Raw genomic sequence first — 103,280 nt, forward strand, 5'->3', positions numbered from 1 at the left:
AAACAACCCTTTGGTCAAAGCTCCCCCAGCCACACACTCCACCTTGGCTCACACAGCTTCTTGGGCAGCCTCAGCCTCAGGTTCAAGGGCAGCACAGCCTCCTGGGCCTCTCCCTCAGACGCCCTCACCCTGCTGCCAGGAACCTCAGAAACCCAGGGAGGAAGAGCCCATCGGAAACTCCTGAAGGCCCACAGGACTGTGCGGGTTCCTGTTCTGCACGCAGGACACAGGGTGCCTCTGCGGCCTGCCTGGAGCCAGGCTCTTTCCTCCTGGCGGAATTGATGCAACTCTTGGTTTTGGGTGCAGGTGTGGGCTGGACACTGCTAGTGCCTGCAACTAGAGTGCCCTCCTTTTCTTTCTTCATTTTAAAAATGGATCATTGTGGCAAAATACGTAACAAAATGGACCACCTTAACAATTTTAAGTGTACACTTCGGTGGCATTAATAAGCACATTCACACTGTTGTGCAAACATCACCACCATCCGCCTTCAGAACTTCTTCATCTTCTAACTCCCCATCCCCACCCCAGCCCCTGACGCCCCCACCATTCTACTTTCTGTCTCCATCCATCTGACAACTGTAAGCACCTCATATAAGTGGAATCACACAGTATTTATCCTTTTGTGTCTGGTTTATGTCGCTTAGCTTAATGTCATCAAGATTCTAGCACATTTTATAGCATGTGCTAGAATTTCCTCTTTTTAAAAGGCTAAACAATATCCTGCTGCATGGATATACCACATTTTGTTTATTCATTCATCGATCAATGGACACTTGGGTTACTTCTCCCTTTTGACTTTTGTTTTGTTTTGTTAATCCTCACCTGAGGATATTTTTTCCCATTGCTTTTCAGAGAGAATGGAAGGGAGGGAGAGAGAGAGAGAGAGAGAGAGAGAGAGAGAGAGAGAGAGAGAGAGAAACACTGATGTGAGAGAGACACACCGACTGGTTGCCTCCCACATGTGCCCCAATGGGGGTAGGGAGCAAACCTGCAGCCGAGGTAGGTGCTCTTGACCGGGAATCGAACCCTCAACCCTTCAGTGCAAGGGCTGATGCACTGAGCAGCCAGGGCTCCCTTCTGGCTGTTTTGACTAATGCTGTGAACAGGGGTGTGCATATCTCCTTGAGTTCCTGCTTCCAATTCTTTTGGGTAAATATTCAGAAGTGAAATTGCTGGATCACATGGTAATTCTATTTTTAATTGTTTGTGGAAACTTCATACTGTTTTGTGCAGCAGCCAGGCCGTTTCACATTCCTTTTCTTTATTTATAGAATCCCAGTCCTGTTTCAGACTATAAGGTGCCCAGTTAAAAACACGTTCCCAGAAGATGACATGATACTGTATATACGGAACCCTAGAGAGTCCACCAAAAAAACTACTAAAACTGCTAAGTATGTAAATACAAAGAAGTCCCACAGCCCGGCTGGCATGGCTCAGTGGTTGAGCATCGACCTATGAACCAGGAGGTCACAGTTCTATTTCTGGTCAGGGCACATGCCTGGGGTTGTGGGCTTGATCCCCAGTGTGGAGTGTGCAGGAGACATCCAATCAATGATTCTCTCTCATCATTGATGTTTCTATCTCTCTCCTTTCCTCTCTGAAATCAATAAAATTATATATATTTTAAAATCCCATATATCTTTTGCCTAGATTTAAGGTTTAGATTTTGCCTTTCTTAATAAAAAAATAAGAATTTCAGCTGTGGCTGGGTGGCTCAGTTGGTTGGAGTGCCATCCTGTACACCAAAAGGTTGCAGGTTCGATTCCCAGTCAGGGCACATCCCTAGGTTTCGGGTTCGATGCCTAGTTGGGGGAGCATATTGGAGGCAACCGATCAATGTTTCTCTCTCATGTCGATGTTTCTCTCTCATCAATAAAAAACATATCCTTGGGTGAGGCTTAAATAAAAAAGAATTTTGGATTTCATAATTGAGATATAAAATCACTTCTAGGAGCCCTGGTCCATGTGGCTCAGTTGGTTGAGCATCGTCCCATGCACCAAAGGGTTGCTGGTTTAATTCCTCGTCAAGGCACATGCTCTGGTTCCGGCCTCAATCCCCTGTGGAAGATCTATGTTTCTCTCTCTCTCTCTCTCTCTCTCTCTCTCTCTCTCTCTCTCTCTCTCTCCCTCCCTCCCTCCCTTCCTCCCCCTCCCTCCTTCTCCCTTCCTCTCTTTCTTGAAACGATAAAAGCATTTAAAAAATCATTCCTAGGAGAATTTGGTTGGTATAAATTATAATTGATAAACTTAAAAAAATTCTGGGAGTTTTCCACTCTAATCTCTCAGATAAATATTCTATTGTCAGTAGCTGTTTTATTCCCATTTCATTTCATAGTCATACATGTCTTCATTTATAGACTTCTTACTTCTTGAAAAAATATATTTTACTATCACATCAGATTTAACAATCAAGTATTCTAATAAAAGTGTAATGACGAGACAAAAAAAAAAAACTTTCCCAGACTCTTCCTGCTGCTGGTTGGCCTGACACCCGGTTCTAACCAATGAAGCAAGTGGAAATTTCTGCCCAGGAAACATACAACCCTTGACCGTTTGTCCTGGGCCCTGTCCTTCCTCTCCTCCTGCCTGCATATGACATTGGTGCCTGGAAGTGAAGCCGCGGTCTCGCCCACATGGAGGTGAAAGTCACACTCGGAGAATGCTAAGAGCAGCCAGGGCCTGGACTGCCTGCCATGTTACTTTCAAATAATAAGACCCAGTTATTTAAATCCGCTGTCCTATAACATGAAGCTGAATGCAATCCTAACTTATCTGAAGGGTTCGAGGTAACAGCTTCAGGGACCTTCCGGAAGAGTGTTTTAACTTTGCCTTGATTTTTGTTGGCAAAGAACCACACAGTCTGAACATAAACCCCGACTCTGCCACTTCCCGTGTGGCCTTGGGCAAGTTACTCGCTTCTTTTGTGCCTTGATTTCTTCCTTTATCAAACGGGGATGTGCATCACACTCGCTTATTAGGACCGGCATCTGGGCCAAATCAGTTAATAGTATTAGCTGCTCTTGTTATTATTGTCGTGGGGATTCCACGAGTCCCCTGGGGAAACCAGACACCTCATCCTGCCATTCAGGTCTCACCTCTCAGTCTGAACTCTTTTTTTTTAATTATTATAATTTTTATTTATTTATTTTTTGTCGTTAATCCTCACCCGAGGATATTTTTCCAATTGACTTTTAGAGAGGGTGGAAGGGAGAGACAGAGACAGAGAAAAACATTGATATGAGAGAGACAAATCAATTGGTTGCTTCCTGCACACACCCTCACCGGGGAACCTGCAACCAAGGTACATGCCCTTGACCAGAATCGAACCTGGGACCCTTCAGTCCGAAGACCAATGCTCTATCCACTGAGCCAAACTGGCTAGGGCTCAGTCTAGGGGTCCTCAAACTTTTTAAACAGGGGGCCAGTTCACTGTCCCTCAGACCGTTGGAGGGCCGGACTATAGTTTAAAAAAAACTATTAACAAATTCCTATGCACACTGCACATATCTTATTTTGAAGTAAAAAAACAAAATGGCAAAAACACCCGCATGTGGCCCGCGGGCCATAGTTTGTGGACGCCTGGTCTAAACTCTTAAGTGCTGACGTTTTTCGTGCTGTTCCCTCTGCCAAATGCCTTTTTTTATTTTACTCCCCTTATCTAACCTTAGTAGGCATTTTGGAGATTTTGTCTGCCCAGCAGCCATTCTACCTACTTCTGGTAAGAGAGGAGAAGGAGGGACTATCCCTCCCTGATTTTCAGTTCTGGTGAGGAATAGCCAGTCTCTGCCTGTCAATCTCAAGGGATTGGCCACATGACTCCGACCTGACCAATTAGAATTAAAAAATCACCTTCAACCTTAGAGATTGATTCAAGGATGGGCATGTGACTCAAGCCAGCCAATGAGAGGATTGGGAAACAGGAGCTCTCTTTCTGTTGGGATAGCTGGAGGATTGAGGGTGATGGAGCAACGGGGTTATCTTCTCATTTGCCACCTCTCGGGAGGGCCTGCCAAGATCCGGGACACCCTTCAGGGCAAACCAGCCGGCCCCCAGAGAGGAAAGAAAAGAACCAAGGCATGGAGTCCTGATCTCAGGGCTAGATCTGAGCACCTAGATACAGCCACGCCTACAGGCAGCCCTTGGATTTTTTCAGTTACATGTACCAGTATATTCCCTTTTGCATAAAGCTAGTTTTGAGTTGAATTTCTGACACACTCAACTGTAGCTCCTGCCTAATAGGACAAACAAACTCTTACCTCTAAGGCTCAGCTCAAGTATCACCTCCTCTCAAAAGCCCACCAACCTCCCCGCTCCATCACTGGTGGCCTAAGTGTTCCTCCTATGCTCTGCCATGATTACCCTATGCAGCAATATCGCCACGACACTGGGAGCTGCTTGAGGGCAGGGACCTCATTATCACTCATGGCAGTATCCCCAGCTCCCGAAGGGAGCTCAATAAACAATGAATGAATCAATGATAAATGCAACACTTCCTGAAGAAATCTTAGTAGACAGTGGGCTTTCCATAAAGTCATCTCAAAGTCACTTAAAGAATGAGCATTGGTTACCTTTATTCATTTAAAATCTCCTGAAATGTGTATTTTTCTGGAGAGAGGGGTCCTAGTTTTTATCAGATTCTCAAAGAATGAGAGGTTTACAACCTCTGCCTTATAAAGAAAAATCCCTCTAGGACGTGACATGGAGGTCAATATGTTAATTCAGTCTTAATTTAGTTGTGTCCCATCTACACTAATAAAATAGAAACATGCAAATTGACCATACCTCTGCTACGCCCACAAGCCACACCCACCAGCTAATCAAGAGTGAGTATGCAAATTAACCCAACCAAGATGGCTGCAGCCACAGAGAGAGCAGGAGGCTTGGGTTGTACCCAGCGAGCGATGGAGGAAGCCAAACTTCCCACCCTGTCCTGGCCGGCCCTGGCCTCTGCTCAAGGCTACAAAGTTTTAATTATAGAAGATAAATAAATCCCAGATACCAGGGCCTCCGCTTGGGTCACCGGGGGGCATGGCTGGCCTGCAAACCACCACAGGCCCCTCGCCCAGGCGACCCCATGCCCCAAGGGAACCCCCACCCTGATCCAGGACACCCTTCAGGGCAAACCAGCTGGCCCCCACCCATGCACCAGGCCTCTAGCCTATCTAATAAAATAGTAATATGCAAATTGACCATCACTCCAACACACAAGATGGCTGCCCCCATGTGGTCAAAGATGGCTGCCCCCATGTGGACACAAGATGGCCACCACAAGATGGCCAGCAGGGGAGGGCAGTTGGAAGAGACCAGGCCTGCAAGGGAGGGCAGTTGTGGGTGATCAGGCCAGCAGGGGAGGGCAGTTGGGAGGGACAAGGCCTGCAAGGGAGGGCAGTTGGGGGCGATCAAGCCTGTAGGGGAGGGCAGTTAGGGGTGACCAGGCCGGCAGAGGAGGGAAGTTGGGGGTGACCGGGCCTGCAGGGAAGGGCAGTTGGGGGGGGGGGGGGACCAGGCCTGTAGGAGAGGGTAGGGGTGACCAGGCCTGCAGGGGAGGGCAGTTAGGGGCAATCAGGCTGGCAGGGGAGCAGTTAGGCATCAATCAGGCTGGCAGGGGAGTGGTTAGGGGGTGATCAGGCTGGCAGGCAGAAGCAGTTAGGGGCAATCAGGAAGGCAGGCAGGCAAGCAGTTGGGAGCCAGCAGTCCTGGATTGTGAGAGGGGTCCCAGATTGGAGAGGGTACAAGCTGGGCTGAGGGACTAAATGGGCAGTCGGACATCCCTCGAGGGGTCCCAGATTGGAGAGGGTGCAGGCTGGGCTGAGGGACACACCCCTCCATGCACGAATTTTGTGCACCGAGCCTCTAGTTTTATATAAAACACCCAGAGATTAAACATGTTTTCAAAAAGTAAACTTTAGTTTTAATAAGAAAAATCTTTATTAAACTAGAAGCCCAATGCATGAATTTGTGCACAGGTGGGGTCTGGCGAGCCCGCCCTGATGTGGGCCAATCGGGGTCGGGTCGTTGGGGGCGGGGGTGAGGGGATGTGGGAGGTTAGCCGGTGGGCCCCGCCCCCGATTGGTGGTAGGGCTGGGTGGGTGGGAGGGGCCGAAGGAGGTTGGGGGAGGGGGGCGTTTGGTGCCTGATTGGGCTGGTTGGCCGCCACAGTGCGCATCATAGTGACCAGTCATTCTGGTCGTTCCACCGTTCTGGTTGCTTGGCTTTTATATATACACTGAGTGGCCAGATTATTATGATCTCTGAATGCATAATAATCTGGCCACTCAGTGTGTGTGTGTGTATTAGAGGCCTGGTGCATGAATTCGTGCATGGGTGGGGTCTGGCCAGCCTGGCCAGTGGGTAGGGGACATGGGCGGTTGACCAGCCTGCCTGCTGGTCGAACTCCTGGTCAAGGGGACAATTTGCATATTAGCCTGTTATTATATAGGATATACACTGAGTGGCCAATTATGCGTTCAGAGATCATAATAATCTGGCCACTCAGTGTATAGATAGATCTCTGTCTTCCTAAGGAGAATATGGGCAAAAGCCAAAGCATTCGTTCCTCCCCTTTAACAGATGGATAAACTGAGGCACAGAGAAGGGAAGGGGTTTGCCCAAAGCCACAGAACAGGTTGTTGGCAGAGCTGATCTCCCCTTCCTCAAGCTATGTCCCTTCCACCTTTATGTTGTCTGTTTAGCATCAGAATCCCTTTCCTGCATTTGGGTATCTGCCTCTCAGCTGCATCCCACTTTGGACATTCCCAAGGCCAGATATTTGCTTCCCAAGTACCCATTGCAAAGAACATGAGCAAGTGGCTGGATTCAGCCAATTATGTCCTCACATCCCAGACGTTGACTCCAGAACCAGACTGCCGATCTGGCACCCATTGCCCTTTTTACTCTAAAACCACCTAATATCTGGTTTGTGACATCTGCAAACAAGAACCTGCTGAATACAATGTCTATTAGATTAAAACTGAACTGAAGTAACCCATGTCTGGGGCTAGAAAAACCACTGGTATCACCTCAAATTTTTGGTCCCATGATCTCCTACTTAGAACGTTCCTCTGAGGTTGATCTGAATTTCATTTACTTTCATTGTTATCTTTGTTTAATTATAGCAAGTACTTAAATGTAAAATCCTTACAAAGTAGAAAACTTTGAAGCTTCTGAGAAGAAAGCAATAGACACCCACAATCAATTCAATATGATCAGTTTGTATTTTATGTCTTCTAGTCTCTTCTATGTACGTGTGTGTGTATTCTACAAATTTACATATATGCCCATTTAAATATATTTTTAAAAATATTAATATGTACATTTTTATGAAGTGGGATTATTTTCTATGCACAATGTGGTGGTCAGTAAGTTTGTTCTCTGGGTCCAAAAAGGATTGTTCTTTTTGTCCCCAAGTCAAGTTAGTCATGGCCGTATGATTTGATTAGGCCACAGACGATTTCCTGGGTTGGCAACCTGTGGAGACACATGTCAAGACAGAACCTCCATACACCTGGGTTGCTGACTGACTATTGCAACACAAACTCATTGTGTGCAAAGAAAAAAAAATCACTCTTTGTTGATTTAAACCTCTTAGATGCCTGTCCTGATGGACACTATTTTTTTTCTACCCTTATTTTGAAATAATTATAGACTCACAAGAAGTTGTGCAAATACTAGAGAGAGGTCGCCTTAGCTTCCTCCCCCATGGTTGGTAACATCCTACATAATGATAGTACTTTATTAAACCCAGGAAAGTGACATTAGTACAAGACTATAGACTTAACTCAAATTTTGTTGACTGATATTTTGTAGACCCTTCCCTCCCTTTCTGTCATATATAAGCTCTTCTTCACACTCATGATATGATGTTTAATGGCTGTCCCGTATCTCCTGAATGAACCTTGTCAGGCATTGCCACTCCATTGTTTTTTTATAATAATGGTTATTTTAAAAAATCTTTATTGTTTTAAGTATTACATATGTCCCCCCTTGCCCCGCCACTCCATTATTGTTGAACACTTTCATTCCCAATGAAAATAATACTCCTTCATATTTTTGTATCTTTAATGATTTCCTTAAGAGAAATTCCTGAGAAAAGGGCATAAATATATTTTTTAAAATTTTAAATTGAATTTAGAGAGAGGGAGAGAGAGTGCCTTGTTGTTCCACTCATTTATGCACTTACTGGTTGACCCTGGTTTGTACCGACTGTGGATCAAACCTGAAACCCTAGAAGATACTCCAACCAACTGAGCTACCCAGCCAGGGTAGGTATAACATTTATTTATTTATTTAAAAAATATAATTTTATTGATTTCAGGGAGGAAGGGAGAGGAAGAGAGCGATAGAAACATCAATGATGAGAGAATCATTGATTGGCTGCCTCCTCCATGCCTCCTACTGGGAATCAAGCCCGAAACCCTGGGCATGTGGCCTTGACCAGAATCGAACCCAAGACCCTTTAGTCCGCAGGCAGACACTCTATCCACTGAGCCAAATCAGCTAGGGCAACATTTAAAATTCATCCTGTCAGATTGCTTTTTAGAAAGTCACATCCAGGTATAGTCGCTAATATGGGGGCAAGCCTTCCATCACCTTGCCAACACTGCATGTTATTATTTAACGAATCATTACCAATTTGCCAAGCTGAATAATAATAATTTCATCGTTATTTTAATTTGCATTTACTTGGTGGTTAATAGGATAACATCTCTTTTTTTCACATACTAGTATTTCTTTTTTTTTCTTAATCCGAGAGAGAGAGAGAGAGAGAGAGAGAGAGACAGAGAGAGAGAGAGCAATTTGAGAGAGAAACATGGATCGGTCGCCTCCCATACTCATCCCTACTGGGTATCGAACCCAATACCTGGGATGTGTCCTGACCAGGAATTGAATCCACAACCTTTTGATGTAAGGGCTGATGGTCCAACTGAGTCACCGGCCAGGACCCTACTTGTATTTCTTCGTTGCGGTTCCTGAAGATAAGCAGCAAATAGAAAGAACTCCACTGTTAGTTCCTCAAAGTATTCAGCAAACAAGCTAACATTTTCCAGTTTCCACCAATTCAACTTTCCCATTCCCCGCCTGTTGGTTACTTATCAACAAGCCTTCATAGGTGCCATGGAGTATGCTTTGAAAACACACCTTTTTAGGATTCTTTTAGGGGGAGCCTACATGCTCCCTCCCCTAGACTGTCTACAAAGGCAAGGGGAAGGAAAATGACTTTTTTAAGTACATCAGTGTCAACTTTCTTTTTTTAATTTATTAATTGGGAGAGAGAGATTTGTTGTTGCACTTATTTATGTATTCATTGGTTGATTCTTCTATGTGCCCCAACCAGGGATCAAACCCACAACCTTGGTGCAATGGGATGACACTCTTAACAAACTGCACCACCTGGCCAGGGCAGGAAAGTGACATTGGAGATAAGGCTCAGGGGAAGATTTGCATTATGGGAAGAGGGACACGCACGTGCAAATGCCTGGAAGTCTGCAGTGTAAAGTTCGTGTAGCTGAGATAGATATGATTTGGCTGGAGAGATGCCAGGCTCAGATGATCAGGGCCCCATGTGCACTCGGGAATGATAGTAGTTTAGAAGCCTCTGGCCACGTGGGACAAGCGGCATGGCCAGGAATGAGTGTGGAAGCTGGGGAACCAGGGAGGAGCTGACCACACTCGTCCAGACTAGCAATGACCCGTGGTGGTGACTCAGATGGGGGCCAAGGATGGAGCAGTTGGATGGATTGAAGAATTAAAAGGAGAATGGGTTGAGAAGAGACTGACAGCTGTCAGAGGGGCGGCCGGGCTGAAGGCTGGGTGTAAAAAGCGAAGTGATTAAGCAAAGAAAAAACCACCACCTCATAGACACAGACAACAGTATGGTGGTTACCAGAGGGAAAGGGGGTGGGGAGAGGTACGAGAGGGCAAAGGGGGGATAAATCATGATAGAAGGAGACTTGGTTTGGTGAACACACAATACAATATACAGATGATTTATAGAATTGTACACCTGAAACCTATGTAATTTTATTAGCCAATGTCACCCCAATAAATTCAATTAAAAAATTAGGCTCTATGTCTTGATGCAGGGAGTTGCAAGGTTCTAGAACTGCATGGAGGATGGAGGATGTGTGGCATTGTGTCAGGTATGCAGTCCCAGTCTTCCTGACTGCCCCCTCCCAGTCCCAGCTGCATCAAGGCACTCTGGGTTCCTTTCCTTCCCTGACACCTGACATTCCAGCCTTAAGCCATTCCATGGAAGTCCCACCCGTGGCCTGCTGCTTCCCCGCCTCCCTGGACACAGAGAACTGCACCCCATTGCTCAACCGACCACCCTTTCCATGGGGCCATTTCACTCTGCCAGACCCAAGCCCTTTCCTCCTGACCCAGAGCAAGTCTCTGCTCCTGAGGACTTTTGTGGCCCACAAGCCTGAGCTCAAATCTGTGTGGTCTTGGTAAGTGCCTCACCCTCTCTGAACCCCACTTGTATCACCTGTGAAAAGGGCACAAAGTCCCCCACCCCTCAGGGTTGGTGGGAGGAAGGGGGAAGGCACTGACCAGCAGGGCAGAGCTAGAGGGAGAGGCCATCCTCATAGAAGGGTGCTGAGAGCAAAGGCTGGTGGGAGTGGGAGGAGGCAGCAAGCAGCTGTCACCAGGAGCCGCAGGAGTTGACTGATGGAGACCCCTGGTTTGTGGCCAGTGTCCACATGAGCTTGGTTCCAGGACCTCAGGCCAAGGTTGACATGGAAGAGCCAGGCCAGGGACCTACAGCCCTGACCTTTCACCCCTACCAGAGTCCATGTGCTCCTGGGTCACCATGACACTTGGCTTTGCACATGTGGACACGCAAACCAACTCTGTCAATTCCTTTCTTTTTTTTTCCCTCTCAGAATAATTTTCCTTTTCATTGTTACAGAAAACATAAAAATGCCTGAAGTGAAAACCTTCCTGAATATGTTGTTTTCTCATCTCCTAGTGGGCTGAGAGATGCAGAGAGCTGCCCAAGGTCACACAGCCTGGAAGCGGCAGGGCCAGGATTCAAACCCCCAACCACCTGGCATGGGAGGAGGGCAAACACAGCTTAAGAAACACCTGTTCCAAGACTAGCCGTGCAGTCCTGGACAAATGCTTCTGTTCTGTGCCTCAGTTTTCACATCTGAAAACGGGATAATCACCAGGTGAGTAGTGGGCTCACACCTCATTTCCTGGGTCTTCAGGCTTCATAAGCCTTCCCAACCCCTGGCTCCCTCCTTCCTTAGCAACAGAACCACATCTTCAGGTGGACACACAGCAAGAGCGGAAAGGCTGCATTTCTCAACGTCCTATGCAGCATTCGACTGCATCATGGCCAATAGCACATGATGTGTCCGTTTCCACAGAGGGTCTCTAAAGGCTGGGGTGGGGGGGTGCCTCCTTGTTGACAGCTGGGAATATGGAATGAATAGATGGAGCTCCTGCAACCGCGTGGGCCAGGAGGTGACGTGCTGTGTACTCCTGCACTTTGAGGCACCAACTCCAGACTCTGACACGAGAGATATGAAATCGTGTCTAACTTAAGTCATAATTCTCAAACTATAGCATCATATTTTTCTCATTTTCCAGTTCTAAGTGTATTCTTTTTCCCTCTCAAGGGACTAATATTTTAAATTGGTCTCATCCTGAATACCATGAAACCAAGGGTTTGGTGAGCTGATTTTCTGTAAAAATTAAAATAAATTCAAATGTATTAAAATAAAGACAAAGCTATTAAGGGGGGGGGGGGAGGAAAGGGGGGAGGGGAGACTTCCAAAATGATGGAGTGAGGATCTTGGCAAATCCATCCCTAACAGCATCAACAATGAAACTATAGTGTTGTCAAAAACAACCATATCAGGATTCTGGAGATTTATCAAAGGCATTTGACAAATTAAGCATTTATTCAAGAAAACGGAAAGAATGACAGAGCAGTGGAGATAGTATTTTTTGCCTGGGGTTGTCGCCCCACTTTCCCACCGGGGCCTCCCAGCTTCTTCCCACTGCCATGAAAATCACTGCTGGAGGAGGCTGACTTGATTAGGAGCTGAGTGGGAAGCCTCAGGCCCTGGGGATACTGGAAGTAGTAGGGATCTGAGAGTAGAAGCAATGGGCAAGGCTGAGGAGGTCTCCTAACCAGAGTCCATGTGCTTAAGTGGGGATCCTGGTCTCAACAGATTGATAAAGTCAGACAGGAAGTCCGGGAATGAGGCAGCCTCAGTTGACCCCATACATCCTGAGGGGCCGCACGCATGCTTGGGAGAGCTGGAGAGAGCCCTGTCAACCCACAAATCTGTGCAACTTGCTCACAGGGAGGCTGTGTGCATGTGCTGAGAAAATGCAAGAGGGACGGGCAGGGAACAAAGGTCTGACTTGCAAAATGCCCGAGCCCAGGCCACTGGCACAGGGCCTCACTGGCTCCGGTGTTTGAGCACCACCACAAGCTGACCTTGAAACTAGGCTGACCTGGTGTATCTCCGAGAGGAAGCCAGATTAAAATTAAAGAATTAAAAACAAACTAACAAGAACTGAGCAGCCATCAGCTGCTGCACACTGATGGGGAGACATAAACTGTAGTTAGTTCAGCAATGACTAAGCAAACAATAAACAAAACAAAACAGAACTCTCCTTGGGAGGAATCAGAATTCAGAGTTGTGACAATCTATTTTTTAAATGTCGGCTTTTAGCCCTGGCTGCGTAGCTCAGCTGGTTAGAGCATTCGTTATCCTGATATGCCACGGTTACAGGGTTCGATCCCCAGTCAGGGCACATACAAGAAAAAAAAAAAATCAATAAATAAAAAATAAAATAAAATGCCCACTTTGAACAACAAATTCCAAGACATGCAAAGAAAAAGGAAAGTGTGACCTACACTGAGGACAAGAGCAGCCAATAGAACCTTTCCCTGGGGGGGTCCAGATGGTGGACTTGAAAGCACTGACCGCTTTGTACGGCATGCCTGTTCCTGTGACCATCTCCCTGATCCCACCGTGGCTGCAGGCAGGGCAGGGACCACGCTGCTTGCTTCCTGTGACAGGGCAGGCTTGAACAAAGGATGGGAATGACAGTGGCACCCAGCAGGGCCAACAGCCTGAGCTTGTCCTTAGATGGTGTGAGGTCGGCCTCAGTATCCACCGTGAGAGGCTACCCGGGAGCTGGTGACAGGAGGACACGAGGCTCCTCAAGGCTGCCAGGCTTCACCGCCAATGCGCCAGGAGCGGGAACAAGTCCACCAGAAGAAGGCAAAGGGCTGAGTTTTGCTGTTGGTTTAATTTATTACTGTTTGACATCCAGTGACACTGACATACCCCCGCCGGGCCTGCGGCCCCCGGCCCCAGCGAGTGTGACCTGTCCAATAAAATACAGTACAAGGAGTGGACGGCTACACACATGCATCCACGGCTTAAACTACAGTGATTCCAAACTGCGGCCGCAACAGTACTGCCAGGAAAGGAAAAGAAAAACAGGCGTCGTGTGTTCCCCAATTCATAATTCTTTTTTTGTCATTTTAAACAGTTAATGCTGTTAACAAACGCTACTGATGCCAGGACAGGACCAGACACAAACAGCCCTACATCTTCTCTGTCGTATAAATATGGAAGATTTTTGTTTATACAGTTATACCCCACGTCTGAAACTACATCTGCTGCTACCCGTTACTGCTAAGAGCTACACCGCCTCGGCTCTGGGACGAGGGGCTTGGGGTCGAGACTCTGGAATGTCTGGATTCAGTCTTCCTCGCTGCCACTTCCTGAGCGGTCCTGGAGGGGGACAGGAGAAGAGAGCATGAGTCGTCTGCATCCTGGCGGGGACCCTGAGACTGAAACACTGGTGGAGGCAATGGAACTGCTTTCCCCGGGTGTGTGTGAGCAGCACAGGCACCGTGAGGCTGGAGGTGGAGCGGTCTCTGGCCTCAGCCCCTTCTGCCACGCCATCTCTCGCCTGAGAACTGGCCCCGTACCCACACGAACTCTTCCTTGGAATCTGGGAGTCTCACCAGGTCCTCCCTGCTTCATCCCACTGCTGTTTGCCCTGTCCTTGTGCCCCTGACCTTGCATTTCAAAACCACCGTGGCTGTTCCTAACCATGAAAGATCTTTGCTCTGCTGTTTAAACATTGTGAGCAGCTTGGCAAGAGCCATAAAATGCCCTGCTGGATCTGGACTGGGCAGGTGGGGCACTCTTATAGTCCAGACCTCCTCTCCTGAAGCATGGGCACACCTCCTCGTGTTCAGGGCAGCACTGACACCCTCAGAAGGTCATGCACGTCTTCAGTCAGATTTATTGCAAGGTACTTAGTTTTGCTATTATTGCAAATGGCTATAGAAGAAGAGCAACACCAAAATGGCGCCTACTGAGCTTGGCCAGGAGCCTGGCCCCATAATCCAGTCCACCTCTCTGCTTTGTAGAAGCAGAAACTGAGGCTCGGAAGTAAAGTGAACTAACTGCCCAGGTCCCACAGCAGGGAAGGGCCAGGTGTCTGGACTGGGACCAGGAGGCAAAGCTTATTTAGACCCAGCACATGGGTCTGCTCCCGCACCCCATATCCCCAAAACCGCCCTCTGTGGGCTTGACAAGCCTGCAGCTTCTCCCCAGTGTGTGGGACCACAGCCTGCAACAGGGGACATGCATCGGCCCCATTCATGGTTTTTGCTCCATACCATTTTATAATTGTGGAGCCAGGTCTTTTTTAACCCAGTAGCGTTGGTAGGAAATCCTCCCAGGCTGGCCAGAACAGAGCCCCGAGCGGAGAGACCCAGGCACATGGGGTTAAGGACACCGTGACAGCTCTGACTGGACGGCAAGGCACTGTGTCTGCTTGGGAAGGCTGAGGGGACAGGGACTGTACAGGGGCATCTCGAATCCCAGTGTCTCCTGCCCCTGAGCTCAAAAAAGACCTGGCCCCACCTTGGGCCATGGCAGGACAGCCCTGGGGTCCTGGCAGGCAGCTGCGCAGGCTGCTGCAGTGGGAACAGAACGGGATACCCACCCTGTCCCCGACGCCCACTGGTGCAGAGGACTGGTTTAGCGTCACATGGACTTGGGCTTGAGCTACATGTCATACAATGATGAGCCTCAGCTTCCCCATCTGTGGAGTGGGGGTGTGAGAGCCTAACAGGTGTACCAGTTAATAATGCGGATTTTATAATCAGAAAACACGATAATTTCAAGAAAGCATCACAAGTGCTTTATTCAAAGTAATGTCCATTGCTAGCTACACATTTCCCCATCTTTGAGGTAATTTGTGGATACCGTCCCAATAGAACTTTTCTTGTTTCGAGGCAAACGATTCAGAGACCCAATTTTCCACTTCTTTGTACGTTTTGAAGTGCTGCTCAGAAAGTGTGTGTGCCATCGATCGGAACAAGTGGTACTCTGAAGGAGCAAGGTCTGGTTAATACGTCGGTGGGTTAATACCTCCCAGGCAAGATCTTTTAACATGTCTTTAACTGGTTTTGAAGTGTGTGATGGTGCGTCATTATGAAGCAAAATTACTTTGCTGTGTCTTCTGGAACATTCTGGTCGCTTTACAATCAAAGCGTCATTCAAATTGATTATCTGTTGTCGGTAGCGATCAGTATTAAAGGTTTCACCTGGTTTTAGAAGCTCATAATACACCACACCTTCCTGATCCCATCAAATGCAGAGCATTGTCTTCTTTCCGAAGCGATTTGGCCTTGCAGTCGATATTGATGGTTGACCTGGATCAACCCATGATTTTGTGCATTTGGGATTCTCAAAATAAATCCACTTTTCATCGCCAGTCACAATTTGATGCAAAAAACTTTCTTTTGTGCCGCTGAAGCAACATTTTACTGATGACTTTTCGGTTTTCCATTTATTTTTCCTTCAGTTGATGTGGCACCCATTTTCCTTCCTTTGAAATCTTTCCCATTGCTTGTAAACGATTGAAAATTGTTTGCTGAGCAACATTTAATCTTTCCGCAAGTTGTTTTTGAGTTTGACATGCATCTTCATCCAATAATGCTTGTAATTGTTGGTCTTCAAACTTTTTCGGTTGATCTGGACGTTCTTTGTCTTTCACATTGAAATCATCACTTTTAAAGCATTTAAACCAGTGTTCACAAGTATCTTGAGATGGAGCACTTTCACCATAAGCTTCCCTAAGTATACGATAACTTTCAGCAGCACTTTTTTTCAAAATAAAGTAATGAATTAAAACTTCCCACAAATGCTCTTTTTTTGGCATGAAATTCAACATTTTTAAGCGTAAAAATATCTCTGATATTAACACCTTCAGCAAATTTGACATATGAAGTTTTGAAGCTTGCTGTCAATACAACAAAATAGCATACATATCAAATTGCATATATATCAACATATGTGTAACTCCATAAATTGAAAAAAATCCGCATTATTAACCGGTACACCTGGTATGGGTCCAGGAGCACATGGAGATGGACTTCCAATGACCCAACTGCCATTGGACCTCCCGCCTGTTCCAGGGCCTTGGGGCTTACCTCTTCCTGTTCCTCCTCGCTGTCATCGTCACTCACCACCGGCTTGGCCCGGGACCCACGGCTTGGCCGCCGCCGGCCCCCCTTCAGCCGATCCTGTGCCTTCTCCTTCCGGCCTAGCTTGATCTTCACTTTAACCGAGCGGGCTGGGGTGGGATCAAAAAGGGGGGGAAAACATTAGCTTGGGAGAGATGCTGTGCTCTCCCAAGTTGGGGGCACCTGGGAGCTGGGCAGGTTGTGAATGGACGGGGCACGAGACCTCAGGTTCTCTCAGGTGGGCGTGAACCCTGTGATCCTGACTATCCCAGGAAGCCACAACCACACCCCCAGACACCCCAGGACTCACACTCAGACTCTGAGCCTTCCTCCTCGCCCTCCTCCTCCTCCTCGCTCTCCTCGCCTTCGCTGTCATCCTCTTTCTCTATTTTCTGCCGCACGCTGGTGAAAACGGACTGCAGGACAATGGAGTCTTCGTAGATCTGGGCAGAAACATGCGGGTATTGAGAGGGCTGGGGCCCAATGGAGGGGGAGCTCTGGCCAGATTGGCCCATGTGGGACAGAGGGACATCTCAACTGTCCTTTCCCAATCGGTGCCCAAGAGAACATCAGGATTATGAAATGGTTCCAGATAAAAGGTCAGGTGTGTTAGTTTAGAAACAGCTGAAGGTAAAAAAAAACACACACACACAACCCACCCACCCCCGCCAAACAAAGAAACAGCTGAAGGATCCTCCCCCAGAATCACAGCGAGCACTTTTAAAGGCTGAGATCTGCAGTAACCAGAAATGCACATCCCTTATTTCCCCCAAATTTATGACTGTAAAACCTTTTCCAGGAGGCACCTATCCCACACACACTTGGCAAACTTTGCTACACTGAGACTGTGTGTGTTAATTTCATCATAGGAAAGGAAACATCTGTAAGATTCCTTTCAAGAGTTCCCTAGTGAATTCAAAATAAAATTCCAAGATAAACAGGAGTTGTTCACAGGGCCACCTGGGTGGATGGGACTGAGTCTCCTTTCTCTATTTTACTTGCCTTTACTTTCTGCCCCTTTTTTCAGTAATGAACACATACTGTTTTTGTAATTAGTAAAATATTCCAAGTTGTTGGGAATTATTTTTACACCAGTCAATTCAAAACGGAGCAAGGGGCATGGTAGTTTGGGGCCCAGCTGTGAAGGTGGCAGACTGGGAAGGGGCGCCTCCTCACCAGGGAGCCTTCCAGGTTGAAGGTCTGCGCGTTCTGGCACAGCAGCATGACGTCCTTCTCCAAGTCGTTGAGGCTGCGGTACTTGTGGTTGCGGATGCGCTCCTGCGGGGCACCAGAGAGCAGCCTTACCGCTGGGCTCCACCTGTGCCTGGGGACCCGGGGCTGGGAGTCTCTCTGCTTGACAAGGTCACAGCCCAGTCTCGGGCTCCTCTGTGCAGACTCAGAAGCCCAGACCCACTGAACACAAGAGCCACATGACTGAGGCCTGAAGTCTGGGTAACCCTGCAGGAGTCCCGAACGCTGGTGGCCTGGTGACACATCTTTGGGACACTTGGGGCCACGAGGAATCCCAAGAGACAATGATTGGGTCTCTAGCCAGGGGGCCCAAGGTCCTGGGTCAGTGAGAGCCCCGCCCCCCACGCTGGGGTTACCTTAATCTTCTTGAAGTCCACGGGCTTGCGGATGAGCTCGTAGTACTCGGGCAGCTCCTTGCGGGAGGGCAGCTGGATGAACACCTCGCTGAGCTGACGTCCACTACTACTGTAAGGGAACAGAACGGACATTACTCACAGGCCCTGCCAACTGGGGGAGCCTGGAACATTCCGGAGAGGCAACCATGCATGGAGAAGTCAGGGATGTATTTCAATCCAGGCTCTGAGCTCACTCAACTTCCCTGACCCCCTCAGCCCACGTGCCACAAAGCCAGCCTCAGCACTGGACAGATCACGACTATGCACGAGGCAAATATCAGTTTGCTCGGTGCTGGGAGCACTGAGCACCAGCATTTTCAGAGAGGTGACTGTTTGCAAGCATGTTGTGTGCCTCTTGCAGGCAGCACTTAGGAGCAGTGACTGTCAGAGAATCTGGCAAAAACCCAGGGAGAAAGATGCCCCCCAGCAAGATGTTAACGGAAGATAAGAGCTGTTTTCTAGCCTTTTCCTCAGCTTCCTGTTTTCTACAGGGAGCTGAGGAAAGACGTGGTATATGTACCCATGAGAGACGACCGGGCCCCCTGCACCCACTCCTGGGTCTCACTCGTGGAGAAACCTGTGCAGCAAGCCAGCAGGTTGCGCCACACCTGAGCCTGGCTCTGTACTAGCTCAGATGAGACATCATTCCGGGGAGGGAGTGAACAGGAGCTGCATTCAAGACCTGAAGGATCAGGGGAGAAGACAATGCCCCCTGTGCCAGTCTCCCTGCTGTTCAGCCAGCCTGGAGGATGGCGGTTCTGCCTCCAGGAACCTAATGTGCCCCAGGGGTTCCGTCCTGCTGGGGCTCCAAAACAGCCAGCAGAGGCCCAGAGCCATCCCGGGAGTTGGTGACCTGGTGGCAACCTTGCTCTCCAGGCCTCTCCCCCCGACCCAGGCGCCCACTCATTCCAGCTGTGCTTTTATCCAGGTCCTGCTGTCAGAATGTCTGACCCGCTCGGCTGCCCCACCTCCTTCCAGCTGCTTCACCACTCGGGCTTTTCAGTCACATCTCAGACCGTGGATCCAGGCCCAGAGCTGCCTCTGGGCTGAGCCCCTTTGGGGGCTTTCCTTTTCTTTTCAACAGAATTCTCAAAGGACACAGCAGCCTGCCCACTCCATCCCCAAGTTTGCCCCCTTGTTTTTGTTTACTATTCTGGAAGACAGTAGTGACAACACAACTGCTGTTCGGGTTTTGTCGCTGGATGCCCCAATTTCATAATGGCCTTCAGGAGCAGCTTGGCCAGCACCGCCTCCCCGAGGTCGTTCCCAGTGGGATCCCTGGAAGCCTTTGCTCATCTGGGGTTTTTGTGCATCATGAGGGCCCTGGCCTGAAAGACGGGCTGGAACCCGCTCCCTGCACCTTACTTGCCTTGGACAACTGCCAGCACTTGCTGTGGGCCAGACACACTTTAACACGAGTTCTCATCACACTGTTATTTTAATTGTTGTGATGAAGGAACTAAGGCAAAAGTTCAGCCTGCCCTGGCAGGACACAGCTCACCTCAGGCCTTGCCTTCCTCCCTGTGTTACGTGAGGACACCAGTAAGTGGCCGCCTCCCGCTTTCTTTCCTGCCCTGTGCAGGGTCAGGAGGGCACACCGCTTCCAGGCTGTCCTCCCCAGCAGGGAGCTCCTCCCAGACACAGGCTTCCCTTCTCTCACGAACAGGCGGGTGGGTGGTTTGGCAACAAGAAACTGGAATTCATGTGTGTAAACTCCAAGAATGAGAACAGGTAACAAAACATGCAGAGCCCTCCTTTCTCACGGCAGTGTCATCCCACACTTTGGCACGACGTTGGGGAGCATTGCATTTTACACTCTGACCCAGGACTCTCACCCACACGTGTAAAGTAACAAGTTCTGTGGGGCATTAGTCTCCCTTACAAAGTGCAATGGACTCCGATTTCTACTCTATCTCACTGAGAAATACCAGCTGGGATCCACAAAATTCACTTCACAGCCCACTAATGGGCACAGACTTCCAGCTTGAAAAGCCCTGCTTGCAGTGCCAGGGCCAGTGGAGCCTGGCCACACGCCCCGTCACCTGTGAAATCCATGCAGGTGGCCGGCCTCAGGGTGCATGTGGCCCTTTAGGAAGCTCCAGAGGTGGGACTCGTTTCATAAGACCCCCTCTCCTCTGCCAGCCTAAGAAATTGTTTGAGAGCAAAGAAACAGGGCCTCCTCTTATCAACCTCTGGGGGAATCGAGTCTTTGAGGAATAAAGGCCCACCTGCCACCAGCCCGACAACCCTTCTCAGCTGTAATGAGCTCTCAGTGCAGAGGCCTTGACCTGGGTGTACACGAGGGAGAAGGTGCCAGAACCACAGGGCCTTTTAAAGCTGTCCTGACAGCCAAGGCTTCTTGGAAAGCCACTGATTTAAGATTTTAATTGCTCCGAAGTCCCTTGGAGAGTCAGTCCACTAAACCCCAAGCCATTGGCTTGAGATCAAGAGCCATCCAGACTGGCTCACCAACCCTCATCTCTCTCTCTTTTTTAAATATGTTTTTATTGATTTCGGAGAAGGGAGGAGTGATAAAAAGATCAATGATGAGATGACTCCTGCACGCCCCACACTGTGGATAGAGCCCACAACTTGGGCATGTGCCCTGACCAGGAATCGAACCGGTGACCTCCTGGTTCATAGGTCGACATTCAACTATTGAGCCATGCTGGCCAGGCCCTCCTCATCTCTTTATCAGAGGTGGAAACCCCACAGCTCTCCACCTCCTGTAAATAAATCCCAAAGTCCTTCTGACAGTCGCACAGTCCTCCAGGATGGACTGTCCATGGCCTCTGATGTCAGTGTCCCTCTGTACCTCCTCACACCCACATCAGGGCCCACGTCACTGCTCTCCTAAGAAACCCAGGATCCTGCCCTCCCTCAACACAAATGTCACCTTCTCCTGAGAGTGTTCTGACCCCTGTCCACCTTGTCCTCAGGCCTCTTAATAAAAAAGGAGGCGTGAGCTGTAAGACAAAGGTACACATCTTCAGCACTTGGCTCCCTGAGGTGCCCAAGGCTCCTGTGAGCCTCCCTGACCTTTGACACTGGCTGAGCTTGGCTTTTTCTTGAACTTGATGTTACAGGATCACACAGGGTGAGCCCCCAGGCCTGGCAGCACCGCTCACCGCCATCCGTGAGATTTACCCGTTGGTGCATGGAGCAGTTCACTGTTTAGTAACTGCTTTGTGCTCCGGAGCAGGCACCCCCTGTGGTCCACTTGTCCATCTGCTGTTGAGGGGCACTCAGGCTGTGTCTGGCTGGGGATATTATGTAAAACAAGTGGCTGTGGACACTTGTGTCTGACTTTTCGGCTCGCATCTCTCGGGAATTTACCTGGGGGCAGAAGTGCTGGGTCACGGGGCAGAGGACACCCAGCTCCAGTAGCTACTGAGCCTGTGTCCACTCCTCCAGCAGCAGGTGAGTGTCCTGGTTCTGTGCAGCTGCACTTGCTCCCGTCGCTCCTCCTCGATGTGGGTCCTGCTGTGCATTGTTATCGCTTTGTGGTTTTAATTCACATTTCCACCTTTTCACAGGTGCACTGGGGTCTGACAGCCTGTCAGGCACACCTGTTCATGTCTTTGCTTCCCCTGGGAGTGCTCTGTTGGACATATTTATTGCAACCTCTTCTCCAATCTATGGCGTGTCTTCTTACTCCCTGGATGGTCTTTTGGTGAATAGATACTAGTGTTAATCAAAGTCTAATTTATCAGTATTTCCTCTTATAACTGGCGTTTCTCCTGCCCTGTTAGAGAAATCTTTGCCTACTCCCAGGTCACAGAGATATTTTCTAGAAGCTTGGATATTTTCACCTTTTTACATGATTAGATATAAGGCTGGTCGCCCTGGTTAGTTTCTGTCCATAGAAGTTACCATTCATCCCACCACACCCAGAACACGAGCTATGAGGGCAGAGACCGTGCCTGTTTTATTCACTGCTCTGTCTGTGGCACCTGGAACAAAGCCTAGTATGCAGCAGGTGTTCAAAAAACATTTGATGAATGGAGGAAGAGAGAGCTCAGCGTGAAAGCCTCAGGGTCACAGGGCAGGGCTTGAACCTGGGTGCCTCACCACCCCCAACCCTGTGCGGTCATTTATATACCATCCCGCTATAGAAAACACTCTGGAAGCAACTACCAGGAGGCCCACTGCAGAGCACACCTCCTATCTTGTGAGACTTGCTCTGAAAAAGCTCCTGCAGACAGTTGTTCGGAACTCCATCCCCAGCCCTGACCGTGTCCGGCAGTCCTGGTAGGGGTGGGATGGAAATGAAGGAGCCTGGAAGAATCATGAAGCTGTCAGCATCAGCCCCCTGACCCCAATTCAGACAGGAAGGCAGCGCCTGCCATGGCCCTAATGCCTCTAGCTCAGGCTGTCACTGGTTTGGCAATAGCAACCATGGCTGTTGCTGACAATCCATATGATGATGAGAAAAATGATGTTATTCTACCTCTAGATGTCAGCTCCCAGAGCAGGGACTTTCCTCAACCTCGTCACTGCCCAGTCCCCATCACTATAACAGGACATGATATGCAGGAGGTGCTCAGAGAGACCAAAGCCTTGTCTAATTTTACAAGCCCTTCTCCTTGGAGCTTGAATATCCTTGGTAGGGACCCTTATTATTTAACTTGCACAGACTGTCTGCCTCTCTGTGGAAAAGTGCCCTCCCCTATACTAACTTGGGGTTCTGGTGGGGCTGACCACCATCAAGCAGGACCGCAGCACCAGCCAGCCAAGCAGAGTCCTTCTCTGGGATTTTCTACCAGCAGCTGGGGAAGCAGCAGTCGCTTGTGGTAGCCATGGTTCAGCCATGAGAACCATGGGAGGAGAGAGGTGACTGACGACTCTAGGTCCCAAAAACTAGTCTTCACTAACTCCTTCATGACATCCAGGCCAAAGAAATCCCTTCTCTGCCTGAAGGGCTTAGAACTGGGTTCCTGATGTGCAGAAGCCAAAAGTCGGAATTGACACATCCCTTTGAGTATGTTATTTGGTTTAGCCTTAAAATAAAATTACATCTCCTGGAAGAGGAACAAAGAATCAGAAGAGAACAACAGAGCCCTGAAAATACAGAACCATGGACTTTCAGTATCTAAGGGATCTATCAGTACCCCTCGCTAAACAGATGGAAAAAACCAGAGAGGCTATGAAAGGTGGCTACAGACACACACAGAAAATTGGTGGCAGGCAGACTCTACCTCCTATATCATACCACACTCTAAATCAAGGGTCAGCAACACTTTTCTGTAAACAGTCACTGTAAATATTTTAGGCTTTGTGGGCCATACCATATCTGTCACAATTACTCAACTTGGCCATTGTTGCACAAAAGCAGCCACAGACTTTAAAGGCAAATGGGCTCTGACTGTGTTCCAATAAAACTTTATTTATAAACAATGAAATCTGAATTTCACATTATGTCACATCATGAGATATAAGTCTTTTAATTTTCTCAAAATCACCTAAAAAACAACACCATTCTTAATTCACAGGCTATCCATACACAGGTGGCAGGCCAGATTTTTTTTTTAACCTTCATCCGAGGATATTTTTTTCCATTGGTTTTTAGAGAGGGGGGCAGGGGGACATCAATGTGAGAGGGGCACACGGGTTGGTTACTACTGCATGCACCCAAACGGGGCAGGGATTGAAACCTGCAGCCCAAGTATGTGCCCTTGACCAGGAATAGAACCACTGAGTCCAACTGGCCAGGGCAGATGGTGTCCTTACTTCCACATCCTCTGATGGGGCAGACATAAAAAATCGATCACAGCACTATCCCTTGAGCTCCCATGGTCTCAGGCAGGCACAAGCAATTGATTGAAGATGGTGCTCAAGATAGAAGTGGTCCCAATCTGCCTGGAAGGACTCCCTCAGCCCTGCTCTCCTTCCTAGAGTCCAGTTCAGACAATTTTCCTATGACAACTCTCAATGACACCTTCTAGACCTGGACCATTTCTCTTTTGACTCTCAACCAGTGAACTGAGCCAACAAAGGTCCTGGACATGAGCAACTCAGTATTTTCAAACCTGATTTAGCAAAATATTTATATGAAACAGATCTCAGAAGGTACTCGATAAACAAAGTTTGAAAATGAATTGATAAAACACATTCAAAGGGAATTGTACTAGTATAGAATTATTTCCTAGTCTTAATTTTTGGACACATTACCAAGTCAAGGATATCTTAAGGATTACAAAAGTAAGAAGTCTGGGGTAGATGCACTTACTTACAAATATTTACTAAGAGCCTCCACCAGTTGAGCATCCATCCACCCTTAAAAGATCTATTTGTGTTGAATTTACAGCTTTGCAGTACAGAAAAAATTCTGACTAAGCATGAGTGAGAGGGAAATGATATTCACCAGTGAGAATGGTTTGTAGGCTGCCCTGCATTCCACACTCTTCCAGTGCAGAGAGAGGATGGGGGGAGCTTTGTTGCAGGGTCCGAATGCCAAGTGTTACACTGGCTGTAGGTTCCGATGGTGATTGTCTAATGAGGTAATAGTTTCAAATGAGCCAAAAACACATCTGGGGGTACATGTCTCAATCTAGTTCAAATATAAATTCCAAATTTCATTTTTTAAAAAATCTTGACTCCCCCCTCCAAGTAACCCAAACCGGGAAACTACTTAGTTTGAAACCCGAATTTTGGAGGCAAGATCTGAGCTTTGGGGGGAGAAAGACAGAAGGCCCGGGTCACAGAGCAAGCAGCAGAAGCTGGAGCGTAATCCAGATGTGCTCCTAGGTGTGGCATGTACTTTGTGTGTACGTGCCGGCTCTCTCAAGCAGGCTGTGTTGTGCTGCGGCAGGCACTCAGAAGGCATTAGGTGTGGGTGACCAGGACAAAGAACAGAGTACCCATGACAGGTTTATGGCACTGCAGAGAGCATTTCTAAGAGGCCTGCGGAGGTGGTCATATGCGTGCAGGGAGGCCCAAGGCCACTTTCTGCAGAGCTAGGGGACCATGGCCTCAAGAATTGTGCTTGATTTTCTGAATTAATCAATGTCAGCAGCTCCGAGTGCTGAGCAGGTAGGTCTATGGTAGAGGGGGTCTCAAGCTCCTTCTGAAGTGCCAAGGACTGCAAATCCCCACATTGGGAACCAAGGGCACCGGGGGTCCTCTGGTCTATGCAGAGAATGAGTGGGGGGTGTCTGGGGTCAGCAGCCTGGGAAACTGCTGCTGCAGTACAGGGCTGATGGACCACTTCCACACCTACCTAGACACCTCATACCACTCCTTCTTCCTTCCCTCCAGCTAATTTTTAACCGTAGTTAACTTATATTTTTAACTAGTTTCACCTCAGAAGTTCAACATTTCTCAATTCATCTTTTTATCCTTTTATCCAACTGTCTCTTAGCTTAATTTAAAATTTTACCCTCTTTTGTGATTTCTCACGCAACCTCATCTTCGGACCTTTTCCTCTTCCTTTTCCCCCATTCATTTCATACCTCCTGTGTTCCCTGTTTAGTACCTCCTATTGTCATGAACACCCCTTTTCTGTTTTCCTTGCATACAGAAGTAGTGCAAGCTTGACGAAATGCACTGTGCACTTTAGAAGGTTCTCACCTGGACAGGACTCCACGGGAGGCAGAAGGGAGGGGGTCAAGGTTCAACCTGTTCACCCAAATCTACTTATTTCCAGAGTCCAGGTATCTGTCCCTGTCCTGTTTGAAGCTTTATGTAATTCTAGTTTTAAGACCCTTCTAAACCTTTTTTTGTTTTGCGTAATAAACAGTCTGGTAAACAAGGCAGGTGGAGCTTATTCCAGCAAATTCTATGGCAGGCTCACAACCACAGCACTGCTCCACGGGCACCTGGCTAATCCTCCTGTGGCTCTGAGCCCCACTGGGCCCTTAGCCCGGCCTGCACCCACTCTCAGGCTGGCCCGGGGCTTGATGATGATGGGATCAGGGCTTTTCTAAGACATCTCATTTCGGTGCCTCTCAGGTAAGACTCCTGGCTGGGTGCCCAGCAGATAGTGCTGACCCCAGACCTGGACCCGCAGGCAGAGCCGCCTCCTCCTCTGGAGACACCCATTCTGGGCTCTGGCTCCAGATGAAGGGCCATCTGGCCTTTTGAAGGCTGAAGCTAGAGAATCCTGAGGCCTCCCTGCCCCCCCCTCAGGGTACAGCTCCCACCCTCTGCCCTCTCCCCTCCAGGGGCCCATCCTGAGGATCTTGGAGCCACCTTCAGTGACCTCTCCTAAGAATGCTTCAACCTGACAACCTGCACTGAGCTTAAGTTGTCCCAGCTTTTCTTGTAAATCAAGGTATAACCTTTCAACTCTGAAGAGTCACCTTCTTTTTTATTCTAACAATGGAGGTGCAGGGGCAAAGGGAAAGTGCCTGCAGGCCTGGGCAGTTCCCATTAGGTCCAGGCCTGGGCTGACGGTGCCACCACCGTGGATCTGGCTGGGGCCTTCTTCACCCACAGTGGTCTCTGAGTTGCATGCCTGGCCCATGTTATCTCCTTGGGGGTCTCTATAACCCCACATAGGGGCTTCAATTTTTGTGCCGCAGACTTGGAAACAGGCAGAGAGACGCACATTGAAACCAGATCTCTGTGACACTCGCCCCACAGCGACTGCGGCCTGGGGGTACGCAAAAGGTTGTATGGGGCCCTCTGGGGCCCGCCTGCCCGCCCAGGCAGCACCTCAGCAAATGCACTTCTCCTTCTCCGAAACCTTTCCCAAGGCCCCAAGGGTATCTGCACACCTGCTAACTGGCTTCTGCAGACAGAGCTTCTGAAAGGAAGACACCAACTGGCAGCACCCACAGCCCCACAACCAGGAACCAATCTGACCCAGGAGCCTGTGACTAACTTACTTGTATGTTTACGTTTGAAGTGCAAACTCTTAATTCCAACTTAATTCCTAATTCAGATTTCGATTTGGCTGTTGACCAGTGGAGTCTTGGATGCCATTTGAGATTTCTAATCATCAAGAAGCACCTGTGACGCCTGGCACTCTGACTTGACCCCTGTGGGGCCCCTCAGCTTCGTCTGGTCTGGGAAACCTGTGCACTCAGCCTCCAGGCTTCTGCACGCGCTGTCTCCTCTACCTGTGACGTTCGTTCCCTCCTCCTCCCCTGGTGGGCTCCTGCTAAGTCTTCAGGCTCTGCTTATGAAGCACTTCTACCTGAGGCCACCCTGGCCCCTGGGACCGTCTGTGCCAGCACAGGTCAAAGGCACAGTACTATAGACTCTCCAGGGGCCCTACAGCGCAAAGTGCATTTCACCACAACCCATATGAGGCCGCCGTAGCTGTGAAGGCCAGACGCCCATACAACTCCAGGAAGTGCCACTCACAGGGCACATGGGGCCTTGGGAGGGAGGGGCAAGGCAGCCCTGAATCTGACACATGTGAAGGAAGCTAAGTTTACAAGACAGGACATTACCTTCATATGGACAAGGATGTACATACAAAGGGAGTATTATACAAGATTGCACTGGTATTTAAATATAACTGGGGCATCAGGAAACCAACAGTGAAAAGCAACATTTGGAGTGATGCCAGCTGGCGGGAGGGCGTCCCTGTTCAAACATGCAGCAGAGGCACGGCTGAGCCACTTCAGGTGAGTCACCGCATCAAGGTGCAACCCTGGCTCCCACCTGTGGTCCCTCCACCACATCCTCCTGCCCCACAATGCAGGCTCCTGACTCTTGATTTCAAAAGCTGACATCGTACTGATAACATTCTTTGGGGTCTAGGAAAAACGAAGTTGTAACAATTCATTCTCTCCTCAGGCTCTAGACTGAACTCAAGTATAGAAGTTAGCTAATTATAGGGTTCTAGAAAGCAATGAAAAAAAAATCCAAATGTTTCATTTTCTCTTTTGGAATGGAGCAATTGGAAGTTTGAGACAAGAAAGTGCGAGTTAGGCAACCTCCAATTTTGTCCCACCCCAGTTCTTTGGTGTGGCGCAGTGACCAGTCCTTGGGAATCTTCCCGGTGTGTGACATATAGTTGCAAAAAAATGTATCCCGGCCCAGAGAGAGGTCTGGCCTTTGCCCTTGGCTCCTGGGAGACCATCTCTCAACCCCCTGGAGTGTCCTGCCTGATGGGCACATTGGGCCCAGATAGTGTGAGAATGTGATTTAGGGCAGGGGCACTAGGTCATATGGTATCAGCTCGACCCACAGAGGGGCTGGAGACGTCTGCCACCTGGGCAGTCAGTCGTGTCTATGTGACTAAATCCCAATAAAAACCCTGGACACCTAGGATTCCCCAGCTGGCAATGCTCTGTGCCCATTGTTTCATGTTGCCAGTGCTGTCTGGGACTCCGTGGGACGAGGAAGCTCAAGGCGTGGAGCTCTCCTGGATGCTGCTCCATGTACCTCTTCCTTTAGCTGGTTTTAATCTGTATGCTTTTGCTGTAATTACTAAACTATAATCACGAGTATAACACCTTTCAGAGAGTTCTGAGATTTTTCTAAAGAATCCTAAAGCCTGAAGGTGGTCTTGGGGACCCCTGACCTCTGCAGAGGTGTCAGAAGTGAGGGTGGTCTATGGACTGTCACTTAACCCCTCAACAGGGTGAATCACATTGTTGTTTTCCCCATGGCTTCAAATTCAGTTTGTTAAGAACATCAGAAATATTATCCATTAAGTAGGTAAACTTTGTTCCCAAATGTCTTTGAAAGTATCTGCCAAATGAGGTAACTTTTCAACCAGGAAAACACCTGTTTTCCTGAGTTTATGTGCAACTTGATCTCTTCCTGTATGACCACCAGCAAAATAGCAAGTGGACGGCTGTCTCCAAATTCAAACCAAATGCTTCTCAAGGCCAGGGCATGCTAGCTTCCTTTAATGGTCACATTTGCAGTCCCCCGTTCTAACTCCTTTATTCTTCTTCCTTGTCTAACGGAGAACTCCAAGTTCTGTGACACTATCCATACCAGGGGGATGTGAGATTAAATGTAAACCATCATACCCTCTGATAAGGTGTCCTGCCACTTGGGTCTGACATCAGCTAGGAGCATCAAACTGGATCTCAGAATCCTTACCAGGATCTCAGCACTCTGCAATAGAACAGTCTTTACAAGGGGTCACTGAACCCTAAAAGCTAGTTTTCTTTTATTGGCTGATTTCTCATCCAACCTTACACAGGGTGGGAGAACAACTATTTGTTGTGGAAGTCATTTTTTGGCGTATAATATACAGCTAAATATGAGACTGAGAAAGGTTTTTCAGTGAGTTGTAGGATGATGGCTAAGAAAGTGGACTGATATTTGACATATATTTTTGGTTTGAAAATATCTAATGCCCCATTAACAAATTCAGGCTGCCATTTCCAAGTGTTTCTTTCTTTCTTTTTTTAAAGACATTTTTATTGATCTCAGAGAGGAAGGAAGAGGGAGATAGAAACATCAATGATGAGAGAGAATCATTGATTGGCTGTCTCCTTCACGCCCCACACTAGGGATCAGGCCCACAACCTAGACATGGGCCCTGACCAGGAATTGAACCGTGACCTCCTGGTTCATAGGTCAACCCTCAACCACTAAGCCATGCCAGCTGGGCTCCAAGTGTTCCTTTTTAAATTGAGGTATAACCTTATACAGGACAGTGCACACATCTTAAGTATATACCTTTATGAACATTTTCATGTATATACTCAAACTGATAAAATATTCCCAATACCCCAGAAAGCTCCCTCATGGTCTTTCCCTGTCAATTCCCCATCTTGACGTAACCACTATTCAATGCCTATCATTGTGAATCAGCTTCTGAACTTCATATAACTGAAAGCACACAGTAGGTAATCATTAGTTTCTGGCTTCTTTCATTCAACAAAATGTAAGATTCTTCGAAGGAGCAGTGGTATTTTTGGTTTTGTGGCTGTTAGAATTCTGCTGTACAATTGGGCCATCGACTCGTTCTCCTGGAGGTGGACACTATTTGGGCTACTTCACTGGGGGCAGTTACTATCATAACTGCTGTGGACGTGCTTGTACAAGTCTTTGGGGGGACATGCACTCAGCTCTTCTGAGTTGGAGTTGCTGGGTCAGAAAGTTGATCTTTATGCTGAACTTTATGTCATCTTGAGTAGTGTGAGGTGCAACTGCTCCATACACTCAAAGGAATTGTAGCCACTCTGTTCAGGCATCTCACACTCATTTCATGTTGTTGATGCAATGATCCCCATCACCTTTTCATATGTTGATTGCTCATGGGGACATCTTCTTTCAGAAGATGTGTGTTCATGGCTTTTGCCCATTTTAAAATTGGGTGTTCTTTCCCAAGTCTGTGGCAGTTTTCACTATCATCGTGTGTCTTTTTTAAAAAATGTTTTTTATTGATATTTAGAGAGAGAGGAAGAGGGATAGAGATAGAAACATTAATGAGAGAAACATCATCCATCGGCTGCCTCCAGACATCCCCCACTGGGGATCGAGCCTGAAACCCTGGGCATGTGCCCTGACCAGATGGGGCCTTGGGAGGGAGGGGCAAGGCCCCTGACCGGATATCAAACCTGCAACCTCTGGGTTCATGGGTCAACATTCAACCACTGAGCCACACCAGCCGGGCAGTGTGTCTTTTGATGAACAGTTGTTCTTACTTTTAGTGAAGTCTTTTATGGGTAGTGGCATTTGTGTCCTGTTGAGGAAATCTACCTACTTCAAGACCACAAAGAGTTTCTCCCATGCCTTCTTCTAGAACTTTACCTTTCACATTTATATCTATTATCCATTTTAAACTAATATATGTATATGATGTGAGGCAGCGTCAAGGTTCTTCTTCACATGGATATCCAAAAGACCAGCATGACTTTCTGTCAAGTCCATCCTTACCCCACTGACCTTCAAGGGTCTTCTTCATTTTGGTAATTTTAAGTTTCCCTCACAAGAACATCATTAAGGAAAAAACATGGGCTCTGCTGTGGTGTTTTTTTTTTTTAGAATCTTTTTAATCCTCACCTTAGGATATGTCCTTTGTCATTGGTTGGCTGCCTCCTGCATGCACCCTGACTGGGGATTGAACCCGCAACCTAGGCAGGTGCCCTGATCAAAAGTCCAATCTACAACCTTTTGGTGCACAAGATGATGTTCCAATCAACTGAACTACTGGGCAGGGTGAAGTCTACTGTTTTCATTGGATTTTTACACATTCCATATTCTACCTTTTACATTTTTCTTTGTGGAGTTTCTCTCAAAGGTCAAGTTAGCAAATTAGCATCAATATTTTCTTCTCAATATTGACACTAATTACATTTTTAGGTCAAGCAGATGAACTCACATATGCCTTCTTTTTTAGTTCATCATTTGTTCCTCTTTGATAATAAGATTCTTTTTTAAAAAAAAGTTTTTATTGATTTTTAAAGAGGAAGGAAGAGGAAAATAGAGAAACTTAGATGTGAGAGAGAAACATCAATCGGCTGCCTCCTGTAGGCACCCCAACCGGGGACTGAACCTGCAACCTGGTATGTGCCCTGATCGGGAATCCAACCGGCGACCTTTCTGTGCATGGGCGACACTCAAATGAGCCACACCAGCCAGGGCTATAAGGTATTTTTTGTTGTTAATCCTCACTTGATATTTTTTCATTGGTTTTTTAGAGAGAGAGGAAGGGAAGGAGGGAGGGAGAGGGGGGGGGGGAGAGGGAGAAGGAGAGGGAGAGAAAGAGAAACCGAAGTGAGAGAGACACATCAATTGGTTGCTTCCCACATGCACCCCAACTGGGGCTGGTAATCAAACCTACAACCCAGATATGTGCCCTTGACCAGGAATGGGACCCAGGACCCAGGACCCAGGACTAATGCTCTAACCACTGAGGAAACCGGCCAGAGAATAAGATTCTTTTTAAAGGTCAATTTGTCTTTTTTATTTGGATACCAGTTGTCACCACCCCTAAAATGACATGCTTGGTAAGAATCTCTCTAAATGATGTGCTAATGGTTCACACTTTGACATTTTCCACTGCTACAGATTAAAATTCTCCCTTACTTTGCTTCACGACTAACTGCAAAGCATTACTATAAAATCAAGCGATACAACCCTTATGTTATGGAGAGAGTCATAAGGGCTGATATGTACCAGAAAGTGGAATAAGACACTGGTGAGCGGGAGCACAAACAGAGTTCTGGGCAAGGTGCAGGCCGTGCATCCCTGGCCACCTTCTGCAGCTGCACATGCCCACCCTGTACTGGCAGAACGGGCACATTCTCCTTGGAGGGCTGCAGGAGAACCATTATTTTCTTATTATTAGTTAAATGGTACTTGTGCTCCACAAACAGATCCACTGAAGCTGAAAACACATACTCTCTTGTATTTGGTGCCTGTGAGGACAGGGCTCACAGTGCCTGGAGCAGTCAGCCAACACATGGCAGACCTCCAATGGCCCAGCATGAAAACTGGGCTTGTCATGCAAGTATGGGGACAGGACAATGAGGTGGGGTAGTCTATAGAAGGAACAGAAACCCTTTCTGCTCCAGCAACTCTGGCTTCCACCATAGTCATGAGTGTCGGCCATAAGACTGGCACCCATCACAGCACAGAACTCTCCTTCCACCTCGCCTCATCACTAACCTCAATCTCGCCAGCCACACCTCATCATCCTAGGGCCTCTCCACCTGCTGTTGCCTCTGCTGGAGAACTCATCCCCAGACCTCCTTTCATCAGAGTTCCTTGGCCTCCCCACCACGCTTTATTTCCCTCTCCCCATGCTGACACCACTTGTATGCTTCCTTGTTTAACCAGTGACTGTGGAATGGTCTCACAGGCACATGGGAGGCCAGAAAAGGCACCTCTGAGGACCCCCAGCATCCACCCACCCACCGCATTCCTCAGCTTACCTGTCCTTATACTTGATGACAGCGTCCACAATCTTTTTCATCTTTTTGGTGAGGTTTGGAGGGTTGGGAGAGAGCTTCTCAGCAGGTGGCCGCCCGCGCTTTTTTTGCTTCTTGCTCTCCTCGTCCTTGTCGCGGCTGCGGGTGCTGGTGGTCGGGGTGGAGGAGCCGGCGTCGCTGTCCCGCTTGCGTTTTCGCGATGATTTCTTCTGCCGAACCTCCTCTTCTATCTCCTCCAGCGTGCCCTCCTCGATGGCCTTCAGGGTCAATAGTGGTAAAATAGGACAGCCAGCACCGAGGTTGACAAGCAGAGGCCGCGGTGCAAACCCGTGGGTTCTGGCTGGGGCAGGACACACACCAGGGCTCTCACAGGCTCCAAAAGGCCACAAAAGGCCAGAGCACATCCCACCCATGCCTGTCCTTCACAAATAGGGGGTTTTACTTTAAAAATTAGTCATATCTTCACTCCCGTGTAATAGACTCCTGTATCCCTCCACCCAGAGGTGACACTGTTTAACACTTCTCTGGACCCGATGCATCTTTTTTTTTAAATTTGGGGTGAAACAGGTTTTAAGTGTGCAGCTCAGTGGCATTAGATACATTCACATTGTGTGCAGCCACCACCACCATCCAGCTCCAAGATCTCCTTGCCCTTCCCACATACATGTGCACAACTGAGACAGCATGGAACTGTATCCACGTACCATACCATGACTCATGTTTTTGCTTACTATATCCTGGATGCATTTCCTGTCGTTTTTCTGCAACATAATTTTTAATGCCTGTTTAGTATTTTATTGCAAAAAGGGCCATAATTGTTCATGGGCATTTGGGTTATTTCTAAATTCTACATAATGCCATGACTGACATCTGTCTTTTCTGTACAGATTACAGAAGTGAAGCTGCTGAATTGAAGGACATCAACACGTACAATATTAATTTTAAAATGATCCTGATTTATTCATTCTGAATGATAATTTGCACGTTTAAAACAAAGGGAAGGGAAGCCAGGTTTCCAGGGGAGCTTGGAATCATAAAGGGAGGAGGGCTGGACTCAAAGGGTTGTGCTGGTCATTCGTCTCTCATTTATCAGCTGTGACTATGAAATGGGCAAGGGGCCTAGCACAGAGGACACAGCACTGAACAAAATCAGATGGACACTTATCAGACAGACTTCCCACAAACGTGGTGACAACCATGGGTCAAGTGCCAGGAAGAAGGGTGAGTGGTGCTCTGATTGTGGAGCAGACCTGTCCTGCTTAGAGGTTCAGGAGAGCTTCCTAGAAGAGGTGGCACAGAAGCTGAGAACTGAAAGGGGGGAGAAAAGACATCCAGGCCAAAGGAACAGTATGGAGGGCTTGTGGCAGGCAGGAGGGACTGAAAGGTCAGCACAGGGGAGGGCATGTACTGCAGGCCCAGTAGGGTAGGTGAAATACTGTCCCCCGCCCTGGTTGGAGCATCGGCCCGAGCACCAGAGGCACAAGTTCAATTTCGGTCAAGGGCACATACCTGGGTTACAGGTCTAATCCCGGCCCTGGTCTGGGCGCATGTGGGAGGCAACCAATCAATGTGTTTCCCTCACATCAATGTTTCTCTCTCTCTTTCTCTCCCTCCCCTCCCTTCCTCTCTCTCAAAATCAATGGGAAAAAAAAATATCTTTGGGTGAAGATTTAAAAAAAAAAAAAAAAATACTGTCCCCAAAATTCATATCCAAATGGGACCTCAGAATGTTATTTTATTTGAAAAGAAAATCTTTGCAGATGTAATTACTTAAGAATCGAGCAAGATGAGTTCATCCTGTGTTAGGGTGGGCCCAAAATCCAATGAGGGTGACCTTATGAGAGACAGAAAGGCCACACAGAGACACAGGGTAGAGGCCATGTAAAGGTGGAGGCAGAGAGTGGAATAATGGGGCCACAAGCCAAGGAATGCCAGGGCGACCACAAGCTGAAAGAAGCATAGAAGTCTCCTCCCCTAGAGCCTTCGGAAGAAACAGGGTCCTGCTGACACCTGGATTTTAGAATCCTAGCCCTCTGGGACTGTGAGAAAATAAATTACTGTTGTCTTAAGCCACCAAGTATGTGGTAATTGTTATGGCAGCCCTAGGAATATCTAATACCGGGGTTTCTGATCCCTTGGCCTGCAAGGCAAGAGCTAGGAACATTCTGAATGATTTTGGCACACAGGGCATAAGACTGTCTGTCAAAAAAGTGGTGCCCATTACACATTCACTACTAAGAAAGGAGAGTGCCTATTTTGGGCAAACATATTTATTATTAATGTAAATTTTATTGAGTATGACATATAAAAAGCTATGTGCTCAATGGGGAAAGAACAGTCTTTTCAACACATGGTACTAGGACCACTGGATATCCACAGGTAGAAGAATGAAGTTGGACACTAAATTATTGCTATATACAAAATTAACTTAGAGGATCATGGGCATAAATGTAAAAGCTGAAACTCTAAAACTTGAAAAAAAAAAATAGGGGTAAATCTTTGTGACCTTGCATCTGGTGAGAGATTCTCAGACAAGATCCCAAAAGATAAGCAATAAGAGAAAAATAAACTGGACTTTATAAAAATTAAAAACTTTTGTGCTCCAAAGGAAACCATGAAGAAGATAAACTACAGATCAGGAGAAATATTTGCAAATCTCACATCTGATAAGAGACTTATAAAAAAGATATACAAGTGGCTAATAAGCACATGAAAAGATGTTCAGTGCCATTAGTCACTAGAAAAATGGAACTCAAAACCACAGAGAGACACCACTTTATACCACTGGAATGATTAAAATAAAAAAGACAGATAATAACAAGTATTAACAAGGATGTGGAGAAATTCCCTCATATCCTGCTGGTGTGAATGTGAAATGGTGCAGCTGCTTTGGAAAACAGGCAGCCCCTCAAAAGGTTAAACATAGAATTACCATTTGAGACCCAGCAATTCATTCCACTTTTAGTATATACTTGCGAGAAATCTAAACACATGTCCTCACAAAACGTGTACACATATGCTCATGGCAGCATTATTCACAATAGCCAAAAAGTGGGAACAACCGAAGTGTCCATCAACTGATGAATGGATAAAAAAATGTGGTATATCCGTACAATAAAACATAATTCAGCCTTGAAAAGAAAGAATATGTGCTACATCATGGATAAACCATGAAAATATTTTACCTCGTGAAAGAAGCCAGACATCAAAGGATCACATGTTTGCATGATGTTATTTATATGTAATGTCCAGAAAAGGGTGACTGTCAAGGGCAAGGAGGAATAAAGGGAAGGAAGACAGCTAAAGAGGAAAGGGCTTCTTTTTTGGGATAATGAGGATGTTCTAAAATTGATTTGTGATGACAACTGCAAGACTGTAAATATAGTAAAAACCATTGACTTGTACATCTTAAATGGGTGAATTCTACAGTATATAAATTACACCTCAAAAAAATGTATACAAAACATCAGTAGCATATGGCAAAAGGCACTCACTGTCTCAAAAATGTGGGGTTGGTAATGGTCCATGGAAGCCGATACAGATCTGTAACTGGGCCTAAGTTCTCTCATCCGGAGTTTTCTTCTTGGCCCTGGAGCCCTGGGCCAGAAAATAGGACACTACACCCACCCCTCACAAAAGTTTGCCTGGTTCCCTGGCATGTTTCAACGGCCCCTCTCATGCATATCTCAGTGGGCGAGTTTCCAAGTCTGGGGTTATCTGAGCTCGTAGGACGGGACCAGGTCCCAGTTAACCCAAGGGAACCCTAGGATGTACGACCAGAGGCAGCACCTCTCATTCTGGGATGTGGCACTCAGCAGGGTGCAGCAAAAGCCATCACCAACCTTCTGGGAACAGTTGCTTCAGGGACATTTTTATGAAACAACTTCCAGGTTGGATTTTTAAGCATTACCTCTGCACTCAGAGCCCCCAAACATGGGGAGGGGTCAGATTTATCACTATAATCCCAGTGTACATGCAGTGGGCCCTGGGCTGGGGCCCTGACTCAGCATTCTGCAACTATAGCTACAGGGCTGGGTGCTACCTGCTGAAAACGAGTGTTGACATCACCTCTATGAGTAACTGTGGTTGCAGTCTCATCAGCAGCTCACTTCCTCCTCCATCCTCCCCAGCCTGGCTAGGAGTCCAAGTCCTAAGGGTGACGTACTGTTGGGGTGATGTGTCCAAAGTGGGGCTACCTGACCCCATCAGCATTCCTGACCAGCTTGCAGGGCAACTGGATGCTCACTAATCTCTGGCTGTGTTTCCTATGGACCGGCACTCGGGAGACCGGCACCATGCTGAGATCAGCAATGTTTTACTCTAACCTCATGAAGAGGTGAACCCTCACACGGAAGAGGCCAATTACATACAAGCAGTGAGTTTCGAACTGCTTGGGGATGGCACTGGTGCTCTTTCCTGTCTCTGGTCAGGAGGAATTGAGCAAACCTGACCCTATGTTAAAGTGTTGCTGTCGTGAATGGAAGCCAAGAATGGCTGAAGGGAACATGCTCAGGTGTTGGACAAAGGCCAAGCTATAGTGGTGTGAGCCTCTCCTCCCCCAGCCCTGCTCCTCGCCGGCCATCTCTGGCATATACCTTGAGCCACTGCTTCTCCGTCAGTGAGTCACTGTAGTCCACCTCCTTGCGGTGGCGGGAACCACGGCCAAACATCTTCTCTTCTTCTTCCTCGCATGTCAGCCGCTCCACCTCTGCATCGTCCTTGATGATCCACGAGGGGAGCTCATCCTCCTCCATCAGGCGTGGCTTCCGCTTGGGGTTGCGGGCTTCCTCACGCCTGCGGTCCAGATCCATGCGCTGGGGAGCGAGGAGAGGGTGTGGACAAGGGAAGGCGTCAGCACAGGGAGAGCCAGGAGGACATTCAAGGGATGTTGATAAGGGGCTGCTTCTTTGTCTCGGGGACCAATGCCCCAACAGTAGTTAACCTTTGCACTCGGATGTCGAGTGTGACTCGACACAGTTAGCATTAGAATAAAGGAATCGAGAAAAAAGCGAGTGCAAAGGGTTAAACAGCAGCTCTGGGTATTGCTAAGGCCAAGGTGGCCTGGCTCCTGCGTCAGGCCCTGGCTAGGGGCTCTGCTTTAGGGACAGAGAAAACTGGAAAGGACTGGCAGATTGCATAAGGGAGCTGAAATGTGGTGACAGCTTCAAGGTATAGTCTTGTCAGGAGGCACAAAGCCTGCTGGGGCCAACAGCCCAAACTCATACCATACTTCTCACCCAGAAGCATGAGGTATTGGTGGCCAAGGTGTTCACCAGACCCTTGGCTTTGGACGGTATTAATACTCCCTTAAAGGGAACCTCAAGGGTGCCTCAACAAATTCAAGAGGACAGGTGTTTGGGGACTGAGGGTCACAAATGAGAAAGATGGCTAGGTGTGTGTCCCACTACCCCTCTGACACTCTTAGAACATGGAAGAAAGATGGGTGAATTAGGAGGCATTGTGGGGCCACCCCTGGCTCCATTATCACCCAGGGACTCCAACATCACTAGGAGTTTTTGCTCTGTTTGAGGTCATCAGGGCAGCGCATGTGAACCCCTCCAGGCTCCCAGTTTCATATGGGTGGAAAAGTGAGCTCCCTAAAGGTGTGTGAGGCGGAAATGCCAGCTCAACTCCCGCCTGTGGTGCTTACCATGAACAGGTCAAACTCCTCTTCGTGCCGGGCAATCATTTGATTCACAGTTTCATCGTCGGGCACTTCATCTTCTTCCTACAAGATTTCACATGATTAGTTCAAGGGTGGAGAGGCTAGGATGGGCGGTGGCCGGGCTCGGAGGAGAGCGGCGGCATCCATGGGAAATGAGCTGGTGGTCCCAGTCCGGCTGCAGTGGATGGCGACCCACACAGCAGCGAGAGGCACACACACACACGCACACGCACGCTCCGTGGGATCAGGGCCCTTGCTGGCCGTCTCAGCCGAGAAGCCGAGGATTGAATGGGCATGGAGACTGAACTACCCCTCTCACCTTTAGAGGTGGCTCCTCCAAGTCGGGGTTGACGCCCGCTGGCGGAGGGGCAGTGTGGGCGAAGCTGGCACTGCCGCTGCCCGTGCTGCAGTGTCTGCTCTGTGGATAAATAGAGGACTTCAGTCTCCAGGGCTGTCAATCCAGCGTCTTTCACCAGCAGTTTAGAAAAAAAAAACCACTTCAAAGAAAAAGCAAGTACTCATCCTCTTTCCTTTCAGCCCACACTCCCTTTACTCCAAAGGGATGCAAAAAAAGAAAAAAGAAAAAAAAAGTGCAAAAAAGGTAAAAAAACAAAAATGAAAGCCGCTCATGCATTCACCACTCACGCTGGGGAGGGGGTTGGGGCCGGTGCTGCCCTCACCTCGTCCTGCTCCTCGTGCTCCAGGATGGCCTGCAGGAAGGCACGCCTCTCATGGCTGGAGGACTTCTGGTCAAACATGCCAGCCTGGATCACCTTCTGATCGACGTTGAGCTTGTACTTGGCCGCAGCCAGAATCTTCTCCTCCACACTATTGACTGTGCAGAGGCGGAGCACGCGCACCTCGTTTTGCTGCCCAATGCGGTGGGCTCGGTCCTGCGCTTGCAGGTCCTGGGGAAGAAACACCGGTCAGTCCCGAGCAAGCACTTTAGAGTTTTAAGGGGAGGTCGACCTTGCGAAGCCATTGGGAGAGGTGGGGCCTTTTGATTATTTTGTGCCTGCCTCTTGCCTGGCCATTCTGCTGGTCCCAACCAGTTCAGGTACAGGATGTGGAGCCTGTGCCAGGAAGATTTCATCCTGAGTTCCTACAGAAGTGTCACTTTCTATCTTAGTGATACTTGAGAAACACTCAAGAAGATAGCACAGTTTGGGAGGACAAGCCCTGGGTGGTTATATCCCAAGCAGGTCCTATCACAAATGCAGGGGTCCCCTTGCCTACCCAAGGAGGGCCCTATGCTCAGTGTGACTGTATCACGGTACCATTTACAGGATGGAGGCAAAGCTGGACAGCATGTTGGCGATGCCTACTTTGGTTGTGGACCCTAGTACTTCCTTACTGTGCAACCAGACCCGAACTCAACCTCTCTGAACCCCAGGTCTCACTCTGTTCACACGAGCCACTCTCCTGGCTATTGTGTGCATGAGAGGAGCGAATGGGCATCGAGTGCTCAGTCCAGTGCCTGGTGTGGAACAAGCTCTGATAAAGTGGTAGCCATGACTGCCAACCCAATTTGGATCATCATCCCCAGCACAGAACCAGGAAAAATCCCACGAAATATTGTGTCCGGGGGCTGGTGCTGTTTGGGGCTGAGCTTGAAATTAGTACCTAATGGGGGACACAGAGGCCACACCTGCTTGGAGACAGGAGTGTCCTCTCTCCACTACTGGGCCCCCTGGCTGGCCAGCATGCTTCCTGGCAGGGCCGACACTCAATGGCAGCTCCCAGGCCCTGCAGTGAGCTTAGTGGCCTCTGATACTGCCCAGTGTGACAGAGGGAGGAGAAGGCTCCATAGGAGCTTCTCCCTGCCACCTGCTTGCTGACAGGAGAGGCACACCCCAACCACCTCTTGGGAAACTGGCCAGTTGTCAAAGTCCAGGCAGGAACTACCCCCCAAGATGACAGTAGAAAGGGATGCTAGCAAACACCCAGGGTATTCATCCATCAGATGGGCTATCATTTACACACTGATAATGGGTGCCACCAGGCTGTGGTAAGGGTATACTCACAACCCATCAGTGGGAAAGAAACCTGGGAGCCTTCTGGAGGCCACTTGGGCAGAAACAACCATATCGTGAAGGGGACACACCCATGAACCAAGCAATCCCACCTCTCAAGGTTGACCTGGCTGGTGCTCTGAGAGAGCAATAACAGGGCTCGCTGAGGGGGCTAGTGTCATGCCAAACACCAGAGCCCAGATGTCTGATAACTGGACTTTGAGTTAAAAGTCTCAGGGCCACTGTAAGCTGGGACGGCCAGCAGCTGACTAATGCTCACACAGAGGTGAAACACCCCAGCAGCTGAAGGGAAGGGACACATCCTGGAAAATGCTGTATTTTTGTGAAAAACAGAACACACCGATTAAATGCTGGCATACACTCAGAGAAGAACAGGATTGGTGGAGAAGGGGAAAAGTGGACTCTATATTACTTTGAGTTATTGATATTTACCATTTTTAAAAAGTTAAGAAAAAATTAAATATTTTAAAACTACTGTATCTATAAAATCACATCCTTGCACCTACTGGCATGTGCCCCCATGGAGTGTATTCAGGTAAGAAACAGAGCAGCAGTACAAAAAGTGCATAAAAGATGACCTGAGTTTTGTTTACAAAAGCACACGGCCTAGGACTTCCATCACTAAAACAGCGATGATTACTGCCAGCTGATAAGAGTGGGGCCTTTTCCATTTTCTGTCCACATTTGTGTTAATACCAGGATTCTTTTTTTTATTTATTTCAGAGAAGAAGGGAGAGGGACAGAGAGTTAGGAACATCAATGATGAGAGAGAATCATTGATTGGCTGCCTCCTGCATGCCCACCACTGGGGATCGAGCCCACAATCCAGGCATGTCCCCTTGACCGGAATCGAACCTGGGACCCTTCAGTCCGCAGGCTGACACTCTATCCACTGAGCCAGACCAGCTAGGGCCAGGCTTCTTTTTATATATGTAACAATGGAATATATTTTTGTCATATCAGAACAAAAAGCTATTTTGGTTTGAGAAACAGAGGGGAATGAATACAATGTGGGCTTCCCTCCAAAAGCCTCAGGCACTGCAGGTGCTGCTCCCAGGCCTGGGAGATTGCAAGGAGGCTAGTGGCATTCATGAGGCTCAGCAGGGTCTCTCTGCGCCTCAAGCCTCTCCACCCAGGGCGCCAGGGGCTTTTACCTGGTGGGGGTTCCAGTCACTGTCAAAAATGATCACAGTGTCAGCCGACTGGAGGTTCAGGCCGAGCCCCCCGGCCCGGGTGCTGAGCAGGAAGATGAAATACTCGGAGCCGGGCTCGTTGAAGGTTTTCAGCAGCATGCCCCGATCCTCCGCTTTTGTGGTTCCTGCCAGGAATGAGGCCAACAGGATTAGTGGGGTGACTGAGGGGGAGATAGGCGGTGGCAAGGAGAGACACAGAGGAACATGTGCTTTGGAGAACAGAGACTGCACCCACATGTGACACCACTAAAAGCCACTCTCCCCATCCCCGAAGGTAAGAATGAGCCACATGAAGATGGCTGCGCCTCCTCCATATAAAACAGGGATGCTGCAAGAACTAGACCAGGTGGGGGCTAAAGCCCAGCAAACACCCAGGCAACAAGGGCTCCCCGTCAGTGCTGTTGTTACCACCAGTCCCTGCCCACCAGCTAATTTCGATAACACCATACCCTCAAAACAAGCAACTGACCAGAGGCCAAGAGTCTGCCCTCAAACCTACTGCAATGAGATTTCTTGGTTCAGAGAGAATTGCCTACATGCAAGCACACAGGTGTCTTATTTCAGCGGCTCATTTCCCTTTGGGCAGGACAGGCTTTTAAGAGTTACAGGGACTCTCAGGTGTTGGCCCAGGACAAGATCCTCAGCATCATGAGTACCAGAGAGGCGTGTAAGTACTCACATTGCTGTTGCTGCCAGCTCAGAGCAGAGGTGCCTTGGCAAATTCAGGAGTCATTTTTGGTGATGAAACAAAAATTAAACACTTCCTGCCACTCACCTACAGGTCCCAATGAACAGTGCGAAGGCCTGCTGCCCTCTAGAGCCTGGCCTTCAGATGTGCCCACACATGCAACAGATCTGAGGAGGGGCTGAGCCTCAAGTGGGGCAGGGGCAGGCCCAGGAGGGGCCACCTCCCCAGGTGCCTGACCTGCACCCTTGCTCTTACCACTCTGATGGTGGAAGGTTCTATTTTTATACAATGTGTCACTGAGCCCCCTTCCTCCATACTTTACTAGAGTTTCTATCTGTTTGGCAGTGTCCATGAGAAGTAATAGGGATGAATCATTCTTAACCCACAAAATCCTCATCCTTATGGAAATAACTCTCGTCATGGAAGAAAGGCGGGAAAAGGGGGAGGTGGACGGGCACTGGGGTGGGTGAAAACATGCTTTCCAAATACTGTACAGCCTGTCCTCTGGAGGGTTGGGATGGTGACAATAAAAAGAATGGGCCCTCCCTAAGGATGGAGCAGCTGGAAAGGCCAAGGCACAGAGAGAAGAGGAAGGTGAGACCCATGATCAGATTTGTGTTTTTAAAGGTTGCCCTGGACAAAATTCCAAGAACGGGCTGAGGAAGGCAAGATTCAGGGCAGGTTCTGGGACCGATAATCAGCCCAGCAACCACCAGTCCGTGGTCTGTGAAACCACAAGATGCAGAGTGAAAGACAACACAGGAACACAGAGGTCTGGGGCATCAGGCCATGGAGATGGACTTGGCAATAGGCTTAGATAAAGATTCTGGGTTGTGCGGGGAACGAAGAAGCTGTCTTAACCATGTTCACCCCAATGGCACTCAAGTTCATTTTCCTCATGAACACCGTTCATTCTCGCCATCTGACAGAGGATGGGGACTCCCTCTAGGGCCTCCCTGGCCAGTTGACATGTCACATCACAGGTCCTGCATGTTGTCAGCATCTCACTCAGCCCACTCCTGCCCCAGGCTCCCGTGTGGTGGGGTAAAGGCAGGAACGCAGGCCTCCCTATGAGAGTGCAGGGTCACAGCCAAGCAGTTCCCAGGGTCTTGCTACTCTTACCCCTGCAGCATCCAGTTCCCTCCTCTCTTTCCCACTCAGTGCTCAAGGTTTCAGCAGGAACAAGCCTGGTTCCAGCTTCAGGCCTGATCAGTGACAGTGGCACAGACACCTGGGCAGTGGAGATGGGCATGTGGCTCACAGCAGCCTAATGAGGGCCAGCCCCTGGAACTCTGTTGGGGACACTGCACAGGCAGAAGGGCACCTGCAGAGGATGCCAAGGAGAAAGGCACCAAGAGCCCAGGAAAGCCCCTCCAGCATCACCTGAACTCTGGCTCAGCTGTGCTCACAGCAGGAGAACACAGCCCTCCCTGCAGCCCTGAGAGCCTGTGTGACTGAGCGTGCTGCTGCACTCACTCCTGCTGGGACACCTAGAGGCTCGGACCTCATCCTGCCTTGCAAGGGAGGGCACACTGGCCAGAAGCTCTGCTAGCAGTGGATAATGAGATCCCTTAACAAATGTCTCTCTCGGTCAGACTCACCATCGAGCCTGAGGTATTTAAAGCCGCGATACGCAAAATAATCTTCCATGATCGTCATGAGGGAGGTCATCTGACAGAAGAGTAGCACTTTATGGTTGGTGGCACGAAGTTTGGGCAAAATTCTATCGAGGAGCTCGAATTTCCCTGAGGCTCGGTACAGGTCCAGCCTGGTGAACGGAGGGAGGAGGGAAGAATACACACAATGTTAACAACAGCACATAGTAGGTGGGCAAAGAAGGAGGCACAGTCCCGTCTCCAGGCTGAACAGAACCAACCTACATGGGCTGGTCATCAGGGGTAAGAGCACACACGTGACTTCCCATGCAGATCCCCTACCCCCAAGAAGATTCAGCAAAGCCATTTTAACCCAAATAAAATACACTCAGGCCATTCTTGGCCAAGAGTGACCATGTAATCATCATCCAACTTGGATACTTGTGAGAAGAGACGCTATTAGTAACTATGCAACGTCTCCATTTTGCTAAAGAACCAGAAGCCATAGCTTACGCTGTAGAGTGCCCACACTGAGCCACACACAGGGCTAATGGTCACTGCAGTTCCTCTCAGTCACTGCAGTCTAGTTCCGGTTTACAGATGTGGAAACTGAAGCTGGGGACAGCGTAACACGGTTGCTGCAGTGCCTGAGCCAGGACTCAAACCCACATCTGTGGGACCTCATTAAGCAATTGGGAATAAAAAAAAGACACCTTAGAAGAACGTTTTACTTTCTGATGTAGTGCCTCTACTCTTGGAAGTGGCTTAGTATCCCAGAGAAATGATGGTGTTAGCAAGGCTGCTGGCAATGGTGAAATCTAGATGCAGCTTCCACGTCAAACACCATGGGCTTAATGAAGCCTGAGTTGCGCTTTATAAACAATGCCAGGGAAAGCACACCCATGGCAAGGTGGGCAGCACACCATATGGAGCATCTCCCTGTTGGCAGACAGAGTTAAGGCTCAGAGCGGTGAAGCAAGTTGGTAACGTTCACAGAGCCTTGAGGGAGGTGGCAGAGTGGGGCCTAGAAACCAGGTCAACCTTAGGAATTCTGCCTCTTGGGATTAATGGTGGGCAACTCTCATGTGGAGGATTTCTATTTTCTTCGTTGAATTTGTCTACATTTTCTAAACTTTTTGTCATGAACTTAATGCCTTTGAAACCAAACCAATGTAACACTAGCAACAGGACCAACAAAATATGTGAGAAACACCATCACATGGCCCGCCTGCCCACCCCATACAGCAGGGAAGCTTCTCACCCTTGGACGATGCCACCGGTAAATCCCAGGTGCTCGGAAAAGGACTCCTGCAATGGAATGAGAGACAATTCCATGGGGGTTTAGGAGACAGGCAGAAAAGTGCCCAGCACCATGCCTCTGACCCCTCACACCAGTGCTCAGTGCCTGCCCACAGTGGTTCTGAAGCCACAGATGTCAACTGCAGCTGTTCTATCCCACCCATGTGTGTCCCTTTCCCCGTGTTTTTCCAATGAAGGAAAGGAAATCATGATATAACCCTCAACCACCAAAATGAGCACAAAAGGCAAGTGTGCACCGGAGACCATCCTGGGATTGCGGAAACAGAATCCTAGGGGCACCAGGGGTATTCCAACAACCCTGAAACATTATGCCAAAACATGAACATATATGTGTGTGCTTTTCAGAAGCAAGAATCCAAATTCTTAAAGGGCACCGTGGCCCAAGATGTTATGACCCGGAGACTTCCTGAAGAGGAAAGCTGCTCTGAGTCGATGCAATGACCCAGGATGGCCCCACATGTCACTGAGTGGGAAATGCTAGTGCATCAATGAACAGAGGCAGTGTGACCCCACACGGTGAAAAATGACCCAGAGAGGAGTTTTCTAATAATTTGTGGTTATCATAGGGTGGGCTTTCAAGGACTTTCTATCACAGTTTTCTTTCCCATAAGCACTTGCAAATAGCAAACCAACAGAGAAAAATGTATAGGCATTGTCTATTTAAAATATTATAAACTTTTTTTTTTTTTAAGTTATCAGGGATAAGCAATCTAGCCCTGCCTATGGGTGCTCAGGGCAGCACCGGGGCCGGGAAACGGGGGTGGGGGGTGGGGGGGCCTCACCTCGATGTGCTGGAACATGTACGGGTGGTTGCAGATCTTCCTCAGCTGCATGATGGTGTTCATCAGGGTCTTGGTGCCGCCTTTGCCCTGCAGAGGAAGAAAAGAGTCCCACATCGGGTCTTGTCCCAGGGTGGGGTGGGATGGGTGGTGGAAAGAGGATTGTGGAAGGAGAAGCTTTAGGGGCAGGTATGGCTTATGGCAGAGAAATGAGGAGTGAAGAACTGGATCCTGTGGAAGTTCAGAGGCTTGAAACCAGCTCTGAGGGGAGCAGAGACTACCTGCGCACTGGGGATGAAGGGAAGTAAGAGTGACAGAGCTAAGGCTGAATCACTAACACTTTTTGAAGCCAGCTTCATTGTGGGCATTGTGGCAAGTCTCTGGGGGCTGCAGCCAGATGGGTCATGACCTAGGAAGATTGCTGGCTACAGCGTGAAGGGTTCAGGAGTAAGTGGATGCCGTGGGACAGAAGTAAACCAGTAAACATGCTGCTGCCACAGCTCAGGTAAAAAAGGGCCCTAACAAAACATCTCGAGGAGGAAATGGGGAGGTAGGACTAAGCTTGAGGTACTGGGTGTGGAATCAAGAGACCTGGGATGATAATTTCAGTTCAGGTGAAGGATGGGGTAGCGGGGCACTGGGACCTCAGAGAAATCCCAGAAGTCAGCAGCCAGCCCAGCCCCACTCCTCTCCACTGTAACACCACACCCTGCCCAATGTCACTTGCTAAAAAGGTGAAAGGGCTAAGTGTTCATGGCTGTTGGGGCAGCTTTTTCCCAGCTGGGAAGGTGGGGCTCACTAAAACATTCTAATTCTGCGAGAATCAGTGCTGGGCCCAGTGCTGCCACTGTCACACCCATGGTGGCTAACATTTCCTAAACAAAAAGGACACCAGACAACATCTGACTTGGGAGGCTCTTGGGGCCCTAAGTGTGCCCCAGAATTGGTCCATGAGCCTCTGCTCCTGCAGCCTTACTGACTGACCCGTTCACACCAGCCACGACTTAAACAATAGCTCTGCAATGCTCTCGGGATCACCACTTCATGGGGCCTAGACCACAACAATAAGCTCCAAGAAGGTGGAAGACCTGCAGGTTACAGTGTGCTCAACCACACACACCTGGCTGCCCCGAACCCACCCGCCTTGGACACTTAGGTGGGGAAGCGGAGCTTGGACAAACCTTCTTGTCCTTCTCAGAGCCATCAGTCAGCAACACCCCCTTGGCCTGCATGTGCCGGTACAACACACGTTGCAGAGCAGACATGTCGCACTTGATGACGTACTCCACCTGTGAGGGACACACAGCGCCATCAGTGGGGGTCCAGGGGTCCTGAGCCTAATCCCCCACCTGAGCGTATCTATCTCCTGGGCCCTGGGATGTGTGCTCTAATCAAGGCACACAGGGGTGATGGTGAAAGGGCCCCAACAGCTGGGGACATGAGGGAAGTGATGCACCAGGACAGAGAAACATGGAGGGGGAGTCCTGGACTGCTCTTGCCCCTACGGCATCTGCTTCTCTCCCTTTCTTTCCCACTCTCAGTGCTCAAGGTTCCAGCAAGAAAAAGACTGATTCCAGCTTCAGGCCCGGTCAGTGATAGCTCCACAGACACCTGGGCAGTGGAGAGATGGGCATGTGGCTCACAGCAGCCTAGTAAGAGCCAGCCCTTGGAACTCTGGGGAAAAAGATGGGCTGCCTCTCTGTTGGGGACACATGTGGCCACCTTCCAAAGGCCTCTCCAAGTATGACTAGAGGGGTAACTGTGGCCAGGAACCCCCAGCCTTGCCGGGGGAAAGGGAGCCCTAGGGAACCACTGTGGTACTGGTTCCCTGAGCAAGAATTCAGAGCCATTTCAAGATTGGGAAGCAGCCCTGAGAGCCCATGGTCTCTAAGCTGAGCTTGTGACATAGTTGGGCAGGACCTGCCCAAGCATCTGACCTACTGACAACAGGTGGGATTCTGTACTCTAACCTACCACCCCCGCCTTCCACGTTAGTGATCTAGAGGGGGTGAACTGCCGTCCCTGGGATGGATTTACTTCGGAATGACAGGGCAAGGCCAGGACCATGAGACCATAGGCAGGGACGACAGGAAAGCCGCCTGGCCAGGCCCACCCTAGGGAAGCCCTGCACTGTGGTTTCTTCTACTTAAAATCCTCATGGTACCTTTTCAGGCAACTGAGCTTCAACCTCCTTCTTGAGCCGCCGGAGCAGGAAGGGCCGTAGCACTTTGTGGAGGCGACGAATGATGAGGATGGTCTCCTCCTCGTTTAAGTCCACCTGGCATGCCATGAGAAATGTCAACTAAGCGTTACTTCCAAAGTGGGGGCATCTGTAGTCACCCTGTGCCCTGCCCTGCCTTTTCAGACTGCCTTCTGTTTTAGGGGGTTTGGCAAGAAACCCTTTTCTTTTGGAAAACAGGAAGGATCTGAGCCCTTCCCTAGAAATGCCAGGAGGTGGAACCAAGGACCCCAGGGCACCACATTCCACAGGTCGTATAAAGAGCAACACAGCAGCATACAGTGCTGCTTCCCCGCCAGCACATCTAAATGAAAGCTAAATGGCACGATGGGGGCCACATTCATAGAGTATTTGGTGTAAACCAGATGATTCTCATGGAGGGCTCTACCACTGGGAGCCCCATATCCACTCTCATTTCAGCTGGGATGGGATGGAGGGAAAGAAATACTGCTCTCCCAGGGTGACTGCTACTCTGGTAAAAAGTTAATTTTTAAAATTTTTTTAAAAGTGAAGAATAAGCCCTGGCAGGTATGACTGGGTTGGAGCATCATCCTGTACACCAAAGGGTGGCAGGTTCAATTCCTGGTCAGGGCACATGCCCAGGTTGTAGGTTTGATCCCGTTGATCGATTTATGTGTGTGTATATGTATGTGCGTATGTGTGTGCGTGCGTGTGTGTCACATATGCGTGTCTGTCTCTCTTTCCATTCCTTTCTCTAAAATAAATTAAAACAACAAATGACATACTTTACCAAAAAAAAAAAAGTTATAAATAAAGTAACACCTGAACTTTCCTTCTGTGGGCCTCCTAAAAAAATCTCTTGGCAAAGCTTTTACTCAACTTGAAAATAAATGAAACTAGAGCATCTGCTTCTCAGTTATTGAATAGGGGTCCTGTGACTCTTGGAAAGGTCTATTTCTCCTTCAGAATGGCTTCAGCCTAAGCTGGTGTCAAGGAGGGGGTACCTCCCAGATGATGCTGGCAGAGGCCCCTCTGCACACATGGTGTGGTGGCCCCAGCTGTCCTGCACCTGTCTAAGGAAAACCTCATAATCGGGACTAGAGGGCAGTGACGCTCATTACCCGCTGCAGTTGTACCTACTTCCTCAGTTGTCAGGCTCTGGAGGCTTAACTGCCTTCAACAGAAATGCAGCTGGCCCACAAACACAGTTTAAACCCCAATAGCATAGCAGCTCATTCTGAAGTCTGCTTAAGGAGTTCATCAAGTGATGAGGACCTAGCCCCTTTCAGCCCACATGCCACAGTCTGGTTTTCAGTCTGCCAATGCCACCCATGGCCATTTAGGCCTTGAGATCCACAGGCCACAGAGCGCTTTAAAAATGTAATACACAGCCCTAGCTGGTTTGGCTCAGTTGATAGAACACTGGCCTGTGGACTGAAGGGTCCCAGGTTCGATTCTGGTCGGGGGCACATGCCTGGGTTGCGGGCTGGTCCCCCGCAGTGGTGTGTGTGTGTGTGTGTGTGTGTGTGTGTGTGTGCAGGAGGCAGCCGATCAATGATTCTCTCTCATCATTGATGATTCTATCTCTCTCTTCCTCTCTGAAATCAATAAAATTTTTTTAAAAATGAAATACACAGAATATGACATTACTCCTGTGACTAAAAACTTTTGGGCTTCTCACTGCCCTTAGGGTAAAACCTAAAATCCTTAAAGGGACTAACAGGCCCCTCGGGCCCTCCAGTTGCCCCTTCACACCCTTGCTCTGGCCCCACAACTCCCTCAAGGCCATATTCCTCACTGTGCCCTCTCTGTGTCTGGGGCACAGGGTCAAAGGAGCCCCAAGTATCTCCCCAGAGTTAACCTCCTCAATCACTGCTCTTCTCTAGGACCCTGACACCTACCACAGTCCCAGCCCGTTGTGATGGGCACTCAATGCACACCCAGCTCCTCAGAGGATGGCCCACGACCACAGTTCCCTGCCCCATCTCACCACCACATGGCTGGCCGCACACACCCACCTTTTCTCCAGTCATGGCAAAGGGCGCATTGAACCACTGCTCAAAGGTGCTGCAGCTCTTGAAGATGGTGGGCAGCAGGAAATTGAGGAGTGCCCAGAGCTCAGGGAGCTTGTTCTGCAGCGGCGTGCCTGTCAGCAGAAGGCGGCGGGGAGCCACATAGTGCGTGTTGAGGACCTGCGTCAGCTTGCAGTGGTGGTTCTTCATGCGGTGGCCTTCATCCACGATCATGTACTTCCAGCGGATCTGCAGGCCCAAGAGCAGGCGTTTAGAGGAGAGGCTGGAGGGCTGCTCTCACAGCCATTAGGCAAGAGGGCTCCATGTAGAAGAGCTTGTTGAGGTGGAGAACGTGGGCATGACAATGTCCCCTGACGAGGAGCCAGCTCACCGAGAGAAAGACACACAACATGCCTCTATAAAGCATGCGGTAAGCACGGACAGACAAGGAGACATGCCCGTGAACTGTTGGATGAACAAAGCAAGTTGTAGAAAAGTAGTCTAGTTTCCCTCCCAAAATTACATATGCTAGTATGTAGCACAGAAAAATTGTCAAACAGCACCTCCCCTCACTGATCAGAGGAGTCCAATGGGGGGAGGGGTGCATCTACAGGGGACACGGTGAGGTAATGAGTACATTTTCCAATGTGCCTTTAAAGGTAGAGAGAGAAGGCAGATTCTGAGTATGAGCCTGGGGGCTGGGGCTGTGCTCTAAAACCTGTCTGTGGCTACACATCTGATGGATAGGGGCTAGACATTGACTATATCAGTGTGTGGCCGTCCTGTACTTTAGCCTCTTGGGGACACAGTGAGTGAGGCCTGAGTGACGCAGAGTATGTCAGAGGCAGATCTGGCTGGCGTAAGGACACAACAGCCTTCTCCCACGAGGAAACCCCGTTGCAGAGTGTTTGCTAATTAAAGCTGCTGTCAGGTAAGCACAGATAACTTTGTACTGAGTCAGAGGGTGACCACACAATGTACATTTGCTCTCTAGGCCTCACTCTCCTCATCTGTAGGCTCAGAGATGTCTATTAAGCTATCATCATTCTGACCAAGTCCCTGAGGTGTGGTAACTTGTAAACATCTCCATCTTGGGTATGTCACCACTCTACCCTTTACTTCATCTACTGAATGGTTAGTGGTGAGACCAGATGCATCATCTTCAGCCTCGACCCCTCCTCAAACCAGGAAACAAGGGATGGTGTCTTTTTTATATCACTATGTTCTCAGTAATTCAGTATGGCCTAACTAGAGCCACCTTCACAACTACGTCAGCTAAGAAGCCTGTACAGCCCCCACTGAATTTGCCAGCCCAGCAGCCCAAGGCTGACGGGCCACACAGGGCCTCAGAGAGCATCATGGGCTGGTTTTGCATGGCTATGCTGGGGAAGGCACAGTCACCAGGGAGGGGGGGGCTAAGGTCGCTAGAGACAGGTAAAGACAAGGTTGGCTTCTCCATGGCCCTATCAGGACACTGCAGAAAGACAGGTGGGTCAGGAGGCATCTTGTGTGACCAGACTCTTTGGGCAAAAGCCCCAGGAGAAGCTAGTGCATGTGCTATGTAGGCGACCCCATATCTGGATCTAATCCCAGGCTAGCCTGGAACAGAGAAGCAAACCCAAGGTCACCTTGACAGGGACCTTGCATATACACAGCAGCTATCTTTATACACATGTGTAGGGGAATCAGTGAAAAATTACTTGCAAGGGGCTTTGAGAAGATGGTAAGTGTGACACACTCATAACAATCCTGGATCAGGCCGGATCACATGCTCCCTGATAGCACTGAGCGCCTAGGGCTGGTGTTTTACGAGGACACGCTACCTTCGCAAGGATGTGCTTGTCTTTAATGATGTACTCGTACGTCGTTAGCAAGACATTGAACTTGCCACTCCGGAGCTGGGGGACGAAAGCCCGTCTGGCTGCTGGAGAGCCCTGTGAAGAAGAGAAGACATGCACACATCAGCCTCCAGGGGAGGAGAATTAGGTGAGCTGCTGGCTCCTGTCCTCCAACCGCAATGTGCTGAGTGCCAAATGCAGGGAGCGGAGAAAGGCTTGTGGGTTCTCTGGGAGGCTTGCTGTCTGCACCACCATCTGCCTGAGTCCCAGTGGCAAATCAGCTCCCCCTCTCTTCCTGGGTCTCCCCTCAGGTTTCCAAGCTGAACACCAGGGCATCCTCCTTAAAACCTCCCACTCGAGCACTGGCCACCGAGATCATTTCCTGACAGAAGCTCCAGCTTATTTGCAATTAGCAAACCTGCCCAGTCCCGCTCCCAGGTCCAAACTCCTGAACCATATGACCAGAACCCCAGTGTTCTTCAGGTTCACATTCCACACAGATTGATTTCCACTGGGTCCCATAAGCTTTTGCCAGAAATACTTTTAACTCCTCAAATGTACCAAGTTTTCTCCACACATGCTGTCCCTTCTGCCAAGACCCCTCTCTCCAGCATGAGCAGAGAGCCTCACAGCACAGGGTGAAAAGCCTGGTCCCGGGAGCCCGGTGACCAGGCATAACCTGGCTCTGAAACTAAGTGGCTGCATGAAGCCCTGTCTACCTCAGTTTCCCCACCAGGAAAACAAGTACAAGTCCCCACTTCATAGGGTGAACTGATAAAAAATAAACATTACCCCCCCAAAAAAACAAGTGACCCCAAACCTGCATTAACACCATGATCCCAAGTGTATAACATAGGAAAATGCACACATACTCCTCATTATTAATGCAAGCTGACTTCCCTATTCACTTATCTGTATTCCTTACTCTCCTACCCTGCTCTCACCTATGTCCACTCCATAGGCTGTGACATACCTTGTAGGACACCTTCACCACGGAGGGAGCCCACTTGTCAAATTCGTAAGCCCAGTTTGACAGCGTTCTAACGGAAACAAGGAAGGAACAGTCAGGTTCTAGTTCAGGCAACAATAGCTCACTGTTCATACCCATGTCCACTGGGAAGTGAGGCCAGTGTGGTCGTGGCACTCAGAGCTGGCAGGGTAACTGATCGTCTCCAATGGGGGCAAGTGAGGGAAGGTGCCCTGGGAGGAAGGATCAGGGACACATAAGTGTGGCGACGGGTACAGGGACAGTGAGAAGCCTGGGTCAGCCTGGACTAGAGTTGGTCGGCAAGAGAAGGCTGAACCCAGAAGTTGGACCTTAGAGACCAGTTCTCTGTCATCACTATGGGTCACAACCATCTGTGAGAATAAGCTATATTCTATAAACCTGTTGCCAAGAAAAACGCACAGACTTATGGTGCTTCGTTTCAGGTTCAGAAACACGCTAGAGATCATGCTATGGAACCTGGGAGTATGGGAGACACCACCTGTATCTTTATGCCACTTCAAAATAAAAATGACAGCCTTAGCCAGTTTGGCTCAGTGGGTAGAGTGTTGGCCTGCAGACTGAAGGGTAGATTCCGGTCAAGGGCACATGCCTGGGTTGCAGGCTCAATCCCCAGTAGGGGGCGTGCAGGAGGCAGCCTATCAATGTTCCTCTCTCATTATTGATATTTCTATCTCTCTCTCCCTCCCTCTCCCTTCCTCTCTGAAATGAATAAAAATAAATAAATAAACTTGACAGGCTTCTAAATGAAATAAAAATGACAGCCACTGAGGGCTCCTGCCCAGTACGGCAAACAATGAAGATGGAACCTGGTTGGCATAGCTCAGTGATTGAGCGTCGACCTATGAACCAGGAGATCATGGTTCGATTCCTGGTCAGGGCATATGACCGGGTTGTGGGCTTGATCCCCAGTGTGGGGCATGTAGGAGGCAGCCAATCAATAATTCACTCTCATCACTGAGGTTTCTATCTCTCTCTCTCCCTTCCTCTCTGAAATCAATAAAAATATATTTTTTAAAACAAGAGGGAGGCAGGACAAGCAAATGCATGGTGGAAAGTTGCACATCCCAACCAGTGGCTGGGACAGCTGAATGCTCAAAGTCTAAAAACATTCTCTGGGGCACAGGTAGCTCTTCTGGCTCAGAGATGAAATTTGACAGACTGGACCCTTGTCTGAAGATCAACACATGGCAAAACTTCACTGAAGGGAAGGGGGGAATGAAGCCGACTTAAATAACCTTGGAGAAAGGTGTTTTAACTGGAAACTATAAGCCTAGAGATGAAAGGAAGTGGATCTGAACACAATACTCTAGGTGGTAAAGTTGGTTTGCATGGGCTAACTCTTCTGAAAGTACTGTATATGTATACTGGAAATGAACAAATAAATGAAGAGAAAACCCTAGAATGAACCATATGGTCCTCACTGAGAATTGGAGACCACAGTATGAATATGTTTAGCTTTAATAGAGATACCGATGACCAGACACTGTTATCTATGTTATGATATTAGGTATGTGCATGTGAGGCTTAGTACACATATACGTATTTCCTAGTGCTGCCCGCTGAGAGGGCCTAGAAGTGTGGACACCCCAGAAGCAAGAAGCCCTCCTACATCCAGGTCTTGGCTTCCAATTCCATTCTCTAATAAGATAAACCAGGCTGGTTCTAGGCCTGGGTAGAAAATGTACATGCTGAGCTTGGAGCACTTTTGGGTGCCAAAAAGGCCAAGTGCTCAAAACATCACAGTGATGGGGGCATGTCAAAGGGACAGAGTAGCCAACTGAAAGAGCTCCTCCCTATGGCCATAGCTGGAATAATTTGAGCAACAAAGTAAACTAGCACTGGAGTATAACCCAAAATATTAAAAAAAATATGCATGAGTCCATACTTGATAGAAATGATTAAATAAATTAACAATTGGGAAAGAAGAGAGAAATATTCTGTACAGACGAATTCCAAATAATTTATGTATCTGTTCCCCTCTCAAGGAGGTGGAGCTTAACTGCCCACCTCTTGTTTCTGGGACGAGCGGAGTGATCTTAAAGAATAAAGTATGGAAGGGAGAAAAAAGAGAAACTTCACAGCAGACACCTCACAAACACTACCTCAGCCAGGTGATCAAGGTCAACATCAACAGTGAAAAGTCATGTTGACAGTAACTACCTTATGATCTTCTGTCCCATGTAAGCTTGAGAAAAATCACCAGACAGATCCAGACTGAGGGAACCCTACAAAACACCTGAGCAGTTCTCCTTAAAACCATCAAGGTCATCAAGAATATGGAAAATCTGAGAAACAGTCAAAGACCAGGGAAGGCTAAGGAGAAGTGATGACTAAAGGTAATCTAGGATCCTGGAATTAGAAACCAGACATTGGGGGAGAACTAGTGAAATACAAATAAACGTCTGGGGTTTAGTGAATAGTAGCGTGACAGGCTGGTTCCTGAGTTGCGTCAAATGTAACACGGCCATGTAAGATGTTATCAGCACCAGGGAAAACTGGGGGAAGGTATCTGGGAGCTCTCTTTAGTATCTTCACATCTTTTTCATACGTCTAAAAGCATTCTGGCCCTAGCCGATTGGGCTCAGTGGATAGAGCGTCAGCCTGTGGACTGAAGGGTCCTGCGTTCGATTCTGGTCGGGGGCACATGCCTGGAGTGTGGGCTTGATCCCCAATAGGGGGTGTGAAGGAGGCTGCCAATCCATGATTCTCTCTCATCATTGATGTTTCTATCTCTCTCTCCCTCTCTCTTCCTCTCTGAAATCAATAAAAATGTTTTTAAATATAAATAAATAAATAAATAAATAAATAAATAAATAAATAAAAGCATTCTGAAGTAAACACCAACCACAATACAATGATGATGGGGACGTGTTAAAACCAACTGGAAGGGTCTTCCCCAGGCCAAATCAGGGACAATTTAAGGAACAAAATAAAAATGATAGTGTCCATTCTGGACTCCTATAATGATAGAGCCCACTGTGTTGGAAAGAGAAATCCACTATTTGGTACCTCGCACAGTAATAATCACTTCAGGTGAGACTCAACTGATAGATGCTAAAATTACTGGGAAAGTATGATGACAAATAGGATATCATATGGTTTCTAAGTACCTTCCCACATAATACTTATGAATTACAAAGGAACACTCTTAGGTTTACAACGGGAGGGGAAAACTGGCAGGCACCACATAACGAAGATCAAAGTTACCTTCCTCTTGTGCCTCCTGACATGAGGTCCCAAAAAGAGCAAGGCATCCCTCTTGGGGAATTCTTGCCAGAATTTCAGAAATAGGCACATCACACACAATCTGAGGAATAGCTTGACCAGGATTCAAGTGGCAAGATCATGAAGGATGAAGACGGAGTAGCAAACTGTCACAGATATGTGACAACAAAATGCAAAGTGGGATTCAGGACCAGAAAAAGGTTATATGGGGAAATAGACATTTGAATAAGGTCTCTAGATTCATTAATAGTATTAAGTCATTGTTTCCTTCATGGTGTTAACTGTCCTGGTGTAAGATTTGGAAGGTCAGATGTATAGGAATTCTTCACAATAATTTTGCAATTATTACAATTTTGAAATAATTTTAAAATGAGAAGGTAAAAATAAACAACCCAGGCTGCAGAATAGCACATTGAAGAAAGCTGTGTGAAGATGAAGTTACACCTCGGGGAAACAAACAGAGGGGACTTCAGCCACTGCGGGGCTGGGAGACATTGCACAGGCTAGTGCAGTGGGAAGCTGAGAAGCAAGTTGGGTCTGACCACAAGGGAGGAGGAGGCAAGGCCATCTGCTAGCCTGGGACATCCTCCCACACTGCAAAGAGTCATCTCTACAAAGACTGCCAAGGTAGCCTATTTTATACCACCACGTGGAAGGGAAGGCAAAAAGAAGAAATAAATTTCTCCAAGTTAAATTCTTGTGGGGTTCTGAGATAGCCACCCATGAGTGCGTGACCTTTGAAGGCCTGGCCTTCTTAAAGGAAGGAAGACATTAGCACTCAGCTTCCCATTCTTCCCTTCATCCACTGATCCGAGGATGACATGGTCCCCACTTAGTGCTGGACCGAAGTTAAGGAGGTTCCCCTCCATCCAGGGCTAGGCCACGTATACACATAGGCCTGGCAACATCAGAGCAGACAATACCCCAGGCCTGTAATTGGACTGGTGCCTGACATGTGACTGGAGCTGGGTCAATGAGAGGGGGCCCTGGGAGTTTTGCAAACATGCTGGGGGAGTTGAGACATTTTGTGACCCAGGCTGAGTTGAAAAGAGGTCTGCCCAGAGTGGCTGATGGAATCACGGACCCAGAGAGGTGTCTGCAAGGAGGAGGAGGCCAGTGGCGCATAGGGGTGGTGAGAACCTCCTCAGGATGCTGTCTGGGTACCCAGGTCCCATTACACCTGAGCATCTGTATCACCAGGGCTGGGATGGGACTGACAGGGCTCCAGGGTCACCAGTAGGGGGTGGAAACAGTGTTTGCTCAAATGGCTCCACTATAATCTTCTAACATGAGGATCCTCAGGTCCTGTGACTCACAACCCTTGTATGGAATTTGCTGGTTGTGGGCTTGAAGAGAACCTTAAGATCCAGTGAGAGCTGCCCCAATTCAGACAATGAATTAACACAGTCACCTGCCCCTTTCCTATCTTGCCCTTGAACCACAGGCAGGCTGTTATGGGCTGAGTTGTGTCACTCTAATATCCCTATGTTGAAATCCTCAACCCCAAAACCTCAGAATGTGACTGTATTTGGAGAAAGGGTTTCCAAAGAGGTAATGAAGTTAAAATAAGGTCATTAGGATGGGCCCTAACCCAATGATTGGTATCCTTATAAGTAGAGGAAATTAGGATATAGACAACACAGACGGAAGACTATGTGAGGACATAGGGAGAAGATGACCACCTACAAGGCTAAGAGAGAGGCCCCAGGAGAAACCAACTCTGCTAATGCTTTGTTCTCAGACTTTCGGCCTCCCGGAAAATAACACCTGTTGTTTAAGCCATAAGGCTGTGGTACTTTATTAGAAAAGACCCAGTAAACTCACACACCAATGTATGAATGAAGGCTGGGGTGTCACAGAAGCGGGGCAGTGGGGTTACTTGCACTGGACACTCCTGGACCTCCAGGGTTGGGTGCACTTACGAGAGAGGTACAATGATGAGAAAGGGCCCATTGATGCGCTTGTGCTCCATGAGGTACGTGATGAGTGCAATGGTCTGGATGGTCTTTCCCAGGCCCATCTCATCGGCCAGGATGCCATTCAGGTTGTTGTTGTATAGGGACACCAGCCACTCCAAGCCCTTGATCTGCAAGGAGAGAGGCAGCCAACACTGAAGCCCACACTTTAGAGATTCGAGCACAAACAGGAACAAGTTCAGCCCTAGCCACGAACTGCCCACATCCATCTTTATTTAGTGTTTTGCTCTCCATCACCCCACTCCTTTTTTCCTTAGCCTCATCCTCAGCAATCATTCCTATGAAATCATAGGGTTGCTGTGTTAATAATATATGTACAGTATACAAAACTTATTTTTCAGATGAAATTTGAACTAAAGTTACAAGGTCCGTCTGCCACTGCCTGCCACCAAGCCATGTGGTACACTGGGACAAACCTGCCCACAACCATGTGACACTCAATTTGGTAGATCATTAGGGTTTCAGGGGAACATGCTGATAAATCCACCATACGGCCAATGACCACCTAACTAGCATGTCAAGATTAACTGAGAGCTTTCCAAAGCTTGCAAGGTTTCTGCATATAGGAACCGTTAGAGAAGACCGTTTTCAAATGGAATATGTTATAAAGGAAAATCTGGAAAGGTTCCTAAACAGATTAAGGAAGTAACTTCTGGCCACTGGAAATGTCACTGGTCATTGGCTTTGCCTCTTTGGAACTCAATACTGGAATGGAGGCAGTGAGAGTTCTTTCAAGAAAAGTTGGAGTATAAGGGCCACAACCAAACAGAAAATCTTTGATTAAATGTAAACCAGCTACCTCTTGGGAGCTTATAAATGAGTTTGGGATTTGGGGCCATAGAAAAAGAAATGTCTACTATGGCAGCTGTAATCCTTGTCTGCCAGGAGGGGCCTGACAAAGAACTTTAGTGCCAGTGTCACGTCACCTCCACAGAAGGAAAGGCTAGGTCCCGGGCTGCCAGCTCCAGACATTTATGCCATCACTCCTCGCTGTCCTATACTGCACAGAGCATCAGGGAACATGGACTTGTGTCTAAACCTGGGTCCGGTTCTGGTTTGACCACTCCCAAGCTTTAAGTTTGAGAAATCACTGCACCTTTCTGTTCCTCAGTTGCACACACCCCTAATCCTGTAAAGTGTGGAGGATGATAGTGCCTATTTCAGAGTTGTTGGGGATTCAGAAGCTAACAGCGTAAAACACGCTGCTATCCTGCCCTGCACAGATCAAGCACACAGCAAATACTAATATATTGCACCGTTTCATTTCCTCCTGGTGGCTGACCCAACAGATCATGCTTCTACTTCACAGAAGGGGAAACTGAGGCTTAGCGAGAAAGAGTGAGGTACCCAGAGACAAGGAGTAGAATGTGAACTTGAGTCTACCCGTCTTCAGCAGCCTCCCACAAGCTGGGAACCTATGTGTCAAGACTGCTATGTAGGTACAGCCCCCTCCTGCCTCACCTGGTACTGTTTGAGGACGCCGTTGACCATAAGTGCTGACTGCTTATCCACTCTCTCGGTGACAGCATGAGCCACGGCATAATAGGACTGCAGGCCACGAGCAAGGGCCTGGGACACACCGTACTCATCATCAACATCTTGCTTGGCATTCCTGTAAGTGAACAGAATCACTGAGTAAGGACACACATTTCTATTTGTAACAATGTACTTCTGACACAAGACTCTGGAGCAGCCCTTTCTGTCTGAGGACCTGTTACTCAAGCCTAAGATAAGAAAAGTAACTGGAAAGTCTAAGGACAGGCAAGGCAGCAAATACTAATCCGGGGAAGAGTAAGAGGGGCGGGGGGAGGGAGACAGGCACTAAGACTGAACTCCCATTTGTGGTCTCACAGTGGCTTCCAGCTAGACAATAGTAAGCACCATCCAGGGAGAAGCTGGGAAGCTTACGTCCTGCCCGGACCCCCGTGAAGGAAGCTGGTGGAGTAGGAGTGTGTGTAGGGATGCCTTACTCAATGATGTGTCGAGCGTCCACCTCAGAGACGTCATCACTGTCTGGATCTGGAATCTTCTTCTTCTCCTCCACAGGCAGGGTGGGAGGCTGTGCTGGCTGCGGCTGCTCCTCCTCCTCCTCCTACCAAGAGAAAAGACTGCATCAGCTCAAGACACCCCACAGGGACAGGCACAGGGATTCCAGGGGAGAACACACTTTTGGAAGCAACCAAAGTTTTTACAACCCTCACACCTACTCCTTATCCTGGAATGTGTCACGCCTCCTCTTTGCATCTTCTTTTAATTGCTCAGCATATTATTTTTAGTTTTCCCAGCACAGAGTTCAGACACTTCTTTTTAAGGCTATCTGAGGGTACTTTATACTTTTGTTTACTAACAATAGATTCTTCATGTCCCCTGCCCCCATTATACAATGTATACTACACATTTATTCCTTGTCCAACCTATTCAAGCAGATTTTCACTGTAATCTCTTAGAGTTTCTCAATATAAAACATTTAATAGACAATTTTCAATATTTGTTGCTCTTGATTTATTTCTAGGTTTATCGATATGGCTAAAATGCCTAAAATATGTCAAATAATACTGGTGATAACAGGCATCCTAATTTAGTAAGAGGTTTTCAATAAACCTGTAAATTAAGTGTTGTGTTTCATGAAAGTGATTTTTCAGCATTTACTGAGATGATAAAAGGGTTTTGCATGACATATTAATAAAATACACGAATGTATGTATTTCCTGGTAGTAAACCATCCCTGTATTTCTATATAAGTGACACAAAGTCCCAGTAATTATTTTCATGTATAATGGAACTGCTATAAAACTAAAAAAACTAAAAATCCAATTAATCTGCTAAAAATTCCAAAATCTAGTGGGATTTCTTTCGGGGTATGCAAAATTATTTTATAGATCATTTGGAATATTAAACAGGTGATAACAGCACATTTTGGGCCAAAAAAAAAATCATAACTGGTACAGATTTACCCTAACTGATATCACCATATCTGAAATTAATATTGGGGTGAGACTTTTGGCTAAGTCTGAGTGAGGTTGTAGACAAATTCTCTCTTCTAAAAGAGACTTCAGCCCAGCCAGTGTGGCTCAGTGGTTGAGCATCAACCTATGAACCAGGAGGTCATGTTTCGATTCCCTGGGTCAGGATACATGCCCAGGTTTCAGACTCGATCCCCATTAGGGGGCGTGCAGGAGGCAGCCGATCAATGATTTTTCTCTCATCATTGATGTTTCTATCTTTCTCCATCTCCTTTCCTCTCTGAAATAATATGTGTGTGTGTGTATGTACACACACACACACACACACACACACACACACACACACACATCCTATCTAATAAAAGAGTGATATGCTAATTGACTGTCACTCCAACACACAAGATGGCCGCCCTCATGTGGTCAAAGATGGCAGCCCCCATGTGCACACAAGATGGCCACCACAAGATGGCCTGCAGGGGAAGGCAGTTGTGGGGGACCCAGGCCTGCAGGGGAGGGCAATTGGGGGAGACCAGGCCTGCAGGGGAGGGCAGTTGGGGGGGGACCAGGCCTGCAGGAGAGGTAAGTTGGGGGAGGAAAGTTGGGGGCGACCGGGCCTGCAGGGAAGGGCAGTTGGGGGGGACCCAGACCTGCAGGGGAGAGCAGTTGGGGGGGACCAGGCCTGTAAGGGAGGGCAGTTGGGGGCAATCAAGCCTGCAGGGGAGGGCAGTTAGGGGTGACCAGGCTGGCAGAGGAGGGAAGTTGGGGGCGACCGGGCCTGCAGGAAAGAGCAGTTGGGGGGGGGTTCCAGGCCTGCAAGGGAGGGCAGTTTGGGGGGACCAGGCCTGCAAGGGAGGGCAGTTTGGGGGGACCCAGGCCTGCAGGGGAGGGCAGTTGCGGGGGGGACCAGACCAGCAGGGGAGAGCAGTTAGGGGCGATGAGGCTGCCAGGGGAGGGCAATTAGGGGTGACCGGGTCGGAAGGGGAGGGCAGTTGGGGGGGGACCAGGCCTGCAGGGGAGGGCAGTTGGAGGGGGGGACCAGGCCGGCAGGGGAGGGCAGTTGGGGGGGACCAGGCTGGCAGGGGAGGGCAGTTAGGGGTGACTGGCTGACAGGAGAGGGCAGTTAATGGCAATCGAGTTGGCAGGGGAGCAGTTAGGCATCAATCAGGCTGGCAGGGGAGTGGTTAGGGGGTAATCAGGCTGGCAGGCAGAAGTGGTTAGGGGCAATCAGGAAGGCAGGCAGGCGAGCAGTTGGGAGCCAGCAGTCCTGGATTGTGAGGGGTCCCAGATTAGAGGGTGCAGGCTGGGCTGAGGGACACATACCCCCCATGTACGAATTTCGTGCACCAGGCCTCTAGTGTATATATATGTGTGTGTGTGTGTGTGTGTGTGTGTGTGTGTGTGTATTTTTAAATATGATGTGTGTGTGTGTGTATTTTTAAATATGATAATAAGGAACTATTATAAGTAACCCTTTACCTACAAATAACTAAGATGAAACTCCTAGAAAGATACAAACTATTAAAACTGACTCAAGAAGTAGACAAATCTAAATAAAATCTGATAGCTAATTGAATTAGTAACTAAAAATCTTCTCACAATGAAAAGGCCAGTCCCAGATGGCTTAACAGGAGAATTCTATCAAATATTTTAAGATTAATACATTTCTTCTCAAACTCTTCCAGAAAGTAGAGAAGAAGGGAACATTTTCTAAGCCCATCTAGAAGGCCAATGTTAACCTAATATCAAAGCCACACAAAGATATCACGAGAAAACTATACTAAAAAATCCTCAACAAAATATTAGCAACACTATGATATATAGAAAAGATTGCACATCAGGACAAAGTAGAACTTATTCCAGGAATGCAAGTTTGGTTTAATATCCAAAAATTAATTTATATAATAAAGCATACTAGTAAGGAACAGAGAAAAAAACCAATCAACTATAGACAGAATTATAAAAACTTTCAATAAACTAGGATTAAAAGATAATTTACTCAACCTGATAAAGAGCATGTACAAAAAACCTACAGCTAATACCAAAAAGCAGTGACAGACGAAATGCATTACCCCTAAAATCGGAAAAAGAGCTGCCCCCTGGTGGTCAGTGCACTCCCAAAGGGGGAGTGCTGCTCAACCAGAAGCCAGGCTCACGACTGGCAAGCGCAGTGGTGGTGGCGGGAGCCTCTCCGGCCTCCGCGGCAGTCAGATATCCCCCAAGGGCTCCCAGACTGTAAGAGGGTGCAGGGCAGGCTGAGGGACCCCCTCGAGTGCATGAATTTTGTGCACTGGACCTCTAATCTACAATAACAACAAAACTATCAGAAATAACAATATGAGTTTAGCAAGTTCATAGGCAACCAGATCAATATTTTAAAACGTTACTTGAAAGCCTTTTAAGATCCTCTCAACCCAGCTGAAGGGGGAGTGAAGATCACCCTGCTGGATGCTAACTGTGTGAAAGGAACACTGCCTACAGAAACCGCATCCTAGCTTCCTCTGAGTTATCCTTCCCAAGGAGGAGATTCATAACAGAGAGAGGAGCAGGCTTTTAATCAGAGCTTTGTCAACCAGGGAAAATCTAGAAGTCACTTTAGCATGGAATAATTAAGTGATTTAAAGACTATGCATAAGCCGGCTGTGATGGCTCAGTGGATTGAGCATTATCTCATGGACCAAGAGGTCCCGGGTTCAATTCCCAGTCAGGGCACATGCCCGAGTTGTGGGCTCAATCCCCAGAAGGAGGCATGCAGGAGGCAGCCAATCAATAATCCTCTTTCATCATTGATGTTTCTATCTCTCTCCCCCTCTCCTTTCCTCTCTGAAATCAATAAAAATATATTTTAAAAAAATAATAAAGAATATGCATAAAAATGTAACCATGTATAGTATTGCCAATGAAGAGATTATAATAAGTAAACATGCACATGATTTAATGCTCACAACTTTATAGTGATTATTTTTTGTGTGTAGAAGGCTGTTGAGCATTTGAAAAGCGGCTAATATGACCAAGAATGTGAGTTTTAAATTCTACTTAATTTGATTAATTTAATTTAAAAATAAAAGTCATGTGTGGCTAGAGGCTACTGTACTGGACAGCACAGCTCTAAAGCACCAACTTTTCATCAGGACTGAGGCCTTGGCTACCCTCTGCCCATCTCTTGTCCCACATGATGCCCAAGCGGAGTGGGAGAGTCACAGCATGCAAGGGTGACTGACACACAAGGGAGACAGGTCACCACTACAGAGCACCAAGGGCCTTGACAGAAGGAAATGGACTCTTACCTCCTCCTCTTCTTCTGAGCCACTTTCTTCACTATCAGATCTTGGAGCTACTTCATACCTAGAAAAAATATTAGTGTTTTAATATAAATCTTCCCCAAACCAGCATAATTCATTTACCTTAGCAAACTGGCTTGTTTCCAAATCAAGCAAAATCACTGCCAGCTGCCAGCCAGCTGATTCAGGATCCTGGCTGCATCTGGAATTCAAGGCCCAACTCACCCCGGGTTCATCTCAAGCCAGGCCTCCAGCTGCCCTGCTTTAGGGGCATCCGTGCCTGTGAGGATCTTCCCACTCTCCACATGGATCACTTTCACAGGCAGGTCACTCATTTGGCTGGTCTCGTCCAGAGGCTGAAAAAGAGTCACATGTGTGACTTTAGGTTCTGTGGTGACCATGCCTCAGATGTTCACTAACCATGGCCAACTGGGAAGTGCCCTGACAAGTCTACAACCAAAAAATGGCACACAACCATGGCCAGTGGTTGTGAAAATGGGTTTCCTACAAATCAATAATTCAGGAAAAAGTATAATCCATTGATGCAGTTTCTTTGAGATAACTGATACATGTTTTTATTTCCAAAAAGGTAATAGAGTCATATAGTTTAAAATTCAAGAGTGTAGAGTGTGGATTCTCCCCATCCCCTACCCCTCAGCCTGGCAGTTTCTCTCTTCATAGATGCCCACCAGTGTCAGTTTTTCATGCATCCTTACAGATCAATTCCATGCATAAGAAACTAGAACTGGTTTCTCCCCATTTTTACACAAATGACTGTACTATTCACATTCTTCTGGCCCTTTATTTTTTTTCCATTTGTAATATGTTTGTTGCTTCATCAAGGATCCTCATTTTTGTTGCTGTTGTTAAATAGCTAATTGGAATATTTGAAAAATAAAACAACTAACTTCCTCTTAGCAACACATAGGAAATTCTTTGATTTCTCATTCTGAGATATCAACTTTGGATGAACATTTCCCCCTTCAAATTTCCTGAAGACTTCAGAATAAGGATGAAGTTCTTAGTTGAAACCTTTGTTTGCATTGTGAAAATTAATAAACAAAAAACTGGGTCAACTAAATTGGACACAATTAAACTAAACTAAAACTGGCATCATGAAGGCCTGTAGAGAAGCTCTCATGTCCTATCACTCTAAATCAATTACCCCAAACAGGAAGTCAATTACAGATCCCAACAGGAAGAGGCCTACGTTGCACTCCCAAACAGGAAGTGCATCTACTGTACTACCACAGCAGGAGAAAGGCTTATCTCTTATACTGCAACAAGCCTAGCCAATTGAAACCCAGCTAAACCAATGAGAAGCTGTCATCACCTGAACTCTTACTTTATTCCAATAAATTTTCATTTTTCTTTTGCTGACTTTCTTGATCCATCCTCGTTACCTTACATCTTGTATAACAGCTCAGGATAGCTCTCTGTTTGCTAGATGAGATGCTACCTACCCAATTCATAAATCATCGGATAAAACCAATTAGATCTTCAAATGTACTCAGTTAAATTTTGTTTATTAGCAGCATCTTCCAGGAACCTATATCCCTCCCTCCCTCCCTCCCTCCCTCCCTCCCTCCCTCCCTCCCTCCAAAGTTCTGCACTACCAACACCATCCATACAGTAGAGAGAGATTAGTCTCTGTGCATAATACAACCTCACCCTCAAAGTGGCCCACCATGGTGGGGAAGGGGTGACACCAACTCCGGAGGCACAAACCCTCAATTGGTGACTTTCACCCCTGAATGTTCCTTGGAAGCGTTTAATAGTGGTGATGCCTGCACCTGCCCACCCAAAAAATCTGATTCAACTGCTCTAGGATTTTATGAAAGTTTCCCAGATGACACAGACACTGGGGCTTGCCCGGGGTGGAAATGTCAACTGGGGAAACAGGAGCCATATGTAAAACTTTAGACAATAAAAAAAAGAAAAGAAAAGTTTCCCAGATGATTCAGATGTACAGCCAATGCTGAGAACCACTGGCTGGGAATAAGGACAATTCACAGCCACTGAATGATGCTTCTGTTACAAAACAGGCCAGGAAGAGAGCCCTTACCACGAACCACCTTGCTGCACCCTGATCTTGGATTTGCAGCCTCCATAACTGTGAGAACATAAATGTTTGTTATTTAAGCCACCCAGGCTATAATGCTATGGTGTTTTGTTGCAGCCCAAGCTGACTAAGACAGTATCAAAAGGTGATACATAAGGAGGCTCACTACAACAATGCGTGCAATAGGAAAAAAGGCAACGGAAATAGTCACCAATTGAAGAGGAGGTAAAGAGTTGCTCAGTGCAGGATCTTTGTAACAGCTACAAATGGGAAGCAACCTAAAGAGCTATCAGTCTGAATGATGAAACAGATTCTAACATGTCAACACAATAAAATGAAAATAGAACTAATGATGTGATATGGAAAGTGGCACAAGATATTTGTCTAAGTGGGAAAAGTCTAGCTAATGTCTAAATTGACCCAAATAGTCCCAAAATAAAACAAAGAGGATAAAAGTATAATGATTTCAGGAAGAATAGAGAAGATGTCACCAGGAATCAGTATGCATACCTAGGCTTCTACTTTTCATGTTATCATTTAAATTTTTTCTATAGGAAGTATTACATTTTAGAGAGGTTAGAAAGAATAGGGTAAATTAAAAATGGATCTGCCATTTGACCCAGCAACCTTACTTCTGGGAATATATCCTAAGAACCCCAAAACACCAATCAGAAAGAATATATGCACCCCTATGTTCATAGCAGAGTTATTTACAATAGCTAAGATCTGGAAACAGCCCAAGTGCCCACCAGTAGATGAGTGGATAAACAAGCGATGGTACATTTATACAATGGAATACTATGCAGCTGTAAGAAGGATGAACCTGGAGACTATTACGTTAAGCCAAATAAGCCAGTTAGAGAAAGACAAATATCACATGATCTCACTTATATGTCTAATGAAAAAAATAAACTGACGAACAAAATAGATCCAGAGGTATGGATACATGGAACAGAATAACAGATCTTAGTAGGGGGTGGATGGTGGAATGGGAAGGGACAGAAAGAGATTAATCAAAAACCATATATGCGTAACCCATGGATACAGACAATAGCATGGGGAAGGCCTGGGAATTGGGGGTAAAAAGGAAGAAAATGGGAGACATCTGTAATACTGTCAATAATAAAATTAAATTAAAATTTTAAAAGTAGAAAGAATATGGTAAGTGTCCATGAGCTAACATGGGGCGCTGTCTGAGATACAATGCTATATGAGAAAAAGAAAAGCTGTCCAGTGGCTCATGCATAGTAAAGGCCAGGAGCAAACACTCCATTACTCATGGTTTCCCTTTGGGAAGTAGGACAAGGAGCCAGGGGAGGTACTAAAAACAACACTTCTTATTTACACATCCCACTTTTATGTATCTTTCTCCCAAATGAGTATATTACACCAGAATAGTTGCTTTCAGGAGGTGGGCAGGAATGTTGTGGAAAGATGGGTGTGTGAGCACAACCCCTCTCTGAGTGGACCACTTTGTACGGTTCTGACTTTTGGAACAAGCTGGTGTTTCACACACTAAATAAATCAACAATGAGCAAATAAATAAAACCAACAAAGGTGGGGGAAACCACACTAACAGGGGCATGAGGGGAGAACTAATCCAAGTAGCTTCTGTGCACAACATTTAGAGAACAGACTCTCGGAATGAAGAACTCGAAACAAACACTGACCTCTAGCTAGGAGGCTCCTTGTATTTGTTTTTTTTTGAATTTTTATAAGAGTTTAATTTAGCCAAACTGATGACATATGCCGGGGAGCAAGATCTCAAATGCTCTAGGAGGCTCCTTTTATTGGGGGGCACATTAGGAATTCTGAATGTATATCATGTGTATCCTAGGACTGAGCAAACAGGAAAGCGTATCATGGCCAATGACAGCCAGATTTTTGCTGTTTCAATGTGGAAAGGGAAAGAACAGAAATAACCCCATGGTATTGGATTAGAACTGGTGGTGTCAGTGTGATCTCATGATTTGTTAATATTAGTATATAAAAATAGCAATGCACATGTATACGCACACATACAACTATTTCCTACATCTGTCTGCTGAGAGGGCCTAGAAGCAATGACACCCAGAAGCAATGAGCACTCCTAGATTTTGAATTTAAAATATTTTTCTTTGAGAAAAGGAATCAAGGCTCCTTAGAGAAATGGCTGACTCCAGGGCTCAGGCATGGAAATCAGAAGGTAAGGTTATACCATTTTGGTGTACAAAGAAGTCAGGAAGCCCCCAAAGGATGATAGGGACAGATCAAAAGGACACAGGAACCAATTTGAAGGGGCTCCTACTGGTCCAACTGGAACAATTTGAGCATGAAAATAAATACTGCCCTGGCCAGGTAGCTCAGGTGGTTAGAGTGTCGTCCTGATAGGCCAAGGTCATGCTCCCGTCAGGGCACATACAAGAATCAACCAGCTGCCCGACCCACATGGATCAGTGGTTGAGCATTGGCCTATGAACTAGGAGGTCATGGTTCGATTCCCAGTCAGGGCACATGCCTGGGTTGCGGATTCAGTCCCCAGTGTAGGGCATGTTGGAGGCAGCTGATCAATTATTCTCTCTCATCATTGATGTTTCTCTCTCTCTCTCTCTCCTTCTCCCTTCCTCTCTGAAATCAATAAAAAATATATTAAAAAAAAAAGAATCAACCAGACCAGCTGGTGTGGCTCAGTGGCTGAGCATTGACCTGTGGACCAGGAGGCCATGGTTCGATTCCCAGTAGGGGGGCGTGCAGGAGGCAGCTGATCAATAATTCTCTCTCATCATTGGTGTTTCTCTCTCTCCCTCTCCCTTCTTCTGTGAAATCAATAAAAAATATTTTTTTTAAAAGAATCAACCAATGAATGCATAAATAAGTGGAACAACAAATTGATGTTTCTCTCTCTCTCTTCCTCTCTCAAATCAATAAATAAAAAATAAATAAATACTGACAATGAAGGATTAAACTAAATAAGAATCCATGAGCTCATACCAGGGGTTTGCAAATTATGGCCTATGGGCCAAATAGCAAATAAGAGGAAGCTTTTCCTTCCTACAGAAAGCCAACTAAAAAATAGAAGCAGGCAAAGATCACCTATGGATGTGAAACCAGTGAATTAGAGGTATTTGGAGTTACAATATATGTAGTGTCAAGTATCTCCCACATGGTGCTTAATTACAAAAGGAAAGACAGTAACTTCACAGTGGGGTTGCCTTGGTCAACACCAAGAGATCAAGGATCAAGGTCACAGCACCAGTGGCAGAACAAATCTATGCCACACATGCCCAATGTGACGCCCCAAGAAGGATACAGCGTCACTTTAGGGTCTTCCTGCGAAAACATGTAACTTGACTTTAATCACAAGGAAACATCAGTCAAACCCAAATTGAAGGCCACTGTAGGAAATACCTGGCCTATACTCTTCTTCAAAAATACCAAGGTCACAAAAGGCAAAGAAAAAGCGAGAAGCTGTTCAAGATCAATGACAAAAGGGACTACCACTGTGTGTGACATGTGAACTGGGGTTTTCTGTTGCTGTGAAAGACACTAGAGCAGTGATGGCGAACCTATGACACACGTGTCAGCACTGACACGCGTAGCCATTTCTGATGACACGCGGCCGCTGCCGAGGATGAAACATTTGCGAAATGTTTTTTCCTCAAAGTGACACACTACCCGAGTTATGCTCAGTTTTTTGGCGAAGTTTGACACACCAAGCTCAAAAGGTTGCCCATCACTGCACTAGAGGGACAATTGGAGAAACCTTCATAATGGTTATGGATTATATCGTAGTATCGCATCCATGTTCATTTCCAGTTTTTGATCACTGCACAATTATGGAAACGCATTATCTTGGTTTTAGAAATACACACTGAAGCACGTGGAGGAAAAGGGCCACAATGTCTGCATCTGATGCTCAAATGGTTTAGGAAAAAATGATGATAGTGAAAACAGGGAGTTTGGGTGAAGAGTGCACATAACTTCTTTGTACTGTTCTTACACCTCACATGAGTCTAAAAATACATGAAAATAAAAACTGAAAAGTAAATAATGTGGCACAAGCATAGAAAAGGTCTGGGAGAAAACACCTAATAGTTAACAATGTTTCCTCTGGGCAGTGGGATCAAGGAAGGGGTGGATGGTGGCAGGAGACATATATGGATTTTTACCATCATCATATTCAGCTTTTACAGTTTAAAAAGAAAAAAAGTTGGTTGGGGTGTTGTCTTATACACCAGAGGATGGTGGGTTTGATTCCGGTCAGGGCACATACCCAGCTTGTATGTTCAATCCCTGCTTGGGATGCATGAGGAAGGCAACCAATCAATGTTTCTCTCTCTCTCTCTCTCTCTCTCTCTGTGTGTTTGTGTATCTCTGTCTCTCTCTTCATCCCTCCCTTCCTCCTTCTGAGATCAATTTAAATAAAGAAAGAAAAAGAAAAAAAAGAATGAAACAGACCCCAGGTCCAGGGCTGGGTTGACATTTCCACAAAAAACACACACCAAAAACCTGGTTCCTCACCTCGCCATCAGGTCCTATTGCAGGTGTCTGTCCTTCTGCATTTTCTGCCTTCTGGAAATAAAGAGAGATCCAGTCACTCCCTGACAGGGAGACTGAGGCAGCACAGGCCAAGAATGCCGCTCCAGTCCCCAGCATACCTTCTTTTTCTTCTTCTTCTTTTTCTCCTTGGCAACCTGGGCTGCCTTGTGCTGCCGCACCAGCTCCGTGAGGTTAGCCACGTACTCGTCTGTCTGTTGCAAGAGGTAGGCCAAGCGCTTGTCCTTCTTCTGGTCGATGAGTTTCCGGTACCCTTCCTCATCTTCTGCCTGTAAAAGCATGCAGTTATGGCATTTGCCTGCAAGACATGCTCGTCCATTAGCAACCAAGAAAGGCAAATCAGAGTTGAGAAGTCCACTGGGAATTATTGTTAACCAGCAATCAGGCCCACATTTAGGGAGCTCTTAGTCACACCCTGCGTTGTGCTGTATGTAGGCCTTTCACATAACTATCGTCTTTCCCTTTAGTATTTCCCCAACTCTTACCCAGAGCTAGGCTCTGTAAGGACCTGTCTGCACAGACATAATCCTACTCAGAATTATTTATAAAGGCCAATATCAAGTTCTGTCCCATCTGTTCACAAACATACTCCAAATCGAAGCCCTTTTCTCTACCTGGTCTAAGCAATATCTCTCCCTCCCAGCTTTCTAAGAATATATCAGATCACAACACTACCCAGCTTATAGCCTTCATGACTCCCCATCATGTTCAGAATGAAATCCAAAGCCCTCCCTGTGGCCTGCAAGGCCCCAAATGACCTGCCCTTGGGACTCTGACCTCACTCCTCCACTGCACCATTCTGTTGTAGGGGCCACTTGCAATTGGCTTTTACCTACCTTGGGCCCTTGACCTTGGTTCCTCAATCCCTAGGAGGCACTTCCTCCAGGTTTCTGCTCACCCTTTCAGTACCATCCTATCAATCCCATGTGTCCTGCTTCATTCTCTTTAGTGCACTTTCCACCACTCAAAACTGTGTCACTTGGGCAACTATCTCCCTAGGGTTAGCACAAGCCCCTTGAGGACAGGGCTATGTCCTTCTCTTTACTTCTGTGGCCTCTGTCCACATAGTAATGCCTATCAATACCTACCCAATTAGAAAACCACCCAGGAATAAATGGTCAGAAACACAGGGTGGGGGTGGGGGACCAGATCACACCATTGATGACTCACAGCCAGGAGGGGCTGCCACCTTCATTTTCTGGTGGACATAAAGCAGCCAGCTAACTGGCTAAGGTCATGCAGGCACTCTAATGGCTGGTGTGACCGGGCAAAGGTCTGAGGCCAGTTCTTTCAGATTCTCAAACCCAAATCCTTCCACTTCTAACTCTGAGAAGCAAAATGCCTCAGTGTAATACAGGGTGATGGATTCCTGGTCCCCAGTGCACACACAAAGGGATACACAGTTACAAATGCAGAATTTTACCATGAGTCTCCGCATCCTCTCCTTCTCGATTCTTTCATTTTCCTTCTTCTGTTCCCGCTCTGTGTTGGCGTGGTACGTGGCCACTGCCTTTGTGAGTTTTTGAATTTTGCCTGTGACGGATCGGTGATATTCTTTGAAATCCTTGGCATGCTGAAGAATGCTGTTGAGGTATTCCTACAAGGACACACAAGACAAGACTGACTACTGTAACACTCCCTGCGATAAAACTTTAAAGGCAGCTTGTTTAAAACCAAGAGGACATAATCAGACAATACTATAACATTGTTTGCCTCCGAGGTTCTGAGGTTCCATGTTTTCTGTGTAAGGATAAAACTCAATGCTGGAGGGTGGTTGGAAGGGCCCTCCTTTGTACACAACAGACAGACAATCAACCTTGCTAAGACAAGCTGACAAGACATTAACTGATTCAAAATGCTCACGCCCTCCAACCAAGTTATTCCATTGCTAGGAATTTTATTTTAAGAAAATAGCAGAGATTGTCCAAAAAAATTCAAGAACAAAAATGCCTATTCGAGCCCTGGCCAGGTTGGATGGAGCATCACCCCGTACACCAAAAGGATGCGGGTTCAATTCCCAGTCAGGGCACATATAGGAGGCAACCGATTGATGTTCTCTCACATCAATGTTTTTCTCTCTCTCTCTCCCTTTCTCTCTCTTTCAAATCAATAAAAACATATCCTCGGGTGAGGATTAAAAAAAAAAAAAAGAATGCCTATCTCAGTGTTTGATTACCATATGTATACAGAATAAGGCTGGAAAGATATATACACCAAAATGTTAACAGCAGTCTACACTGAGTATTGACTTTTTCTATTATTTTGAACTGCACCAGTAATAGATATTGACTGGAAGAACTTTAGAAAATATAACGAGTGAACAACAAACAGAATCATCCCAAATCCTACTTGAGTAGAAATTTTGGTCTCCTTGACTGATCTCGTGAAAACCTAACTTAGCCCTAGCCAGTTTGGCTCAGTGGATAGAGCGTCAGCCTGAGAACTGAAGGGTCCCAGGTTCAATTCCGGTCAAGGGCACATGCCCAAGTTGTGGGCTCGATCCCCAGTGTGGGGCATGTAGGAGCAACCGACCAATGATTCTCTCTCATCAATGATGTTTCTCTCCCTTCCTCTTTGAAATCAATAAAAATATATTTAAAATTTTAAAATAAATAAATAAAATAAAAACCTAACCTAGATCAATCCCTCCTCTAAGAGACTCCATAGCTTCCACCTCACTCAGAGCAATAGTGCAACTTGCTCCTTGCCTCACAAGGCCCAGCACGCTCTGTCCTTACCTCCTCCTACTCTCCCCCTCGCTCCACTCTGGCTGCACAGAGACCCCTGCTTTTTATAGAACACACAGCACGTATCAGCCCCAGGGTGTTTGCACCTCCCTGTCTATCTGGAAAGCTCTTGCCCACATAGCCATGGGGCTTCCTTCCCTCAGATCTCTGCTCAGATCTCACCTCCTCAGAAAAAACTTCCCCAACCATTCTGTGTCAACAGCTCCCCTTCACTCTCCATCACTGCTTCATGTTTCTTTATATCCTATCTCCTCCCAATATTTTACATCCCTTGATTGTGGCCCATCTTCTCCCTACCACTCAATTTTGTTCAAGAATGTATTCTTGGTGCCTAAAATAGTGTTATCATAAACAGAAAAGAGAAACAGCATGTTTAGACACAAAACAAAACAAGACTCAACAATGCGAGAGCTGTGAGGACCCAGGTACACAGGAGGGCCAGCAGGACAAGCTATGCAGCAGCTGGGGACGCACCTGGTGCTTCTGCCGGCGCTTGCGCTCCTGCTCAATCTTCTGCTGCTTCTCCAGCTTCTCGGTGATGCGGGCCTCACGCAGGGACTGCCGCTTGCTACGCTTGTAGGCCTTGGCATTGAGGGCAGTCTCAAGGGCCGTGTCCCTCCTCATGCACACCACCACTTCCTGCCGCAGCTTCAGGAAGAGGAGAAACATGGGCACACGTTGGTCATGTCCACACAAAATGCACAATTACACAGTGCAAGCTAGGCAGAACACTGCTGCCTCCAGAAGGGTCCTTGCCAAATCTCATAAGCACAAATGTGTGTGCATGTGGAGGACATCTGATAAATGCCCAAGGGCCGGGGAGGCAAGCACAGGTCAGGAGACAGCTGTTTCTGGACACCCAGCGGAAGGTCCTCTTATACCTTCAGGTCTACAGCTCTGCCTTCCCTCAAGCACACACAAAATATTTCTTATGGCTCATTCAAAAGTACAGCCCCCTCAGATATAGACCCATTTAAGTTTCCTGTTTCGCCATCTTAAGGAACCATGCTTACTCACACCAGGAACACCCCATGTACCACAACTGTGCATGTCATGAAGAGGAAGGAGGGCACAATGAGCTAATAAGTGTGGGTGGACACTGTTGCTTTCAATGGTCAAGGGACATTTATTTAATAACTAGAGGCCTGGTGCACGAAATTCGTGCACGGAGGGGGGTTGTCCCTCAGCCCAGCCTGTACCCTCTCCAATCTGGGACCCCTCAAGGGATGTCCGACTGCCCGTTTAGGCCCGATCCCAGGGATCGGGCCTAAACGGGCAGTCGGACATCCCTCTCACAATCCAGGACTGCTGGCTCCCAACTGCTTGCCTGCTTGCCTTCCTGATTGCCCCTAACCGCTTCTGCCTGCAGCCTGATCACCCCCTAACCACTCTGCTGCCAGCCTGTTTGCCCCCAACTTCCCTCCTCTGCCAGCCTGGTTACCCCTAACTGCCCTCTCCTGCAGGGTTGATCACCTCCAACTGCCCTCCCTTGCAGGCTGGGTGCCTCCCAACTGCCCTCTCCTGCTGGCCATCTTGTGGTGGCCATCTTGTGTCCACATGGGGGCAGGATCTTTGACCACATGGGGGAAGCTATATTGTGTGTTGCAGTGATGATCAATCTGCATAGTACTCTTTTATTAGATAGGATAGAGGCCTGGTACAGGGGTGGGGGCCAGCTGGTTTGCCCTGAAGGGTGTCCCTGATCAGGGTGGGGTTCCCTTGGGGCATGGGGCAGCCCGAGTGAGGGGCCTGTGGTGGTTTGCAGGCAGGCCACGCCCCCTGGCAACGCAAGTGGAGGCCCTGGTATCTGGAATTTATTTTCCTTCTACAATTGAAACTTTGTAGCCTGGAGCAGAGCCAAGCCTGGGGCTCCCTCCGAGGCCAGAAGCCCGCAGCCATTTGTGTTGGGGTTATAATTGAAACTTTGTTGCCTTAAGCAGGTGGGCCCGGCCAGGGTGTGTGGAAAGCTTTGCTTACCCTGTTGCCGGCAGCAACCCTGGCCTGCTCTCTTAAGCTCCATTCTGCCGCCATTTGTTTGAATTTGTTTACCTTCTATAATTGAAACTTTGTAGCTTGAGTGGAGGCTTAGGCCTGCAACGGCTGGCAGAAAGCTTGGCTTCCTTTGTTACCTAGGAAACCTTGCTCTCTGTGGCTGTAGCCATCTTGGTTTGGGTTAATTTGCATACTCGCTCTGATTGGATGGTGGGCGTGGCTTGTGGGTGTGTCGGAGGTATGATCAATTTGCATATTTGTCTATTATTAGATAGGATTGCTCAGCAAGTAATTACTTGTATCTAAGCAACAGCATTGGCAGAAAAGGCCTGTGCTTGCACCTACCTGCCTCTGGAAGTTCAGCAGCCTGAGGGCCTTGAGCTCGATAGTTGCTTTGGTTCGCAAATCCCCGGCCAGTGACCCAGGTAGGTTTTCAAGTTCCTGAATTCGGTGAGCGATGCGAGCCTGAAGCCTGGGGTGCAAAGACAGAAAAAAGGACAGGCAATGAGAGGACTGCTTTCAAGGAGCCCACCTATGCCCTATCTTTAAAGCGGGAGCCTCAGAAGAATCCATCCTTTGAGGGAGGCAGAAGATGGCTCAGAAAAGGATGCCAGCCACAAAACACAGAGGAAGGCAGCTACATCAAACAGGAAACCAGACAGGGTACAGCTGACTTAAGGCATTCAGCAGGGTGAGCCAGCCTCTGGAGTCAGGCAGGCCAGGCTCTCCCTCCTAGCCCTGGGAATCTACTTAGCCTGGGAGCCTTATCAGAAATATGGGCCATAAAGGAATTAAAAAATTAAACATCTATGGCCCTGGCCAATGGTGCTCAGTGGTTAGAATGTAGGCCCGCACCAAAGGATAGTGGGTTCAATTCCCGGTCAAGAGCACATACCTGGATTGTAGGTTCAGTCCCTGGCCCCAGTTGTGGCTTGTGCGGGAGGCAACCAATTGATGTGTCTCCCTCACATCGATGTTTCTGTTTCTCCATCTCTTTCTTTCCTCTCTCTCTCTCTCTCTCTCTCTCTCTCTCTCTCTCTCTCTCTCTCTCTCTCTTTCCTCCCCGCCTCTCCCACATTCTCTAAGAATCAATGGAAAAAATATTTAAACATTACTTTAAGGAGGCTAGAGGTGAGGGAGTAGGCAGGACCTCTATGAGGAGGTGACCTCAGTAATGAGGTCTAAGTGAGCACAAGGAGTCATGTACCACCAAGCAAAGGCCCTAGGCAGAAATAAGCCTAACTTGTTGAATAAGCAAATCGGAACAAGGAAAGTAGGATAGGCGAGGACAAAGCATGAGACAGGGACTGAACAGAAGGGAGTTTACTGAACAGAATGGCAGGTTTTAACCTGGGGAATAGGATCTAGTGTAAGTCAATTGTAAAAAGAGACTTCCAACCTCTGTGTGGGAAACAGAATGCACAGGCAAGTGTGAGAGGAAGGAGGCCCCAGGCAGGAGGAGTAGACCAGGTGGCAGTTAACAGTACGGGGGGAGAACCATGTCTGGGGAGGGGAGCCGAGACGAATTGGTTCACCAAGGGGTCATGCACCACCAATGCAAAGGGGGATGAAAAAGGGGCTGCAGTGTCTGTGGCCCAATGAGCTGCTGGATGGCGGGTATATGGGAACAGAGACAGGAGGGAAAGACAGGGAAATGTGAAGATATCTGCACAGGTCATTTTCAACCTAAAGGGGAGGCACCTGGCTCCAAGGCATGTCACAGCTGGGATGCACTCTAGAGATGGTCATTAGGCAAAGATTTACTGATGCCTCTGGGAATATACAGTGAATAAGGCACAGCCTCTCCCTCGTGGAGCTTACACTCACCAAGGGAGGCCTGCCCTGAACAAATTATAAATGCAATGAGGAAATGGGAAGTGCAAGGTGCTCAAGGAGTGAATCTCAGGTGCCCCCAGAAGTGTGGGATGAAATATCACAGACCTACGGTGTGCCAGGCATCCCACATGGTGCCCAGGAGGCCTTGGCAAAGGGGCCAGCAACTAGTGAGAAGGATCCACTGCAGAGCTCGCAGGGTTTCTTTTTTAGTGTGATGAACCAAAAGTTGGATACACTGTGTTGGTGAGGAGAAACACATACTTTCACTCCAACATATATTTGTATGATCTCAGTGGAGGGCACCTTTGCAGAATCTACGAAATTCCCGTGTACGTTCCCTGTATCCATTAATGCCACTTCCAGGGACTTATTCTGACACACGTGCACATGTGTGAAATTAGAAACAAATGCAGAAGTGCATTTACTAAGACATTGTCTTAACGCTGGATTAGAAATAACCTAATGTGCACTCAGCCAGGGGGCTGGCTGAATAAACATGTTATCTTCACCAGGCAGAACACTGAACAGGAAAAAAGAAAAGTTCCTTTTGGACAAACAGGGGATGATCTCTACACTATGTCATTTTGGAAGGAACGATGCATACCTCATGAACCCCTTGGGACAATATGGCTACCTGTACCTATCTGCTTGCATATGCACACAATTTTTCTGGAAGGATACATGCCAATTGAGGAGCTGGCAACCTAGAGAGAAAGGCATAGGGTGATTTCTGGTTGCATACCCTATTGGCCTTTGGAAGTGGAAACCACACCAACGTGTGTCAGGGATGACGTGGTTGGGGGTGACCTGATGCGGCAGCAGTGCCCTCACCTGTACTCCCGCTCCTGCAGAATCTCCACAGGGTCCAGGCCCCGGGGTTTCTGGATGGGGGTGATGCGGCTCTGCTTCTGGTGTAGCGGTACCATGGGGGCAGGCTGGGCTGGCTGCCCTGGCGACTGCGTCTGGGGTGGCATCACAGGAGAGGCAGCGGGCGGGACGGCAGGGGGCGCAGGTGAGGGACGGCCTGTAGGCTGAGGGGGGATCAGCTTCTGAGGTGTACTTGTGGGGGCAGCAGCATTCGCCATAGGTCCTGGGGAGAGTCAAGTAGCAGGAGCACAGCATTGAGCTTCAGGTCAATTCCAAGTGGAAATAAAAAGCCTGCATGGTGCTCACTGCCCCAGTGACAGACAGACTGTCCGGGCCACACCTCCCCATCTCCCCGCCTCTCACTGAACTGGCATGGCAGGCAGCTTCTCACTCAGGGGTCTCCTCTCTCCTGCCTCAAGGTTCAAGCCTCTTCCAGATCTCAGCCTACATGTCCTTCCCCGAAGCCCTGCACTGATCCAAGTGCCGACCCTGAGTTCGTTCTTCCTGGGCAGCATTTTCCTGACTTCAGTTCAGATGAAATCGGATTTAAGTGATTAGCTCGTCTATGCCCATCACTAAACCTCAGGCTCTAAGAGGATAGAAAACAAATCCATTTTGTCTACTGCTTTCACCCAACAGAAGTGACCCTCAAATCCTTGCTGACAACTACATTTGACAGAATGAAGAGAAACTGAACATGGTGAGGAGACAGAACCCTGAACCACCCTGTCATTTTGCTGGCTTCCATAGTATTGGGGGGCATCCCAGGAGGGAAGGGACATCAGCTGTGACCTACAGGAGTGGAGGCACCAGGTCCTGAAGGGTCGTGTCTATGGCTACAGCCGTGCCTCTCCACAGCCTCTCCCTGGAGTCACAGTGAACTTGTTCATTCATATCCTTTTCTTCTTAACATTTAAAAGAGACCCCAGGATCTCTATGACCCACAGGACAGAACAAGGGTGGGCAGGAATTGTGGAGTGAAATCAACCCAAGACTTTAGAAAATAACCAGGGATCGATAAGACACAAAGAAGACAGCAGGAAGAAGCGAGGACTTGTCCTTGGCCCTCTCTCTCTCTGGACAGGCTCATCTCAGGGTCTGCACTGGGTAACCTCATGACATAAAAGTCAGGGCACAGAAATGTCACCAAGACAGAGGGTACTCACCTTCAGGCCATGGCTTGGGAGGTCCTCCAGGGGGTTGGCCCGGCATACCGGGGGGCACACCTGAAGGTCCTGGGGGTGGCATATTGGGCCCTCCCATACCTACACATAGGGAAAAACAAACAATAGGATAAAATGTGTCCTGTGTTCATCCTACACCCATCCCCACGGGCAGCCCTGCCTCCAGGGGACACACCCAACAACAAGCCCCTTAGTGTGGGCATCAAGGGAAAGCAGGGAACTGGAGAAAGAACTTTTATCCTGACAACAGCCTTGCCTGCCCGCATGAGCACCAGACATTGTGCCAGCCCCAAGGGGGAAAGTTGTGGGCAGCAGAGCCTAGGTCTGCCTGACACTGTTGCCCCCACTTGGTCAGTTTGCTGAGACTTCTCCCTCCCCCAAGGGCTGGAGATAGTGGGCCTTACCATGGGGCCTGCTGTAATTTGGAGGTGCTGGTCCTGGGCCTGGTCCAGGGCCAGGGCCAGGGCCAGGGCCAGGTCCTGCTGCAGACACAGAGGGTGGAGGTAGTGTTGGCACCTGCTGCTGCATCCCAGGCATCGGTCGCTTGCCCTGCACTGCCATCTGCAGGTGGTCAGGCAGGGGTTGCCCCCTGGCCAGCATCTTGTAGGCCATGATCTGAGCTCTGAGCTGATGCAGTTGGTTCTGATTAAATGGTGTTGGGCCCCGGTTCTGCTGCCCCAAAGACTGGGGGTCAGTGCCATCCAGCGGGGCCCCTCCTGGCCCGGACGACATCTGTGGGCCCGAGGATGGGCCACTGGCTGGAACCGGACTAGAGGCGTGCTCGGAGCCACCCAGTGGTGAGGGGTAACCTGCAGAAAATGCAGATTCCAGAGGTCACTCGAGAGTATACATCCAATGATTTTTAAGGCAAAGACGATAACCTTTCCATCCGGCTTACACTGGCACCTACCCTGAGACATGGGATGACCAAATTTTTTCATTCTTGTATTCAAACAAGAGGCACCCAGCCCTAACTGGTTTGGCTCAGTGGATAGAGCATCGGCCTGCGGACTCAAAAGTCCCGGGTTCGATTCCGGTCAAGGGCCTGTACCTTGGTTGCGGGCACATCCCCAGTGGGGGGTATGCAGGAGGCAGCTGATTGATGTTTCTCTCTCGTCGATGTTTCTAACTTTCTATCCCTCTCCCTTCCTCTCTGTAAAAATCAATAAAATATACTTAAAAAAAAAAAAAAAAAAAAGAGGCACCCAGAGGGCACTGACCAGCAGCCGGTGTGGTTGGTTTTGTTTGGTGCACCCTTCAGTAAGTTGCTGATGGTCATACTGAGAGGTTACACAGATACAGGCTTTCTCTGGGCCTCCCATCCTGTCCCTCGCCCTGTCCAGGCCCACTCTCCTCACTTCTCTGACCTGGGGAGTCCCTGAGCTTCCTGCCCTAATGACAAGAGGTCAACTACTCTGTCACTTTTCAAAGTTCTGGAAAAGCCACTTGGAATGCTGGGTAAAGCAGCTTGGGCCCACTCTCAAGATTCTGACCGAGCTGGTCTGCAGTGGGACCCAAGAATCTGCATTTCTAATACACTCTTGGGTGACACCAGAGCTGCTAACCTGAGGAGCCTGCCTTGCCCAGCTGCCATCTCACACCCAGCACTAAAGACAGTTCGTTCCCACCGGTATTCACTCTCCTGGGCTGCTCTGAGACAGAAAGCTCGAACAGGGCACCAGCCAAACCTAAGCTCAACAGCCCTCTGTGGTAGGGATTCCGCACTGCCCTATGTCCTCCCTGTCTACCTGTGGGAGACCTGATTAGGAAAATGACCTTAGGACTCCTGGAGATGACAAACATGAGGAAAGAAGAGAAACAAAACAATACCTTGGGAGTGCTGGTCCATGGGGCTCGGTGGAGGCCCCATCCCTGCGTGGCCCCCTGTCCGCATCCCCATCCCCTTCATCTGGTTGTAGCGGGGGTCATCCGACATGCCCTTCTCATGCATGGATTCCATTGGCTGCAAGAGAGGGGGTAATAACAAGGCAGGATCAGCAAGCGGGGACAGGATGCGATGGCACAGCAAAGCACTGCCCAAGAGTTCAATGTCACTGAAAACACTATGGAATTTACTGAATTGCCAACATGACCAAGCAGCTTAGGTCCAAGACATGGTCCTGACAGCTACCTAGGTGTCAAGCAGATACATAAAATAATACCAACCAATGGAGGGTGACTGCCTAGGAGACCAGTGGTTGAAGGGCAAGGGGACAAGACCAAGGCACTCGGCAAGAACAGGAGACAGTTTCAGATGGCCGGAATCCCACAAGGAAATGAGTGACAGCTTCTGGTCAGGGGCAGTTTTAGCTAGGACTCAGGACTCTCTGTCATTGTCACAAGGAAACCTTGTCACCACAGATCTTGAGATCAGGGACCCTCTCCCTTGGGAGACTGTAAATCAGAGGGACAGACAGAAACTTCTGCCCATGAGTATGGTAACAATACATCAGATGTCCTCAGTGATCCAATATCAGCCTCCTGCCTGCTAGCTGCAAGGGAGGCTTATCTACGGCATTGTTCTGGCAGAACGATGACATCTATTTTCCCTCCTAATGCTCAGCACAAACACTTCCCCTATGGCAGTGGTCAGCAAACTCATTAGTCAACAGAGCTAAAATATCAACAGTACAACGATTGAAATTTCTTTTGAGAGCCAAATGTTTTAAACTTAAACTTCTAACGCTACTTCTTCACAATAGACTCGCCCAGGCCGTGGTATTTTGTGGACGAGCCACACTCAAGGGGCCAAAGAGCCGCATGTGGCTCACGAGCCGCAGTTTGCCGACCATGGCCCTATGGAAATGGTTGTTAAAGGGGACCTTTTCTTAAGACCCTTCCAGGGCACTCTGCTAGGCCCTGGTGAATGCAAATGTCCTGCTTTCTGGGATCTTAATCTAATGGGTAACCCCCCATCAACTGCAGCTCAATATGTGTACAGTGAAAGGAGGCCAAGAGGGTGCCTGGCTGAGACAGGAGGGCCGGATGTCTACACGGGAAAAGGGTAGAGCACCCTTGGGAGGCTGACAGGAGCCCTGGGTGGGGGCCTGCCCTCCACACCTCTTTCCTGGGATGGGCTTGTCTCCACACAGAGTGGGAGCTCTGTACAGACAGGAGGTGCGCCCCCCTCCACACCACCAGACCCCGGTTCCTATGCTCTCGACACTGGGCTGGACACACAGCAGGCCTCTGACAGAGGTTTGTAAATGTGCATGGAGTGTGTGTTAACAGTTCCAGGAGGAAGGAGCAAATGGGCAGAGAGGAAAAGAGGGGGCTATGCTAAAGAAGCGGGCCTAAACTGGTGTTGTGTGTGGAGAGGGTAGTCACCAACAACTTCCCAGGAAGGCAGCGACAAGACAGATACTGTACCAAAGTTGACAGAAATATACGGGCGATGGGGAGGCAGGGAGGGGTTCGCTTGGCTGTGCTCGGAGGTCACTGAAGTGGCACAGGCCTGGGGTGCAGGGAGCAGCAGAGGGATGAGATGATTCTACCACTAACTTGCCGAGTGCCCATCTCTCTGAGACTCTGGTTCATGGTCTATGAAATGGGCTTAATACTCACCTATATCTGATGGGTGGGGTGAGGGAATGGAATGGGGAGCAAACACATGGATAGCCCAGGTAGGGAGCCCAGAGGGTTACCAAGGTCCCCTTGCCCCCAGGTCACACCATCTGCATCTTCTACCTGCGGGCTTCCTGTGGTCTCTGAGGCTGAGGAATTGCACCCTTTCCTGCAGATGCTAATACATATAAGAGGACAGTTCCTTATTTCCTTCAACTACCTCTCAGGAACACAGAGAAAGAGGAAATATTTGTGTTGAGAAGTTTTTCACCTCACTAGCAAAAGCAGCTCTAATCGGGTCAGGTAAGTGGTGACCCAATGAGGACCATTGCCCTGCTCTATGGGTTACATGGGTACACAGAGCAACCAAATTGCAGGAGTCCCCTTGCCTTCAGCTATCTTTTAGGGATTTGGACATTTTTATTCATTAATGAAAGGCAACTTAGGAATAATGTTACCACATTTCCTACCTAGAAAAACGGGTGTGAGAGACACACAGGGGAAAGTTGGGGTGGGGTGGGGTCGGGGGAGCTGCATGAAATGATGACTGCCAGCTCACAGCAGGGACCAGGATGCATGGCTCACCCTCCCGCCTCTGACCAAGTGAACCCAACCAGTCAGAGCAGTGGGCCCAGGGCTTCCTACCTTGTGCATCTGGTGCATGTTGTCCTGAGGGTACCCTCCCGGCCCCTGGCTTGGGATGGGGTGTCCTGCTGAGGGAGGCCCCGGACTGGGCCCCATCATGCTGTGGGCAGAGCCAGGGGAGGGACCTGGGCTAGGGCCCAACATGGCTCCAGGGGAGGGGCCAGGGCCTGGGGAAGGGCCTGGCCGAGGAGTTCCGCCCAGGGGTGGGTCTGGAGTGGACATCTTCACAGGAGCTCCGGACAGTGGTCTCCTGCTAGAGAGAAGTCGAGGTCAGTCTGGCGGTCATGGCCATCAGCTGGGTGGGTCAGGGCATTGTAGGAGGACCACAGTCATGTCAGAAGCACCCATCTGACAGGGAGCTGGTGCCTTTGACATGCAAGCCTTTCTCCTCCAGATCCTTCTCCTCCATTCCTCTGGAAGGAGGTCATACATCAGACACACAAAATCAGATAAGAGTTCCCTGAGGAAGGGATGAAACTCAGGAGGTGGGGGAGGGGGGCTTCACTTCCCTTGCCATCTTTCTGATTACAACAAAGGGTGGTGCTGATCTGTACTTCACACCACTTTAATGCATGCTCACCTTCCAATTTAACAAAAAAGGAGAGTATAACTAAGGCTCAAAGCCATTGCCAGCAACAGCATCTGACTGGATTCTCATAAATTCAATAAAAATAAATATTCGTGGCCAGTAATACTGGTTTTCCATTTAAGGCAGTGAGATCGTTTCTTTTAAAATAAATGAAGTTTAAAAAGTAGGTTCACTTAAAAAGAAGTATTACATAAATAATAGCATTCTGATATCTCAAATACTTCAAGAGTGATAATCAAGTCTAAAGTTTGAATATTGTTGTACACTAAAAACTGACACCCAGAACTATGACCCAGAGCCTCCAACAAGTCCATAAATACTCAATGACGTTGGTAAATTATACTTGCTAAGAAGGACCATGAGCTGATAAATTTTATAAATGCTTCCTACACTAAGGGTTCAATTTTCAAGTAACCCTTAATCAGTTATGTGGTTATATGGCCTTAAATAAAATTTTCTTTAATAACCTCTTTCATCATGATGGAGCAATACAGTCTCAGTGGTGAAATCTGGAAAACACAAAAAGAATATGAAGCTTAAAATCACCCATCATCCCACCAGATGCAGAATTAGGAGCCTGCTGGTCCTACAGAGAGGAAGAAGCAACCCTGCCCTTCTGACCCTTCCCAGCAGAATTCTAGAGGTGTGTGAGAACAGAGACTCCCAAGAGACCCTCAGAGCCCCCCAGAGTGGTGAGGATGAGGATGAGACATCCAGGATGGGCCCTCTTAAGGACACAGAGCGGCCCTGATGTTGTCCCTGGGGCCCTGTTCCACACACACACACACACACACACACACACACACACACACACACACTCTCTCTCTCTCTCTCTCTCTCTCTCTCTCTCACACACACACACACACACACACACAAACAGAATTACTCAAGACAAGCTTTTTTTCCTTTCTAAGAATATATTTACATTAATTTGAGAGAGAGAGAAAGGGAGAGGGCTAGAGAGACAGAAACATTGAGAAACACTGATTGGCTGCCTCCGGCCAGAAACCCAGGCATGTGCTGCGACCAGGAATTGAACTGGTGACCTCTTGGTCCATGGGTCAGCACTCAAACACTGAGCCATACTGGCCAGGCTGGTAAGCTTTTTTTTGTTTCATATAATCATACCTATGAACATTTTTGTCATTTAATAGTCTTCAAAACATGAACTCTAGCAGCTCCACTACATTCTCTCATTCTGTGCATCCCGAATTACTGAAAAGCCCCTCTCCTGTTGGCATGTCACAAATCTGGTTTTTGTTTCTGTGGATTTATTTTGGTTTTATAATGAGTCTCATTGCCCCTAGACTTTACTGGGCACTTCTGGTTCTAAGGGATAAATCCTGTTAAGAAGTTCAGGAACATTTTTAAAATATATATATTTTTTATTGATTTCAGAGAGGAAGGGAGAGGGAGAGAGAGAAAATCAATGATGAGAGAGAATCATTGTTGACTGCCTCCTGCACGACCCCTACTGGGGACTGAGCCCACAACCCGGGCATGTGCCCTTGACTGGAATAGAACCAGGGACCCTCAGTCCACAGGCTGATGCTCTATCCACTGAGCCAAACCAGCCAGGGCTCAGGAACATTTTTAATTATCTTGATTTAAAAAGGTTTAATTTGAAAGGTGGAGGCATTTTCCTTGATAATAGGTCAAAAGCCCAAATTTCTTTGTTCCAGTTTCATGACCAAATAATCGGAGCAGAGAGAATCAGAAACTTTAGCAGGGCAGAAACAAGTGGCCACACACCAGCATGACCGTGAACAGACCCCAACATGCAAGAAAATGCTCCTCCATCCTCTGAGCACCCCAGATTTCCTCTAAAGCTCAAGGAGCCTCAGTGCTGGACCTTAAGTCAGCTTCATAAGAGTACTGAAGAACTGGTGTCTGCTCACAAGCCCTTCTCCACAAATCCAAACCCAATTAAGCTCAGTTTAAAATTAAACTTTTAAAAATATATATCAGCCCTGGCTGCGTAGCTCAGTTGGTTGAAGCATCCTCCCGATATGCCATGGGTGCGGGTTCAATCCATAGTCAGGGCACATATAAGAAGTAACCAATGAATGTACAAATAAGTGGAACAACAAATGGGTGTTTCTTTCACTCTCTCCCTTCTTTCCTCTCTCTCTCTCTCAAATCAATAAAAAATTTTTAATAAAGTAAAATAAAAAATATATACATTTGACACAAATTCATTTGGAAGCCATTTAGAAGCAAAATGTGACTTGATTCAGCTCTGTGTGAATAGTCACACATTCTGTCATGGAAACAGGATCCTGTTTGATCCCAAGACTCCGCCCCAGTCTATGCCAAGTACTCTGTATCTCCTTTGCTAAAATCCTGATTCTGGAGTCTGAAACTTCTGGCCCAGGGGTTTGTCTACAGGAGGATGCACCTGCAGTCACAATTCATAGGTGGGAAATCAAGCAACACTGACATGGCCACACTGAGCAAAGGATGATGGCTCCCCTGAGCTTCTCTTTGGCCCCTTCATGTCCACAGGCCCTCTCAGGCTCACAGAGCACTGCAGTGAAGTGCGAAAAGGAACAGTGGTTCTGCAAATCCTTAAGGAATCCTGCAGTATCCACAGGCTCAGATTTTTTTTTTCTCACTTGGAGGTCTCTATTCCAAGTCAAGCCAACTGAAACTGACAGCAAAATAGAATCCATGCCACCAAGGGAACATCAACTCCCCATCTAAAGGCAGACATGCTGGCAAGCACACACTGGAAGTACCTTTGGAATGATGGCTCTTCTAAACGTAGTTTATACTTATCATCAGACCTTCTTCCCATCAAAGCATGTGGTACCTCTAGAAATTACCTGCCTCCACTGAGGAGGGCTAAATTCATCAACAACATAGCACCCACTGAAGTTACTGAAAGGCATCAAAATAGACTTTTTGTGCCCGAATATGACACTGTCCACTTTTGAGAAGCGGACACTTCTCATGACACTTTTTAAAATATCTGCTTCAATCGCTTTTTGGCCTTTTGGCTAAGATCAAGTGTAGCATCTGTTCTTATCAGTTTAATAAAATATTTGCTTCAGAAACTGCCACCTCTGATGAGTCAAGCTGCCATGAAGCAGGTAAGTGCATGGAGCCACCATCAGCAGCAAGCTTGTTTCTGGAGGGAAAGCTCAGATACATGTGGGGAGTGACAGCAACAGGGACCCAAAGGAGTGCAAATACAATACAAAACCATTCCAAGCGGCACAGGGGGTAGGGCTCTGTCAAACACTGAGGAGCCCAATCAGGGTGCTGGTGCCACATGTGGACAAGCACTGCTGTGGTGGAGAGGACAGGAAAATGGAACCGGTGTGGCTCTCTGGTCCTCAGTGTATACTGAGGGGATTTTTATTTTAATTACCTGTAATGACTTGTAGCATACCTAACGTGCCCTGATTGTATGTACACATATGGATGAATCCTACATCAGACATAACATTTCCAACATTCCAGAAGGCACCCTCAGCTCCTTTCCCAGTCGAAACCACTTCCCTACGCAGAACCACTGTCCTGACTCTATCACTGTATATTAGTTTCACTTGTTAGTGAACTGCATCTGAAAAGAAAATCACACAGTGGTGTGCTTTTGCTCATCTGGGAGGGGCATCCAGAGTCTTGGTCGGCAAACTGCGGCTTGCTAGCCACATGCAGCTCTTTGGCCCCTTGAGTGTGGCTCTTCCACAAAATACCACGGCCTGGGCGAGTCTATTTTGAAGAAGTGGCGTTAGAAGAAGTTTAAGTTTAAAAAATTTGGCTCTCAAAAGAAATTTCAATCGTTGTACTGTTGATATTTGGCTCTGTTGACTAATGAGTTTGCCGACCACTGCACCAGAGGGATGTAAGAATGCCAATTATACAGAGTGCTCAAGCTCAGCAAGAAACAAACATACTAAAATCAAGAGGCACAGGCACTAAAAACAAACAAAACCAGAATACCATGTGGGTAAGGCTGCAATAACACAGGGCACACATGACATGGTATGATGGGGAGCTCCTGTGGAATGCTGCAAGTGACTAACAATGGGGAGCCCCAGTGCCGAGACTGAGGTGTGCACTGGGGCTGAGGCATCCTGGGTGCTTGCCCCGAGGAGATGATGACTTCAGGTCTCATAAACCCATGCCTACAGGGTCTGCAGATGACTTTGGGCCACAGCATCAGCTCTACTGCCATGGCCAATCCTGGGTCCTGGTGGGACTCTGGTCAAAACGAGGACTACCTGGCAGTTCACCCAACAGGTGACTGGAATTTGTAAAGAGGAAACAGCAGACAGCAAACTTCAAGGTTGGTGCACAGAGGTCCTCGGGCATTGGACCTGGAGGCCACCATGGCCCCCAGCCCATTCCTTCTCTTGTCCCAACATTGCTTCCTTGGCCTCAGAGACACCACCTTTACCCCTCCATCCTGGCCCACTGAGAACCCCCCCTGTGAGGTAACGAATGATCACATCTTAGTACCAAACTGGGGACGGACATGAGAGGTCAATAGAAATAAAGCCCAGGTGACACTGTTGCCCACAGCATCCCCAGGAATGCAATGGACCCTGAATATCTTATTTTAATTTGCATTTCCCTGTGACTAACGGTGCTAAACACCTTTTCATACTCTTACTGGTCATTAAGATATCCACTTCTATAACGGCTCTACATTTCTGCTAAAATTTTTTTGGGAATAAGTGGTTCAATTACCATATGCCAATTTGTGACTCGCCTTTGTGCTTTCTTAACAGTGTCTTGTGATAAACAGAAGTTCTTTTTGTTTTAATATATTTTTATTGATTTCAGAGAGAGAGAGAGAAACATCAATGATGAGAATCATTGATTGGCTGCCTCCTGCATGCCCCCCACTGGGGACCAAGCCCGAAACCCGGGCATGTGCCCTTGACCGGAACTGAACCTGGGACCCTTCAGTCCCCAGGTTGACATTCTATCCACTGAGCCAAACCAGCTAGGGCAACAGAAGTTCTTAATTTTAATGATGTCTGATTTACCAAGTTTGTTCTTTTATGGTTAACTAGAGGCCCAGTGCACAAATTTGTGCACGGGTCTGGTCCCTCAGCCTGGCCGGCAATCAGGGCCAATTGGGGCCATCTTGCCCAGTCCCAATTGAGGCCAATGGGGGCCAGCTGGCTGGGGAGGGACCACGGGAGTTTGGCCGACCAGGGAGGGACTGCAGGAGGGCTCCAGGGCGTGTCCGGCCTGTCTCGCCCAGTCCAGATCGGCGGGATCCCAGTAGCAAGCTAACCTACCTGTCGGAGCGTCTGCCCCCTGGTGGTCAGTGCACATCATAGCAACAGGCAGAGTGGTCGACCAATTGGTTGGACACTTAGCATATTAGACTTTTATATACTAGTATATAGAGTATATAGATAATTTTGGGGTCCTGTTTAAGAAATTTTTGTCTACCTGTGAAATTATTATCTACCTTCTGTTCCTGACACAGAGCTTCTAAAAAACCTTTTTAATTCCCTATGTGATAGGGGTGTCAGGTTGGTTTTATACAGAGCTCCAAAATCCCTTAGAATTCCCTAAGTCAGTGGTTGGCAAACTGTGGCTCGTGAGCCACATGCAGCTCTTTGGCCCCTTGAGTGTGGCTCTTCCACAAAATACCACGGCCTGGGTGAGTCTATTTTGAAGAAGTGGCGTTAGAAGAAGTTTAAAAAATTTGGCTCTCAAAAGAAATTTCGATCGTTGTACTGTCATTTGGCTCTGTTGACTAATGAGTTTGCCGACCACTGCCCTAAGTGATAGAAGTATCTTTTGTTCTAATGAGGGTTCTCTTAGTTGGCTCTTCGATGGCTTCAGGATGGATGGGGGCTGGGTGCCAGAAAGATGAAGCCATGGTTAGAGGGTTGGAATTTCAACCTAACCCTCCATCCTCCAGGGATGTCTGAGTGATGAAGCTTCCATAAAAACTAAACTACATGTTTCAGAAAGCTGCTGGGTTGGTGAACATATCCATAGGCCAGGAGGGTGGTAAATTCCAACTCCACAGAGGCAGAAGCTCCTATGCCCAAGACCCTTCCAGACCTCACCTTACATATCTCTTCATTTGGCTGTTCATCTGTATCCTTTAATGTCTCCTTGATTTTATGAGCTGTACTAGCAAATTTTTAAAACTTAGGAGGGGATTCTGGGAAACCCTGATTTGTAGCTTAGTTGGGCAGAAGTGTGGGTAATGTGAGGACCCACTACTTGCAAAGAAGGCGTCAGAATTGGGGGGCAGTCCTGTGGGACTGAACCATTAATCTGTGGGGTATGCAGTTAGTACCAGAACTGAACTGTAGGACAGTTAGTGCCAGAACTGAACTGTAGGACAGTTAGTGTCAGCAGAAACTTGCAGAAAATTGCTTGGTGTGGAAAACCCACATTTGATGTCAGAAATGTGATATGAGGAAACAGGTTTTCCTGTACTACCTCAAAGTCATGGGATAGAGAAAGGGAAGAGATATTTTAATATCCAAGGGGACTGTGACTTGTCCCTGCCCCTAGTAATTTACAACTGTTGAGGATGTATCAGTCACAAAGAAATCACAGGAAGGAAGACCCAGCCCGAGAGAGAGGCAGAGCTGTGGGCCCATTTGGTGATAAGGACCTGGATTTATTCACTGAGTCACACCACCACACTATACAAAAGGGCTATCATTGGTCTCACTGACAGAGGTGTCCCTGAGATGCAGAAGTCACACAGCAGGTCAGTGGAGAAGATGGAGAAACAAGGCCAAGCTCACAGTGCAACTCAGACTCTGAGTGTGGACTCTGTCACCTACTAACCGCACCATGCTAGATAAGTGACTCAACTTCTCTGAGCCTGGATCCTCTTCTGTAGGCCGGAGCAGAGATGTCCCTCAGGGGTCACAGCCAGCATCGAATGAGCCAACACATGCACAGCATATACAGGCAGGAAGTGCCACCACACATCTGGTGAAATCAAGGGTCCTAACATTTACTGAGCAATGCTTACTGCGTGTCACTACTGTCCTAGAAATGTCATACAGATGAAGCATTTCCACCCTCCTCTCCCCATACAGAGATGAGTAAACTAGCCACATAGTAAGTAACCACTCTAGAGCATTTGCTTCCTCACTTTAGCTTCCCTGCAGGACAAACCGTGATTAATGCTCCCGTCCCTCAGCACTCAGGACAAATATGCTCGCTTCTCCCCTCAAGAAGCAGAAGCTGCTTAAGGATCAGTATAGCCCAGTGCAGACAAGGTCCAGCCTCGCAATCAATGGGCAGGATTTGGGCTGCTGCAAACTCTCCCTTGCCCTCTTGGTCAGCAATGCCACAAAAGCAATTTGCTTAGCCATTATCAAGTTCCTTTTAGCTAGCCAACTGAGGGGCAGGAGTGCGCCTGGCCCTGCTGAGGGCTGAAGAGGGTGGAGGAAGGAGTACCACTACACTCCAGTGAGATGCCTACTCAGGAGGCAAGACAGGATTAACCAGGTGAGATCTGACATCCCTCTTCCCCATTCCTTCTTCTTTACCACCAAACACCCCTGCCCTTTCTACATCGAAAACTAAAGAGTTGGCTTTTCCAGCAAATTTCTTGGTCCCCCAAGGTCATCCTAAGGCCTGGTGGGTTACAGGTAGCTTCCATGGTGCTGCCATGGACTCCTGCAACAAATCCCTCTCGGACAAGTCACTTGGTGTCTGGGTTGGGAAAGTAAGGGTAACTTCACACACAATGAAATCCATCCAACCAGTTCTACCTAAGCAGAGAGACAAAATGAAGGACAAGGGGATGAAGGAGCCAAAATGGTGAAATTGTTAGCCTGGTGTATCTGAAAGCATAATCGAGATGTGTCTGGCCCATGGGTTAGGTGCATTTGGGGTTCCACAGAAGGGAACAGAGCTTGGGAATCCAAGTGGGCAGTCTGAAGGAATGTGACAGGAAATAAAACTACTTCCGGTAAGAATAGAAAAGCTGAATGCTAAGATATTCAGGAGGCCACAAGATGAAAACAGGCTCTTCTAGATCAAGCATGTCAAACTCAAAGGCTAACATGGGCCAAATAAACAAGGTTTAAGTTTATGTGGGCCACAAAAAAACAAAAGCTTCAATTTTCATAGAAAGATAGGTTTATTTCAATAGAGACATGCTGAATACAAAGGGCTGAAATAAATGAGCAATCATTAACATAAAATAATAGAACATTTTAATAAAATTAATATATTTTCTTGAACCTTAATTTACCAGACACTGAATAACTGCACAAATTAATAAGCGTAATGCAAATAAAGCTACTTTTCTTATTCTTCAAAAGCAAAATATTTCCTGTCGTGCACACCAAACAAGTCAGTACAAGACTAATGACATGGCAATCGGTTGCTAAAATATTCGCTGCTAGTATTAGTGGGGATGGTGCGTCTGCGTGTAAGGGAAATGAATGCAACACGATTATAGTAATCAGTCATTAGTGAACATTGTAGTTCGTTATTAATAATTATGTATAACAGGATATTGTAAAAGTTAAGTTACAAAATTTTTATTAAAACATTTCTTGCATACCAATATATTGGCTAGGCCACAAAAATATTCATTGTGTGCTATGAGTTTGACATGCTTGGTCTAGAACCCCGGACACAGGGTCTGGAAGTGATTTGGCCATGTTACTGCTCCTCTATTTCTCTGAGAAGCATCCAAAATGCCAGTCAGGACCCCACACAATCCATGCTGCATATGTTGTGGCACCATTAAAAGTGAATGAGGGGGCTCTGTACAAATGGACACAGAGGATCATCCAAAATGAAGCAGGGGAAAGAAGGTCGAAGTGCTTGATCCAAGGCCCACTTTGGTAAGAATAATGATACAACTGACCCTTGAACAACATGGTTTGAACTCTGCAAGTCCACTAATACACAGATTTTTTTTTCAATAAATACTGTAAATATATTTTCTCTTCTTTATGATTTTCTTAACATTTTATATATATGGCTAATATGCTAAGTGCCCATCTGGGTAACGATGTCACATAGCAACGCCCAGCTTCTTCTCTCTAGCAACTAGCCTCCTTGCAGTTTCTTCAGCCCAGGAACACGACTTGCTTTATAGCCAAGTGCAAACATTTTACACTGTAACCAAATGTCTGTGAAGCATTTTCCCATGCCTCATCTCATTTGATCCTCACAGAAGTCCTGGAGTAGGTAGATAGGAGACTCAGTGGAATCCTATTTTCTTTTCATTAGCCAGAAAACGGAGATTTAGAAAGCTTAGAAACTTGACCCAACTGAAAAGAAATAAATGGTGGACTGTGAAAATGACTTAGTCAATCACACGTGTGTTTCAATCTGTCATTGTCAATTGTGAATTTGGTTGACACTTCTATTATAGAGAAGTAAGGGCGAATAGCAATATTAAACTATTTCTTCTAATTAATTTCCTTTCAATGTGCATGAATTCGTGCACCGGGCCACTAGTCTTACTATAATATAATATATATAATATGCAACATATGTGTTAATCGAGTGCTTATGTTATTAGTAAGGCTTCCCGTCAACAGTAAGCTATTAATAGTTAAGTAATTTTTGTCGTTGTTTTTTAAAATATCTTTATTGATTTCAGAAAGGATGGGAGGAGGAGAGAGGGATAGAAACATCAATGAGAGAGAATCATTGATTGGCTGCCTCCTGCACACGCCACACTGGGGATCAAGCCTGAAATCCAGGCATATGCCCTGACCAGGAATCAAACCGTGACCTCCTAGTTCACAGGTCAATGCTCAACCACTGAGCTGGACTGTAGTTAAGTTTTGAAGGAGTAAAAGTTCTGCGTCGATTTGCAACATTGTTTAAGGATCAACTACACTATAGATGCATGTTAATCCATGCATAGAAGCCAACATACACCAAACTATCAGCTGCAGCCAGCAGCTCTCTCTGGAGGTGTATGATGGGAAACTTCACATTTTCCACATCAGAGATTTCTGGTGTTTTTTTTCTTTGTGTGTGTGTGTTTGTTTATAATCATCATCTATTACTTCCATAACCAGATTTTTAGAAATGTTTTAAATATTTTTTATTGATTTTTTTAGAGAGAGAGGAAGGGAGAAGAAAAGAGAGGAACATGGATGTGAGAGTGATAAATAGATTGGCTGCCTCCTGCATGCCCCCGACCAGGGATCAAGCCCACAACATGGGTATGTGCCCTGACCAAGAAATCGAGCTGGCAACCTTTCGGAGCATGAGAGGACACCCTACCAACTGAGCCACTTTTTAAGGAAAAATACCTAGGTTAGAAAAATACTCGGGAACTACATAACCCAGAAGAGAGGCCCAGGAAGTGCCTTTGTGGAAATAAAAGAGAAAGATGAAAGGATTTAAACTGCATTATTTTCCATCTACTTTCAACTTCATCAAAATTATCATTTAAAATAAAACATCTCTGGCCATCAAATGTGAAACAGGAGTGCTGGAGGATCAGTCTAGTTTCTTCTTTCCTAACACCCTTGCTTTTTGTCTTATAAGTAAAAAAGTACCCTGGTGGCCACCTCTGTGGCAGGACAAGCTGCTAACAAGCAATCTGGACCCTCTGGTATCTGCTTGCTGGAATTATGGTGTATGCTTTTTCATCTTGCCAGAAAAACAGCTTTATATTTCAGGTTGGCCCAGAATATTTGCTGTTTTTAGGGGTGTGTGGAGAAATTTGTTTACAGACACGTGTCATCAGCAGATTCAACATTACAGTCAAGTCATAGCAGGGTGTTCATACCCAGCAATGGTGGCTGGGCAAAACCAGCCCCATGCCTTACATTCAAAATACAAAACGTTTCCCTCCTAATAAATCTACTAAGCAAAACCCTCCACAGATGTCCTGATGGTGTGGAGTGCTCTAGTAAATGAACCTGGAAGGATGTTAAGGGGCAGGCATCTGTGGCCTTATGGACCTTGTGGAAATGGCTTATTCCTGAGACTGTACTTCCCCATCACTGTGTCTAATAGAACTTTCTCCTTGCAATATAATTATGTAGCAAAACCTTGCCCTGCATTTAAAAAAGAATACATTTTAGAAAGGAAAAGTCATGTCACAATCAATTACAATGGCTTCTCAGTTCTACCTAAAAGGCATGCTGAATTGTTACCAAGTATTATTATTATTTTTAAATATTTTTTTATTGATTTCAGAGAGGAAGGGAGAGGGAGAGAGAATTAAGGATTGGCTGCCTCCTGCATGCCCCCTACTGGGGATCAAGCCCGCAATCCAAGCATGTGCCCTAACTGGAAATTAAGCCAAGATCTCCTGGATCATAGGTCATTGCTCAAACACTGAGCCACACAAGCCAGGCTATTTTTTTCTATTTTTTTTTAATCCTCACCTGAGGATATGTTTCCATTGATTTTAGAGAGAGAGGAAGGGAGGGAGAGAGAGAGAAAATATCAATGCGAGAGAGAAACATCAATCTGTTGCCTTCCACATGCACCTGGACCAGAGATCGAATCTGCAACTTGGGTATGTGCCCTGACCTAGAATCAAACACACCACCTTCCCATAAACAGGACAGGATGACACTCCAACCAACTGAGCCACTCTGGCCAGGGTCCAAGTATTATTTTTAGCACTGGGAATTATGTATCATTTTATTCATTGGAATCTACCCTTGCCCATTTAAAAAATTTTTTCATTCACTTGACAACCACTAAAGAGCACCTCCCCAAATACAACATGCCAGAAGACATGACAACCAGGTTGGTTTTCTGCCCTGAGAGTTTACACTCTTATCTGTCAGGGAGGTGTAGTGTCTTTACGTCAAGAACACAAACACTATCCTATTATCCATTAGATGTGTGTGTGTGTTGTTGTTTTTTTCCTTTTTTTTTTCTTTTTCTTTTTTTTTGTTTTTGTGGTTTTTTTTTTAGATGTGTGTTTTTTAAACTCTTTTGACCATGACCCAGAGTGATGACTTGGCCCAACACAAACATACACCAAGTAATGGCAACAAGCTTTACAAATCTTTCCTGACCCTGCTCCTGTTAAGCCTAGTCAACCCTGGATGGATGTCATGACTCACTGCTGGGTCTGTTATGGCCTGCTATATACTCAACACTGAGCAAGACATGATCCCTGGAGAGGGCTGAAGGGAACTCCCCCAAGAAAGGAGCTTAGAAAGTACAAGGAGGCGTGGCACCTATACCTTCCAAGTATCACTTGGGACAGACCCTCCCAGCCACCCCAAATACCAACTGACCCTGAGCAAAGCAAGGTTCTAGGCACTGGGCATCCAGCAGAAACAGTCCCTGTCTGGTGGGACTGATAACTGAGTGACAGAAACAAACACACAAATAATATGACACGTCATGTAGGGGGTGGAAGTGTTATGAAAAAAATAATCAAGCCCTGGCCGGTTTGGCTCAGTGGATAGAGCATTGGCCTGCGGATTCAAGGGTCCCGGGTTCGATTCCAGTCAAGGGCATGTACCTTGGTTGCGGGCACATACCCAGTGGGGAGTGTGCAGGAGGCAGCTGATTGATGTTTCTCTCTCATTGATGTTTCTAATTCTCTATCCCTCTCCCTTCCTCTCTGTAAAAATAATAATAATAATCAAGCAGAGTTAGCACTCAAGCTGACGGCAGGTGCTCTTTCAATCACGGTGGCCAGAGATGGTCTCAGTAATGGGGACATATCTAAGCAGAAACCTGAAGTGAAATAGGATCCACATGGCTATCTATGAACACAGAGACCAGCAAGTGCAAAGGCCCTGGGGTAGGACTTTGTTAGAGTGGAGCAGGTGATGGGGGTGTGGCAGATGAGGTCAGAGATTGGTGGGGAGGGCAGATCACAGGCTTTGAGGGCAATGGTGAGGAGGTAAGGGGTCTACTAGGTAGATTGGGAAACCACTGCAAGGTTCTGGACAGGGCAATGATACAATTTGATGTCGCTTTTAAAATATTTCTCTGGACATGCTGATGGAACAGATAGGGTGAGAGTCAAGGTGACTAGGAGGGCCTCAGCTAGCACATGCCATTTGAAATATAAAAAGCGCCCCTTACTTGGGACTGCCTAGCTCTGGAGCCAAATTTGGCAAAGCCCAGCCAGGATGGATTTCAGCCCCAACTTGCATCCCCTCGGTTCAGCACTGATGACTGAAGAGACTACGGTAGGAACAGAGGATTGTATGCTCAGAGAGGTTAAGTCATTTGCCCAAAGTCATGCAGGGAGCCCAGCCGGTGTGGTTCAGTGGTTGAGCATCCATCTATAAACCAGGCGGTCACAGTTCGATTCCCGGTCGGGGCATATGCCCGGTTTCAGGCTTGACCCCCTGTAGGTGTACAGGAAGCAGTTGATCGATGATTCTCTCTGATCATTAATGTTTCTATCTCTCTCGCTAAAAATCAATAAAAACATTTTTTTTAAAAAGTCATGCAGGGAGTAGAGTCCTCAAGTCTGTGTGACTGCAAGGTCTGAATAACTGATTCGGGGGATGATCAGAAGGTATAGGAGAAAGAGAGCCTGAAAGGGTGTGGAGTATAGCAGAGATGCCCCCCTCAGCACACAGGAGGTGTTCTGTGGAGTCGGGCAAGGGTACTCAGTACACAATCAGTCCAGCCTGTGATCGGAAACACTTGGCAGTCACCAGGGCCAGAAGCAGCTCCCAGGATATAGCAAGCAGCTTGCTGTGCTTTAGTAACATCATTAGGACAGTGAGACCATACACTGTGTCACTTTACTGGCACTCACAGGGCAAGTCAGGGTGACACACATCAAGCCTGCCACCTCAAGTCTCCCACTGTAACAGGTGAAGCAGCAACTGCCATGTGGCCACCTGCATCCTGAGCCAGCGGGGCGCAACCTGCCGGTTAAAGGAGAACTTAAACCAGCCCAAAGAACCATTTTAAAGGCCACAGCTACTAAAAACAGAGTCAACCTTCCTTTACCACACTCATGGCTGGTGAACTTCACAGAGCAAAACTCAACTGTTCCCAGTGACAAGTGTCCATGTGCAAAAACGAAGACATGTTCCTTTAGCAAAGTAAACAAGTCCCAAAGTGAAGCTCTGGAAACCACTTGGGGTTGCAAAGGCCAGGAAGGGGTCAGAGCAGGTTTATTCTAGCTAACATGTACCTGTTTTCTAAAGAAAGCACCTGCCCTGAGAGAATTAGGGGGAAATCGATGCATCCCCTCCTTTTTCTCTGCCCTGTGAAATCTGACCTCCCCATAAACCCAGCTACACCTGGTGCTTTCCTTCCCTATCCATATAGGAAGATGAATACAGGCCAAATTCAATTTCTCATGCTCACCAAATCCATATCCTGAAAAATTAATAGCAGCAGCATACAACTAACAGAAAATTCCAACCAAGACATCACTGATCATATTCATGAGGCTTATACTTCTTTGAGATTCTATGTATAAGGTCAACAGCAATGGCAGCTCTCCATTTGGCTTCAAACTCAATTCTGACATGTTTCCCCTTGGACACTTCCCCCCATATTCCAGCAGCTGTTGCTTCCCTTTTATAATAGGTCTTCCACATCCCTTTCATTCTAATTTTTTTTAAAAAACTTCAATTTTCTCTGAAGTATTCCAATCAATGTTACAAATTGTAAGAAAATTATAATTTTCAATAACTTTAATTAACAATAAGTGAAATTAACAATAAATGTTTGCTATTTTTCAAAAGCCATGCCACCAAACATGCTTCCTCCTTTTCCAATGCCTTGTGGTGAAATTGAAAAGCATAAAATTTTTAAGTATTAAGGAAAAATGGAGGAGTCTATTTCTTCATTACCACCTTGAATCATACAGAATGACTACAATTTGGCAAAAATATATTCTGTACCCACCAAGATGTTGTAGGAAACCTAATGACAACAGCTACCAAATGTTTAGCACTATGCACCAGGCACCCTTGTAAGCAACTTACATTTGTCATTTTTTGTTGTTGTTTAGTCCTTGCAGCAATCTTACAAGTTGGGTACTATTACTACCCACCTTGGCAAATAAGAAGACAGATATAAGCAAATCAGAACAGGGTCCTTGTCTGCCTGCTCCTGGCTGAATCACCAGCTCCCAGCAGTGCCTGGCTCATGGCAGACACTCAATACACGTTTGTTTGCTATATGAATGGGGAATGAGTGGTTGGGCCACTTCTTGCACAACTCCCATTCACAATGTGCTCTGTCTGTGGCCGGTGTGAATGAGTCCCCCTTGAGCCACTTTCTCGCACAACTCTAGGGGGCGCTATTAACATTGTGTTCAGTCTTTTGTTAATGTAAATGGGTCCCTCTGAACATGGCAGGCAAGGAATGATGACTGAGGCCAAAATCAGCTGGCACATCTGAGGATTTATTATGTGCCAGGCACTCTGTCACTTCTGTTTCTCTGAGGCACCAAGGAAAGTGGCAAAACCAGAAGTCAAACTCAGGGTGGTTGACTGGAAAGCCCCTGGTGAAGAAACACCCATGGATGTGTTTCTTTGCCAGCAGAATGTTGTTCTCGCCAGACATTTGCCCAAAATACATAATTCTTCCCGCTCTCCCACATCTGCTCTAGGGAGTGGTAAAGTGTGCAAATTACCTCCCATTATTTTGAGGGTCCACAAGGAGTGGTAAAGTGTGCAAATGAAAATGTGTATGTTTGCTTTTCAAAGACAAAGATTAGAGGCCATGTACTGATGATGTCACAGTTCTGATGTCATCCCTCAGCCCTGACTCCAAAACCTGCAAGATCAAAATGATTTTAGGTGGTACAAGGAGAATTATTTGTTATTCTCACAATTATGTATGCACTGATTTTAAAGCAAGTTAGTAATATATATATAACCACTCATATATGCCAAGCACTGCAATGTGTTAAATAGATACCCCCTCAATCACCATTTTGTCATACTTGTTTCACAAATGGGGAAACCCACTGGTAAGTGCCTTGCTTGAGGTCTAATTAAGATTTAGAGAGCTGGGCCCTGGTCCATATTAAGCATTGTCCTATGCACCAAAAGGTCGCTGGTTCGATTCCCCATCAGGAAACATGCCCGGTTTGCAGGTTTGATCCCCAGTTGGGAGTGCATACCAGAGGCAACTGATCAATGTTTCTCTCTCACATCCATGTTTCTCTCTCCCCCTTTCTTCTCTCTCCTAAAATCAATAAAAACATATTAAATAAAATTTTAAAAAAGATTTAGCGAGCTGGGTGTGAAACCAGGAGGTCTGATTCCAGAACCAGCATTCCTCACCACCATCCCACACTACCATCCTATGCTCTCCTTCCCAGGAGAATGAAGTTTGGGAAACAATGGCCTTGAAAGTTAAAACCCAACAGCAACTAATGTTGATTGCTTACAACCACACTGGTCCTGTGCCAAGAACTTCACACACATGTTCCCTCAATCCAACCAAGGGCCCTTCATTCATTGCACAAATGTTCACTAGGGCCTACCATGTGCCAGGCCCAGAGTGCTGTGGGAGACAACCCCAGCTCTGATGGTCCTCAGAATATGGATGTGTAATTACAAATTGAGGCAATGTGCCAGTGTAGCAGAGGGAACAATGACTGTTACAGGGCAATCCAAATACAAGACTGGACATCCTCCCGGATTCCGAGCCCTCTCTTCCACACACCTTCCTGATCTCTGGCTCACCACTCCCTGGGCATCCACTGCTTTCCTCTCACAGAAAAAGTTGGATTAAATGATAGGCCAGGGCGAGTTGTTCCCACATTAACCACCTGTCATCCTAAAGATTGGAGAGGGTCCTCCCAACCATCTGACCCACAGAAGGGACCCGGGGATTTGCTGAACAATGAAGAAGCAGATTGGACCAGACAGTAACAGTGCTTCCACTTGCCAGGAACCATTTTACAGGCTTTCACCCAGCTCCATTTGTAACATTATTCTCATTTCACCAAGGAGGAAACTAAGAGGTTCAGAGAGATTAAACTATCTGCTTAAAGTCACACAGCTAAGTGACCAAGCAAGCGCCAGGAATCATACAGTAATCTGGTCTGTCAATTCAAACTGAAAACTTGTTTCAAATTCCTGGGAAGTGGCTCTTACACTTATCTCCTACCTTTCCAGGATTCACTGGGGGGCGGAGGGGGGAGAGGGATCAAAACCAGTGTCTCCAAGACTGTCACAAAACATTCTCCTGAAAGGTCCAGGTTTTAAATAAAAACCTTAACCTGGAAAATCAACTGGTAGAAAGGAAAAGGATGCAAAAACAATGCTTTCAATAGCAAACAATTCCCCTAGTCCTACCCCACTTGCTACCAACCCCACCCCTCCACTCAGGACATTTTGAAGTTCCTACTTGCAAGGGATGGGGCGAGTTATTTACCTTTCCTTTAAAATCTAGAATATGTGATTTTTAAAGTAAAATATTAGGTCATCTAACCCAAGGAGGCTGCGAATGCTCGTGTCCAGGCGACACCGCACACATGAGGAGTTTTTCCTACTGAGCCGCGACCGCAACCTCGCCAAAAAGGCAACATTGGGGTCGGACCCGTTACAACATAGCCAGAAAATCCCCGACGCCTCGCTTTTGTTGCAGCCGCCACGGAGACCGCGATCGCGGCCGGAACCTTGCCGAGGGGGCGGCAAGCTTTGTCCGGCGAATCCGGCGAGAACGCGCGCGAGTGGCGCGCGACCTCCACGCGGCACCGGCCCCCACCCCGCCGGCCCGCGGGTTTCGTAGCCGCCGCGACCTCACTACACAGTAGCTTTCCTCGCGCGCGCGGTGCCGGCCGGGCTTCTTGACCCTCGGGCGCCGCCGTACCCCGGCCCGGCTCTGGGAGCCAGCATCCCCCTCCCCCCTCGGCGCCCCGACTCCATTCAAACCGTCCTCCCAACCCCGTGCCGTCCCCCCGCGGCCCGCGTTCCTTACCGGGAGCCGCCTGCACCGTCGCCTTCTCGGCGTCGCCCCCGCCCCTCTGCGCTTTGCCAGGGACTGAGTGGGCGTCTCGCCTCTCCTCAAGAAACAAAGAAGCTGCCGCCGCCACCAAGCGAGGTTAAACCTCGTGCGCGCGCCCGCCCGCCTTGGCCTCCCCCTACCCCCGCACACACGCCACCCGCGCCCCCGCGGCGCGCGCACTCGCCGACTCCCCTACCCCCCCCTCACGGATGGCTTCTCCCGCTTCCGCCGTCCGCCCGGCCTAGAGCGCGCGCCCGCCCGCGCTTCCGCTCCCAGTGCGCATGCGCATTCCCCGAGACCAGGAAGGTAGGCGGGGCCGGGAACAGCACCAGTGCCCGACGCACCTCCCACCTCCGTCAGGGAAGGTCCTGCGCCAACGCACAGGGGTCTTCGCCTTCCGACGCCGCGCGTACCCACGCCGCGGAGCGTGCGCAGAGCGGACGCCACTGCGGCGGTCGTGGAGGTTGGGGGATGGGGCGGGAGGTGGTGGGGTCTGTGGAAAATGGCTGGCCGGGGGCCCTGAGACTCGTGAGGACCTGAGGCCGTGCGTAAGGCTGGACTGAAGTTGAGCAGAGTCGGCCAAGCGTAGGCCTGGGAGTCGCTTTCATCCCTGGTCGGAGGGTGGTGGGGCCTGTTCGGCGGGTCCGAGGGGAACTCGACCGTGGCTGCCTTTT

General features: G+C 47.7%; 1 protein-coding gene across 7 annotated transcripts; it reads right to left on the reverse strand.

The window, feature by feature from the left end:
* Positions 1 to 13,481: 13,481 nt before the first annotated feature.
* On the reverse strand, positions 13,482 to 102,743 carry SMARCA4 (SWI/SNF related BAF chromatin remodeling complex subunit ATPase 4). Of its 7 annotated transcripts, none has more exons than XM_079770480.1 (34): positions 102,580 to 102,743; positions 84,168 to 84,420; positions 81,789 to 81,921; positions 80,363 to 80,767; positions 79,941 to 80,039; positions 78,739 to 78,997; positions 76,417 to 76,543; positions 74,554 to 74,727; positions 72,756 to 72,929; positions 71,434 to 71,601; positions 71,297 to 71,347; positions 64,960 to 65,090; positions 64,741 to 64,798; positions 60,464 to 60,585; positions 59,955 to 60,105; positions 58,440 to 58,603; positions 53,257 to 53,323; positions 52,269 to 52,379; positions 50,452 to 50,694; positions 48,398 to 48,511; positions 47,415 to 47,522; positions 46,237 to 46,323; positions 45,396 to 45,442; positions 44,141 to 44,307; positions 41,813 to 41,976; positions 39,306 to 39,533; positions 38,611 to 38,688; positions 37,556 to 37,774; positions 32,964 to 33,217; positions 18,130 to 18,235; positions 17,699 to 17,800; positions 16,833 to 16,965; positions 16,490 to 16,632; positions 13,482 to 13,769 (listed from the first exon to the last, which is right to left on the reverse strand). In XM_079770480.1, the coding sequence occupies exons 2-34, from the start codon at positions 84,387 to 84,389 to the stop codon at positions 13,737 to 13,739; spliced, it is 4,842 nt and encodes a 1,613-aa protein (XP_079626606.1). In that variant the 5' UTR covers positions 84,390 to 84,420; positions 102,580 to 102,743; the 3' UTR covers positions 13,482 to 13,736. The 7 variants fall into 7 exon arrangements, with proteins under 7 accessions (XP_079626606.1, XP_079626605.1, XP_079626610.1 ...); XM_079770479.1 differs by having other exon boundaries at positions 18,130 to 18,238; XM_079770484.1 differs by lacking the exon at positions 102,580 to 102,743 and adding an exon at positions 38,945 to 39,043 and having other exon boundaries at positions 18,130 to 18,238; positions 32,964 to 33,226; positions 84,168 to 85,068.
* Between the last annotated feature and the right edge of the window lie 537 nt (positions 102,744 to 103,280).

Source organism: Cnephaeus nilssonii (genome assembly GCF_951640355.1).
Source record: "Cnephaeus nilssonii genome assembly, chromosome: 5".
NCBI lineage: Eukaryota > Metazoa > Chordata > Mammalia > Chiroptera > Vespertilionidae > Cnephaeus > Cnephaeus nilssonii.

Excerpts from the sequence above, each read along its gene's own strand:
- SMARCA4 (XM_079770482.1), bottom strand. The coding sequence starts at position 84,389 with ATGTCCACTCCAGACCCACCCCTGGGCGGAACTCCTCGGCCAGGCCCT. Across the intron at positions 71,348-71,433 it reads AGAAGAAGAAGAAAAAGAAG|AAGGCAGAAAATGCAGAAGG; the intron begins GTATGCTGGGGA and ends CTTTATTTCCAG. Across the intron at positions 39,044-39,305 it reads AGCACGAGGAGCAGGACGAG|AGCAGACACTGCAGCACGGG; the intron begins GTGAGGGCAGCA and ends ATTTATCCACAG.